Source organism: Sus scrofa, unplaced genomic scaffold (genome assembly GCF_000003025.6).
Source record: "Sus scrofa isolate TJ Tabasco breed Duroc unplaced genomic scaffold, Sscrofa11.1 Contig1914, whole genome shotgun sequence".
NCBI classification, from domain to species: Eukaryota; Metazoa; Chordata; class Mammalia; order Artiodactyla; family Suidae; genus Sus; species Sus scrofa.
Window position 1 is genome coordinate 1,639,687 of NW_018084979.1, and position 141,061 is coordinate 1,780,747.

At 54.3% G+C, this 141,061-nt stretch overlaps 2 protein-coding genes across 5 annotated transcripts; one reads left to right on the forward strand and one right to left on the reverse strand.

Annotated features, from left to right (window-relative positions):
* Window positions 1-10,344: 10,344 nt before the first annotated feature.
* CDC42BPB (CDC42 binding protein kinase beta) lies at window positions 10,345-112,435 on the reverse strand. Of its 4 annotated transcripts, XM_021081622.1 has the most exons (38): window positions 112,169-112,435; window positions 73,706-73,797; window positions 67,932-68,015; window positions 66,025-66,120; window positions 59,337-59,485; window positions 52,533-52,626; window positions 50,526-50,726; window positions 47,876-48,124; window positions 46,588-46,667; window positions 45,024-45,190; window positions 44,834-44,953; window positions 43,580-43,713; window positions 42,105-42,347; window positions 39,629-39,739; window positions 38,023-38,267; window positions 37,842-37,947; window positions 37,091-37,215; window positions 36,775-36,880; window positions 35,067-35,215; window positions 34,466-34,560; window positions 32,387-32,466; window positions 29,160-29,249; window positions 28,771-28,848; window positions 27,652-27,757; window positions 26,647-26,783; window positions 25,992-26,131; window positions 24,852-24,933; window positions 23,791-24,007; window positions 23,608-23,670; window positions 22,387-22,736; window positions 22,140-22,284; window positions 19,282-19,379; window positions 19,115-19,199; window positions 18,906-19,023; window positions 18,710-18,827; window positions 18,167-18,272; window positions 18,006-18,076; window positions 10,353-11,745 (listed from the first exon to the last, which is right to left on the reverse strand). In XM_021081622.1, exons 1-38 carry the CDS (start codon window positions 112,341-112,343, stop codon window positions 11,614-11,616), a joined length of 5,037 nt encoding a protein of 1,678 aa, XP_020937281.1. In that variant the 5' UTR covers window positions 112,344-112,435; the 3' UTR covers window positions 10,353-11,613. The 4 variants fall into 4 exon arrangements, 3 of the variants coding, with proteins under 3 accessions (XP_020937280.1, XP_020937279.1, XP_020937281.1); XR_002341125.1 differs by lacking the exon at window positions 22,140-22,284 and having other exon boundaries at window positions 10,345-11,745; window positions 22,324-22,736; XM_021081621.1 differs by having other exon boundaries at window positions 10,345-11,745; window positions 22,140-22,736; window positions 112,169-112,424.
* Window positions 112,436-125,463: 13,028 nt separating this feature from the next.
* LOC110258367 (translation initiation factor IF-2-like) lies at window positions 125,464-130,230 on the forward strand. The gene is made up of 3 exons (XM_021081656.1): window positions 125,464-125,484; window positions 127,319-127,836; window positions 129,974-130,230. Exons 1-3 carry the CDS (start codon window positions 125,464-125,466, stop codon window positions 130,125-130,127), a joined length of 693 nt encoding a protein of 230 aa, XP_020937315.1. The 3' UTR covers window positions 130,128-130,230.
* Window positions 130,231-141,061: the final 10,831 nt, after the last annotated feature.

A 141,061-nucleotide genomic window follows, 5' to 3' on the forward strand; every position in this document is an offset into this window, starting at 1 on the left:
ACCAGGCTGCGTGGGGCTGGGCTGGGACTTCCGCTAGACTGGGCTGCCCTGGGGACACAGGAGGTCTACGGCCTCCGCAGGGGGCAGGGGCAGGGGCAGGGGCAGAGCGGCGGGCCCTCGGGGGTGGCTGCCAGAGCCCTGGCAGGCGCGTCTGCTGGGTGGGGGGCTGTTTGGTGTTTGCTGCTGCAAGGCCTTGCCCGCCCCGCTCCGAGAGCAGCTCTGACCTGGGGGGTGAGGGGCGGGGCTGACTCTGAGGAGGTCGCGCATTGGTGGGCACTTGGTGGGGCAGCAGTGGGACTGCGAATCACACACACGTGTGCGTGTATAAAACTACTGACAAGTTACCACGTCTGTGTAACCAGTATCTGGAAACATCCCCCTCCCCCACCAAGGGTAACCCCTCGGCTTCCAACACAGGGGATTACTGTTTAAATTCCCATCTGGTAGGAAGCCAGGCTTTGTAGCCAGCATCCTGTTGCGAAGCTCACCCACGCTGCTTGCGCTAAGTAGCCCTGAAGCCACCACTCCACCACTCATTCTGCTACAACAGCTAAAAAAACAGCTGACACTTGAGCACCTGTGTTTCAACCCCCCTCCCGCCACCGCCCACTAGCCTGTGCTTATTTTTCAGTGTTCCAGGGGCTGTGATCACACTTAAGTGTGAAAGACTCTGCCTGTGCCTTTTGTGGTCCCCTTTCAGGGACAGGTGTGAGGACTGTGTCTGTTCCAAAACTTTGCCATGTTCCCTTCCCAGCTGTGACCACAGAGGCCCACAGTGACACAGGCCACAGGGATGCCCCGGACACTCCTCAAGCATCACCTACCCAGCGCTGGGCTGGGTGCCCTCTGCACTTTATTGTATCCTCATACCATCATCTTTGGCAGGTGTTGTCACTGCCCTCACGTTTTTTTTAAGTATAATTGATTTACAATGTTGTGCCAATTTGTGCTATATACCAAAGCGACCCTGTCATGTATGTATGTATGCATTGCCTTTCTTATATTACCTTCCATCATGATCTATCCCAAGAGACTGGATACAGCTCCCTGTGCTGTAGAGTAAGACCTCGTCGCTTATCCATTCTAAATGTTTTGCATCTACTAACCCCAATCTCCCCGCCATCCCCTTCCCTCCCATCCCCTTGGCAACCACACGTCTATTCTCCACATCTGCTTCTGTTTTGTCCATAGGTTCATTTGTGCCGCATTTGAAATTCCACATGTGACACCGTACGATATTTGTCTCTTTCTGACTTCACTTAGAATCACTAGTTGCATCCATGTTACTGCAAGTGACATTATTTTGTTCTTTTTAATGGCTGAGTAGTATTCCATTGTGTATATGTACCACATCTTAATCCATTCATCTGTTGATGGACATTTAAGTTGCTTCCATATCTTGGCTATTGTGAATAGGGCTGCAGTGGAGTTCCCGCTGTGGTTCAGTGGTTAACGAATATGATTAGGAACCGTGAGGTTGTGGGTTTGATCCCTGGCCTCGCTCAGTGGGTTAAGGATCCGGCATTGCCATGAGCTGTGGTGTAGGTCACAGATGTGGCTTGGATCCTGTGTTGCTGTTGGCTGTGGTGTAGGCTGGTAGCAACAGCTCCGATTTGACCCCTACCCTGGGAACCTTCATGTGCCACGGGTGCAGCCCAAAAAAAAAAAAAAAAAAAAAAAAAAAAACGAAAAAAAAAAATGGTGCTGCAATGAACATAGTGGTAAATGTATTTTTTTTTATTACTCAAATGCATTTATCACATCTGTAGTTGTGTAATGATCATAAATGTATCTTTTTGAATTGTAGTTTTGTCTGCACATATGTCCAGAAGTGGGATTGCTGGATCATAGGGCAGTTCTGCATTTAGTTATCTGAGGAACCGCCGTACTGTTTTCCAAGTGCTGGTACCAGTTTACATTCACCGACAGTATAGGAGGGTTCGTCTCTCCACACCCTCTCCAGCATTTGTTATTTGTACACTTATTCTGACCTGCGAGAGGTGCTGCTGCCTCATTGTAGTTTTTACTTTCATTTCTCTAATATTTAGTGATGTTGAGCAATTGTTCATGTGCCTACTGGCCATCCGTATGTCTTTGGAGAACTGTCTGTTTAGGTCTTCTGCCCATTTTTTGATTGGGTTGTTTTTTTGTCGTTGAGCTGTACGAGTGAGTTGTGTGTATATTTTAGAGATTAAGCCCTTGATGGGTGCATCGTTTGCAACTACTTTCTCCTATTCTGTGGGTTGGCTGTTCCTTTTTTAAATGGTTTCCTTTGCTGTGCAAAAGCTTGGGGATTTAAGTTCCATTTGTTTAATTTTGTTTTTATTTCTTTTCCCTTGGGAGACTGACCTAAGAAAGCATTTGTACAGTTGATGTCAGAGAATGTTTTGCATTTGTTTTCTCCTAGGAGTTTTACGGTGTGTTGTTTTATATTTAAGGCTTTAAGCCATTTTGAGTTGATTTTTGTGCCTGGTGTGAGGGCGTGTCTGGTTTCGTGGATCTACATGCAGCTGTCCAGTTTCACCAGCACCACTTGCGGAAGAGACTTTTTCCCATTTTATATTCTCATCTCCTTTGTTGGAGATTAGTTGACCATTAGGTTCTGGGCTCTCTGTTCTGTTCCTTTGATCTTTATGTCTGTTTTTATACCAGTTCCACATTGTCTTGAAGTTTTTGTAATGCAGTCTAAGGTCTGGGAGAGTGATGCCGCCTGCTTTGTTCTTTTTCTCAGGATTGCTTTGGCAATCTTGGGTCTTTTATGGTTCCATATAAATTTTCGGATTATTCGAGTTCTGTGAAAAATGTCATGGGTCATTTGATAAGGGACTGCATTGAATCTGTAGATTGCTTTGGGTCGTATGGCCAATTAACCAATATTCTTCCAATCCAGGAGCATGAGATCTTTCCATTTCTTTGAATCTCTTTAATTTCCTTTATTAATGTTTTATAGTTCTCAGTGTATGTCTTTCACCTCCTTGGTCAAGTTTGTTCCTAGGTATTTAATTTGGGGGGGGGTTACAATTTTAAAAGGTATTGTTTTTTATATTTCTTTTGTAATATTTGTTAATATACAGAAATGCAAGCGATTTCTGAATCTTAATCTTGTATCCTCCAACTTTGCTGAATTGGTTTGATCACTTCCAGTAGTTTTTATGTGGAGGCCTTAAGGTTTTCTATATATAGTATCATGTCAATTACATATAGTGACAATGTAACCTCTTCTCTCAAGTTGGTTCTTTCTTTGGTCAGATTGCTGTGGCTAGGACTTCCAATACTATGTTGAATAAAGGTGGTGCGAGACAAGACAGCCTTGTCTTGTTCCAGGTTTTAGCGGGAATGTTTTCAGCTTTTCCCTGTTGAGTATTATGTTGGCTCTGGGTTTGTCATAAATGGCTTTTATTATGTTAGGATATGATCCCTCTATACCCACTTGGGTAAGAGTTTTCATCATGAATGATGTTGGATTTTGTCAAACGCCTTTTCTGCATCTATTGCTGACTGTGTTGTTTCCGACTTTGCTTTTGTTAATGTGCTGCGTGACGTTGATTTGCATTTGAACAATCCTTGTGAACTTGGGATGATTCCCACTTGGTCGTGGTGTGTGATCTTTTTTATGTGTTGTTGGATTTGGTTGGCTAAAATTTTGTTGAGGACTTTTGCGTTTATATTCATCAAAGATATTGGCCCTGGAGTTCCCACCATGGCTCAGCGGTAATGAACCAGACTAGTATCCTTGAGGATTCAGGTTTGATCCCTGGCCTAGCTTAGTGGGTTAAGGATCCACTGTCCCAGTGAGCTGTGGTGTAGGTCAAAGATGTGGCTCAAATCTGGCATTGCTGTGGCTGTGGTGCAGGCTGGCATCTACAGCTCTGATTCAGCACCTGGCCTGGGAACTTCCATATGCTGCAGGTGTGGCCTTAAAAAGACAAAAAAAAAAAAAAAAAAAAAAAAGATATTGGCCTATACTTTTCTTTTTTAGTAGTATCATTTTCCAGTTTTGTTATTGGGTGATGGCAGCTTCAGAGAATGTCTCTGGGAGTGTTCCTTCTTCTTCAGTCTTTTAAAAAAGTTTAAGAAGGATGGATATAAGTTCTTTTTTAATTAATTAATTAATTATTTTTATAATGATATAGCAGAAGTTCCCAGGCCAGGGATTGAACCCACACTACAGCTGTGACAATGCCAGATCCCCAACCTGCTGGCCTCTGGGGAACTCCAGTTATACTTTTATTTGAATCCATTCTTTTTTTTTTTTTTTTTTTGCCATTTCTTGGGCCGCTCTCACGGCAAATGGAGGTTCCCAGGCTAGGGGTCAAATCGGAGCTGTAGCCACTGGCCTATACCAGAGCCACAGCAACGCGGTATCTGAGCCAAGTCTGCGATCTACACCTCAGCTCACGGCAACGCCGGATCCTTAACCCACTGAGCAAGGCCAGGGATCAAACCCGCAACCTCATGGTTCCTAGTTGGATTCGCTAACCACTGAGCCACGACGGGAACTGCTGAATCCATTCTTTTTAGGGAATTTGGTCCTATGTAGCATCCTAAAATTAACACTGATAATGAGAGAATGTTATGAAATTAATAAAATAAAAATTTCATTAATACATTTAATGCATTATATACAAAGTCTACTTTTTTATCAGTACATGCATACTCATAAAGGCCACTTTGGAGTTCCCGTGTGGTCCTAAAAAAGAAAGACAGAAAAAGACTGCTTTGCCACAGCTACCATTACGTGCTTTAAGGAATTTTAGCTAGGATGCACTTTATAGAGTTTTAAAATTTTTTGGGGTTCCTATCGTGGAGCAGAGGAAACGAATCCAACTAGGAACCATGAGGTTGTGGGTTCAATCTCTGGCCTCACTCAGTGGGTTAAGGATCTGGCATTGCCATGAGCTGTGGTGTAGGTCACAGATGTGGCTCAGATCCCATGTTGTTGTGGCTGTGGCCGGCAGCTACAGCTCGGATTTGACCCCTAGCTTAGGAACCTCCATAAACCACAAGAGCAGTCCTTGGATATAAGTTCTTTGTATGTTTAGCAGAATTCACCTGTGAATCCATCTGGAACTGGGCTTTTGTTTGTAGGGAGTGGTTTTTTTCTCTCTCTCTCTTTTTTTTTTTTTTTTTTTTTTTTTTTGTCTTTTTTAGGGCTGTACCTGTGGCATATGGGGGTTCCCAGGCTAGGGGTCAAATCAGAGCTATAGCTGCCGGCCTCCACCCCAGCCACAGCAACGCAGAATCTGAGCCACGTCTGCAAACTACATCACAGCTTGTGGCAACGCAGGATCCTTAATCCCCTGAGCAAGGCCAGGGATCAAACCTGCGTCCTAATGGATGCTAGTCAGATTCGTTTCCACTGAGCTACAAAGAGAACTCCTGTAGGGAGTGTTTTCATTACATATTCAATTTCATTTCTAGTGATCAGTCTGTTGGAATAATTTATTTTGTCTTGACTCAGTTTTGGTGGGCTGTACGTTTTTAGAAAGTTGTCCATTTCTTCTAGGTTGTCAACTCTGTTGGCATATAATTGTTCACAGTATTCTTTTACGGTTTTTTGCATTTCTGCCTTAGCCCTTGAGATTTCTCCTTTCACGTTTCTTATTTTATTTGGGTTCTCTCTCTCTTCTTGATGAGTCTGGCCAGAGGGTTTGTCAATTTTGTTTATCCTTTCAAAGAACCAGCTCTTGGTTTTAATGATTTTTTTCTATTTTTTCAAATCTCTATTTTGTTGATTTCCTCACTATTCTTTTTGTTGATTTCCTTCCTTCTGCTGTAGGTTTTGTTTGTACTTCTTCTTCTAATTCTTTTAGGTGGTAGGTTAGGTTGTTGATTTGCGATTTTTGCTTTTTGAGGAAGGCCTGTATTGCCATGGACTTCCTTCTATGAACTGCTTTTGAGGCATCCCGTAGATTTTGTACGGTGTGTTTTGTCATTTGTCTCAAAGGGTTTTTTTCCTTTTCCTTTCTTTTCTTTTTACAGGTGCACCTATGACATATGGAAGTTCCCAAGCCAGGGGTTGAATTGGAGCTGCTGCTGAGGCCTAAGCCACAGCCATGGCAGTATTGGATTTGATCAGACCTTTCTAATCTCCCAAACAGGTAAGAAGGATGCCTTTTATATCCAAAATGTCTTTTTAGCCCGCTGGTGGTGATGAGGCTACGCTTATAGGGCTCGTAGTAAAACTTTAATAGGCCAACCTGATGCCCCTGCTCTTTTTTTTCTTTTCTTTTTACAGCCCCACATTCGGCATAGGGAAGTTCTGGGCTAGAGGTAGCACTGGAGCTGAAGCTGCAGGCCTACCTCACAGCCACAGAAACACCAGATCCTTAACTCACTGAATGAGGCCAGGGAATCCATATCCTCACAGAGACTACATCAGGTCCTTAACCTGCTGAGCCAGAATGGGAACTCCTCTCGAGGTACTTTTTAATTTCCTTTTTTTAAGTCTCCTCACTGACCCGCTGGTTTTTAACAGCATGATGTTTAGTCTCCATGTCGTCATGTTTTCTCTCATTTCTTCTCCCAGGGTTGATTTCTAGTTTCATGCCATTGTGATCAGAGAAGATGCCTAAAATAATTTTTAGGCTCTTACATTTGCTGAGGCTAGTTTTGTGCCTCAATATGGGGTCATCCTAGAGAATGTTCCACGTGCACTTGAAAAGAATGTATCTTCTGGGTTTTTTGGATGTAATGTTCTGAAAATATCAGTTAGGTCTGCTCTATTGTGTCATCTAGGATCTCTGCTGCCTTATTTATTCTCTGTCTAGAAGGTCCGTCCACTGATGTGAGAGGGTGTTCAAGTCTACTGTTACTGTATTCCCATCCGTTTCTCTTTTTACATCTGCTAGTATTTGTTGAATGTACCTGGCTGCTCCTCTCTTAGGGGCATGTGTATTGACGAGTATCCTCTTCTTGAGTGGATCCTTTTATCATTAAACAGTGTTCCTCATGTCCTTTATTTTAAAGTCTATTTTCTTTGATACGCGAACGGGAACCCCTGCTTTCCTGTCATTTCCATTAGCGTGAAATACTTTTCCATCCCTCACTTTCAGTTTATGTGGGTCTTTGCCCTAAGGTAGGCAGCATACTGTAGGCTCTGTTTTTTGTTTTTTAACCCAGTCTGCCACTCTATGTCTTTGGATTGGAGCATTCAGTTAATTGACATTTAAGGTAATTATTGGTGAATATGTATTTATTGCCATTTTAAACCTTGTTTTCCAGTTGATTCTGTTTCTTCTTTGTTTGTGATTGGATGATTTCCTTTTATTTTATGCTTTTATTCTCTTCTTTTTGGTTTTTGTGAAAGTAATGTTTGTTTTTGATTTGTTGTTGCCCTGTTTTCCAAGTATGTTAATACCTTCCTACTTGTGCTTGCTTTAGACTGATAGTCACATAGGCGCAAACACATTCCAAAAAAAACCTCTAGATTTTCTTATTCTCCTTCCCCACAATTTACGATTTTATGTCCTTTTTTGTTTTTTTTTGTCTTTTTGCCTTTTCTTGAGCCGCTTCCGCGGCATATGGAGGTTCCCAGGCTAGGGGTCCAATCGGAGCTGTAGCCACTGGCCTACACCATGGCCAGAGCAACTTGGGATCCGAGCCGCATCTGTGACCCACACCACAGCTCACGGCAATGCTGGATCCTTAACCCATTGAGCAGGGCCAGGGACCGAACCCGCAACCTCATGGTTCCTAGTCGGATTCGTTAACCACTGCGCCACGACGGGAACTCCATGATGTCCTTTTTTTACATTTTCATGTTTATCCTTTTGCTATTCCTTGTGTGTATCACCACTTTCACAAGTAGGGTTTTTTTTTTTTTTTTTCTTTTGTCTTTTTAAGGCCGCACCAGCAGCATATGGAAGTTCGCACGTCAGAGGTCAAATAGGAGCTGTAGCCGCTGGCCTACACCACAGCCACAGCAACGCGGGATCCGAGCTGCATCTATGACCTACACCACAGCCCGTGGCAATGCCAGATCCTTAACCTACTGAACGCGGCCAGGGATCGACCCCATGTCCTCATGGATATTAGTCAGGTTGGTTAACTACTGAGGCAGGAAGAGAACTCCACAAGTAGGGGTTTGTGTTTTTGGTTTTGATCTGTACACTGGCTTATTTAAGTGATTACTTTCCAACTGTGATTTCTCCATCCTGTATCTTCTTACTTCTTTCCTGTTTAGAAGACACTGTTCAGTATTTTAGAATGGGCTTAGTATCCCTGTATTCTTTTAGTTTTTGAGAAATTATTTCTATTTTCAATGATAATCTTGATGGGTAGAGTATTCTAGTCTGCAGATTTTTCCCTTTTAGACATTTGGATATACCTTGCTACTCTTTTCTGGCCTATAGATAAATCAGCTGATAGCCTTGTGGGGGTTCCCTTATAATTAACTCACTTTTGCCATTTTTATCATATGTCTTGGTATAAGTCTGTTTGGATTCAACTTGTTTGGGGCCTTCTGTGCTTCCTGAATCCAGATGTTTCTTCTATAGACGTGGAAAATTTTCAGCCATAATTTCTTCAAGTATGTTTTCAATCCTTTTCTTCTCTTTCCAGAATCCCTACTATGTACAGACTGACACACTGTATATTATCCAATGGCTCTCTTATATTGCTTTTGTTTTTTTTTTTTTTTGGTCTTTTTGCTATTTCTTTGGGCCGCTCCCTCGGCATATGGAGGTTCCCAGGCTAGGGGTCTAAATTGGAGCTGTAGCCACCGGCCTACACCACAGCCACAGCAACGCGGGATCTGAGCCGCATCTGCGCCCTACAGCACAGCTCACGGCAACGCCGGATCCTTAACCCACTGAGCAAGGGCAGGGACCGAACCCACAACCTCATGGTTCCTAGTTGGGTTCGTTAACCACTGCGCCACGACGGGAACTCCCCATGTTTGTTTAATTTGGTTTGGTTTGCTGTTCTGATTGGGTGATTTCCATCATTCTATCTTCCAAGTCACTTATTTATTCCTCTGCATTATTCATTTTGCTCTTCAATGACTCAGCTTTCATCTCTGCAAATGAATGGCCTCAGTTTTCTTGGTTTCTCCATAGAGCTTCTGGTTCCTTTTTCTAAAGCGTTACTATTGACATCAATTTGTAATTTCTTCAGCGTTTTCATTACCTCCTTTTTGAACTCGGTGTTTGTTTGTTCCTTCAGGGAAACTCTCTCCTGTCCTTTCAGCTGGGAATGGTTCCTGTGCTTCACTTTGCTTGTTTTTCTCACTTTGTGACTGCAGGGAAAACAGTGACCTACTGCCGTCTTGAGGGCTCTTTGTTTATACGTGGGAGCGTCCCTGAGGAGCTCGCGAGGGCTTCCTTTTGTTCTTTTGGCACGAGGGCTGCTTGCGGTTTGGATGCTTGCTGTCTTTTTCTCAGGGTGACAGGGTACCCCTGATAGGGCACATGCAGGTGTACAGCCAGTGCTTCCAGGGAGGTGGAGGCCATGGATGGTGCCTGCAAATGGCACCTGTCGCCACTTGGTGGGGACCCATAGCAGGGTGGTGGTGCCCAGAGCCCTTGGCAGTGGCAATGGCAGGGTGTGTGCGTTCCCAGGGAGGTGAGGGTGGTGGGTGGGACTTGGTTTCAGGGCCCTCTCTGGTGGCTCCCCACAAGGTGACTGGGGCTACAGGTGGTGCCTGTTCACGGGACCCGTAGTGGTGGCAGGCCGCTCCCACCTCAGGAGTCCGAGATGGCTGTGGCTGTTTGTACCCAATCCCGTAGCCAGTGCAAGAGGTGCCCCGCTGCCTGGCAGCCTGTGTGCACAGGGAAAGCGGGTCCTCTTCCGCCTCCTCCTCTCGCAGTCCCGACAATGGTGCCTCAGGCTGCTCCCTGCCCTGCGAGCCAGAGCCCCCGGCGCGGCCCCCTGTGACCCAGCCCAGCCTCCCTGGGGGTGGCCTGCCTGGTCCCATCCCTCCTGGGGCCTTGCTCTGCCTTGCGGAGCTTTTGGGCATGTCACCCTCTCCTAGCAGAGGGTCGTGGGTACATCCTGTGCCCAGCCACTGACCTCGACCTGCCCGTGGCCCTTTAGGGCTCCCGCGGCTCTCAGGTGACATCCCAACCCACCTGGCCTGTCCCTGGAGGCCTAGAAGGGACACTTGGCCAGGCGGCCCCTCCCTCCAGCCAGCAGCCCATACCCAACCCTGCCTACCATGGGGGACCTCGGCAGGCAAGTGCACCCAGCTCTGGGGGCTGGTTCCTGCCACGTGGACACAGGCACCTTCCCCAAGCAGACGGCTTCCATAGGTAAGACAGTTCTTTCACTGCCTTTTAGGGAGGGAAGGGAGGGATTCCCACCCACAGGCTGACAGGTGATCCATTCAGACAAAACACAGAGAACTTTAAAACTGTCATCTTTCTGCTTTATTGACAGGTAAATTGTTCAAAAATGTTCTCACAATTCAATAATTACAAAGACTCGGACTTACATTAAAAAAGTAAAAACCAGAAGCCCCACCCAGCAGGTGCCAGCCCCAGCAGAAGGCCCAGCGGGGTGGTTGGGCAGGCGGGTGCTGGGTTTGTGACACACACTGGCAGACAGTGGTGCCACATCACTCAGTGCTGACTCAAGGTAAGTGCACGTCTTCAGCAGCGTCGCCAGGAATGCTGACCAGTGGGAGAGCTGGGAGAATCTGTCCAGGGCCAAGGACAAGCTGTGTGCCAGCCAGGTAATCACGAGCCTTTAGAGAGACAGGCCACCACTAATGACTCAAACGCTGCAGGGAGGGAGCCAGGAACACGAGGGTGCGGGGGCCGCTGGGGAGTGTGGCGGCGAGTCGACGTGATCCAGAAGGGCACGAATCACGGGGCTCCATGCAGGGCGGGGTCCTGGCACCTGCTGTGGGGCTCCATGGGGCTCTAGCCTCCTCTCAGCCCACAGGCCTCCAGGCCCAGCTGCACCACGACACCCGCTGCTTTAACAGCAGGAGGCAGAGCTGCGGAAGTGAGCGGAAAACAGAGCACAGCTGACTTCACAGTAGTAGATACTGGTGACTCTTCATAGTTGTGACCGGGAAGGGACTGACACGCACAAGGGACCCAGGGCAGGTGTCACACGACAGAGGCCTCTGTCCACGTTCTACAGGGGTGGCAGAAGCACCTCGGCATCTGTAACGGCTAAATGAGTCAAAAGGCCACAAACTAACCTCCACTTTCCTGTCTTCAAAATTCTAGTGACACTGGGAATGACAAACGACTTCCTACTCTTCTCCTAAGGGCCTAGGAAAGTTTTAGGAAACAGGAACAGACGCGTTACTGAGGCTGCCCTCGCTGTCTGCTTCCCGAGCCGAGCCGAGCCGGGTCTGCTGGCTTTCTGCCCAGGAGGCCGGCGTCCGCAGGCCCCACGCGCCTGCTCGGCTGGTTCTGGAGGCAGCGGCTGCGTGGCGGTCCTTCCTGTGCAAACGGAGCGGGCGCCGCACACCTGAGCAGAGGCAGGGGCCTGGTCCACCGCCATGGCCGGGGCACAAAACCGGTCAGTGTCACAGTAAAGAAGTTTCTCCTCCCTGTCTCCACACGTCACTTCTACACTTCCTTGGACAGCACTGGAGGTCAGATCAGTCTTGGCACTGACACTGGAGGCCCCCCGGCCCCGAGGCGGTGAGCGTCGGCTTCAGGCGTCATAGGACGGCTGCTCCAGGCCTTCGAGCGGGAGCTGGCTCCTGTGGGGAGAGTTGGGGCTCGGCGGGCCGCTGGGGTTGGAGCTGTTGGATGGAGTCGAGTGTTTGGTGGAGTCCGAATCGGGCTGTTAGGACGAAGAGGGAGAGGGCATGAGCACCAGGGCCCTGGGCCCATGGGGGGCGGAGGGGATGCTGCCCGGGCATGGGGGGGGGGGGGCAGGACTGTCTCCTTTCTCGTGAGAAGAACACACGCTGGCACTTCCCGAGGCCTTTAACCCTGCTGGTGGGGAGCATGAACCAAGACCCAACCCCAGTGACGACGACGAAGTAACGCGCAGTGAAGAAAGCAGACAGCAGCCCACGGTCAGGGATGTGAAGTTCTTTCATGAGAAAAGCACGAGGAATAGAGAGGAACTTCTCAGCGTGACAAAGGGGGGCCACAGGTAACGTCCCACCCAATGGGTGAAAGGCAGAGCCTCCCCTTCAGAGTAGGAACAGAGAGGGGCGCTGCTTTCCCTGCCAGCAGAGCCCACACGGCTGCACGCTCCGGCCAGAGCCATCAGGCAGGAAAAAGGTGGCATCCGGGCTGGAAACGAAGAAGTAAAAGCATCTCTGTTTACAGATGACATGATTCTCTATAGACAGAAAATCCTAAAGGACTCACACAAAAACTAAACAAATCCAGAGAAGTTGCATGGTACAAGATCAACACGCAAAATCAGTTGTATTTCTATACACCAGCAATAAGCAGGCTACAAAGGGAATCCAGAAGATTTCATTTACGACAGCATCCAAAAGGGTAACATATAGCTAGGAATAAATGTAACATAACCAAGGAAGTGAAGTGTCTGTATGTAAATACAGCTGGTGGAGTTCCCTCGTGGTTCGGCAGGCTAAGGTTCCCGTGTTGTCACTGCTGGGGCTCTGGTTACAGCTGTGGCTCAGGTCTGATCCCTGGACCGTGAAGTTCCACATGCCTCAGGTGTGGCCAAAACAGAACAAAACTTACCAAAAGAAATTAAAGATCCCTAAATAAGTGGAAAGACATCCCATGTTCATGGACTGGAAGGCTGATGTTAAGATGGCAATATTCCCCAAAGTAATCAATCTACAGATTCAATGCAATCCTAACTGAAATTCCAATGGCTTTTTTTTTCCAGAAGAGGGAAGGCCAATCCTCAAATTCATGTAGAATTTTTGCAAAGGACCCAGAAGAGTCAAAATAATATGAGGAAGTTGAGGACTCACACTTCTCAAACTTACGACTTCAAAATGTGCTACAAAGCAGCAATAATCAAAACCAGTGTGGCAGTACTAGTGTAAGGACCAACGGAATCGAACTAAAAGTCCAGAAATAGATCCATAACCCTATGGCCAACTGATTTTTGACCAGGGTGCCAAGACCACTCAGTGGGGCAACAAACAAACGGTGCAAATGCAAAGAATTACACTAGACCCCTACCTCAGAGACACACCAACTAGCTAAAAATGGGTGAAAGACCTAAATATAAAAGCTAAACCCACAAAACTCTTAAGAAAAACACAGGACTAAATCCTAAATCTTCATGCTCTTGGATTGGGCCATGGATCAAACATCAAGAGCATGAGGAACAAAAGAAAAAAACTGAAAAGCTGCACTTCATCAAAATTAGAAATTTCAACACATCTGAGGACATTGTAAGAAGGTGAAAAACCACCCGGAGAGTGGGAGAAAATATCCGTGAGCCACACATACGATGAAGGCCTGGCATTCACATTATCCCAAATTCTCTTGCAGCTCAAAGACAAAAAGACAATTAAAAAGTGAGCAAAAGACCTGAATAGACGTTTCTCCAAAGAACTGCATGGACGGCCAGCGAGCCACACGAAAAAGATGCTGGACATGACTGATCATGTGGGAGAGATGCCACCTGAAACCACAATGATTAAAACCTCACACCTGCTAAGACGGCTGTTCAAAAAAACGTTTGCTTTCTAGGGCCGCACCCGCGGCACACGGAGGTCCCCAGGCTCGGGGTCCGATCGGAGCTGCAGCTGCCGGCCTACACCACAGCCACGCCAGATCCTTAAGCCACTGAACAAGGCCAGGGATCAAAGCCGCATCCTCATGGATACTAGTTGGGTTCGTCACCACTGAGCCATGATGAGAACTCCCTCAAATTTTTCTTTAAAGAGAAAAATAAGCACTGGTGAAGGTGTGGAAAAACCTTCAGCCCTGTATGCTGCTGGTGGGACGTGAACGGTGCCTCCAAAAGTCCAACATAGAAGCTGCTGTGGGACCGGCCATCCCACCCCAGGCAAGTACCGCACAGAAGTTCAACACGCGTTCAAACAAATACACGCACACAAACGTGCCTCGGGGCACTATGCCCAACAGAGAGAAGGTAGAAACAGCCCGAATGTCCATGGCGGACTGGTGAGTACGCAAGTGTGCCCCATCCACACGATGGAAGATCCAGCGACAAAAGGACACAACTACTGACCCATGAAAACATGACGCTCGGTGAAAAGAGCCACAGACGCAAAAGACCACACGTCTGACTCACTCCCTTACAGGAAATGCCCAGAACAGCCACATCCACCCACAGAACAAAGCCTGGCGCAGCCAGGGGTGAGGGAGGGAGGGATCGAGAGAGGGCTCCTGGGAGGGGGTGACCTCGGGGTGACGGAAACGTTCTCAGGAAGACAGAGCTGGCGATTCGACAACACTGTGAACCTATCAACAGCCTCTGGATCGCTGACTTTAAAACGCTTCCTTTTACACTAGGAAAAAAATCGCATTAGGGAAATAACAATAAAAAACAAAACAAAAACAAAAGAAAAAAAATCGAATTAAAAAAAGTGCTTCCTTTTGTTATGTGAACGTCATTTAATCAACTAAAGAGGCACAAAGAAGGTCAGTGCAGGACAAACAGGTGCCTGTGCCTCGGGATGCAACAGCCCAAGGAGGACACGACGTCCTGTGCCGCGTTCCAGCCTGGGACACACAGCCCAAGCGGCAGGACAAGGAAACGTCAGACACCCAATCGAGAGGCATTCTAGAAAGTAAAAGATGGCTTTCTGCCAGGCAGAAAGACCGAGGACCCGTTCCAGAGTAAAGGGAACGAAAGAGGTAAGGCAGCTAAATGCCACGTGCAGTCGGGGACTGGCTCCCGTACCAAGAAAGGACATCACGGGACAACTGGAGAATGGGACGTGCAGGCTGCAGCAGTGGTGAGCTGGCTCCTCAGGAGAGGGCGCAGCGTCTGCAGCTCTGACGCAGTTTAGGAGAACGTGTGTGCCTGCGTGCGTGTGCGTACACACGTGTGCTCATACACACTCCTTTGTTGGTCTCGGGAGAACCGGGGTGGCTGGGGAACAGGTGTGAGGACTTCTCACTGTTTAATTCAAAACGCCAGACACAAGTTCCTACCGTGGTGCAGCAGAAACAAATCCGACTAGGAACCATGAGGTTGTGGGCTCGATCCCTGGCCTGGTTCAGTGAGTTAAGGATCCAGTGTTGCTGAGAGCTGTGGTGTAGGTTGCAGATGCGGCTTGGATGTGGCATTGCTGTGGCGGTGGTGTAGGCTGGCAGCTGCGGCTCCAATTTGACCCCAAGCCTGGGAACCTCCACATGCTGCAGGTGCAGCCTTAGAAAGACAAAAACAGACAGGCCTTGACTGAGGAGGATTTTGGAAAAGAACTGCGTTTCTAAAACAAGTAAGATACAAAAGGCCGGAGAGTAGACCAGACATTAAAGAGATGCCTGCTGGATGTGGCACATGGCTGGGCTGGACTGTGGGTGTCAGGGGACTGGCTGAGAACAGCCCTGGGGACACTGGAGGGGAGATGCCCTCTGTCGGGAGACCCTGGACCCTGGCCAAGTACTGCAGCTCACTTTCTGCTGGTTCTTCCCAAAAAAACCAAGTGTGGACAGACGGGTCCGGTAAAGGTATATGGGTTATTCTCTCTACTATTCTTGCTACTTTTCTAGAGGTTCGAAAATTTTCAAATCGCATATTTGAAGGGAAAAAAGAGGGGAAAACCCAGTAAGACAAAACTCACCTCCCTAGCCATCAATCTCGGGCCCTTTTAAGGGTGGGCTCTGAACCCTTCCAGCAAAGAAAACCCCTGTGTTCTGGCAGCTCAAAAACGTGGAGCCCTGAACCAGAGCTGAGGCTGCTGCAGCCCTGCAGACAGCTGGCCGAGGGCGGCTCCGAAGAGAAGGCACCGTCAGACACCCACTCGAGAGGCATTCTAGAAATGCCTCCACTGACAGCACGGACGGAAGAGCTGTCCGCCAAACGTCCCCCGGCCGAACCTCTCAGTGTCCCAGGCACGACGAACACACGCTGGCCAAGGAGGCTTTACTTGCAGGACGCAACACTCACAGGTTGGAGCAAGAACCCACAGAGGTCACTTCGGAAAACACCACAAGCGGATTCCTGTCGTCACCCCTTCCTCAGCGACGAGGCTGCCCAGCTGCTTCCCAGGAGGAGGACACCTCCCCAGCGGGCGGGCAGGGCCTCGGTCTTCGTGGGAGGCCTCGGCAGGGGCCTGGGCCTGCTGTCAGGTCCACATGTGCCCCGTTCCCAGCCCCGGCCAGCACACGGAGAGGCCGCACAGAAACACCGCCCCGGCCCAGGGCCAGAGCCAACACTCCCAGGCCACCAAAGGGATGAGAACCAGTCAGAGCTCAGGCCGCCCGGGGCCAGAGAACACACACTCCAACGGGCCCGGCTTATGCGGACCCCAGCAGCCACCCCAACAGGCGACAAGGGCCCTGGAACGATTAGCTATGAGCCACAAACATGCACAGGCTGTGCCAGCAAAGCCATCAAGAGGGGCTCCTACACAGAAACGGCCAACGTGGGGGACAGCCCCCATCAACCCACAAATGCCACACGAGCGCAGCGAAAAGCTCCATCCAGCTTTCACTTTACGATCACAAGGTCGACGAGATGGTTTCAAACTTTATTTGAAGGAGAGGCTAAGAAATTGTTTCGAAAAGGGGGAACAAAGATTTTCTGTGGCTCTCAGGTGAGAGGTGGTACTGGCACAGGAAAAGGCCATCCTGGGGCAGAAGAGGGTCGGGAACCAGAAACACGCACACAAAGGAATCTGACCAAGTAACACTTCGAGGTGAAGGGAAGTGGTACAGGGCCAACATGCCAAGCACCTTGGAAAGAAACAGCAGCCCTGGAGCTCCCTTCGTGGCTCAGCAGCAACCAACCCGACCAGGATCCACGAGGACGCGGGTTCGATCCCTGGCCTCCCTCAGTGGGTTAAGGATCTGGCGCTGCTGTGAGCTGTGGTGCAGGTCACAGACACAGCTCAGATCCTGTGGTGCAGGCCGGCAGCTGTAGCTCCAATTTGACCCCTAGCCTGGGAACCTCCATGTGCCACAGGTGTGGCCCTAAAAAGACAAAAAAAAAAAAAAAAGCAGCCCAGGTCCTTGCCTATCTCCCTCACTCACACACACACAACCTCTCTCTCACACCCCCCACACTCCCCCCTCTCACACACCCCCAACACCCCCCCCACACACACACATAAGACAAACTGAGAACCCTGCCAAGCTCTCAAAGACTACAAGAAAGCATTTGTTAGCTTGATGTTTTTCAATTAGGACAAGGCACCATAAAAATTAAAAATTTCTCTATGATAAAACACCCTTAAAATTAATGACAAAATTAAAAAGTTGGCGATAACGAACAAAGTATTTTTGCAACAGATAATACCCACAATTTATAAAGCGTTTCTACGAACGAGCGGGAGCCAAACCCAGTGTGGCTCAAGAGGTGGGCGGAGGGCAGCCAGGCAGGGGGCCTCCCCGTCGAGCGTGCCGAGGCTGCGTGGCTACAGGACAGCCCGGCACAGACCCAGTGCCCACTCCGCCTTGCCTCCCTCACCCCCACGTGGGGCCAGGCGCAGGGAACTGCACCCCAAGGATCACGACGATGCTGCCACCCGAGGTGCGGTGTCCCGAGAGCCCCTACCCCTGACACGAATGGCTGTCCCAGGCAAGGCAGCTTCACAAGGAAGAGGCCTGGGGGGTGTCACAGTCCCCGCCACCTAGGAAGTCTAGCCAGGACCGGCACTTCTCACAGGAAGGCCCATTTCTCAGTTGTGCACGGGGATGCCCTGCCCCACAGGCAGGGGAGCAGGAGACTCGGGGACGGAGCCTGGAAGGCAGCCTGGCATCAGGCTGTGGGGGCCTTATGCTCATGGAGGCCACGACCTGCAGGCAACACTCCCCACCTTTCTCCCGCAGGGCTGCCTCCCCGGCCCCCGTGGCTGCTCTGGGGAGGGGGCATCTTTCTCCCAAGAAGAGCTGCTTCGAGTTTCCTCCACCTGCAGAGCTGCAGACCCCAGGCCTCGGCCCTCGTGATCGGGCGACTCTTACCTCCTTGTCAAAGTCCTGGTCGGGATCAGACATGCTTCTCAGAGGCACAGCCACCCCGGGCTCAGAGCCACCTGCGGAACAAGGACAGCCATCACCCTGGGGGTAAGGGGTAAGAACTGAACCAAAAGCCCAGAGTCCCAGCATCCCAGCTCCCTCAGTACCCGATGAGGGCCAGGAAACGTAGGGCTTGTTCCTGGGCGGAGGCTGACGCGACAGGCTGGCAGGAGCAGGGCCGGGCCTTTCCTCCTGGGAAGGGGGCACAGCGCTCTGGGCAGAGAGAACAGCAGGTGAGCATGGAGCTTCGGCAGAAAGTGCAGGTGGCCCCGGGGAAGGGCACGTCCCACCCCTGCCCACCCGGCCTGCAGGCCAAGTGCAGATCCCTGGCCTCGACGAACAAAGCGGGCCCTCCGGAGAGGACAGTGGCATGAGGTCCGTTTTGAGCTAGGAATCAGCAAGAACAGGTTTAGGCCCAAGTCAAATCCTCCAGACACATACTTTTTACGTGAGAAAGAAAACCCAGTATGCACGGCGCTCACACTAAGATGGTTCAGCCATCATTTTGGAGAGCTGTGTCCTCTGGAAACCCCACACAGTGACACGGGCAGACCCCTGCCAAAGCCAAAGGCCCGGCACTCGCAGCTCCCAGGAGCTGCAGGAGGGCGAGGCGGGGGCACGGAGGAGGACAGGGCGCCCGGGGCGCTCACCAGAGGCAGGTCCATGAGCACCTGCATGCCGTCGCCGGGGCCCATGTGGGCCACGTGATTGAAGTTGGTGGGGTTGGAGATCATCCGCGACCTCAGCTCCGGGTCTCTGAGCATCTCTCTGCGGAGGGAAAGCCCATGAGGGCGGGGAGCACCTGCGAAGGCGCGGGCGCCCCCGGCCCTCCCCGAAGGCTCTTACCGCCGCTGCTGCAGCCGCTCCTCCTCCGGCACCTTGAAGACAAACCGCCTCTTGCTCCTGGTGCGAAGCATCTGCTTCTTGCTGTTGTCAGAGGTGTCGGGCACGTTGAGGGCCGGCCCTGCAGGAACGAGGAGAGCCCGTGGCTCTGCGGCCGCAGCGGGGCCTGCCTTTCCCTCCCCTGCCCTCCGCTCCCGGAATAGACGGCTCACCCGCGAACTTGCTCTTGAAGTAGATGAGGCGGGGAGGCTCGCAGTTGAGGAGGTTGAGGCTGCCCTCCGAGTTCAGCGGCCGGATCTGGGGGAAAAAGGGCGCCGGTGGCTGCGTGGGGGGGCGGGGCCGGGGGCGGGGCCAAGGCCGGGGCCGGGGCGGGGCTTACCCTGCGCAGGCCGATGGTCTGCACCCACTCCATGGAGCGCGCATCGAAGACGTCCACGCCGTAGTCGCTGTACACCGTCACGTGCGAGGGGCTGCAACCTGGCGCAGATGGAGCGAGGGTGAGCCGGGCGGCGTCCCCCAGGGGCACACGGCCCCACTCGAGGGAACCTTCACCTCGGGGTTTGCACAGACCACCAGCTCCGGTGCTTCGCCCCGCTGCCAAGACTAAACAGCAGCGGGTCCGCCCCGCACAGGTGCCCAAGACACTGGTAAAAAGTCAGCTCTGCCAGTTCCCTTTCGTACACAATTACCGCAAAGCTTATTATTACTTCCGTCTCAATACATCTGAAATTCAGGCAGGGGCCCAAAGCTCTGTTCTTTAATGCAAATCTTTGCTGTTGTTTCTTTTTACAGCCACACCTGCGGCACATGGAGGTTTCCAGGCTAGGGGTGGAATTGGAGCTGCAGCTGCCAGCCTACACTAGAGCCACATCTGTGACCTACATCACAGCTCACAGCAACACTGGTCCTAAACCCACTGAGCGAGGCCAGGGATTGAACCCACATCCTCGTGGATACTAGTCGGGTTCTTTACCTCTGAGCCACAACGGGAACTACCCTTTTAATTTTTTTTTCCTGGCTATGCCCACAGCAAGTGGAAGTCCCTGGGCCAGGGACTGAACCTGTGCCACAGCAGTGACAATGCCAAGTCCTTAACCACTAGGCTACCAGGAAACTCCACAAACTCCTTTTTTTAAGAGATGCCAAAAAGGCAGATTTCTGGGTAAATATTTAAAACCTCCACACAGAACTACTGCTGAGCTCTGGGCGGGTACACGGGCTGTCTCAGAAGGTGTTTCAGGCGTCCTCCCGGCGGTCTGGTCTGAACACACACGCCAGCGACAAGAGTCTCCGCGCCGACCTTGGGAGTTGCTGCGTCTGTCCCTCTCCCGCTAAATGACAGCACGCTGTCTGCCTGTGACGGAAAACCCTCCCGGGGGCACGTGCCAGCCCATCCGGCCTTGGAACTGTGCTAAGACGTATGGGAACCAGCCGAGAGGAAGCAGCAGTGGGTGCTTCCCCCCGCCCCCCGGTCCGGTCTCCCACCCAGGGGATGTCGAGGCGAGGTCCCAGCACGCCGACGGCTGCCACACAGCTCTAGCTCAGGCCTGGTCCCTGGCCCTTCTACCTTCCAGGGTTAAAAGTTATCTTTCTCACATCACACTTAACTAACTGAAGATGAATTTGTGAAAAGCTTCTGCTGTGTGGCTATCACAGCTTCCAAGTGGGCCTCTCAACCATACCCGTTCTTTTGAATGCAAAACAGAAAATACAACAGGGTTTAAGAAATAAGACAAAAGGTGCTGGAACCGTCACCAAAGTGTCCCAGAGGTGACATTTCAGACAATCCAGGAGGCCTTCTTTTTGAGCGCCACACGGCCCTGAAGTAACTCAGAGGACCCCGCCCCCCGGGGTCTGGGTCTGCTCCTGTCACTTCTGAGCCTGTGGGGCTTCCACGCAGGGCTACAACATGACGGTAAAGAGAGGAACTGAAGTGTCCCGACCCAAGAAAAACTTCAACCAAAAAGCAAGCATCCGTGGGAAGGGCACAGGCCACGGAGTCTGAATCCAGCCTCTGCTGCCTGACTGTGCAGGGAGCTCACCTTGGGGCCCTCAGTGTCCTCCTGGGGGACACTTTGGGAGAGTTCTCCATCCGGAATTAATTTTTGCCAGTTCTAAAACTGACCTGGTGTCTGCACTGTGCACGAAGGCAAAAAAGAGCAGGAAGGTGGGGAGAGAACCGGCCTTGGACGTGAACTCAGACCCCGAGGTGTGCCTGCCTGCGGGACTCACGGCCGAGACTGTGCCCGTGGCCTTTGTTTAGGACCCACATCCTATTCCACGTCGAACTTCTCAAAACGAGAGAGAGAGAGAAAGTTCTAGAGGAAAAGACCACACAGCTTTGCGGCCACGGCCACACCTCTCCTGCACCCTGGGCCCCGGCTGAGGGCCAGCCAGCGAGCCTCCGCCAGGTGAAGGCTGCTCACCTCAGGGCGCCTCAGTTCCCAACGCCCTGGGTGCTCTGCCAGCTTGGAGAAGCTGGCAATGCAGGGGGACACGAGACTGCACCTTTATATGGTTAAAGAGAAACACGGCAACCCCTCCCACCCCCGCGACCCGTGTCCTGACAGCTCGGACGTGGGCCCGGTGGCTGGCCTGCTTCCCTGGGACCTCTGGTGTGACACTGCGGATCGAACCTGCGACGTCGAGAAGGCAGAACCCGAGGTCTGGGCTCTTTAAAAAGTGATGAGAGCGCAGGCCGGGCAGGAAGAGCCCCCCGTGGAGCCCGGTCTCCAAGGGCCTCGCTCACCAGGCTTGCGGGCCCTGTGCCCTCACTCACGCAGGTTAAGCAAGAGCTGTTTCCCGGGACAGCTCCTACCGCTCGGAAAAACGTCTGTCCCGAGAGGACCCCAACCTGGACATCAGAGCTGTTTCCTGGCCATCACAAACCTTCGGCTGGTTTTCATGACCCGTGAACTTGCGCGTCAGCAGGAAGGGCTTTTCAAAAGGAAACCAAGCACGGGTCCTCCCTTCCTCGTGCCCGAGGCGGGCGGCTGGCCACCGAGCCGGGAGGGCCCTGGAAGGCCGCACGGCCCCCCTGGGCAGAGAGGGCGGGCAGGGCCGCCTGCAAGCCTGCCCCGGGCTGGTGGCGGGCTGGTGGCAGGCGTGGCCGCCCCCTGCTCCCCTCTGACCGCTCAGCTAAGGGAACTGGGAGACGAACCAAAGCAAATAGGACACATGCCGACCGTCGAGGTGGAAGCGGCAACAAGGGGATGGCGACAGAAAACATATACATACTACAGGCGACAGGTGCCGCAGGCCACATGAGCTCCTGCATGCGTGACCTCCGACCTTGTGGGTCCACGTACAGTCCCATGTGGCTGAAGCAAAGCAGGTACTCCTCACTTTGGAGCTCCACAGCACAGAGGGCATCAAAAGACTGCTGTGAGAGGAACGTAAGCGAGGGGTCATTGGGATTTACCAGGTTTAGAGCCTGCCCCTCTCCCTGGGGGCTCAACAGGGAGAACCCAGAAGGGTAGCCAACACAGAGCTTGTCCTTGAGCACGGCCATCCACTGCACAGGGCCGGGGGCCGCAAGCTCGCTGAGCTTCCTGTGGAAAGGCTTAGTTCTCTGCATCTCATAGCAAAGGACCAGCCGCTTCACTGCCACAAACAGGCAGGTGGGGGAGCTCTTCTTGGGCGCCCCGGTCGCGATGAGCTGGCAGCCTTTGGTCTCCGGGAGCTTGATGTCAACGGTGCCTTCCGCCCCGTCAAAGGAGGACCACGGACAGAGGTGGACGTGGTGGTTCCGGCCGCAGAGGAGGGCGGCGACCTTCTCTTTGGGAGCAAGCTCGATCTGGTACACCTTCTTGTAGTCAGCCACTCGGACGATCACTGCGGGCCGGGGCGGGGGCGTGAGGCGGAGAGCGAGGGCCTCGCGCCCGCGGCCGCCAGGAACCCCTTCTCATCCCACACCCCTGGGCCCAGGGCCCCGGCCAGGAGAGCAGCGAGGGCCTGAGGGGAACCTGGACCCCCTTCCAGCTCACCCCTGAACCCAAGAACCTCAGGCTGCATCTAGAAAACAGAGCGCTCTCCCCACCCTCACCAGATCCTCAGATAAACCCGCCTCACTGGGCCCCCAGACCAACCCAGACCAGCCGGACCAGGACCTCAACTCAGGGCTGAGTCAGAGCCCTCAGTCTGGATCCCAAGGCATGAGCAGCCTGAGCCGGCAGCCACCACCCCCAGGCCATGCATCTTCACCCTTCTTCCACGCGCCACGGCCCACACCCAGGCTTGCCAGGGACTACTGCCACCCAGGGTGGCTCCCTGCTCCCGGGGAGGCTCCCAGAGCCGGGCCCAGAGCACTGGAGGGGGACACAGGGGTGTTCGTGCCTTTTCTTGCTGAAAACAAAAGGTCAAAATCTGAAGCAAAGGTAGCACGCTTCGGTAAGACCTCGGTGCAGCCAGAAATTCAGGACAGGCTGCTTCTTCGGGGACGTCCTCCCGCCCGCGCCCCGACTCGGTCCTCTCCTGAGGACTTGCAAGCAGTCGCCGGCTGCCGGTGGGGCCTGCCCTCGGAGGGGCGGGTGGCGCTTGGACCCCCTGCCTCCAGTGGAGGGTAGGCTCTGCTCAGCCGCCTGCCTTTCCTCTTCCTCAGGAAGCTCTCGGATGCCCTGACTCAACGGACACGTCCAGGGCTTCACCGACCCTTACAAGTCCCTACCACCGGCCCCGAAAGACGCCCGAGGGCCGCGCTCCTCACCATCGCGGGTCACCTCCACGACGTAGAGCCCTTCTTCCAGGCCAACGGCAATCCTGTCCGCGTCTGCGAACGCAAGACAGCACAAGGGCTAGAACTGAGCAGATGCCCCGACGGCGGACTCGGTGTCACGGCCCCGTGAGCCTCTCCACCCGCAGCGCGCGGCCTCCCGGCCCGGACACGCACCCAGGATGGCGGCGGCGAGGACGGCCTTGATGAGGGGCAGGGAGCTGTCGTAGGCCTCCTGGGGGGAGTGCACCACCTGGCTCCTCAGGCGGTTCTTCTGCAGGATGGACTGCAGGCCTTCCAGAATCCCAACCCACTTCCTCTTCTCGTTCTCATTTTCTGTCAGAATGAGCAGTGAGCTGGTCTTAGAAGGTGTACCTAAGAGAGAGGCCGTCACCTTCACGACAGAAAACAAAACAAAGAAGAGCCGTCAGACAACCAAACACACCACCCGACGGCGCCGGCGGCCGGAGAGGCGCGGACAGGAGGCCGCTGCCCGCATCCTGGCCCCGTCGGCCTGCCGCTACCTCTGCTCCTGCCAAAACGGTGGCGTAACTGCTCGCTGCCAAAGCGCCTCCTCGACTGCTCTTGCTACAGCTGAGGAACATGCTCAGAACACGTCCAGGGAAAACGGGTCTCAGCCCAACACCCCCCCGGGCCTGGCCCCTAACACTCAGCAGGAAGCCCGGAAGCTTGAGTTGCTACGACACGCTCCTCCAGGCCGCCAACGACGGCAATTTTCTGCATTATACACGGAGGCAGTTTCTCAACAGAGACGCGATTTCACAGAAAATGATTCACAGACTTCATTTCGGGGTCAAGCAAAATTCACTGGACTTAAAAGCTTCCCAGTGGAAGAGGATCCACAACCTTCTAGAAACTTCCTAACGCCACAGACTATCACTACCTCAGCGGGGGGCTCTGCAGCTCAGTCAGTCAGTCCTCGGGAGGGAGGCTGCGGGGGGCGTCTCATCCACAGCCGACAGCCGACAGCCGACTGCGCCCAGCAGCAGGGACTCTGGACGCCCCCCCGCCAAGGGGCAGGGGGCGCAGCGGCCGGCGGGCCCCGCGTGTGCCCGGGAGGGCGTCAGAGCGGCCGGGCAGAGGCGGCGGCGGCGCGCGGGCCCCTTGCTACGGCACGAGGACGCGCTCACCACCCTCGTTTTATTTTAACCGTCTGTTTGCTTTTTTAATGATTAATGAAATGCCTCCAGAAAGAGAAGAAAACCAAAGCCACATACCCTGAATATACACGGAATATCTCGGCGCGACGCGTGTATGACGTCTGAGGCCAGGACTGAGCTCACAGAGAACTCTTCATCTCTGGTAGGAAACACGACACTCAGCGACCTGCCCACGGGCGCCCGTCCCCCGCCAAACCCCCGCAAGTCCCACGAGGAAGGAGCTCTCGAGACTGTTCCCCAGAATAAAAGGGAGGCTCCTCGCGTCCGGCTGGATGAGCAGACCCTTGCGCTGACGGAGCCCACACGCAGAAGACTCGGGGACCCCGCGTGCGTTTCAGGGACGAGGGCTGCGGGAGAGTAAACTCCACCCCGGTGGGTCCCCCTGCTCTGTTCCGCCAGCCTGTCCCCGAGTCACAGCAAACACAGCACTGACCTGGCCTCTGCTTGGCTATAAAGAGGGTAACGATGTGCTCAGATAATCATGGAATCACCTCCAAGTGGCTCTGAGCCCGGCTCTGCAACGCCCTGGCACCCGTGTGCGGGGGGCGAGTGGGGTGGCCTGGGCCCCCCGCCAAATCCTAGCCTCCCCTCCGCCCCGACGGCCGGGATGTGCAGAGTGGAAACCGCCTGCGGTGCCTCTGCCACACCTTTGTTCTTGTAGCTGCCCTCGGGCTCCCCCAAGAAACTGCTGGACACCGAGGCTCCAGGCCAGGGCTGGCACCATACTGTGGGGCCCTGGGGGCGGGTGACAGAGGGACGGGCACCGCACACTCAGAGGGGGACGTGGCAGGAGCACTAGCTCTGCACGCCAGGCTCTGTGCTAAGCACGCCCTTGTTCTTACGTGATCGTCCCACCGGCCTGCTGACCGAATGACGCCCCGTCTCAGGGACATGAACCGCAGACAAGGGACAAGGGGCGGGGAGGGTGGGTGGAAGGAAGACGCCTGCCGCGAGGAGCGAGAGCCCAGGGCGCTGGCACTCGGCAGACTCCACAGCCACACAAAGAGGAGGGCTCTAGCTCCATCGGGGGCACAGAGGCGGTCTGCTCATCAGAGGCCCGCCTGGCAATTCTCTCAGGGCAAGAAGGCGCACAGCAGGAACGCGTCTGGCATGCACCCGTTTCTGGAGCCTCGCACTAACTACAGAAGGGAGGGTACGGAGGGCTGAGAACACGGGCAGGCTGCCCCCAACACCAACCTGAGATCCAAGACCTGACTGGCCACGACGCCAGGCTGTGTGGACTTTCCCTCGGGCAGGTCGTAGAGAAACAGCTTGCAGTCACAGACCACCGCGTAGGCCCGCTGCCAGCCCTTCTTCACCCCGGTCGGCTTGGGGACCTGCAGATTAAACGACAGTGTCCCACTGGGCTGAGGGGCCAGCACATCCCATCCGGGAGTGGGCAGTGGAGGCTGCGGGCCGGGGAGACTTCTCAGAGCGGCTGCCATGCCCACGGTGCCCTGCTAGCTGCTGCCCAGCTGGCCCAGGGCACCGCTGGGGAGGGTTCCACCCATGACAGAAGGTGACGCAGGAGAAAGGAGGGCCACGTAGCCAAGAGGTGAGTCCCACCAGACGTGGAGGCCCGTGGAATGTGGTGCGGGCACAGCACCTTCCAACAGCGCTTGGCTTCAAACCCTGTCGTGCAGCACGCCAGCCAGGAGGTGGGGACGAGGGGCCCCGGACAACTCTGAGTGTGCTTCTGCAGGGTCCTCAGGACCCTGGGGCCCGACCCCGCGTCCCAGGAGGGGAGGGTTCCCAGACCCGCATGGGGGTCACGTCACTCGGCAGAGGGACCGGCTTCGAGAGCAGCTGGGTGCGGCCGTGGGCCACGAGGCTGGGTGCCCCGCCCTCCTACCTTCACGTAGCCCTTGTAGGCCGTCCCTATGCCCCTCTGCACGTCCACGCCCAGGGGCCGCTTGGACTGCTCGGGGGGGATGGGGCACACCTGGGGAGCGCTGTCTCTGCAGGACACGTGGCAGGCGAACGAGCACACTGCAAAAGTGCAAAGAGCCATCAGAACCTGCGGCCCCAAAGCAGCCGCTGCCACGAACGAGTGTGGCCCCAGGAAGCCACCTGGTGATTCGCACGTGCCATAGCAACTCTCTAGCCACCCAAAGGTCAAGTTTTTAGAACAAACACTCAGGGACTCTGGCATCAAGTAAATTCACACTCCTACTGGCACCCGCTGACCACGGCTGGGGATCCACCAGCTCCAGCCCCCGGCACATCACTTCCCACGTGTGACCCCAGCTGGCCACCCACAGCCCCTGCTCAGGCGCTGTCACCCAGCGTGCATGCAGGGCCCGGTGTGGAGGCTGACGATGCAGTTAGAGGAAGAGCCACCAAACCGCGGCGCTCAGCGCTCAATGACCTCGATCTTCGTTCTTCGCACTTCTCTCTGCTTCTCCTCATTTTGGAGAAGAACCCTGGACATCCTTTTTTTTTTTTTTTTGGTCTTTTTAGGGCCAGACGCACGGCATGTGGAGGTTCCCGGGCTAGGGGTCCAATCAGAGCTGTGGCCACCTGCCTACGCCAGAGCCACAGCAACTCAGGATCCCAGCCGTGTCTGTGACCCACACCACAGCTCACGGCAACGCCGGATCCTTAACCCACTGAGCAGGGCCAGGGATCGAACCCGCGTCCTCACGGGTCCCAGACAGGTTTGTGTCTGCTGCGCCACGACAGGATCTGCTGGACATCACGCAACAGGTACCAAGAGATAAGCCGGTCACCCCATTGCAGTGCATCGCCCCGCTGCAGCAGGACTTCAACTCCCAAACCTTCACTATGCGTTGACGAAGCCAGAGACGAGCACCTGCCCTCCGCCACCGGGGACGGCAGGCCGGGCCGCTGCACTCACCGTCACAGGCGTAGCCCTGGCGGATCAGCCCCACCATCAGGGAGGTGCAGTGGCTGCACTGAGTGGGGCTGGAGAAGGACTTGATGCTGAACTGGTGTGCTTTCGGCTGCAGGGAGAACATCGAGTTGCAAGAGGCACGGGGGAAGCGGACGAGCGGCCGTCCTCCAGCGCCCAAGGCCCCGACCCCGGGATGCTGAACCGCGCGTGTTCGTGTTCGCCGTGGGGCTGGCCCGGAGCAGCGCCGACACCGCCCCCACGGAGCCTGAGCCCACAGCAGCCGCTCCTCACAGCAAGAGCCTGGGAAGACCCGCCGTCCCTTGACGGGAGAACAGCCCCAGGACAACGTCGAGAGCGAGCGGAGATGCAGGCCACAGGCTACGCCGCACGGCGTTCCTAAGGCTCCGGGCAGCAAAAGAACAGATTCCCAGGGCATGTCAGGACACCGGGCCGTGGACAAGCAGAAAAGGAGGGCCCCCCGCAAAATCCCGAGCTGACTGATCCCTGAGGCCACAGTCATTAGCTGGTCTCAAAATCGAGTCCTTGTCCCCAGCTGGCACGGCTGCCTACGGTCAATGACTTCAAAGAGGCCACGTCTACGTGAACGAAAAGCAACTGTCCGTTATGCACGGCCACCCGCTTGCTAAGCCTGAAAGCCAGGGCCTCGTCACACCTGGAAGGCTGTGACCTACGCTGAACCTGCAGAGAGGGGCCCGACCTCCAAGGTAACCGGACCAGGTACGAGGCTGCACGTTTGGCACAATCCCGTCAGGCTGAGAAACAGCCTCCCGTAAACCACGTGGTCCCCAAGGCTCGAGGCGCAGCCGGATAAAAGGCAACGCAGGTGGAGACAGGACTTGACAGACGCAGAGTGGCTACCACCGGAGGAGGGCGCGCGGCGTGGGGGGAGAAAGGGGGCCGGGCCCACTCCTGACGTTTCCCAATTAAAATGCACTGATGGGACATTAGTTTAATTAAGAAAGCCCAGGGTCCTGGCCCTTTCTGGATCACACACCATTCATAATAAAACGTTCCCACGTACGTGGAAACAGGAAGTCCATCTTGCTTCCAGGCAAGTCGCCTCACACTGAGAAGCCCCGTGGGGAAGAGCAAGGCCCCTACCTTTGGTCCAGCCAGAGCGAGGGCCTGAGTGCTGGGCAGCGGCACGGTGGGTGGCCTCTGAGGGGCCCGAGCCACGTCCTGGGGGACAGGTGGGGACAGATGAGCAGTGGCCTAGCGCAGTGCAGCTCCCAGGTGTCAGACCTGTTGGGAACCATCTCCCCCAGAGCTGGTCCGTCACCAACGGTTCTGCGCTTCCAAGTTACTACGTGGCTGAGACACCTGGCAAGCGGGCCTCAGCTGGCTGGGGCACTGGCAGCCACTCCGATGACATGCGGGGCTCCGAGCTACAGCTCTGAGCATCAGAGCACCTTCCCTCTGGGCCCTGGGCCTCGGGGGACGGGGGGCAGACCCCCAGGGCTTCTGGGGCATCCATGGGGCAACACTCTTACCTCCTGCTGTTCTGTGCTCGCGGCCACAGAGCTTGGGGGCATCGCCTCTGGCTTTGCGGCTTGTGTTTCCTGCTCACTAGCTGAGCTGGCCTGTGAAAATGAAGAAACACGGTGGGAAAGAAAGACCCCATATCCTGCAGCACTGGGACTCCAGCTACGTGCTCTTCGTCTCGAAAGTGCCTTCGCTGGAGACCTGAGGTCCCAGCACAGGTCTCAGGCCTGTGACATCTGGTCCTGGACCCACCTCACTCGGCAGCTGGCCTGAGCTCTGCAGTCTGGGGTGGTAACTGCGTGGAGGGCAGAGTCTGACCAGTCGCAGTCACACCCAGACGTTTAAAGGGCAGGAACCGGAGATGGCCAACCCTCCATCGTCATTCACAAGTGACGGCTCTGCGCCCAGGAGCCCTCAAATAAGGGAGCCAAACATTCACAAGCTCATTTCAGGGTCAGGAAGAGGTCCAGTATCAAAAAAGGGTCTGTGGACCCATAAAGCAGGAATTTCCCTGTAAGTTTTATTACACAGGGAAACAATGTTTTATTCTAATAATTCAAGATTCCCAAATTGATCTCACAATTTGCAATTGAATCTAAAGCTGCATTTTTTTTTTTTTTTTTTTTTTGCTTTTTAGGGCTGCCTCCGCGTCGTAGAGAGGCTCCCAGGCTAGGGGTTGAATCGGAGCTCCAGCTGGGGCCTACACCACAGCCACAGCGACATGGGATCCAAGCTGCGTCTGCGACCTACACCACAGATCATGGCTTCGCAGGATCCTTAACTCACTGAGCAAGGCCAGGGATTGAACCTGCAACCTCATGGTTCCTAGTCGGATTTGTTTCTGCTGCGCCAGGACAGGAACTTCTAAAGCTGCGTTCTAAAACCACCTAAAAGTGACTCACGTTCCTAAGGTTCCCGAACCGAACGTTTCCAGCAATTACTATGCACAGATGCAGAGTTCGTGTCCGTGTGGGGAGCGGGAGCCGGGGGGAGGGCACGCTGGCACAGAGGGAGCTGGCAGGCATCTACACGAGCAGCTTAAAGCTGTACCTTGGGTTCCTTATGGAAACCCCAGTGAACCAGACCACAGAAACGCTCTCCAACAGCCAGAATTAATTAGGCTGCTGTGTAAGGAGCCAAATTCAGATGGGAAGGCAGCTCATACACAAAAACACATGCACAACTGTGTACGGCAGTGTCTGAATTTGTGAGCAAACTCACGAGGGACAGCCAGAGCAATGACCTACACGTGGAAGCAGGTTTCTTCCATAAATTAGGTATGTTAAGCGATGTAATTTAATTTCAGCCACGGAACAGCCCCCCACCGTTTCCCTGGGCTGGTGCATTAGTCAGAAGGATGCAAACTGCGGAGGAGGAGAGGCCCACACTCAGTGCTGCTCAGTTGACTTTGGGTGGGCGAGGGGGCGGTGGGGAGGGGACCTGCTCCTTCCCAAGAGGCTGGCAGAGGACCTGGAGAAGCCGGAGTCCTCAGCAGGGACAGACAGGAGGGACAGAACCATCATTCCCACCCAGTTAAAACTGGCATAAAATACACAGTTGTTTTTTTTTTTTTTTTAAGGGCATATGGAAGTTCAAATCAGAGCTGTAGCCGCCGGCCTGCACCACAACCACAGCAACGCCAGATCCAAGCCATGCCTGCGACCTTCACCACAACAGCTCAGGGCAACGCCGGATCCTTAACCCACTGAGCAAAGCCAGGGATTGAACATGCGTCCTCATGGATACTAGTTGGGTTCGTTTCCACTGAGCCATGACAGCAACACCCAGATTCACTGTGGCAAACATTTCAGGCATAAACAATAAGCTTAACAGAAGATGAGTCTCCTGGCTGGAAGCCCTCAAGAGATGATCCTGCTAAGTCAAGTAGGACATCGCTTGCATGTGGAATCTAAAATATGACAGAAATGAACTCACCCACAAACAGACTCACGGACTAGAAAACAAGAGCTGTGGCTGCCAAGGGGCAGTGGGACAGGCGGCCTGGGAGTCTGGGGTGAGCAGACGTAAACTGTCAGCCAGATAAAAATGGACAAACAACAAGCTCCTACTGCACAGCAGAGGGAAATATAGTTAACATCCAGTAACAAGCCATGATGGAAGAGAATACAAAAAAGACGACGTGTGTGTAAACGTCTAACGGAATGACTTTCCTGAACACCAGACACGAACACAGGGTGCTACATCGACTCCACTCCCGTGACATAAACAGCAGCTCAGCCTCCCCGATGCGGGGCAGCTGGCCTCTGCTCGCGGCAAGGACACACCGGCTCCTGGGCACGCCGAAACGTTCAACCCACATCTAAGCAAGACAAGAGCAGAGGGTGTGCTCCAAGACAACGGGTCTGGACACCCCAAAACATCGACGCGTAACAAGGGGCGAAAAGACAAGGCGGCCGCTCCAGCCTAAAAGTGACCGAGGACACGCGGCAAGTACCCGCGCCGTGACCTCGGGAGGAGGGGGTGCATCGGGCGTGCACGGGTCACATGGCTCGGGAGGAGGGAGGCGTGTGCACGCGGAGAGAGGACGCAGATGCAGCCAAGCGCCAGCTCAGAGACACATGTGCTCCCTGTACTATTTTTTCAACCTTCCTGCAGGTTTAAAATTTTTGAAAAGAAAGTTAGAAACCAGCAAAAGCAATGACGACCACACCAGAAGTCCGGCTGATGAGATGTGCCTCCAGGGGGCTGCTCGTAAGGGTCCATCCCTACCGTCTAGAAAAGACGCACTGCCTCCAGGAGAGTCGTGGGGAAGCTCAGCGGCCGGCGGGGCGGGACTCCCGCGGCTCAGCAGCCGCTCCCTGTGGGGGCCGCTCCGGGGCACCCCTGTGGGGGTCAGCCGGGCCGGGCCGCTCGCCCAAAGCGCCTTCTCCGCCCGCGGTGAGCCCGCCGACTCTGCACTTGCCGCACTGGGGGAATTGGTACTTAAAATGCTGCCTGGCCTTCCCGGCACTCAGCCAGAGGTCAGTGTGGGTTTTTCTTCCGAGGATGCCAAGCGCCCTGTCAACATCCACCTCACCCGAGGAAGCTGCTCTGGGAACGTTTCAGACACCTTAAAACTGTCTCTAACCTTATATGTTGAGCATCCCAGGCCAATCACGGGGTCATAAACTATCAGATGTCAATTTACTGGTGAGTTTGGGGCCCCACAGGGAGTCAAATCTCATATACTGTTTGTAACTTAGCATCATTTGCACTTAAAAAAAAAATTACTTACTCTAAACGTCAGATCATGTGCAAGAGGTGCAGTGTTGAAATATTCAAAAATGGAATCCTGGAAATCTGGAAGTTTGAGTCCTATGAGAAAAACAAGGCTAGTCAAGGTAAAAATTTAAGACTGACTCTCTCGCTTAGACGGGAAGACTCAGTGTTACTAAAACATCACTTCTCCATAAGGCAACGGACTATCTGGTGTCATTCCAGTAAAAACACCTTTAGGTCCCGCAGGCCTGGACGCTTGGGAGCGTGACCAAGGACACCAGGGTGGCACTCTCTGAGCTAGAGCCGCCAGGTAGGAAAGGCTCTCCAATTAGGACCAGGTGGCTCCTGCCTGTGAGCAGCGACAGGGCGGAAACCAGAACCCCGCCCTGGGCCCCTGGTGACCTCTCTACGTAAGAGTCCCATCTGAAATCAGCAGCGAGAGACTTTTTTATTTTTTTATTTTTTTTTTAAATTTATTTATTTTTTTTTTTTGGTCTTTTTGCTATTTCATTGGGCCGCTCCCGTGGCATATGGAGGTTCCCAGGCTAGGGGTCTAATTGGAGCTGTAGCCGCCGGCCTACACCACAGCCACAGCAGCTCGGGATCCGAGCCGTGTCTTTGACCCACACCACAGCTCACAGCAACGCCGGATCGTTAACCCACTGAGCAAGGCCAGGGATCGAACCCGCAACCTCATGGTTCCTAGTCGGATTCGTTAGCCACTGCGCCATGACGGGAACTCCGAGAGACTTTTTAATAGCTGGTACTGGACAACCCATTAGCCACAGGAAAACGACAAAACAGGTCCGTGCCTCAAACCGCACATCCCGGTAAATTCCAACCGGATCAGTAATCTCAATTTTAAAAATGAAACCACCCAGTATTAGAAGAAAAGGCGAATTACTCAAATAACGGGACTGCGGAATACCCATGATTCAAAAGAGGGAAAACTGGTAATTTTGACACACAAAAACTTAACAAACAGGGAGTTCCTGTTGTGGCCCGGCAGGTTAAGAGCCCAACTAGTGTCCATGAGGAGGCAGGTCTGATCCCTGGCCTCGCTCAGTGGGTTGAGGATCTGGTGCTGCTGCAGCTCAAGTGTAGGTCACAGACGCAGCTCGGATCTGGTGTTGCTATGGCTGTGACGGAGGCTGGCCCCTAGCCCGGAAACTTCCATATGCCACAGGTGTGCCCTTAAAAAGTAAAAAGAATTTAAAAATTGAAAAAATAATTGCCTTGTGCTTGGCAGGGAGAACATCACAAGCAAGGTAAAAAGATGAAAGATATACTAGGAAAATACTTGCAACGTCTGTCACAAACCAAAGGCTCCAGTCCTCAATATACAAAAAGCTTCTAAAAATTAAGGCCATAACTTGAATTTTTAAAAATGGGCAGAAGATACAAATACATGAACCACAGAATAAGAAATACAAATAGCCTTCGAATATATGAAAGGATGTACAGTCTTGTGCATGATAAACAAAAGTGCCAATGTGATGCTACTTTGCAGCCAGTGGCGTGAAATCCTGCTCTGCGGGTGAGGCTGTAGGGCAGGAGCCTCGCCTGTACTGGGTGGGGACACACCCACGGCCTCGGAGCAGAATCCAGCAATGTTTAGCCTGAGCGTCCAGGCTTACCCTTTGACCGGCAATCCCACAGTGGGAAGTCGATCCCAAAATACCTGCAGAGAAATGGGAGCTGCTAGGCACATGGCTGCTCACCGCAGTGCTGCAACAGCAAGAGACCAGACAGCCCAATGCCGGCAGTGCCTGCACGGCTGCCAAGGGCCGGGGCCCAGCCTCGTGCTCTGGCTTCGCTCTGCAAAATCTCGGGGGATGAGGACAACCCGCAAATGTCTAACTGTGCACAAGCAGGTATGTGCTTTATATTTTAAAGAGGAAACAAAGGAAGACGAACCCAAAACCGTGGTTACCTTTGGGGAACGTACTCTACTTCAGAATTTGGGCTTTGGAATTATTGTAAGTCTTTTCTTTACATAACTAAAAACTATTAAACCTAAAAAAAAATTAAAGCTAAAATAAAACCATCACATTAAAAAAGACTTAAGCAATTCAGAAGCTTGATTCTAAATTACCAGCATCTGTTCTAAATTTTTCTTCCATCTTCTTCTTCAAAATTTCCATTTCTTCTAATAATTCTCTATTTTTGGCTTCAGAATCCTTTAGTTTGCTAAGACAAAAAACAGACAGCTTTAAGTGCACGGAGCCCAGGTCATCTATGTGCTGGTTCAGAAGGTGTCGAGACATGAGGACAGAGTTGTCCCAGGTGCCAGAAAAGCGCTAGGACAGGGTGGGCATGCGGCAGATGCCAACAGAGACCCATGAACCCGCCCGCGGCGGTCAGCCCTGGCGAGGCTCCAGAGAGCACGTGTGTTTCAGAATCGTAAGCGAGCGTGGACTTTCAAAGTCGTGGCTGCTGGCAGTGTACCTCACGCAGCTCTAAAGGGAAGAGCGAGCTCACAGGACACGTGGCCACATACCTGTCACCTAGCATGGGGGGGGGTGAGTACCAGCACCCCCATCACAGGCAGAGACGCAGGCACGCAAACTACAGACTCATACGCTCTCGTCACCTCCCTGCAACACGAGGCGTGGCCCGGAGGCGACGTGCACTCACTTCCGCCCTCCCGGTTCTAAGCGAGCACCTAGCAGGTGCCGGAAAAGGTCCCTGAGCACCTTTCGAAGGAGAGATTCATGTCCTTGACCTTCCTCAGCTCCTCCTGGACGAGCTGCTTGGCCCGGATCTCCGCCTCGAGAGCAGACTGCAGCTCCAGCCGCGCAGACATGTCTAGCTTCTGACTACGGCGAACTTTCCAAAGGGGATCCTGCAGATCCAAACGTGAGAGATACATTCTTCAGCTATTTATTGGCTTAATGGAATTAATACTAACAAATATGTACTTCACCTTCCTTGAATCTTGAACTTTCATTATACACATACATTTTTAAATCAAAGTATCACGATGTACACTAACTTCTGCTGTGCAGCAGAAGGACTTAATTACACACACACACTCTCTTTTTAAAAAACTATTCTTTTCCATCGTGGTCTATCCCAGGAGACTGGACATAGCTTCCCGCACTGCACAGCAGGCCCTCACTGCTTATCCATTCTCAACCCAAATAGTCTGCATCTACCAACCCCGAATTCCCAGATATTGGAGTTCAAATATGAACGCTCAGATAGTACCAAAGTCTAAGGGACCCAATTTTAGTTTTGATACTCTGTGACTTTCATTCTTCCTGAGAGGTCTTCTAAAGAACTACATTTACGTCTTGTTTACAAGGATGAGACCACTCATCGCCGATCGTGTGGTCTCTCTATGGTTCTACCGGACTCTGCAGTGACGCTGTCTCTCGGGGTCGCAGTGACCTCGTTTTCCGTTATCTTGAAAGCCTGCTATTTCCTCATCCTGATAGTCGGGTCGTCACTACCTATGATGCAAGACTAAGACAGTAAGAGCAAGGGAGAATGCGACGACCGAGAAGGACGAGGCAACAGTGAAGCAAACCAGCCCTCTTCTTGCCTCGCGTAGTTCATCGACTATCGAGAGCACACAGGAGGGAGCTCCTGTCGTGGCGCAGTGGGTTATGAACTCGACTAGGGTCCACGAGGATGAGGGTTTGATCCCTGGCCTCGCTCAGTGGGCGAAGGATCCAGTGTTGCCCTGAGCTGTGGTGCAGGTCGCAGATGTGGCTCGGATCTGACCTTGCTGTGGCTGTGGCGTAGGCCGGTGGCTACGGCTCTGATTTGACCCCTAGCCTGGGAACTTCCATGCGCTGCAGGTGCGGCCCTAGAAAGCAAGGAAAAAAAAAAAAAGAGGATTACACAGGAAATCTGGAGAGATCACCTTGGTAAACTTTTCCTTAGGCTTTCACTGAATTCAGTGGAGAATTTTTCATGTCTCCTCCATAACAGGGAAGAGAGCGACTGACGGAGGAAGGCGTCTCGGGCTCGGGGGACAACCAGAGGAGGACGTGGAGCAGCAGAGCTGGGCCCCACCTAGCGATGCTGCAAGACTGACCAAAGGAGAGGGGGCTCCGGGGGTCCTCGGCGACACCCCGGCACTCGCCACCCTGGGCGCCCCGAATCACAGATTGCTGAACGGACGGGCGGGTCATTTCATTAACACAGCGAAACCTCCTTAGTCCCGCTGCTCTAAGGCTTCTCCCCAGAGCCTGGGACTCAATGGGGCCTTGCTAAATAAATGATGGCATCAAAGAAACCTGTGGCTCTGGACCCACAAGGTGCTGGGGTCCTCGAACGGGGTGACCCCCTGGGGCGAGGAAGCCTCGCCTCCCTGGAGCACCTGCCTCGCCCACATCAAAGTGGAGCCAGGGATGGCGCCACGCAGCACAAACTCGGTTTCAGCAGCGGACCTACCAGTGTCCTCGACCCCAGGCTGGAGCTCCTCAGCGCCTCCAGCTCCTCAGTCATCTTAGAAGCGAGGGCCTGAAGGTAGCCCCGGGCATCCTTCTCGTCGCTGACCCTGCGGGAGGAACACCCTCCCGTGAGCGCGAGGCGCCTGGGCGTCCCGCCCCGGGACCGACTGCACAGCGCCGTCACCCCATCGCCTGTGACAAGCCGGCGCCGTGTGGGCGAAGGCCAGCCCTGGCCCCGACCCACGCCCTCAGTCCAACGTGACGCTCCTGGACAGGGCTGCTGCCCCAGACGTCACGCATCCGCGGCGCACACGCACCACTGAATGATCTCTGCGATCTGGGCTTCCCAGTGGGCAACCGACTCCTTCTTGGCCGCCAGATCCTGCAGCTCGTCCTCCAACTGCCTATTTTGAGCTGTGAGCTTATCCACAAAGGCACAAAGCTGAAATCAAACAATTGCGGCACGTGACTCATTATCTGGCATCCTTCATACACGAGATGTTACCATTATCAAAACTACAAGCTTTTTCTGAATACCTGAAACATTTTTAAAAAATTATTATGAGATTTTTCCAAACTAAGTTTCCAACGTGAACTTTCTGATCACATCTAACTTAAGTCGCATTTCAATACAAGAGCGAGGAGTTCCCATCACGGCGCGGCAGAAACAAATCCCACTAGGCACCATGAGGCTGCAGGTTCGATCCCTGGCCTCGATCAGCGGGTCAAGGGTCTGGCGTTGCCGTGAGCTGTGGTGTAGGTCACAGACACAGCCTGGATCTGGCGTTGCTGTGGCTGTGGTGTCGGCTGGCAGCTACAGCTCCAATTGGACCCCTGGCCTGGGAACCTCCATGTGCCACGGGTACAGCCCTAAAGACAAAAAGACACACACGCACATACAAAAAACAAGAGTGAGTGGTTTCAGATAGTTAGCATAACCCAATGGAAACACCCCACTTAAAAGATCAAACATGTTTCATTTAAAAATTAGAGTGTTGAAAACACGAAACTTCTAAGACTCAAGAATGAAAAAAACCGCTCAGCGGCGGTTCAGATCCCTCGAGTTACCTTCTCGTTCTCAGCAGTTAACTTCTTGTTCTCCTCGGACAGCACGGCCCTCTCGCGTTCGTATTTGTCCTTGACTGTGCCCACGGCCTCCTCCAGCTCACTGTGCCTGGGAAGCAGAGGGCACAGGCTCAGGAGCCCGGCCCGGCCGGCGCCCTCCGGGCCCCGCGCTGTGCGGACTTACCGCTCCCGCTTGGACTTCTCCAGCTTGTCCTTCAGCACCAGCACCTCCTTCTGCAGGGCCAGCTGGTGGCCCTCGGAGTCGTGCACCTCCTTCTTCACGGTCTTCAGCTCCAGCACATGGGAGGCCTCCCGCCTGACCAACTCCTCCTCGTAAAACAGGACTTTCTTCTCGAGCTCAGACTTTATCCTGGAAATCTCCTGCTGGTGCTCCAAGGCGGCGCCTGGCCCCCGGCCTCCTTGCTTCATCTGCAGACAGGGGTCGGGGTTAAGTGCACACCTCCGTGCCCGCCCCGAGGGCCGAGGGTCACCCACCACCTGGCTGCATGCGGGCTCTTGCCAGCACGGCTCCTTGTGCCCCCGCCCCACGCAGGACAGGCGCCATGCCAAGGCCGCAGCTGCCTCCGTCTCACGCTCTGGTACCAACGGTCCGCGGGGTCCCCTTGGGCTGTTGACCCGTTCGGCCAAGAGGGACCTTCCCAGGGCTGAGAGGCAGGCCCTCCGGAAAGGGTTACGGGCAGTTAGGGGCGCCGCTGAGGCGGTGGCACAGGAGGTGAGCTGGCGCCAGGAAGGGCTTCAGCGCAGGGAGGGGAGGGGGGTCAGGGGGCCGCAAGGGCAGAGGCACTAGGTGGGCGTCAGGGGGGAGAACTGGTCAGGGAGATGGGGTGAGGCCAGCGAGGAGGAAGGGCCACCAGGTAAGGAGGCTGCTGTCACTGGAGGGCGGCAGGGAGCCATCCGGGCCCCGTGGACACGCTGGGCTGACTGGGGTTTAACAAGCCGCGGGGAGAAGGGCACTGCAGAGGGCAGAGCCCGACAGGGGGCTCAGTCACAGGGCAGCCAGTCCGGCAAAGGCTGCCGCGGTGGAAGCAGAGCTGAAGAACACAAACAGGGGCCTCGGGTGTGAGCTGGGGGATGGGCCAGGTGCAGGGCTCGGGGGGGGGGGGGGAGAAGACCCACTGTCTCCACCGCACGGATGAGGACCCGAGGCCCAGAGAGCGGCCCCCGTATCTGACGTCTTGCAGGGAACAAGGAGCCCCCCCCCTGCCCACCCCCCCACCCCCTGCGGCCCCAGACGACCAGGCTGGACATGGGCTGTGAGGAGCTTTTCCAGAAATGGACTCCACTGAATGCAGAAGCCCCAGCTGCAGAGAAAGCATTCGGTGTCAGCTGACCAGGACTTGCCTCAGGCTGCCTGAGACACTCATCCGGGGAAAGACCTCAAAGAACCTGTTTTCTTTTTTTCTGTTTTGTCTTTTTAGGGCCACACCTGCAGTACATGGAGGTTCCCAGGCTAGGGGCTGAATTGGAGCTGTGGCTGCGACCTACACCACAGCTCACGGCAACGCTGGATCCTTAACCCACTGAGCAAGGCCAGGATCGAACCCGCGTCCTCATGAACACTAGTCGGGTTCATTACTGCTGAGCCATGACGGGAACTTCAAACCTAGTGTCTAAAAGTGAAAAGCTGGTATGAGCTTTCACACCAAGTTCATGGCCCATCCCCAGCCTGCCCCTTCCGGAGCCGCCCCGAGGGAGGGTGCGAGGCGCTTAGGGCGAGTCCCACATGGTGGACACTCTCTCAGGAAGAAAAAGGCCGAGCAAGGCACTACCTTGAGGGCCTCAAGCTCACTCTCTATTTGCTTGGAGAAGTTCTCGCTGTGCTCTCGCAGCTTGCGCTCCTTGGAGGCCTCAGCAACGGCGTCCTCGAGCTGGGCTTCCAGCTGCAGAAAGAAGAACATCGCTTCTTATCACACCGAGCAAGTGCCCGAATCAGGCAGATCTTCACCCAGAAGGAGCTTGCTCTCAGCCACAAAGCCTTGAAGGGCTCAGTAATTCTTCAGCAGATTGTATCACAAGTTAAAGGCTGAGAGGACATTTCAGGACTCAACTGGAATGGCTGGTTAGTAGAACAAGTTTAAATTCTCATTTAAATCTCATTTCCTTTGAAACTATACTTCAAGAAAGGATACTGGTTTGTGACAACAGGTACTTGTAAAATCTGCTGAAGCCAAATCTACTCTTGCCAAGGACAGCAGTGCTCTAAGGAGCCCTCCAGCCGCGTCACTGCCGGTGCAGGCAGGTAGCTTGCCACACCCACCTGCCCACCTGCTGCAGCCGTGTGCCTACTCCCAAATCATTTTAGAGTCCCAGACACAGTGTCACTTCTGCCAGAACTGGAATGGTGATGCCTGATTAGGCGTTCATAGGGGAGAGCTGTAGTTGGCTCTAAATACAACTGCACTGGGGTTGCAAAATCAACTGAGAAACAACCAAGCCTTGGGAGGCCACGAGCCCTTAACATGAGCGTGAAAGGAACAAGAGCCTGTGAGTCCACCTCGCTTCCTTTTACGGAGTAAAAACCCTTAACAGAATTTTAAAGGAAGGCTTATGGGAATCATGTGGCCTTGTAATAGCAGAATATTCGTTTGGAGTTCCCACTGTGGTGTAGTGGGTTAAGAACCTGACTGCAGAGGCTCGGGTCACTGGAAAGGTGCAGGTTTGACCACCGGCCTGGTGTAGAGGGCACAGCTGTGGCTCAGATTCAATCCTTGGTCTGGGAACTTCATAAGCCATGTGTGCAGTCATAAAATTAAAAGAAAAAAACAAAACAGCAGAACATGTGGAATTATCTAGGGCAAGAGTCCTCCAAGTGGGGTCCTGAGACTTTCAGGGTCTGCAAGGCCCTTCCCCTTCTCATCAGCTATGTGTAGGAGCTGGGTTTTCTTCAAGCACATCATCCAAAGAAGCCTATCACTACAGACTGAATGCAGAAACAGACACATGAACCTAGGTGCGTTCTGATAAGTCAGATACTAAAGAAAAGCATAAAAATGTTACAAATGCCACTCATTACATTTTTTAAAAAAGTCACTTTTCATAAAAAGTATTTATGTTAATTAACATTTAATGAGTCTATTTGTCAATATTGAAAAAAAGCTTTCAGTTTTAATTTCTAACATGGTAAAACATTAAGATCTACAACCACATCAACAAAAGCTCTCTGGGGCCTCAAAGACATGTTTTGGCTGTGCCCATGGCATGTGTGAGTTCTCGGGGCAAGGATGAATCTGCCGCATGGCAGCGACCCGAGCCGCGGCAACGACAACACTGGACCCTTAACCATGAGGCCACCAGGGAACTCCTTTTTCTTCTCAGGGATTTCTTCAGGGTGAAGGGAGTCCTGACACCAGGCTTAGAACTGCTGCTTTAAGCAGCTGGCGTGGTGCACGCCAGGCGGAGACTCGCCTTCCTCCCCTCCAGTCTTTACCCCTACTGAGGCCACGCTGGATCGCCTCACGACATACTTCTATGGCGTGCCCTGTGCATGAATACCCGCCACTCTGCTTTAAAAGGGAATTTTATTTTTTATGACTGCATCTGCGGCACATAGAAGTTCCCAGGCTAGGGGCTGAATCAGAGCTGCAGCCACTGGCCTGCACCATAGCTAGCCACAGCAACACAGGATCCAAGCCATGTCTGCGGCCTACACTGCAGCTCACGGCAACATCAGATCCTTAATCCAATGAGCAAGGCCAAGGATCGAACCCATGTCCTCACAGAGACAATGTCGGGTCCTTAACCCGCTGAGCCTAAATGGGAACTCCTAAAAGGGCATTTTAGTACCACAAAAACCTCTTTCACAAATAGGTGTCAAGGGCTGAGAACCACAAATCAAAATAAATGCTCAGAACAGCAACTCACTTGGCTTCATGGCAAACTTAAGATCCATTTAAAGTGATTTACACAGCACAGCCCAGGTTGTTTCATTCTGTTTTGCTTTTTAGGGCGGCACCCTTAGCACATGGAAGTTCCCAGGCTAGGGATTGAATCTGAGCTGCAGCTGCCACAGCCACAGCCACAGCCACACGGGATCCAAGCCACGTCTGGGACCTACACTGCAGCTCACGGCAACACCGGATCCCCGGCCCACTGAGTGAGGCCAGGGATGAGCCTGTGTCCTCATGGACACTAGTCGAGTCTGTTTCTACTGCGGCACGGCGGGAACGCCCGCGGCCTGGGTTCGGAGAGACGTTTTACTGGAACCGCCCGGCGGCCGGCCCACAGAGCCCCGGCTGGCGGGAGTACCTCCTTCCGGCACTTGTCGGCCCTGCGGACCTCCTGCCGCAGGGCGTCGATCTTCTGCAAGGCCGCCTCCACCTCCTCCTCTCGGTCCCGCAGCTGCCGAGACACCTTCTGCTTCTGGGAGCGGAGCTCGGCCATGCGCTCGTTGAGCTCCGAGAACTCCTGCAGGGCCAGCTTCCGCTGCTGGTGGGCGTCCTTCAGTTCCCTGGCCTGGGACTTCAGCCGCTCGGAAGCTTCAATCAATTGCTGAACACAGAGAGTCAGACACGGGTTACGTCTGAGAGGCTGGGCTGCCCGGGCACAGGCAGCGAAGCCCTGGGGGCTCCGAGCGCCTGCCGAGGGCTGAACGTGGCAGACAACACCGGTGACCGGCTGCAGTCACGACCCCAGAACCGGTGCTCCGGGAGCAGCCCTCTGCCCCGTCCCTGCACAGCCACACGCGCAGCCCCCGAGCCCAGGGGAGACCCTCCTGCGGTGTGAGCAGCTCGCTCAGAGAGGAGCCTGGCTCAGGACCTCTCCCTACGTCATCCACGGGCACAAAGACAGGAAGCACGGGCTTGGTCATCAATCCAGTTACTTAAACCACACCAGAATCAGAGAAGAACATATCATAAATGAAAATGCCTAAGACGTCAACCAAAGAATGCCTGACCCTTAACGAGTCTGAGGCACGGAATCCGGCTGTCCCTCTGGTGCCCTGACGCCTGGCCTTACCACCCACTGCTCTGGCCACCTACCTGCCTGCACCTGATCCCATGACAACCGGGCGGCTTGGTGGGCCCTGCTGGCCTGCGCCTGGAAGCAGCAGGATCTGAGCAGGCTGGAGGGGCAGCTCCCAGCACGGGAGGACAGGCCCCGGGCCCGCTCAGGGACGTTTCCCTGCCCCACGCTGCAGGTGGCAGAGTACCGGGAGCTGAAACCCTGCCTGTCGCACAAAACGGGCCCCAGCTCAGGGTTACGAGTGGACGCGCTCTAGGAAATACGATCCTCGCCGCTCCTGGTGTGGATACACGGGTGTCTCGGCTCGTGTCTTACTGATAAAGGAGCCACGGGGAGACCACCCACGTTTTCACCAATGGCCTCTGCAGAGCCCTCTGCCACAACAGCAGGTGCAGGAGGGCAGCTCAGCTGGTGGCCAGAAGGGCGAGGACCAGCACCCTCTGCGCGCTGCGCCGGCGACCGGGACCAAGCTGCAGGGGAGCCCTCTGTGCTCAGTGCCACGTCCTCACTCTCACTTGGGGAGACAGTGCCCGCTGTGGCGACTGGACGGTGTGGACCCACCGCGGGCGAGGCTTGGGGCCACCTACGACCAGGAGCAGCAGGACTCCGGAGCTGCTTGGCTCTTCAGGAGCTGCAGGAAGCACAGGCCAGGGATCTGCAGGGACAAGGGCCCTGGAGGCCACGTCCCCACGACTTCAAGCTCACACCCTCTGCCAAATCACGCACAGCCTGTCCGCGCACGCCCGGCCTCTGAGTACCTTGTGGAAGTCCTCCTTTTCCTGCCGCACCGCGCGGTACTGCTTTTCCAGGCCTTTCAGCCGGTGCGTGGAGTCCTCCTGCTCTTGGCGAAGAGTCACCGTGTCCTCAAGCTGTCGCTCCAGCTTATTTGACTCTGCAATTTGAGCAAAGGAGAAAGTCGGTGCCCTTTGCTCTCTGACTTAGGGACAGTGATTTACTTAATAATCCCAACACTCTTGACTACCTGAAGCCTGTCTGAGGGTCTTGCACACGTGCAGAGCTACCTGCATGCACCAGCACACTCACCAGACTCTGCTCCGTCTTTTGCACACTCTCTCCCAGGGACCACAAACCCCGGGGCGGCACACGCCCACTCGTGCCAGCAGCACGGTCTAACCAAAGAGAGGCTGAGGGCCCTCTCTTGCCAGTCCAGCAGCTTCAAGAGACCAACCCTGCAAACCACTTCTCTTTGGGGCTCCTTACAGTTTGATGTGGGTTCTAGAGTCGGGCAGGGGGTGGATCCAGGGGGTACTGGAGGACCACTGCAAAGTTTCCAACCCCCAGCTTCGGCTGCAGCCCCAGTTCCTGCCCCCGTGGAAGCCGAGCTGGTCCAGGTGAGAGCAGAAGCTACTGGGGTTTCCAATGAGAAGCCCAGTGTGTCAGAGCAACAGCTCTGGGGTCCTGAGCGACTTCCCAGCTGGGGAGCGATGTACAGTGGACTGGACCCCAGCCAGAGGCTCCCGAGGAGCCAAGGGCAGCTGGACCTGAGGGGACGTGGCCAAGGGACCAAGAGCTGCCACCAGATCCTCAGCTCCCTCCCCTGCGGCCAGGCCCAGGGCAGGATGAAAAAAAAAAGTGACCCGAGACTTTAGGAAGCTCTGATAACCCTCAAACATGCACAGTAACACGAGCTCCAGCACCTGACACACTGAAAAGACAGCACAGCCGCCGAAGAAAGCTTCGGGTGGCACTTCTGCCTCAGAGTGACAAAGAGAGAATTAAGATAGAAAACACACAATATTCTGAGAGTTTATGGATAAAATATTAGGAACTGATTCCAGCCATAACTATAATATCATACTATTAGAATTAAGCAAGTTGGAGAAATAATTTTAATCACATTGGCAACGTGCCAGAACCCTAAGCGGGTTTGCTGAAGTTTAATAAGCTCTGTCCCCTGCTTTGCCATCTGATGAAAAGGACTCTGAAAATTTTCTTTGCAGCAATTAATGCCCTAGAACAGAAACTAAGCAGTTTGACCTGAAAACTCTCACCTGCTATTTTATTCTTCAAACGTTCAATTTCTTCGTTGAGCTTTTTGATTTCTTTGTCACGGGCGGCACTGCCCAGGGTCCGGGCTGCGCCGTGGAAGGACTGCACGGTCTGGGTGGCCTCTGGAGACGGAGACAGGGTGTGAGCGTGGGCCCGCGGGGACGGCACTGCACAGCTAGGCTCTGCACTAACCTTGGAGCTTCCTGCTCAGCTCCAGTCTCTCCTGCTCCAGCCTCCGGATCCGCCTCTCGTAGGCTTCAACCTGCAGGCTGTTCTCCAAGTCCCGCTGCAGGCCCTCGTCTTTGGTCAGCGTGCTGGACTGCATTATGCTCTTCAGAGAGCCTCGGTCAGAAAAACAGCTGCAAACAAGCAACGGCGATTTCTGATCTACCGAGAACTTACAGGGATTTCAACAGCATTTAAAAACTCCCCGGGGTAAAAGAGCAGCCTTTTTATACTGGCAAACAAAAACACCTGCGAAAAGACTGTATTGTTTATAGAGCCCAACGCAGACCAAAGTCTTCCTTACTGCAGATGACAATGACAACAGGCGGTGGAGAGGGATGCGCCCGCAGAGCATGTGGAAGTTCTGGGGCCAGGGATCGAACTCCAAGCTCAACAGCAACCCAAGCCACGCAGTGACAATGCTAAAAGCTTAACAGACCTGCCAAACAGAACTCCCTCCGCTGGCTTTTATGTGACAGTGACGCCAGGGACGTTTCTGAGTCCTACCCTGAGTGCCATGAGGCAGCCGGCAGACATGCGCGCACAGAGGGGCTGGCTGGTGGCCTGAGGGTGCTGCTGCACCAACACTTGTGGAGTCTGCTTCGGGGGAGACTCTGGGGCCCAAGGGTTTGATTAGCACCAGAAAGGCCGAGAACCTGTACAGAAGGACAGTAGGTCCCCTGGGCCAGGAGGCATCGGCCGTCGGCTGGCTTTTAAGTGCCGCTGAGCTCACACCTACAGACAGTTTCTGCTGCTTGAGCAGAAGCCCCTTCTTCTAGGGGATTTCTGTCTATTTGGGCACCAGGCGCTAGAAGCCGTGAATCAAGTTCTGCGACCTTGCTGCAGGCGCCAAGGGAGCTCGGTCTGTTTTATTTCACCCGCATTTCTTCTCAACCCCTTTCTTCTTGGCCCAGTTTCCTTTTAAAAGCAAGTTAAAGCACCTCGGGCAACATGACGCTGCAAGCAGCCCATGCAAGACAGAGGCCTCCACATCCAAACACAGCAAGACAGAGGCCTCCACATCCAAACACAGCCGTGGGGCCCGTGGGTCCCCAGCTCTCGGCTCTCCAGAATGTCGTTGTGGGGGCGGTCCTGCAGCCCCTCCAGTGGAAGCTACGGCGAACGGCAGCTAAAGTCTCTACAAAAGCAAGCCGAGTGCTCTGTGAAGACGGCTCTCGGCTGAGCTCCACGGACTCATGGGCTCCCTGAGCCTCGGATGCCGTGGGCCTGCAGAGGCCAGGGCCCAGCAAGGCCCCCAAGGCCGCTCGCTGTGTGCCTCCCGCGACCTAAGAACGGCTTTCAGGTCCTTCAGCTGTAAACTAGAAGAACACACCACAGGAACCACGAGGCCTAAACTGCTAAGGTGCCCGTTAGGGAAACGGTCTGCCGGCTCACGCACAGCAACCGGGGGGCGTCCTTTACCCCCACCCCCCAAGCTCCCTTCCACACGGCCCTCCCAGCCTCGCACAGACGCACCCGCGCGCCCTGCCTCTGCCCGGGGCTCTGCTGCGGAGGATGGAGGCAGACGTACCTTTCTGTTGTGAACGTGAAGCCGATGAAGGGCAGGTGCAGCCCCGAAAAGCCTGTGTGAGACGCGGGAGGTAGTATTTCCTGCGCAAGAACACACACAACGGCGCAAATGAAGTGACGCTCTAGCACACGGCGAACGAGGAGGGAGGAGCGCTGCTGTGACGGCGGCACTGAGCCGGCACCGGGGAGCAGCGCTCGGCCTGCCTGAGCCTGGCGCGTTTACTTCTGACGCCTGGCTCCAGCCAAAGGACGATGCCAAGAGGGGGAAAGACACACTGCTTCCGACGATGCCAATGACAAAGGCTGGACAGGGATCCGGCCAGTAACTGTGAAACCTTTAAAGCGGGAGGAGCCACTGCTCAGCGGGACCCTGGGGTGACAGGGGGCAGATGCTGGGCTCCAGGTTCTTGGCCTGAAACAGAGGCCAAAGGCAGAAACAGAGTCTGGAACCCAAAAGGTAGACTTAGCTAAGTTAATTACAACTCTGTTTTTTAATCCGAGGGTCCTTCTCTATTGAAAATAAAGGTAAACTTATTCATCTGGGAATTTTCAGCGTGGAAATATTTTCTTTGACATCCAGGAAAAGTCCTTTCAGCAACGACAATGCTTTTCTCCTGTCATCTCAGGTTCCGCTATTATTTTGTGAAGAACACGTCTCCAAACTAAGGCATAATCAAGGTGTTTTTTTTCAGGCGCGGCCGACCCTCAGTTTCTCCGCCCTCGACAGAGACTGATGAGGCCAGATGCGACGAGGCCCAGGGAACACCACGCCGTCTGCGCAAGACCCTCCGGGGCTGGAGGACGTGCCGCGGGCATCCGAAGCCCCCGCCTGGGAAACCCACCCTCTTCACCGTCAGCCACTCACTGTCGCCCCGACCTGCTGCCTCGGGAGGAACCACTGCACGTGCACGCAGAGCCCACGGGACGGCAGAAGACTGGACCTGTCCTCGTGCTCGGGGGACAGCAGCAACGGCCAGAAGCCCGGGGACCTGCACGCCGCTGGCGGGGCAGCAAGCAGACGCCCCGCGGGGGCGACGGGGCTGGGACAGGCAAGTACGTCTGATGAATTCTGACCCAAAACAGCTATTCAGCTCCGTTTTACCCAACCTGAGTGACCCATCGTCTATAAAACGGGACATGTGGGACCAAGCTAAAGGCTGGAGTGAAAGGTGCATTTTCTTGAGAGCTGCCAACAGTTTCAGACTCGCCACGGCGCCAAGGTTCGTGACCGTGACGTGCGGCCTCCAACGGGACACGGCGCACACAGACCCGCCCCGCGCCCCACTTACGACGTTTCTCAGCACGTCGTCGTCCACGTCGAAGTTGGACGTGTCCGAAGGGCTGCTCACGTCCGGAATGTACGGTGCCTCGAGGTTCCGTATAGTTTCCCAATTCAGGCCTTGGAAAAACGCGTGCTTCTTGAAGTCCTCAACCCCGTTCTGGCCCAGCCGGCGCTCCCGGCTGCAGATCAGCCTCTGGATGAGATCTTTCGCTTCCTCAGACACATCCGTGACGTGGGAAGGGAACTGAAATCGCTCCTGGGGAAGAGGGGCGATCCGTGGACACGAGGTGAAAACCCTCAGAAGAAGCTCCCCAGCACAGACATCGCGGGAAACCAGGCAGAAGCTGGTCCTCCAAAGCAACAGTCCCTTTTATTCCACAGCATCTAGGTGCCACCAAAGCCAGTGAAACTGAAATCCAGACAAGCAAACGTGAAAACCGTCTGTCTTACCGCGTTTACTCACGGCAGACTTGTCACCACCTTGCATGTAAATTAAAACAGCGATAAATTTTCACCTATCAAGGTGGCAAAGAAGGCCGACGACAGGCTGTTGGCGGGAACACCAACAGGCACTGCCTCTGAGAACACATGTGCCAACGGCTACGGCAGTTCCACTTCTAAAATTTATTCTAGACAGTCGCAAAGAGAAAACAACACGCTCAAGACGCCATTATGTTCTAACCAAGAAAACTGACAATTAGCTAAATGCTCATCGAAAAGGGACTTGATAGGAGTTCCCGTGTGGTTCAGTGGGCTAAGGATCGGCCGTTGTCACTGCAGCTGTGCAGGTCGCTGCTGTGGCATGGGTTCGACCCCTGGCCTGCGAACTTCTGCATGCTGTGTGGTGCAGCCAAAACCAGGGGGGCGCTCATTAAAAAAAACACAGGGCACACATACACGGAAAGTAAGGGCCATCTCTGTGCACTAAGGGAAAGCGGACAAAGAAATACCTGGCCACGTGTGATGGCATAGCATTTACTTAAACACACCCTCCCCCACCATCCAGACAGCAGCTTGAAGTCCACAGAGCCACACACATCCCCGCCCAGTGGGCCTGAGCGCTAAGCCGCCACTGCTGCCCCCGCCTCAGCTCTGCGATCTCTAAGACAAGTCAGCAGCTGTGCCTCCCAGGGCTGCTGCAAAGACGGAATAAATAAACACGCAGTGACCCCGGGACCAGGCCCCACAGGCAGCAAGCCCCAGGAATAACAGGCTCCTGGAGTCCGCGAGCCCTGTTTGCCACCTTAACCACGCCCATCAGGGAGCAGCGGGTGGGGAGACTTTCACTACTTAGTGTCTGTCCTTTTGCAGTGTCTGAAATGTCTGAAGTTTTTAGAGTAAGTATATATTGATTTATAAATGAAAAAATTTATTTCTATTTCAGAAGTGTTTTTAAAGTATAGCTTGCAGGAGTTGCCATTGTGGCTCAGCAGTTTACAAACTCGACCAGTATCCATGAGGATGTGAGTTCGATCCCTAGCCTCACTCAGTGGGTTAAAGATCCGGCATCGCCGAGAGCTGCAGCATAGGTCACAGATGCAGCTCGGGTCCCGTGTTTGCTGTGGCTGAAGTGTGGGCGGGCAGCTGTAGCTCAGATTCAACCCCCTCGCCTGGGAACTTCCATGTGCCACAGGTGCAGGCCTGAAACAAAACAAAAAGTATAACTTGCTTTGATTTAAACAAAGACCCTTTACCACTGAGCTGCTCTCTACTGGAGCAAACAACGGGAGACGGGGCTGGGGGACAGAGCAGCGCACGAGTGGGAGCCTTCCTGGGGTGTGTGAGGGGCCGAGCAGGCGGGGAAAGACTGCGAGAAGCGCCTGAGAGGAGGAAACTGGCATGAGAAAGACGTGTGACGGGAAGTATAAAGAAAAAACACAGGAGTTCCCGTCGTGGCGCAGTGGTTAACAAATCCAATTAGGGAACCATGAGGTTGCGGGTTCGGTCCCTGCCCTTGCTCAGTGGGTTAACGATCCGGCGTTGCCGTGAGCTGTGGTGTAGGTTGCAGACGCGGCTCGGATCCCACGTTGCTGTGGCTCTGGCATAGGCCGGTGGCTACAGCTCCGATTGGACCCCTAGCCTGGGAACCTCCATATGCTGCAGGAAGCGGCCCAAAGAAATAGCAAAAAAAAAGAAGAAAGAAAGAAAAAAAGAAAAAACACAGATAACAAAAATACGAGCTGGAGTAGGAAATAATAAAAAGAAAACGAAGGACAGACAGAAGACAGCAATGCTGAAGTGAAAAACGAACCACTGGGAAAGGGAAAAGGGAAAAATAAGAGGAAAAGAAACAGGACCAAGAGGGTTTACAACTGCTGTGTGGATGCGGGAGCCGCTGGATAACCTACTTCTGGGAAAAGGCGAGTGAGAGCCGGCACCGCACCAGAGAATCCGGCCTACAGGTGAAGCGCCCGCCCGCCGGCCGCCTGCGGGCAGCCCCCAGCTCCCCCGTCTTTCCTCCAAAGCCCCTTCTCCTGCGGGGCTCCCACCCGATGACCACCACCTCCCGCCCCCAGGAAGCGGGTCAGCTCCCCTCACACCCACGGCTGCTGGGTGGGCAGCCGGGCGGATCCTGCCTCCGAAACCTCGCCGGGGCGGGGGCGGAGCCGGGGCGGGCGTGGGGCGGGGCGTGGGGCCGGGGCGGGGCGGGGCCTCACCTCGTGGTTCATGATCTTGCCGTAGGTCTCCACCAGCGACTCGGCGTAAAACGGCGTCTCTCCGTAGAGCATCTCGTACATGCAGACGCCCAGCGACCACCAGTCGCACTCGGGGCCGTACCTGCCCATGCCGTCCTCCATCGCCTGCAGGATCTCCGGGGAGATGTAGTCCGGGGTGCCGACGGCCACGGAGGACTGGACCTTCGGGGAGAGGGCACTGCTGAGGGGAACCCTAGGAGAGCCTCCAACTTCACACTTCCAATTACTTTCTAACAGAGACTCAGATGATGAAAGAATCATGGAACAAAACCGGCACGTGATCATGATTTTAAAACCTAATTAATTCAAAATTCAATGCAAATAAATGTTCTCACCGCACTAAACCTCGGGCAGTTTCCAGAATGCGCAAGGCTCTCTGGCACACTGGGTCTCTCAGTGCCCAAGCGCCCCACCAGAGCTCCCATGTGGCACTGCACTGCCACACTGTCCATCGCTGCTCAAACTGTGGTCCGGGGTCCATGTGCGTCCAGGCCAGGCCTGCTCAGACCTTCATGGGCATGGGCACCGCCTGGGCTCTTATAAGACGGATTCTAAGGGAGCTCCCGCTGTGGCATAGTAAATTAAGGTTGCTGAGGAGGCACGGGCTTAACCCCAAGCCCAGCACGGAGGGTTGAAGGATCCAGCCTTGCCAAGATGCAGCTCTTATTCAATCCTGGCCCAGGAACTTCCATATGTCGGGGGTAGCCATTAAAAAAAAAAACAAACAAAAAAAAAGACGGGTTCTAAGATGCTGCATATCAACAGGCTCCCAGAGGAGCTGCCCTGTGACCTCCAAACAGGAGGTCTAGAGGCAGGTCCTGGTACCAGCTGGGTGCCCAGGTGCTCTCGAGCACGCAGCAAGTGCCACAGAGAATCACAGGCTGGTCTCAGAGCACAGGGGGGCCTGCAAGACGGGGACACCAACCAAAAAGACCTGTCCGGAGAAAGGCCAGACTCTCCTCGGGTCCCCACCCAGAGCCCATCTGAATGACAGCGGGCAGCAGGGAGACTGGGCGGCCCGGTTGTGACACAGGTGACTGTCCATCTGGATGCGAGGCTGTGCAGGTAAGAAAGGTGACCAAGGCCACCGTTCCATCCCTGGAGGCTGGACTCGGGGACAGCACCCAGATGTCAATCAACACAGTACATCGAGACTTCTAGAAGTAAGAGACTGGCTTTTGCGGAGACAAAGCGAGTAAACCACTTCACTCCCTTTAAAACCCTGTCAACGAGGCCAGTTTCACGGGTTCTTTTACTGCTGCTTGAAAGCTCCCAGTTCTACGAGAGGAAAAGTAGTTGCCTTAGACTTTCCACTTTGTGTAGGTTTAAAAGAAGAACCTCCAAGCGTCTCACACGAAAACCACGACAAGGGCCACAGGTAGAAGGCAGGCAACCCCCAGCGCCGTGGAAGCTGCTCATGGGAAGCGGCCAGTGGGTTAGGGCAGCCCCACGAGGCCAATGCGCCAGAAAGCTGGTCTGACCAAGGCCCAGGGCGGGTCTCCTGGTGACAGGCACTTCAGGGGTGACCTGCTCTGCAGGGGGAGTGTCCACGGGCTCTTGGAATGCTGAGCATCAAAGCCCCCATGTCTAGACCCACAACACCCGTGACCGACAGGAAGTTCCTGCCCAAGACAGAACTGAGAATATCCACCTGCCAGGACATCTTAAGAAGAGACCCAAGAGCTGCACCTTCCTCACTGCAGGGCTGACACACTTTCAGCTGCCTAGGGATTCGAGGAAACCTGACAACCCCCCTTTCAGAAGGCACATGTATTACTTTTGTAACCGCAAAAAGCAATAAAGATGTTTTTTCAAATAAAAAATTTCAACTGTCTCCTGAATGCATTTGTCTTGATTTACATTAATAAACTGGATTCTTAACTGTATCTCAAATTGAAAATGTAAATAAGCCCCTTCTAATGGCAAAACCCAAGACCAAATGGAACACCTCCCAACAAAAATACCTACAGTTCCATCATCATTCATCTTCAAACATGATCCAAAGTCGGCCAGGCGGATATGACCATTCACATCCAAAAGGACATTGTCAGGTTTAATGTCTCTGTTAGTAAAATAAATACACATATTAACCATTATCACGCACACATTAGGCAGGTCAAAGCCCTTAAGCAGTGGTGGCTCATTGCAGGAAATGCTCGTACCAGCCACGCCCACTGTGACCATCTAGGAAAACGTCCCCCACGATGATGCAGCTGGGCAGCAGCAGTCGCCACCACCGGTTAATCCCCATTAACCCGCAGAGACACTGTCACTGTTCCTACCCACCCACCCCGCTAACCAAGGCCTCCTGAGCGTCCCCCACCCCCAGCAACGGAGGCCCCACGCTAGCTGGGCATCAGAGAGCAATCCGCATGGCCAGCGCTCCAGAGACATGAGGAGACATAAAAGGGGCAGAGAGACAGAGCAAAGGAGCCAGGAGGCCGTTACCACTGACAAAGAGACCCTGAGCGGAAACTTGATGGGTGAAGGTATCAAACCACCGCATCCTCCAGACCGTATCTTGCAGACAAAGACATGGAAGCTCAAGAGTGGCACGGCCTGTACACTCGTGCACGGGGGGCAGCAAAGCAAACCCGAGGTCTTCCCGCCTGTTCTGGGTACTTGCTGACACCTGGCGGGGAGTGGGGGCGATGGGGGTGGGCTTTAAGGAAGTGGCTCTCCTTCCTGGCAGAACAGGCTTATGTGACTGGACAGCATGGAAAGGAACACAAACGGCTTTTTTGTCTTTTTAGGGCTGCGCCCGCGGCACATGAAGGCTCCCAGGCCAGGGGCTGAATTGGAGCAGCAGCTGCCAGCCTGCACCACAGCCACAGCTATGCAGGATCTGAGCCGCGCCTGCAACCTACACCACAGCTCATGGCAATGCCAGATCCCCAACCCACTGAGCGAGGCCAGGAATCGAACCTGCATCCTCATGGACTCTAGTCGGATTCGTTTTCACTGTGCCACAGACTTTAAAAGAGAACGTGTTTCCCAAGAGCAGGACAAGGATGCTCCCCGTGGCACAACTCCTACCAGCCAGCGTGGGGTCCCGCTAACGTCAGGCCGCCTGCAGGAGAAGGGCCGGCCGTGGGCAATCCTCCGACAGAATGCTGCCCTCGGTGCAAACACATGGGTACCAACACCTCCCAGGAATGGGGCGAGTCTCACAAACAAATGTGGCAAGAGATGACAATTCACACCCCCAAGAGACAAACAAAACAAGAAAACCCAACGGCACAGCACAGCACTCTAAACTGAAATAAATATCCTCAAATCAACATTCAGGAGGAGCCCCCGCTGCGGCACAACAGGATTGGTGGCATCTCTGCAGCACCAGAACAAAGGACAGGTTGCAACTATGACTCAGATCTGATCCCTGGCCTGGGAACTCCGTACCAGCAAGCCCTCCCCCACCCCCAAACCAACCACCTGGGAATATGCAAGAGACACAAAACAATGAGTCAGAAAAATAAAAAGAAAAGAACTAGACAAAAATAAGAAAAAAAAAAAAAAAGTGAGTTGGCTTAACCCAGGAAAGAAACAGAAAACAGACATGAAGACTAAATTACAAGATGGCAAGGGAGCATCAACTTAAAATCCAATGAAAGGCACTGAAGACAGGGAGAAAAGATCTGTGAGAATAAAAATGAGACAAAGAAAGAATTTAAAAGGACCAGAAAGAAAGGAGCTGGAGAATGAATGGAGAACAGGACAAGAAGGCACAACGTATATACAACGGGAGTCCCTGAAGAAATCAAAACAGTAAAACAGAACCAATATTTACAACTATAATCCAGGAGAACTTTCCAGAAGTAAAAAAGACTTGAACCTGAGGACTGAAAGGCCCATCGAATTAAAAAAAAAAAAAAAAAATAGTGTCCCGTTTTTTGGAGCCAGACAAATTGATACTGAAGTTTATTGCAACGTGTAGAATAGCTGGAAAACACCAAGAGAAAGAGTATGATGGGGGACTGGCCTCCCTTTCTTCAAGCCTCTGTAGTTAAAGCAGTGTGGCCCTGAAGCACAGAAAGATGACAGTGGAAGAGAACAGAGTGTCCAGAAACAGACCAAATTCAGAAAGAAACAGTATATGGGGGGGGGGAATGGGCTGGGGGTTTGGGATGGAAATGTTGTGAAATTAAATATAATAAAATTCACTGAATCTAAAAAAAGAAAGGAACAGTACAGATACCGTTGGTGCTAGGACAATCGGAGAGCCTCTGAAAGATAAAATTAGATCCACTACCTACAAGAGTAGTGGATCAGACAGCCACATGTAAAAAATGAAACTATGAAAAGAAAACATGGGTTTTCCTTTTTTCTGAGCGTTTAAAATGAAAAACAAAAAAAACAGTCTTGAGGTTGCCGCCAAGGGGGAGGTGGGATGGGGAGGGATGGACTGGGATTTGGGGGTTAACAGAGGCCAACTATTATACAGGATATGGATAAACACCAGGGTCCTACTGTACAGCAGAGGGTACTACATTCAGTACCCTGGGATGAGCCAAAACGGAAAAGAATATATACGTATAACTGAGTCCCTTGGCTGTACAGCAGAAATTCACACAGCATTATAAATCAACTCCACTGCAATAAAATTTTGACAAAGGACTAAAAACTGAGTCTAACCATGACTCAGAATACTGACGTAATAAAAGACCAATACATTTAATACATAAACTCTGCATGGCAAAAGACTACAAAAAGCGAAGTCAAAAAACAAATGCAGGAGTTCCCGTCGTGGCGCAGTGGTTAACGAATCCGACTAGGAACCATGAGGTTGCGGGTTCGGTCCCTGCCCTTGCTCAGTGGGTTAACGATCCCGCGTTGCCGTGAGCTGTGGTGTAGGTTCCAGACGCGGCTCGGATCCCGCGTTGCTGTGGCTCTGGCGTAGGCCGGTGGCTACAGCTCCGATTCAACCCCTAGCCTGGGAATCTCCATATGCCGCGGGAGCGGCCCAAGAAATAGCAACAACAACAACAGACAAAAGATAAAAAGACAAAAAAAAAAAAAGCAAACTGGGAAAAAAATATTTGCAACATATATCACAGATAAAGGGCAAATATTGAACAACTAAAAGAAAAGAGCCAAAAGTCCTATAGAAAAACGGGCAAATGACATGAAATAAACAACTCACACACACACAAAGCTAGAAAAATGATACTCAACCTCACAAGACCAAAAAACCCACCCAACTGTATACCATCTCTCATCCATCAGATGGCAAAAGTTTAAAAATACACTATGCTGGCAAGGCTGCAAGGAAACAGGCAGTTTCATACACTGCTGGTGGGACCACTAAAAAGTATACTCTCTATGGGATGAAACCAGCAACACTTCATAAAACTAACTAAAAAATATTATTATCTATCTAATATGTGTCTTTACTTCTCCGTTGAGCCAGTGAGCCCACTTCTAGGAATTTACCCTAAAGACACACTAACACTCTAAAAAGATATTTGCCCACTGTTATATTAATCTATGGCATTGTTTGTAATTGCAGAATCCTAGAAACTGCCTAAACGCCCACCCACAGGGGATGAAGGGGTACGGAAATGCGTGGAGTACTAGGCAAGCGTCAAAAGGAAGAGCCCCACCAGCTGCTGCAGGATGACTGCCAGGATATCTGTTGGGTGGGAAAAACTAGCCGCCAAAGTGCCTCTTTACCGTGGCACCTTTTGTTCAAGGAGAGGAGAAACAAGGAGACACATCTGCTCATCTTTCGCATCCACAGGGACAAACAGAAGCCAAGTGGGCCGGGCGACTCGCCGGGGGCCGGGGGACCGGGAGGGGCGGGCGCATGAGGAGGGGTTGGGTTTCTGGGGGTCGCGTCGTATGGTTTGGGTTTGAGTGAGAAGTGCCCCTTCTCCAAACCCAGAAATGAAACCAAGCCACCGCGCCTGAGGCTGAGGAAGACGGCCGACCCCGCTTGCATCTCACAGGAGACTCGACAGCGCTGAGGGGGGGAGCAGCGGGGGCCTGGGCGCCGCAGGGTTAAGGCCGCTGGGAGCCGGGTCCCTGCGGGACGGAGACCAGACGAGGGAGCGAGAGGTCCCCAGGCGGACCCCGGCGCGCGCGCGCGCGCCCTTCACTCTGGGGGCGGGAGGGCCGAGGGCAGGACCCCCCACCCGACCCTGTGCTAATGGGCCCCCCGGGCCCCCCACGCCTGGTCTTGAAAGCTGTGCCCGCTGAAGGAACCGGGGTTCCTCCGGAAATGCGTGCGTGAGAGCAGAGAAGCCACCAGAAGCCAGGCGGTTCCCAAAGCCTGCCCAAGGCGGGCCTCGCACACGGGGTCCCGCCCAGACCCGAGGCGGCGCGGCGCAGGGTCACCCGCTGCTGGGCGGCAAACTGCTGGGCGGCAAAGCAGCCGCGCGCCCGTCCTCCTCCTCCTCCTCGCTAACAGACAGCCGCGTGGGAGCCAAGGGAGGAGCTCGGCACCAAGAGGGGCCTGGGGTTCGGGCGGCAGCCTTGGCGGGCAAGGCCAGCCCCGCAAAACTGGCCAGTGGGGCCTCGATCAGGGAATCTGAAGAGCAGGCAGGTGGGACCCCCCCCGACCCCTCCCCCCACCCCGCTTTCAGACACAAAGGGGGAAGTGCAAACTCCCAGAGGATGCTCACTGCTCAACACCCTGGGCCCTGAGAAGACGGCTGGGGAGGGGTCTTCACAAGCTGCCCCTCCGCCTTTGACACCCTCCAGGGGCTCAACCTAACCACCTGCATGTACCCTTTAAAAAAAAAAAAAGGGGGCATTGGGTTATTTGGGCCGTGTGAGTCTATATTTAAAATATAATTCCATCAATAAATGGTATTATTGTTTTAAGTGAATTGCCTGTTTGTATTCAGGGGGGTTACAGAGAGGCCCTCAGGCAGAACAGCACTGGCGGCTCAGGCCAAGGACTGACCCACAACTTCCACCAGCAGTGCCCACGCCGCCAACTGGGAGAGAAGCCAGTCCAGCAGCTGCCGGCCCCCAAGAGCCACCACCCTGCTTGGGACAAAGCCAGCCCAGGCTCCCCCACGGCCCTGTGTCCGTGCGCCGGTGGTGCTTTAAGAAAGAATCAGGCACACAGCTGAGCAGCAGCTCCGGTCACCCCGGAAGTGCCTTTTCTCTGTCAGCCACTGGGACCCTGGGGAACAGGGGACGTGGCCAGCGGGGTGCGTGGGTGCTCAGAACAAACCGCCGTCGGACCCTCCCTTCCTGTCCTGCCCGTGACGCACTGCGCAGGGAGCCCAGTCCTGTCCTCCACCACCTGAGTTTCTGAGGGACGCGTCAGTGCCAGGCTCCAAGCCCGCTCCGGTGAGGCTTCCTACTGCAAAACCGACGGGTTCGGTTCGGTGCAGGTGGGTGCAGGGTGGTCCGGGCCAGCTCCTGGGGGAGGCCCAGAGCCGCCCGACCACCGCTGCCTTCACCCTCGGCCGTCCATTTTTTCCAGCTTCTCCTTTCTAAGGTCTTTTCTGTTTCCTGAATATCCTTTCCCTTAAAACTGTACCTGTCTTATTCGGACCCTACGACGTCCTCTCCCTTCTCCCTGGGGTGTGACGTCCTCCAGCTGCGGCCTTCCCGGCACCTGTCAGTCTCCAGCTCTGCCTTGCCTGGTATCCGGGGCTGACCCAGCCGCATGGCCCGCTCCCTGGTCCGAGCCCCCCGGGAAGCCCCACAGGCGTCCAGCTGCCAAAGCCGGGCAGCTGCCGTTCTGCCTGCGGAAGGCCAGCCGATGGGGCAGAGGGCACTGCCCAAAGTCACCCAGATGGTCCACGTCCTCCCGCGGGAAAGGAGCTGAGAGCCACCTCCAAGCCACGCTTGTCAAATCCAGTGACAACGCTCTCATGCTAATGAAACTCACTGGCTTCGGGCCCCACCAAACGTAGCTTCAACTTTAACACAGCATACCCCTGAGAACAGGGCAGAATGACTTCCGTATTATCGAACTTTGTCAACTTTCCAGCAAAAATGCAAAGCTTTCTGTTCTGAGACAAGATCGCTCAAGCACTCAGTCTGATGCAAAGCTGACTTTGGAGAAAATGTTTCTGAATTACGGATTTCAGTGTTTCCTACTCTACCCAGAGGTTAAAAGACAGAGCAAAGCTTCTACACAACCAATTAAGAAAACAAAGAGAAAGCTTTCTAATAAGTGAAAAATAAGAAAGAACAGACTATTCAGAAGGAGTTCAAATTAACTTCCCCAGGGACCTGGGACAAATACAGACATTCCTCTCTCTGCTGTACATGAGGCAAAGTTCCAGCAGGAAGAGTATAAAATCGAACGTTAAACTGTTACAAAAGCAGGCACGACGACATTAAAGAAAACAGGAGAAGGGAAAACGCACCTCCCCAAACCTCGGGGCCCCAGAAGCAGCACCCGTTACCCGGGGACAGCTCCCTGGGCAGGAGCACGTGGCCCGAGGCAAGCGGTCCCGCGGCCCGGGGCCTCCGTTTCTCCCCCGAGCAGCAAGGTCACACTCGTGCAAGGGCCTGAAGGGCTGTCACTCCGACACCAGGCGCCATCGCCACACTGGGAGCAGGACCTGCCTCTGCTGGGCAAGTGCCAGCCAGGCCAGAGGTTCCGCCTTGACCTCGGGGCAACGTCAGAGGGCTCCTGGCGCGGTGAACCTCTAGCCTGCACCGCTGAAGGCACAGTCCCGCCCCGAGGCAGTCAGGGGGGACCCAGCAGCGGCGTCTGGAAGCCAGGGTCTCAGGCTCAGGAACTCCGAGGGGCGTAGGTGAACACGGCAAGCACAGCGCCTACAGCCCCGCCCGGTGGTGGGTTACCTGTGCACGTAGTGGAGCTGATGGATGGAGTCGATGGCCAGCACCATCTCCCCGATGTAGAACCGCGCCATGTCCTCCGGGAGCCGGTCTTCGAACTTGCTGAGCAGGGTCAGCAGGTCGCCGCCCACGTAGTAGTCCATGACCAGGTACTGGAGGGGGGGAGAGACGGGCAGAGGACGCAGGGTTGAGTCGGCACGGGGCCTCCGGGCCCAAGGCCCGACCTCGGCCGCGGGAGCTTTCGCCTCGGGTGTCTGGCCGCCCAGGGCTTCCCCTCAGACCCGGGCCCTGAGCCGCCGCAATCCTGCTTCAGTTTAACTTATGTGCCTGGCAGAGAAGAGGTTTCAACACTTATTCCCGCTGTCCCTAAAACGCCCGCCTGCGCAACACAATCGGATGGGATCAACGCAGAGTCAAACTCCACGTATACGCCGGTGGCAGGATCACTGATTTCCCGATACTGTTACGCCTCCCAACCAGCTGTGTCACTAGGTTTCATTCGTACAACTCTCTTCATGTTCTTCAGAAATATTCTACCTCAACCCTTTTCTTAATTAAATGAAAGATGACTTGTTTATTTGGGCCGCATCCATATGGAGGTTCCCAGGCTAGGGGTCAAATCAGAGCTGCAGCTGCCGGCCTACACCACAGCCACAGCAGCACGGGGTCCAAACCACATCTGAGACCTACGCTGCACCCTGCAGCAAGGCTGGATTCTTAACCCACGGGGCGAGGCCAGGGATCGAACCCTCATCCTCACGCATACTAGTCGGGTTCTCAACCCACGAGCCACAGTGGGAACTCCATATAAAAGAGTCTTTAAATGTTACAGCACTTTGTGATGTTCGAGTTTCACACATGTGATTTCATATAATCCCATAATAACCCTTTTTCCTCCCCCAGCCCATCCAGCCCCGTCCCGCTCCCCTCTCCCACTGGTAAACACTAGCTCATTCTACTGTGAGTCTGCTTCTTTTTTAGTCACTTAGTTTGTTGTATTTTTAAAGATTCTACATATAAATGATATACGATACTTGTCTTTCTCTGACTTATTTCACTTAGCGCAATGCCCTCCAAGTCCATCCATGTTGCTGCAAATGGCAAAATTTTGGTTTTTGGCCACACTGTGGCAGGAGGAAGTTCCCAGGCCAGGGATCCAATCTGAGCTACCGCAGTGACAACACCAGATCCTTAACGCGCTGCACCACACAGACACTCCTCGGCTTGTGCGTGTGTGCACGTGTGTGTCTTTTTAGGGCCGCACCCATGGTATATGGAGGTTCCCAGGCTAGGGGTCGCTCTGGAGCTACAGCTGCCGGCCTCCACCACAGCCACAGCAACCTGGATCCCTAAGCCACTGAGCGGGGCCAGGGATCGAACCCACATCCCCCTGGATGCTAGTCAGATTCGTTTCCGCTGCGCGGTGATGGGAGCTCCCTCCTCAGCTCTTCTGTGTGACGAGTAGCCTTCTTCTTCTTCCTCCACTCATCGCCCAAGACGCCGACGCTGCTTCCGTATGTCGGCAATTGCAGATAATGCTCCTACGAGTACCGGGCTGCACGTACCTTTTCAATTAGGCTTTGGGGTTTGCTGATGCACATGCCCAGGAGGGCGCGGATCACTCGGTATGGTTTTCCGTCTCTGAGCTCCCCCGCCCCGGCCCCCCCCAGCGGCGGCACCGCTTCCCCCTCCCCGACCCACAGCGCACAGGCGTCCCTCTGCTCCACGGCCTCACTGACACCTGGCATCCGTGTCCTTGCTGCTGACAGCCATTCTGCCAGGCGTGAGGTGGTACCTCCCTGTGGCTCTGTGTTGCGTTTCCCTGATGACCAGTGATGTGGAGCATCGTTTCATGTGTCTGTTGGCCTTCTGCATGTCCTCTTTGGAAAAATGTCTAATCCAATCTTCTGATCATTTTTAAATTGGGTTAAAGGAGAACGAACAAACAAGGTCAGCAACACGTCTGAAGAGAAAAAGGAGAGTCAGGTCCCCTAACATATATTATAAAGAACTGGAAATTAAAACAGTTTTGTGTTGATTCATGGAAATACAAAATTCAAAAAGAAAGCAAATGAGTAAGAAATTCTGGAGTTCCTGTTGTGTCTCAGCGGTAAAGAACCTGCTTAGTTAGCACCCATGAGGACTTGGGCTCATCCCTGGCCTCGCTCAGTGGGTTAAGGATCTGGCGTTGCCATGAGCTGCGGCATAGGTCACAGAGGCAGCTGAGATCTGGCGCAGCTGTGACTGTGGTGTAGGCTGGCAGCTGTAGCTCCGATTCAACTCCTAGCCTGGGAATGGCATAGGCTACAGAAATGGCCCTAAAATGCAGAAAAGAAAAAAGAAATTTTACCTACAGTAAAGGCAGCAGATGGACGAGCAGATGCAGGCTCATGGCCTCATTGGAGACCTCATGCCACAGACATGCAGGTAAGCCTGTCTCCCCACGTGTCTGCTCCCCGGGGCTGGTGTTTGACACATGCAGGGAGGACACTGGACAGCAGAGAAAGAGCAGCTTCGGCTGCTGTCTGATGGGAATTTCTGTTGGCCCCACACATACTGCCACCCGTTCTCAGGGGCCGTGCCATGCTCCCTGGTGAGCTGAGGTGTCCAGGCCATCGGCAGGGCTTTGTCACCTGTGCCTGGCCCTCTGTCTCTGCCTGGGAACCCCAGTAATTCCAGGAGTTGATGACCTGCCTGGTTCTGGACTATGTGCAGGACTCAACATCCCCAGGCCACAGGCGCCAACCGTCTGTGAACAGTCCAAGGAGGGCCAGTTGTGTATGGACATGGGGACAGGACACCCCGAAAGTGGATACTCTTGGTCCTTACCACAAACTGGCACAGGCGGAAGAGCCAACTTCCTTTAAAAAAAATACTGGGAATAACAAACATCCTTGATTATGAAAAAAACAAAACATCTTCAGAAGATATGCTCAAATGAAACCTTCCTGGACAGGAATCTTTTTCTTTGTGAGAATCCTCCTCCTGCACAAAGTTCGAAGGACTTTAGGATAATGTTAAGAGGCACTCAAAGCAACACGGGCAGGAGACACCATTATCTTCAGAAGAAAAAATATGTGGAAATAACGAGCATCTCTGATCATGTAAAACCAACCATCTGCAGCGCAAACACTAAAATGAAAGCTGTCTAAATGGGGAAAACACACACGCATATATTTAATCAACAGAAAAAACAATTGTGGGGTTGGACACTGGAGAGGCACTCTGAAAGCTAGTGACCCAAAGTAGAAGAACAAATAAGAAATAGCCCATCAAGTCCTAGGGATTTTTACAAATAATTCTCCAGACCCTCCCGCCACAGGAAGAGGACATGGGACCAGAGAAGGGAGGTGAATTATCTAGAATCACACAAAATCAGCAGCTCTAACTAGCAAAACAGTATCACCAGCAAATGAAAGCTAAGAACGTATGGGCTCAGCCCAAGAAGGATCCGGAGATGAGCTGCTGGAACAGAGCTCAGAGCAACCGCAGGGAGGCCAAGGCGCCACTGAGCCCCAGGCTGCACCCGGGGGCTCTGCCAGGGAGGCCCACTGGCAGAGTCAGGGCGGCAGCAAGGCCCTCTGCTGGGGCCGGGCACAGAGACTGCTGAAGATGCCATGCCCGGCCTCACGGAATCACCCTCTCCGATGCCATCCCTTTTAAGAGGGGGCGCTCTGGTCTGAGCGGTCCGTTTTAACTGGAGACAGGAACGCTGCCGGCCCGAAGAGCTGCCACTCAGAGGGCAGCGCTCAGGTCCTGCCTTTGCCCGCGGCACTGAACACAGTTGTCACGACCCCACCTTAAGGCAGGGAAAGGAGGCTTGGTGACACACCCCATGTCACCCGGCCAGCAAGGAGCAGAGCTAGAATGTGACCCCAAGCATCTGGACTCTGGGCGATGCTCGCCACCCGTCAGCACGTGGCTGGGCCTGAGGAAGGAAGACCCTTGACCTGCCCCAGAACTTGGCCTGCAGGACTCACCCCAGGTGCCCCCACCCCGCCCAGGGGCAGCCTCGTCCGGCAGCCCCACCCGGGGCCTCTTGGCACCATCCCTTCCCTCCGACAGTGGGTCCTTAGGGTCCTAAGGGCAGGAGCGCCGTGTGAAGGTCCCCGTCCGCCCAGGCCTGGCACAGCTCCAGTTACACCGAGGACCTTAAAGGACCTTCGTGGACCCTCTCTCTCAATGACACACGGGCCGCCCCACGCCCGGCCCAGCCCAGGCCACAGGTCCCTCCGGTGTGGGGCTGACGTCAAGTGCAGGGAGAGGAACCAGAAGCAAGCCCAGAGATGAAGACAGTAATTTCAGAGGGACAGACGCCAGGAAGGAAGTGGAACTGTGCAGCGTGGGGGGCAGAGCAGGACCTGGGAAGGAAGGGCTGACGCAGGGGAAAGCCGCCGGGGGGCCAAGGGTCGGGTTCCAGACAAAGGCACGTTCGAGACGTGGGAACCAGCGGCCACGTGGAGCCCGGCGGGGAAGGAGGGGGTGAGGCCACAGAGGGGACTGCGGGCTGCACCCCGAGACAGGTGGGAGCCGCAGTGGACATCAGGGAGGGGCCAGAGCAGGACTGCGGGGGCGCGGGGAGGCGAGAAGTGGGGGTCACAGTGCTGGGCCGAGAGCAGAGACAATCCTGGGCGAGACCCTGGCAGCTGCGGACGGACATGCGGGTGAGGGCGCCGAGACACCAGCCCCTAAAGGAAGTGGCAGCAGAGTCAAGGGCCACATCCAGCTGAGCCGCAACAGTTTCCGGGTCCACTGGGAAGTCCAAGAGGACAGGCAAAAGCCGCCGGCAGCAGCGCTGGGGGGCAAGGGCACAAGGAGGCCGACTGCAAGGGCTCAGGAGGCAGACAAGCAGAAACTTAGCTTTGCAACAAAAGAACTAGACCAAGGATTTCCTCTGTCGCCTAAGGCAGCCTTCTGGCTGCGGTCAATAGGGCGACACCCTTCAGGGACAGGTCCAAAAGGCTTGACTGTGGAGACGGCCACGCGCCTGGGCTCTGCAGGGCGGCCCCGTCCCGAGGGGCCCAGCTTCCCGCCCCCCTCCTCCAGGCGTCCGCCCCGGGAGGTGGTCACTGGCGCTGGTGCCTGCAGACGGCCCTCGTGGGTGGCAGGGGCCACACCTGGCCCACAGCCCCGGGTGCATAGACACAGGCCGGGCTTCCTTCTCCCACCAGCGCTCACACTCCCTCTAACTGGGCAACTCCCCGAACTCAGGAAGGCGCCTTCCTCACTGTATCCCCTAAGCGGCTCCTAACTCGGGACGAGCTGGTAACGCCTAACATTTCAGACAGCACCGCGCCACGCTGACTTCAGGAAAAAAGCTAGAAACAAAACCGCGGTTTTCCTTCTGCACAGACCCATGTCGCCAAGCACTCTTAGAAGCTTCATTCAGGTCTTATCCAGAGAGGAGATGAGCTGGGGACAGTCCGCTCAAAGCCGAGACGCTGATTCAGGAGGCAGGGGCTACGCGGAGGTGGCGTCAGGGTGTCGGGACCCTGCTCTCAGCAGCCCTCCTGCCAGAGAGGCCTGGGCTGGGTCCCAGCACAGCCCCGTGCCGCTGTGACAACCGGGGGCAAGTGATTCGTCTCCCTCGCCCCACACGCCCCGTTCATAAAGTGGTGAGAGACTCATGACCGCCTAGCTCGCCCGGCCCCTGGGGAGACGGATGGAGACACCCCCGGGGCCCGTGCTCAGCAAAGCCAGCTGCCCCTCCATCGACCAGACACGTGTTCCCTCGGTTCTAAAGACAGAGCATAACCAACTGTTTGACCCGATCCTGGACATGTGAACACAGGGGGCTTCTGATATCTGAGGTTATTTTAAGATGAGTGAAAGAAATCCTGCATCGCTGCCCTTGCGGTGAGCAAACGGAGCCCATTACTGAGAACGAACTCACAAGCCAGGAGCTCTGGAGAGAAGGCAGCCGAGACCCTGCACCTAAGTCCCCCGGGCGGCCACTGCGGGGGAACCGTGCCAACCGCCCAGCGGCCGGAGGACCTGGGCTGAGGGGCTGCTCCCCAGTCTGTGCAGGCCCCTTGCCCCCCGAGCTCTGTGGCACAGGTGTTTTTAGGTTTAGGCAAACCTGGAAAGTCACTCTCAGAATTAAAAGACCTAACAAAGCCGTTGTGAAACACTCGGGCCCGAGCCGAAGGTCTGGCTTCCCTTTCGCTCTGAACTGTCCACAGGCAACTCCAGCCACAGGCATGATCGGGGTGGACGGGTCCCTCCGGACGGCGAGCCCAGCTCCAGTCAGAGGAGATGACAAGAACAGGGAAGCCGAGAGTCACCCAAACAGCTGTGTCAGGTGGCCCGGGGGGCGGGGGTGACGACAGACCGCAGCCAGCACAGGCCCGCGCCGCCCGGGAGCCCCGGAGCCGTGGCGGGAACGCGCCGTCAGTGCCCAGAGCAGTGTCTTTCTCTTACTCAAGACAGAAAATGTTTTCAACGCCCAGTCTGTGCAACCGCAATCAACCAAGTGAACAGACGAAGCAGGTCATCTGGTGACTGGAGGGGCGTGGATGCGACTCGCCAAGTCTAGCTAAGGTCCACCCGGCGGTCAGCACGTTCCAACAAACCCTCGGCTTTATCGTCAAACACACTCGAAGCAGCACGAGCGCCAAAGGTCTTGTTTATTTTAAAAACGTTGGCGAGAAGCCGCGTGACAGTCCCGAGGTCCTGGGGGCCCCAAACCTACCAGATAGTTTTCATCCTGAAAGGCGTAGTGCAGCGTGGTGAGCCACTGAGAGTCGCCGTTCACCAGCACGTCCCGCTCCTCCCGGAAACAAGCCGTCTGCAGAGAAGTGGGGGGAGAGCGTCTGTGTCTGTCCGACCGCGCCGGCGGAGGCGGGCAGCCCGGCCCGAGCAAGCGCCGGCCTGAGCAAGCGCCACCCCCCCGCCCCCCCCCCCCCCCCCCGCTCCCACAGTGACCTTAGAACTTGTTTTCCACAAGCTTTTCTTTTCTAAACTTTCAAAACTTTTTTTGGAGTTCCCGTCATGGCTCAGTGGTTAACCAATCCAACTAGGAACCATGAGGTTGCGGGTTCGATCCCTGCCCTTGCTCAGTGGGTTGAGCATCCGGGGTTGCCATGAGCTGTGGGGTAGGTCACAGACACGGCTCAGATCCCGCACTGCTGTAGCTGTGGTGTAGGCCGGCTGCTACAGCTCCGATTCGACCCCTAGCCTGGGAACCTCCATATGCCGAGGGTGTGGCCCTAGAAAAGGCAAAAAGACAAAAACAACTTTTTTTTGTTCAAAAACATGACTGAAGCAGACAAGCGCCTATGTAGGCCTACATGAGTGTAGAGCGCCCAGGTGTCCAGAGACCAGGAGTTCTGGAAGCCCTGTCGCCTGAGACAATAGGACTGGTGCAGGGGCGGCTGAAAGAAGGCTGGCCCGGCCCAGAGCCTCTAGTGTCCAGAGATGTCCCACCAGATGGCCACATGCTCAAGTGTCTACCTATCTATGTCCAGCAAAAAACCCCTCCTTTTTTAAAAAGGGCCACGCCTGCAGCATACGGAGGTTCCCAGGCTAGGGATCCAAACTGTGCCACAGCTGCCGGCCTACACCACAGCCGAGCAGGATCTAAGCGCATCTGTGACCTACGCCACAGTTTGTGGCAACACTGGATCCTCAACCTACTGAGTAAACCCGCATCCTCCTGGATACTATGTCAGGGTCTAAACAGGCTGAGCCACAGTGAACCCCAAGACCCCGTCTTAAACTCAGATCGCCAGTACGGAGTCTTTGCGTTTCTTTTCAATGTCTAGAGTCACCAAAGCGGCTGGCCCGTACCCCACCCCCACCCCCCGGCCAGGGAGCGGGCGGGCTGACCCGGTTGGTTGCGATCTGATAAATGCACGCACCCCCGCCCCCCTGGGAAGGGGTCAGCGCCCGTCGGCATGTATTAGTCTGGAATCCCCACTGCTCTCCAGGAGGAGAGGAGTGAGCGACCAAAGTAGCCGCGACTGCTTTACGGAGCCTCTCGCAGTCTCACTGCACCAGCCGAGCCGTCTTAGACGGCACACTGGGGGCCGCTCCGCCCACGGTGAGGACCAAGGACGGGCTGCCCACAACTCCCGACCAAGGGCGCAAGCAGCGCAGCGCCACGGCGAGACGGGGAGAGTGATCCCTGGCTGTTTTAAGGGCAGACCAAACTTATGACAAAAAAAGAAAAAAAACCTAAAAGCCCAGCTTCACCCGCAACTTATGACCTTGCACAACCTAGGGAGACCTTGTGCCGGTGCCACAGCTGGAAAGGAGACAGGTGTGGACAGGGAGGAGGACAAGCCACCCCGTGCTCACCGAGACCAAGCCGGGGCGCCAGGACGCCGCGAAGCAGGAACGCCCCTGAGCCGGGGACACCTCGAGTCCAGGAGCTCGGGAGCGTGCCGGGCCTCACGACTGAGCGTGCATGTGTGGATGTGCCTGTGTGTGCACACTCGAGCACGTGCCACCTGAAGCCCGGGAGCGTGCTGGGCTTAACGAGTGAGCGTGCGTGTGCGAGCGCGTGCAGCGCTCACGAGCCCGCGTACGGGCAGAGGAAGGCCCAGATGTACGAGGGCTGTGGCTGCGGCCCAGCCGGGCTGGTGCCCGCGCACTGACCTCTGCTCGCTTCAGCATCTCCCACTTGTTGAGAATCTTCATGGCGTAGATGCGCTCGGTGCTCTTCATCCTGACCACAGCGACCTGCAACACGGACGGGTCACAAACTTCAGTGGCCGCAACAAAGGTCAGCACACCTCACAGAACTGGAGCGAAGGCTTCTTTGCCTTGCGATCTGGAAAACGCCTGGTGAAAGGAAGCCTGCTCTACAGATAGAGATTTGCCCCTTTAAGCATGAAAACTTGATTTCGGCCACACGGCAACTCGATTTCACGAGCTCAGTTCCAGCCTCCCGCGCAGAGCAAGGGCTGCACACGGGGGTTGGGCGGCCTGCAGTGCGGCTGGGGGTCTTCACGGTCCCAGCTCCTCAAGTTCACCGTGGCTCCCAAGCCGCCCTGCGGCATTCAGGGCTCCACCCACGCCCACGCCCACGCGCCCCCACGGCCGCCTGCGTCCACCTCTCGCCCCACGGCCAGCCCTTGCCTGTGCCACTTCCTGTCTCTGCCACCTTCGCTTCACAGGGGTAGTGAGGACCCAGGTGGGCTCTGGAGTGGAACTTGGGCAAATTCACTTCTCTGTGCCCCCGTTTCTATAGAAGATGGACAACAGCAGGACTGGCCTAAGACTGCCATGAGGATCAAAGGCTTCAACCCATTTAAGGTGCTCAGAATGGTGTCAGGCACATAAGTAGCACTTTGCACGGTGGCCATCAGCCATACTCTTCAAGGTTCGACTCAAGTGCCACCTCTTCCAGGAAGTCCTCCTGGACGCCTGGTCTCCATCAAATCTCAGACAAGCTCTTCCACTGCACTAGCAGCGGAGGTGGGGTCTACACTGCTGTATGCCGCATTCTACCCCAAAGAGATCAATCATTTGCTAACCTAAGTCCCCAACACAAAACTACAAGCAGTGATGGTAACTTCCGTGCCTTTTTGCTGTCAACGGCAGGCAGGCACCCCGCAGGTGTGCAACAAAGAGTTCTACAAGTCAGGTCCCTACCTCCTTGCTTTCTGAACAACCCCGCCACCCAACATTGTCAGAGTACCCACAGAGCGAACAAGCACAGGGCACTTTCCATGTGCCCGGAGTCGTGCTGAGCAGCTAATCCCCTCCACAATCCTAGATGGTAGTGGTTTGTTTGTTTTGCTTTTTAGGGGAGCACCTACAGTATATGGAAGTTCCCAGGCTAGGGGCTGAATCAGAGCTGAAGCCGCCAGCCTACACCACAGCCACAGCAACGGAGAATCTGAGCCACGTCTGCGGCCTACAGCACAGCTCACAGCAACACCAGATCCTTAACCCACTGAGCGAGGCCAGGGATCAAACCCGCATCTGCATGGATCCTAGTCGGGTTCGGCTGAGCCACGACGGGAACTCTGGTGGTTGTTTTTAATACCCTTACTTTGCAGATAACAACATGACTAGGAAGGGGCAGAGTCTCACCCTCAGGCACCTGCTTCTAAGGACTGTACTATAATGACAGTAGTAACTGGATGTAATTCTCCCGAGCCTGAAGATGGGGGTCCACGCACAATATGCTCTGATGTGACCCCAGAACTTGCAGAGGATCCCAGGCATCCGCCCTCCTCTGCAGGGCTTCCAGCCAGGGTCCGCGGCCACGCCATGTGACGCTCACGACCCACGCCTAACCTGCTGGTGACTAGCTACGGTCTTAGAAACCACGGGCCAAGTGTGCTATGACTCTGAGCGTGTCAAGAATAACAGCACCAACAGAGCTCCTGCTGTGGTGCAACAGGATCGGCAGGTGGCTTGGAAGCACCGGGGTGTGGGTTTGATCCCAGCCCAGCACAGTGGAGAAAGGATCCGGCGTTGCCACTGCCACGGCTCAGGGCACATCTGCGGCTCAGGCTGCTACTGTGACTTGGATCTGATCCCCGGCCCAGGAGCTCCCCGTGCCTCAGAGTGGCCAAAAATGGGGGCGGGGGGAGGGGGGGAATAAACGCCTAAACAAAGGCACGGGGGGGCTCTCAGAAATGTCTAAGAACAAGAAGCCTGGGCATATGCTTTGGGGAAAGTATCCATTTCTCTCTTCCTGGGAATCAGCTACAATCCAGATAAGTGAGATATTAGTGTAAAAAAAAAAAAAAAAAAGCTACATGGTATTTACTACAGAAAGGGTCTAACTTGGCAAGAATGGTAAAGTTGATAACATTTGAGGAAACTAATGAAATTATGAAAATGACAAGCCTCATGAATGACCCAGATCTGGCTGGAAATTAGATGCAGAACATGAGGAAGCTTAATTCTTCAGAAGAGGCCTATTAAGGCACAGACTATTTCCAGAAGACATACGACACATACAAGGAAAGAGAATGTATCTGTCTGTGTAAAACATGACTCAGATTAAGGTGTGTAGGAGTGAAATGCAGAAGCAAAATTTAATGTAAAAAAAAAAAGCAATTGTTCTCTATTGAACAACTTGTAAAAGAAATTTTTAGAAAATCTTGTCTGAGGGAGTTCCCTTCGTGGCTCAGTGGTTAACGAACCAGACTATCTCTACGAGGATGCAGGTTCGATTCCTGGCCTTGCTCAGTGGGTTAAGGCTCGAGTTGCCATGAGCTGTGGCTGGGGTCATAGACGTGGCTCGGATCTGGCGTGGCTGTGGCTGTGGTGGAGGCCGGTAGCTACAGCTCCGATTGGACCCCTAACCTGGGAACCATCATATGCTGTAGGTACAGCCCTAAAAAGCAAAAAAAAAAAAAAAAAAAAAAAAAAAGAAAGAAAGAAAGAAAAAGAAAAAGAAAATCTTGTTTGGTTTACCAGAAAATGGCCAAAAACTTGGTCTTAGCAGTTTCAAAGAGAGATGAGCCTACAAATACCTTCAAGAAAAGACATTTTGTCTTTTGTCTTTTTTTTTTTTTTTTGTCTTTTGTTGTTGTTGTTGTTGCTCTTTCTTGGGCCGCTCCTGCGGCATATGGAGGTTCCCAGGCTAGGGGTTGAATCGGAGCTGTAGCCACTGGCCTACGCCAGAGCCATAGCAACTCGGGATCCGAGCCGCGTCTGCAACCTACACCACAGCTCACGGAAACGCCGGATCGTTAACCCACTGAGCAAGGGCAGGGACCGAACCCGCAACCTCATGGTTCCTAGTCGGATTCTTTAACCACTGCGCCACGACGGGAACTCCAGAAAAGACATTTTGGAGATTTCCCTTTGTTGCTCAAGGGAAACGAACCTGACTAGTATCCGTGAGGATGCAGTTCGATCCCTGGCCTCGCTCGATGGGTTAAGGATCTGGGGCTGCTGTGAGCTGTGGTGTAGGTCACAGACACAGCTCAGACGCCGAGTTGCTGTGGCTGCGGCTTGCAGCTGCAGCTGCAGCTTTGATTCAAACCCTAGCCTGGGAACTTCCACATGCCAGAGGTACAGTTCTAAGCAAAAAAAAAAAAATGGCAAAAAGACAAAAAAAAAAAGAAGACGTGGCACAAAGACACACCGGAACAGCACTGGGCCTTAAGAAAGAAGGAAACAGTGCCAGCTTCAGCCATGCAGATGGACCTAGAGATTCTCACACTAAATGACCTCAGTTAGACAAAGCAAATATCCCAGTATCACTCAACACACGGAACCTAAAAAAAAAAAAAGACAAACTTATTTACAAAACAGAAACCCACAGACATGGGAAACAAATGTACGGTTACTAAGGGAAAGGGAAGGGGGTAAATGAGGAGTCTGGGTGAACACACATGCTCTGCTACACATCAAAGAGACAACCGGGCCCGTGGCACAGCGGGTCAGGCGCTGGCCTGCCCCTAGGAGAGCACTGATTCAATCCCTGGCCTGGCACAGTGGCTTATGGTCCTGGCGTTGCTGCAGCTGTGGTGTAGGTCACAGCTTCGGCTCAGAATCGATCCCTGGCCTGGGAACTTCCATTTGCCATGGGTGCAGCCGAAATAGAAAAAGAAAAAAGAAACCCAACAAGGACCTAGCGTACAGCACTGGGAACTATACTCGATGTTTTGTAATGACCAGTAAGGGAAAAGAACCTGAAAAAGAAGACATGCTTACACAGGTATAAGCGATTCACGGTGCTGTACACCTGAAACTAACACAACACTGGAAATCAACCATACTGCAATTTAAAAAAAACTTCACTGGCACAGGATGAGCTGAAAGAACTTCCGGAAAAACAGACTGTGAAGGATGAAAGACGGAGATAATTTCCTGATTCAAAAATTCACTACGTTAGGAGTTCCCGTTGTGGTGCAGCGGAAACAAATCCAACTAGCATCCATGATGAGGTTGTGGGTTCGATCCCTGGCCTCGCTCAGTGGGTTAAGGATCCGGCATTGCCGTGAGCTGTGGTGTCGGTTGCAGACGCGGCCCGTAGCTGGCGACGCTGTGGCTGTGGTGGAGGCCGGGAGCTACAGCTCCGAACAGATCCCCAGCCTGGGAACCTCCACACATCCCTAGGTGTGGCCCTAAAAGCATTAAAAACAAAAAACAAACAATAAAAACAATGAGCTCCCTGTGCCATGACCCAAATCTGGCTGGGGGTCCTGGATCCAGGGTCCCGGTCGGCATGGGAGCCGCCGTCGCAGAGGACCGGGCTGCCGCCAGAGCACCCTTGGGGCGGGGGGAGCAGGGGTGTGAGGACGAGGCTCAGCTGGGGGGGGGGGGGGTGAGGAGGAGAGGTGGGGGCCGCGCTTCCTCCCTGCAGGGGTCTCACGGTGTTTTCGCAGCGGTGGTTTCTTCCGGGCCCTGAGGCCCCGCAGCTGTTGCCAGGGGCCGGGGGCAGCATCGCCCAAAGTGCTGCCGCGTTTCCTGAGGCAGAGGACAGGCTGGATGCGACTCGGCAGGCTTGAGACACTCAGGGCAGAGCGCGCTCGCTCAGGGGCTCGCTTCCCTCCACGATTCCGCCGCACACTGCAGAGCGCGGCCCCCCAAGGCGCGGGCAGCAGGTTCGCTGCCAGGCGGGGCACGGGCGCTGCGTGAGGACAGAGCAGCTGGCACGCATGTTCCCTGGGGAACCAGCACACGTCCCCCAGCCTCGGGCGCTCAAGGTACAACCTCGGGAGAGGACTTAACCTGTTTCACAGTTGAAGGGGCAAAACTTTTTTTTCCTCTCTCTCTTTTTTAGGGCCACACCCACGGCATGTGGAAGTTCCAAGCCCATGCCACAGCCACGCCGGATCCTTAACCCACTGAGCGAGGCCAGGGATCGAACCCTCATCCTCATGGATGCCAGTCGGATTTGCTACCGCTGAGCCACAACGGGAACTCCTCAAGAGGCAAAACTCTTAAGTGACTGAGAGTAAGCCCCTGGATTCTAGCTTGCTGAGGGAGCCACAGCAGCCCCATCCAGGGCAGAGTGGCCTGCCCTCCGCCAGGAGGGTGCTAGGCACAGAGGCTGCGGCCCCCGCGGGACCTGGTGCACCGCCTGCTCCTCCAGACGCGGGAACCAGGCTCACCTCCTGGACGGCTGCAAAAAATGAGAACACCCTCATGTTCCCCTGCTTGTTTTGTTTGGAAAATGAGTGCCAGGACCTTCGTTCAGCTGACAACCCCCACGGCTCCACTCTCCGTAAGAGCTCCCCCAGGCCAGACGATGCTCAGGGTCCTCCGCCAGCCACCAGCGCCTGTTTTTTGTTTTTCTCTGCTTAATTCTACCTTTCGGACTTTACCCATCCTAAGTACTGAGCCCAGTAATTACCTCCTCCTGGGATCACTGGATGGGACCCGAGAAGCACTGGGTGGGAGCTGCTGCTGTTCTGGCAGAAAAGGCAAAATTAACAAAACGAAGTTGGTCTTACCTCGCCGAAAGCACCTCTTCCAATTACTTTAATTATTTCGAAGTCTTCTCGATGAAGTTGCATTTCCTTCACCAGCTGTGTAAATGGTTTAGCTACAAATTTAAAAAAGTAAAATTAACATTTTACGCGAGTAACTTGGTAACAGATAAAAATTTAAATGATTGGAACATTGCACTAAGTTATACTTTTTAAAAAAAAAAAGTTTACTTTTTAAATGAATTCTTTTCAGGAATAGTTAACGTCCATAAAGTTGTTACTGTCTGGGAAGTGGGGATTTTCGCTACATCAACAAGGATACTGACCTCAGGACCCGAACCTCGCATCTATTCTAACAAAGACCCTCGCCAAGAGGAGTCCCAGTAAAATTATTACGGCTCGGATCCCCAAGGAGCGGACACTAAGCTGTCCTGCCGGGTCTGCAGGGCCCAGCACGCCAGGTCAGTGAGCTCTGGGCGCCACCTGTCAGCTCATCGGGCCACTGGGCAGCCGGCATGGTTGGCGGGGGCGGGGGGCGGGGGACAAGACATTGTCCAGCGGTAACCACCCTGACGTCACATGAGCCCAGGAGGAAGCTGGGTCGGGGCTGGGAGCCGCACACCCACCCCCGAGAGCAATCCCACTACCACCCACATTTTGAGAGGAGACCGCCGAGCCAGGGCCCGTGGGAGGTGGACTGGGCTGGATGGTATCCCCTCAAAACTGTGACTGTGACCTTATTTGGAAGCGGGGTCTTCGCAGAGGTAATCCAGTGCAGACGAAGCCCCAAACGGGAACAGGGTGGGTCCCATGTCCAGCATGGCTGGCGTCCTCCTGAAAAGGAGTCTGGGCCAGGGCCACAGAGGGGACGGTCACGTGGAGATGCAGGCACCCAATGCCAAGGGCGGCCCCCACCAGCGAGGCCAGAAGAGACGGGCAGATTCTTCCCTGGGGGCTCAGAAGGCGCAAGGCCCTGCTGTCCCGCCTCAAGAACCATGAAAGAAAAACCTCCACCACTGTGAACCCCCAGTTTGTGTAGCTCGTTGCTGCAGCCCCTGGACTGGAGGCCACACGCTCTGACTGCAGAAGCCGCACTCCTGACCACGGTCCATCCCGCCCTCGGCCTAGCACCCAGCGGGTTACGCCACTCACACCCGCTCCTATTTTCACCTTCGAGCCTCAATTCATGTTTACACTAAGCTTGGTTTGTTCTCTACAGTTTTTTGTTTGTTTGTTTGTTTTTCATCTTTTTGCCTTTTCTAGGGCTGCTCCCACAGAACATGGAGGTTCCCGGACTAGGGGTTGAATTGGAGCTGTAGCTGCCAGCCTACACCCAGCCACAGCAATGCCAGATCTGAGCCGCGTCTGCGACCCACACCACAACGCCGGATCCTTAACCCACTGAGCGAGGCCAGGGATCAAACCCACAACCTCGTGGTTCCTAGTCGGATTCGTTAACCACTGCGCCACGATGGGAACTCCGCTACAGCTCTTTTCGGAATCCTCCACTGTTGCAGCCTGACAGACATTCCCTTTGGGGGAAACTGGGCAAAATCTCCCAGGGCTTTTTCTGAGTTCTCTCTTCTAAGTATGTGCACGTCTGCAGGTACCTCCCAGGCCCCCTAAACCCGCGATCGGTTACTTTCCGGGCTTCTGGCTGAGCTCCATACTACTCACCTAATTCTTAATTTTTCTCCTTAAACAGCTGCTTAGCACCACCCGGCCTCCTCGCCGTGGTTCCCAGAGCTAAGAAAAAGGCCAGAGCACCGGACGCTTCCTGGCGCCCACGACGGTGAATGACCACCAGCACCACGGTAAATACCCGTGACACAAGTCGCAACAGGACACAGTGGGCCCCAACTCTTTAGAAAAGGGGCGGCGGGGGCCGCTAAAAAAACCCTTGAGCTAGAACCTAAAAGGTCACCTAAGGTTCACCTTTATTGCTTTCGCACACCGCCCAGAATATTCATTCCCAGAATTGCTCATGGAAATATGGACCTTCAACGGCCACTTAAGACCACAACCTCCCCTGGCATCTCCGGAGAGCGGCAGATGGTACCTTCCATCTCACTGTGCAGCAAGTCAGATTTGTCCTGTCTCGCCTCTGCAGGAGCGAGCCTGGGAAGGAAACAGTGCCGCCGCGTGCCAAGGAGCCACGCCACAAGCCAGGTCCCAGCGCCGCGACACTCGCCCTGGCAGCGGCTCAACACACCCTGCTGGGCTCGTCTACAAACCTTGCCGGCCACTGTTTTAAATGTGCAAACCTCACAGCAATACTCATGGAACTCAAGGAAAATTCCACTCCCAACTGTACCACGACCCACTCTAACTCCACGTGCCCCTGCCCAGCCTTGACTGCAGACACGGCCAAAGTCTGCATGGCCGGTTCTGTATTCTTTTATTTCACTCCTTACATTTTTCATGTCTCTATACTCCACGATCTTTAAAAGCTGCAGAGTATTTCATTAAGTTGACATACCAACAATTTAAAACTGTGTATCCACTGAACAGAGGTTAAACACTGAAGTTTTTAAATTTAAAAAAATTTTTTATGATTATTTTTTTCATTTTTGCTTTTTTTTTTTTAGGGCCGCACCCGCAGCATATGAAGGTTCCCAGGCTAGGAGTCTAATCGGAGCCACAGCAGCCAGTCTACGCCAGAGCCACAGCAACGCGGGATCCGAGCTGCGTCTGTGACCTACCCCACAGCTCATGGCAACCCCGGATCCCCAACCCACTGAGCGAGGCCAGGGATCGAACCCGCAACCTCATGGTTCCCAGTTGGATTCATTAACCACTGAGCCACGACAGGAACTCCTAAATTATTTTTTTATGGTGAATAAATTTCGACAGATTTTTTACTGTTTCAAATTAATTTTTAGGATGAAACTCCAGGACTCTCCAACAGGCACTGCCGTTTACCTGGTCCCTGATCTGCCTTCCGGAGCAAGTCTCCCGAGGTCTCATCTTCCTTTGAAAGGGGCACTTCTTCAATGCCCGGGAGGTGCGGTTCTCTCACAGCGGGTGCCTGGCCTGTGACGTTAACTACTCACTCATGACATGTGCTCACTGATCGAGCCGTGACCTTTTTAGTCAACTGCGTTATTTTGGCTTCGTCACACGTAACAGCTATAAACACCATGCCACCATTCTGTTGCTTCTTTTCAACTGAATTATGCTATTTTTACTTTATAGCAATGATTGCTTTTAATAAAGTATCGCAGAATGGGAGAAAATAGTTGCACATGATGCAACCAACAAGGGCTTAATCTCCAAAATATACAAACAACTCATACAGCTCAATGACAAAAAAAATCAACAGCCCAACTGAAAAACAGGCATCAGACCTAAGAAGACATAAGGATGACCAGTAGGCACTTGAAAAAATGCTCAACATCACTCATTATTAGAGACGTGCAAATCAAAACTACCACTAGGTGCCACCTCACACTGGTCAGAACGGCCATCATGACTAAGTCTACAAAAAGCAAATGCTGGAGCAGGTGTGGAGAAAAGGGAACCCTCCTGCACTGCTGGTGGGACTGTAAACTGGTACAACCACTATGGAGAACAGCGGGGAGCTTCCTGAGAAAAACAATACAGAACTAGCACACGATCCAGCTATCCCACTCCTGGGCACATGTCCAGACAAAACTATAATGTAAAAAGGTACACACACCCCTGTGTTCCCTCCAGCACTACTCACAACAGCCAGCCAAGACATGGAAACAACCCGAAAGTACTGGATAAGGAAGATTCCATACACACAATGGAATACTCCTCAGTCATTAAAAAGAACAAAAGACTGCCGTTCGCAGTAACGTGGATGCAACTAGAGATTCCCACACTAAGTGAAGTCAGGAAGAGGGAGACAGACAGCACGTGAGGTCCCATCTATGTGGAACCTCAAGTGGGGCACAAATGAGCCTGTCTACACAAGAGAAACAGACTCACAGAGAACAGACTTGTGGTTGCCAACCGGGAGGGAGGCGGGCTTGGGACGGGTGAAGAGGTGGGGTTAGCAGATCCAAACTGTTCTATTTAGAACGGATGCACAATGAGGGCCTGCTGTACAGCACAGGGAACCAGTCCCATCTCCCACAGACTAACAGGCCAAAGCCCCTCCCGCCTCAGGGACCCACCGGCAGGGAGGGTTGCAGTGGCGAAGAAGTCCCTGCGGCAAGGACGAGACCTAAACAGCTTTCTCTGCATCTCTTTTCTTCCCATGTCACTTATCTTACTTGAAGCTACTAACCCTAACCCTAACCCTAACCCTAACCCCCTTGCCCTTCTAGAGAAGCTGTCTGGGTTGCTTCTGCAGTGTCCCTGAAAGGAAGGACCAGGGTGACAGCCTGGGCAAGGGCTGTGGAAACTCCTTAGACGAAGGCTGAAAAGGTGACGAAACTGAATCAAGCAATGAGAAATCGACTTGATTGAAATTGAATGAAACCTAATTTTTAAAAATAGAACAAGAGAGTTCCCGTCGTGGCTCAATGTTTAACAAATCCGACTAGGAACCATGAGGTTGCGGGTTCGATCCCTGGCCTCGATCAGTGGGTTGGGGATCCGGCATTGCCGTGAGCTGTGGTGTAGGTCGCAGATGCGGCTCGGATCCCGAGTTGCTGGGGCTGTGGTGTAGGCTGGCAGCTACAGCTTCGATTCGACCCCTAGCCTGGGAACTTCCACAGGCCGCGAGTGAGGCCCTAAAAAGACAAGACCAAAAAAATGTAAAAAAAAAAAAAAAACAAATAAATAAAAGGATCCAGAAGGAAAACGTTTCTTTGTAAATGCCAAGTATCTGCAAACAGTTCTGAGGACCCAGGAGAAGTCCTGCAGGCGTGTGCAGAGATCCTTGAGACTCTGCATCAGCTGAGACCAGACAGAAACTCACACACAGCAGCCGACCACCCCGCGAACCACACGAGTACTGAGAGGCATTGAAATCACTCCGGCAGGAGGGGACCAAGAAAGACGGAAGGGCTCAGCCAGTGAAAAGAAGGAAGAGGGACCTTCAAAGGGGGTGTCAATCAGTGTCTACACCCGCAGCCATCCGGATTGGGGAGCGTCAACAGACAGAAACCACACCAGCCACCTGAAGGAGCTACCACACAAAGGACTGTGAACTAGGTGCCCAGAAAGGCGAAAAGGATTAACACGGGCACCGCAGATGCAGGAAGCAACCGCTACCCTTAGGATCAGGGCAACCAAAGAAAGCAGCGGAGTTCTGGAGGCCCGGCCTCGGGTCGGCTGCTGGTGGCTGGGCTCTCGAAGCAAAGGCGGGCCCTAGGGGCGGGCCCGGGGAGCTGGGGTCTCTGCGAAAATGCCCAGACCAGAAGACGCTTCCTGCCGCCAGGAGGAAGAGGGCTGCGGGAGTGTCCCTCAGAGAGAGAGGAAGCCAGCAGGAAGCCACCAGTCCTTTCTCCCTCTGCCAGCCCCTCCAGTCTCCATCCGGTGCCCCCTTTAGGCAGAGCCCAACAGGGAGCAGAGGTGAGAGCCCAAACTGGGTGATGCTGGGGTGAGGGGCAGGGGACGGACAGGAGGTCTGCTGCATGGAGAAGGATGCTCACACAGCCCGCACATTCGGCACAGCGGGAGCCAGGCTCTGCACTGTCAGAAAAGGAAGTTACGGATGAGGAAGACGACGAAACCCTCTAACAGTGGCTTAGAAGAGGAGGCGTCAGCCAGCGTGAACTCATGGTTTCAATATACGTGGATGCAGAAAACACACAGATAAATGGGTGGGAAGGTACCCATGGAGCCTCCACTCTGTCTACGGAGAAGCCCTGAGGCAGCAACACCCCAGCTGAGAGCGCAACTAGCGCCAGATCTCGGCTCCCGAATCCCAGTCTGCAGCCAAGGAACCAGGGCCAACTCCAGAGCTGGGCGGGAAAAGACGAGGAGCCAGGACACCTCGTCGTGCCTGAAAGTAAGAACGTGCTCGAAGGACAGTGAGCCAAGATCGTGATTGACAGTCACAGAGTAACCAGCCCGTTAAATGAAGCAGAATCGGCACACACGGATATTGATCCACTGCTACATTAAAAACTGATGAGAAATGGGATATTGACACAATTTCAAAGTGCATCCAAACGAAACGCTTATGGATCAAAAGAGGACAAAGTGACTTTGTGTGACGCCAGGAAGACACCACCTAAGTGATGATGACAGAGTCAAACCCGGCATCACCCTGAAGGACACAAGGAGAAAAAAGGTGTCATTGCTGTGATTTTCCTGCCAAACTTGAGTTTAATCGCGACGAAAGCGGAGGGCAAGGGCAACTGAAGCAACGTTCTACCCTCCTGACCGGCCGCCAGGAGAGGCCGGGGGGGCTGGGGACCCGCTGCGGCCCCTCCTACAGAGGGGGCGGGCGAGCCCAAGTCCTCCTCCTTCAGGCAGCGACGCCAGCACCACCCAAGGCCAAGGGCGAGGGCAGCGTGTCGGCAACACACCCGCAGACGCGAGACGGGGTTCCCTGCCCTGTTATTTGCTACTTCTCTGTAAGATCAAAGCGTTTCCCCAAACACTTCTAAGCTCTTTTTAAAGCTCATCTGTGGCCACAGGGAGAGCGGGGTGAGCAATGCCGCCCACCAGGGAGGTGACGGGTGCTGGGGCGACAAGGACAGCCCGGAGGAGGAGGGAGGTGACGGGTGCTGGGGCGACGAGGACGGCCCGGAGGAGGAGGGCCGCATGGGTTACAGTGACACTTCTGAGCGCAGTCGCCTGTGGCCTGGGGTGAAACAAAGGGAGACTCCAGGATGCCTGCGGGGTCATCCTGAGCGCCTGGCCCTAAGCACCCAACCCAGGCCCCAGGCGGCGGTGGGGAGGGGGCGGCGACCGAGTAGCGGGAGCCACTTGGCGGGGGCTGCGATGCAGCCCGAGAGAGACCAAGTTGACTCCTTACACGATTCCACTGCTGTTTTATCACTTCAGCAGGGCCAGCTGACGCGGGGGACCTCTAGCCAGGGAACTGGCGCTCCAGCCTCCCGGAGGGCGAGCTGACGGCTCCGAAAGAGCCTCTCAGCAGGCCGGGCGCCCACGGGGTCGGGGCGGGGGGGGGCGGCTCTGCAGAACACAAGCCGCTCCCAGCTCTCCACACTGCTCCTCGAGAGCCAGGATGCAAGCAAAACCACAGCAACCAGACACCCCTGGGGACTCACTCTAAATGTCATTTCTATCGAGATTCTTGCAAGGCAAACATGGAGAGCTTGAAGAAAACAGATCAGCTGTAATGTCGAGATAATGCTTGACTTCATGGTGATAACAGATTATGAAGGAAGACAACAGAACTACTACAAACTTTAGAGTCCCTGGTGGCCCAGCAGTTGGGGATTCAGCGTGAGCACTACTGAGCAGTGGGTTTGATCCCCGGCCAGCGACTTCCCTGCAAGCTGTGCGCACGGCCAGAAAACAAACAAACAAAATGTTACAAAGAGTGAAAGCACCTCTCCCTCCTGCTCCATCAGCAAACGCAAAAAGGTGCCCAGTGGGCAGATGTTCGCTGGGCCTGCGCGGCGTGCCCGCACCAGCCACCAAGCTAAGGACAGACACCGCCCCTTTCAGCTCAGAGCCGGCCCTGGGGGCCTCTGCGTCACAGCCCCTGCTGGGGTCGGTGCCCACTGGGAGTCCTGCACCAATGGTCTGCACCCGCAGCCACAGCCCCTGGGCACCCTTCTAGACCACTCCCCAAACCCACCCCCAGGCGCCCCCGATGCTACCTCTTCCTGCTCCTGGGAGGCAGGCCACCAGGCTGCCCTGCGCTCCTGCAGCTGCTCTCCTGCCCTTCAGCCCCACAGCACCCCTCTCCAAAGCCATCTCATCACTTCCCTGCTCACTCAGTGGCCTCTCGAGGCTCTTGGTGAGACTTTCAATGCTCACACATGTGGCACAGCAGGTTAAGAATCCAGCGCTGTCACTGCTGTGGTGCAGGTTTGATTCCCTGGCCTGGGAACTTCCATATGTTGTAGGCAAGGCATGCATGCATGCATGAATAAATAAAATCACCCAGCTTGAGGCACGCCCAGGCCCAGCCGATGCCCCCTCCCCTGCACTCCCCTCAATCCTACTGTGCCTGCCTTCCAGCTGGCAGGCCCTCACTCAACACTGGGTCGCCCACAGCAGAGCCCTGGAGGCCTCACCCATAGCTCCTACTCATCCTTGGGCCCCGGCTCCAGCCAGGTGACTAGGTCAGCAGCCCGCTGGTAAGCCTGGCACCTGTACGCACTCACTGCCATCCTTCCCGCTGGACTGGAGGGCCCAGGAAGGCAGGGTCTACCTCCCCTGGTCAAGCTGCTCCCCAAGTCCCTGGGGCACAGAGACTCAACGACTCTTCTCAAGAGCTGGTCTCAGGGAAGGTTACCTTCTCCACCGGGTGGGGGCCGGTGGGGGGCGCCTGCATGTTTTTCTAAGTTAAGAATATATTCAACAGCTTGAAATATCTTTTCACCAAAAAAAGACTGAATAAAGCTTTAGCCCTTATTTAGCTAAACTTTAATTAGGATACATTTTTTCCTAATCTCTTCATTCTTCTACAACCCAAGACTGTCCCCCAAAGAACCTCACGGATGCCCTAAAAGGCAACAACTCAATCAACCAATCAGGGCAAGTGCTGGCACATATGCGATCCAGTGCTGCCTTTAAACAGGAAAAAGCTTTGCCAGGAAGAACGGGGGGGGGGGGGGATCTCTGGCAGAAACTGCCCCCCGCCCCGGGTCTGTTTATCACCAGAGGAAGTAAGATCAGACTGGCTGGAAGGAGCAGCAGGACGGAGAGGCTGAGCAAAGAGGGTAGTGTCACAGGGCAGCGCCCGCGGGAGGGGCCACCCGCCTTCCCCAGTGTCTGTCCTGCCCTCCCCCGCCTCAGGCTCACAGGCCCCCCACCCGCCGACCAGCCCAGGCCACTCTGCAGCCACACACCGGGACCTAGAAATGGTCTTTCAGACTATCCGGTCCCAACAGTCCGTCTGCTAATGAAGAAACAGGAGCCCAAGGCCAAGTGACAAGCAGAGGACATGAGGGACAGGTCTCCTCCCTCCCGAGGGGACAGTCCGCCCCTTCCCTGGCAGCTGCCAGCTCTGGTGCCGTCACGAGACAGCAGGACCTGCTGCTGCTGGGAGCGAGGACCCCGCCCCTGGCAGGTGCAGGCCCAGGGCAGCTCCGAGAGGCAGCCGCAGGTGGTGCGGGCAAGTCCCCAGGCTGGAGCCCAGGACACGCCAAGGCTCTACATGTCTGAGCTCCTGTGGGAGAAGAGGCCAGACCAGCGCCCCAGGGTGCAGGGAGTGTGGCCACAGGCAGGACAATGAAGTAGACACGAATTCCACCCACGCTGAGCAGCCGCGGCAGCATCCCCGGCACTGGAGAACAGGAGAGCCAGGTCCTGATCCAGCGGCAGGAAAAGCAGACACGCTTCCAGCGGCACACGCTTTGAATGAGTTTAAAATTCCCAGACGGCTCTGACTCCGTCCGCACTGTTCAGATCGCTGATAGGATCAACATGTACCAACAAGTTTTGGAAAAATGTGCTTAAATAGGCTATGTTTTAATAACTATGATTTTTTTTTCTTTTGGCCTTTTTAGGGCCACACCTGGGGCATATGGAGGCTCCCAGGCTAGGGGTCGAATCGGAGCCACAGCTGCCGGCCTACCCCACAGCCACAGCAATGCCAGATCCGAGCAACATCTGTGACCTACACCACAGCTCAGGGCAATGCCGGATCCTTAACCCTCTGAGCAAGGCCAGGCATTGAACCTGCATCCTCATGGGTACTGGTCAGGTTCATTACCACTGTGCCACCACAGAAACTTCAGTAACTGTGACTTTTTGTTAAATGACAGAAAACTACCCTTCACGGGGAGACAGTCACAAATCCATCTCCCCATGAATCACTAGTCTGAGAAAGCTGAATCTTCCGAGAAGCCCCATTAATTCCCAAATAAAGCTCTCCGAGGAGAAACTCTTCCACACAGGCTGATAAGCAGGAACTATAATGCTGTGGCACGAACATTCAATTTTAACTCAATGCGGTCTAAGATTTTAGAGGATTGCAAAGGAAGCCCTGTCATACTTGACTCAGAAGACGAGTCAGGTTCAGCTTGAGTCAGAAAAGCTGGGGTGGGGAAGGGTGGGGAGGCCGTGCTGAGCCAACAGTAAACCAGGAAAAGTCTCATGCCAACAGCCTGCTGCCACATGAAGGTGGCTAACCCTGCCCAGAGCTGGTCTGGGGACAGACTCCAGGGTCAGCCCCGCATTCCTTCTTCTGCCTCCGCTAGGAAGTTGACGGGCTGCTTTTCTCAATTCCTTCCGTTTGGTCCATCTTTGCCAACCGAGTCCCACCCAGGTTTCCTCGTGACCGAACATGGAGCGGTTCTGGGAAACTTTCCCTGAGCCACTAAGCCGAGCCGCCCGCAGGTACTTGCAGGTGCGGTGCGAAGCCGCGGGGAGGGGCCTGGCGGGGCCGCTCTCACTGCTTGGAGGGCGGGGTGCGGGCGCGCCTCGGAAACTGCAAGATAAACACGGAGCACTCCTTTCACCTTTTCCCCTCAAAGTGAAAGCTGTGCTGGGGTTTCTCGTGGTTACCAAAAACAAGTATTAACGTAGATGTTTCGTAAAAGCCAAGTGGCAGAAACCTAATTTCCGATGGGCAGGAGTACCTGCATTCAAGTCCCAGACACCGGCGACAGTACTATGTTTGATGCTCACGCCAGTGAGCCAGATGCATTCAGGCCACTTCTTCTGGGAGTCACTGGAAGCATCCTGCCCAGTAAAATCCAGGTTTAAGAAAAGGGAAAGGCAGAAGCACAGAATGAATACTGGCTAGCGACCTGCCAGGACCCCTGTCCCTCGCCGAAGGCACACACTCGCACGCGCGCCAACCCAACCGCTGTGGGTCCGTGTGTTAAACCCGAACACCTCCGGGCCACCCCGGGCCACCGCAGGGGCCTGGTGGACGCCCCACCTGCCGACTGGAAGCCACAGCACCTCTCCAAGAAGCCACTGGCCAAACCCTCAGCGCCGTGCCCAGCACCATACTCGGTGCTCTCGTGACACAGTAGCCGCGGCCACTATCCCCGGGTGACACTGTGTGCTCATCAGTTCTCTTAGCACTGCTTTACGACATATTTAACACGCAAACTGCACCACCCAACTCATCCTAGAAACCAGCTAAACTAGCAACCAAGAGGATGCACGCCTAACAAACACGCTCTACCAGGCAGGCTCCACACTGACGGCCGCGAGGCGGCCCTTAGTACCTGCCACTAAGGGCTCAGCCCCGAAAACCGAGTACCCCAAAAAGGCCCCACGAGCGGGCCGCGAACAGCAGTGCTGCCACCAAGCAGAGGCTCCCGGACCCGCTGGACCAGCGGAGGGAGGGGAGTTTGGCCCGCGAGGTCCTGACCCCAACAGCCTCCACCCCGCCTCGCCCGCCCCAGGGAACGAGCCCCCCAGAGCAGCACTTCACCCACAGCCGCGCGCCCGCGGGTCCAGCGACCTCGGCCCTTCCGCGCGCCTGCCTGCCGTGCTTCACCGATGCCCAGTTCAAGAATTTCTTCCTAAATGTCCAACACGAAGCGGCAGCGGGAGCCAGAGCTCGGCCCAGGCGGAGACTGCGCCCGGGCGCCCTCCCGTCGGGCTCGGAGCTGCCGTCCGCCCCCCGCACGGGCTCAAAGGCGCGTCGCTCATCACAGCGCGGCGACCGGCAGGACGCAGGAGCCGGGATGCGCCTGAAAGAGCACAGTCGGCACGTGACGCTGCTGCTTCTGGGGAAACGGGACGAAAGCTTTCAAGAGTCACATTTTTCCCCATTCCAAGCAGAAGTTCTGAGGCAGGAGCTTTAGTTCACTGTTCTGACCTCACGTTACTCAGGCAGGCGAGGGCGAAGTCTCCGCGGAGCGTGGACGTGAACCTGTGACCCACTCAGGCAGAGCACCTGCTGCCGAGCCCGCCACAGCATCCGAGTGACAGCGAGGCGGGCCGTGAGTCTGCACCCGACGTGACCTACGGCCGCCGCCAGCCCGCAACCCTGCGCAGCAGGCAGCACCGTCCCCCCCCATGAGGGAGGGAACTGGGCCTCCCCGAGCCCAAGGCTGGTGCAGCGGCTCAGGTCTGTGTCTGCCCAGGGCACTGGGGCCGGCTTCTGGGACGGGTGGGGCGCGCGGTCTCGCCCTTCCGCACTCCTAGACGAGCCAGCGGAGGCAACGCGAGGCGCTGGCCAGCAGCCCAGAAGGTGCGAAGGCCCTGCTGGAAGGGCCGCTTCCAGTACCCTTCCCCTAAGAGGTCATCTAAGCTACCTTCTTGCTCTGGTGATCACTCCAGCGCAGAAAGAAAGAAGGGAAAAGCTGAGGGCATTTTTTTCCTCTAAAATGTACCCTAGGAGTTCCCGTCGTGGCTCCGTGGTTAACAAATCCGACTAGGAACCATGAGGTTGCGGGTTCGATCCCTGGCCTCGCTCAGTGGGTTAAGGATCCAGCGTTGCCGTGAGCTGTGGTGTGGGTCGCAGATGCGGCTTGGATCCCGCGTGGCTGTGGCTCTGGCGTAGGCTGGCGGCTACAGCTCCGATTTGACCCCTGGCCTGGGAACCTCCATATGCCGCGGGAGTGGCCCAAGAAATGGCGAGGAAAAAAAAAAAAAAAGGTAAAATGTACCCCATTCCAACATTTAACTAAAAAAAAAATGTCATTGGAGTTCCTGTCACGGCTCAGTGGAAAAGAATCTGACCAGTATCCACGAGGACTCGGGTTCGATCCCTGGCCTCGCTCAGTGGGCTAAGCATCCAGTGATGCCGTGAGCTGTGGCACAGGTCACAGACATGGCTCAGATCCCGCGTTGCTGGGGCTGTGGTGTAGGCTGGCAGCTACAGCTCCGATCTGACCCCTAGCCTGGGAACCTCCGTATGCCCTGGGTGGGGCCCTAAACAAACAAACATTTCATAGTTTAACATCGAGTCGTCTGGCTCTTTCACCTAACTTTCTACCAATAAAGAACCCAACCATGGAGTGGAAAGATCTGAGAAGCTGCTTCTCCTTCTCGATGGGAACAGTCACAGCTTCCTGTGCTTTTCAACACTGCACAGTTTTCTAGAGCCTTTCAACCATCTCTGTCATTCTTCTGCACACCCGAAGGCTCCCCGCCCTCTCTACCACACTGCTCTTTGAATGCAACAGTTCTAAAGAAATGCCACGGAACTAGCTGGAATTATTCCCCAGGAGGGTGAATCCGCAACGGCCGAGCCACGCGGGCAGGCATTCGCTGAGGCTGGCCGCCCCCCAGCACGTGCACAGGGCCCGCTGCTGGGCACGGGCACCTGCTGGCTGGCACGCCCCTCGCTCCTAACAGTGTCCCCTCCCGGGGCCCTCTGGCTGGGCCCTGCTTCCTTCTCCATCTCCAGCTGCCCCGCCAGGCTGAGGCCCACAGGCCTCCTATCCAAGTTCAAGGCAAAACCTCACTTATGAGAAAAGCCCGGCTGGAGCTCCTCCTGGAGGCCACCTCCCTGCCGTTCAGAGTCCCCCTGGCCGGGCAGACGGCGGGGCGAGAAACGCTGAACACAGCACATGGACGAGCAAGGGAGGAGCCATAGGATATTCAGGAGATAAGCTGCATGGATGAATTTTCAGTTGCTAAGAGAGAGAGAAGACACTAGCTATGAGGGTGCGAGGGGGGGACATACCTTTTCTGGAAGGATGGGGGCAGAGGGAGAAACAGGTAAAAGTTCTGTGAGGACACAGCTTTTATTTATTTATTTATGTTTGTCTTTTTTTAGGGCCACTCCCGCGGCATATGGAGGTTCCCAGGCTAGGGGTCAAATCGGAGCTGTAGCCGCTGGCCTACACCATGGCCAGAGCAACTTGGGATCCGAGCTGCATCTGTGACCTACACCACAGCTCACGGCAACACTGGATCCTTAACCTACTGAGCGAGGCCAGGGATTGAACCCACAACCTCATGGTTCCTAGTCGGATTTGTTAACCACTGTACCACGACGGCAACTCCAGGGCACAGCTTTTAAAATCAGCCTTGGAGTCCTGTTCCCGGGTCAGGTGTGGAGCTTACATTTTAGTGGAGCAAGACAGCAAGGAAACAAAACACACTAAGAATAAGCAGATGGCACAGAAAACAGTAAATCCTGTGGATAAAAGGCGAAAAGCAGTGGAACTGGGACCATGGCGGGGCAGGAAGGAGAGTGACCACTGTGGCTGGACACTGAGGTTCCGACTATAACCCAAAGGTGGGCCTGGAGGACTGGTGTCTCCAAGGCAGCGGCCCAACCTCCTGGGAGGAGGGGCAGGGAGCAGAGTGGGGTGACCTGCGTACCCCAGAAGGGGCCGGGCCAGTGAGCCCGGATTCTGGAGAGGAGCAGGGCTGGAGCTGTGAACCTGGACGCGGGATGCAGCTGGCATCAGAGTCAGGGCCTGGCTGGGGTCCCCCGGGGAGTCAACAGAGGTTAGGAGGGGACAGGACTGTGCCCCAGTGTCAGCAGGAGGGAGAAGGCACCCAGCAATGCATGTATTTCCGTTCTTGCTGGCTAACTAGCCATCTAGGAAGCTTACTAGCCAGCTGTACCCTCAGCATTCTATTGAAAGACAAAAGGCAGTCCACAGTGCACCCCTGGCTTACAGGAGCCGCCCTGCAGGTCAGCTGAGCGGACCCTGCACACACCCGCACGGAGCCGGGGACGCCCCCGGAGAGCTCGGCCATGGGCAGGAAGAGGGAGCGGGAAGTGAGCTCGGCTGCTGTGCGGGGCAGGAAGAGGGCCCTGCAATCCTCACTCCTTCCCAGCACAAAGCCACGGCATCCTAAAGCGACACACTCACGACTGGGCTGTGACCCGCCGGCCGGGCGGAAGGGGACGTCTACACCTCTTCCTCCCGGATGCCCTGGACTCACCAGGCCTCTGTCTGAGACTGAGGACAGAGCACAGCGCCAGGGCTCCGGCCCCTAGAAGCCTGGTTCCCTCTTTCCGGGCTCCTGACCGTCCAGTCTGAGCCTCGCTGGCACATTTCTAGAAGACACTAGTCCAAGGCTTTTCACAAAGACACTGATAAAAATGGCAACTAAGAAAGGAACGGCGAGAGTAAAATAAGAAAGTAAGAAGTTTGCAAATCATCAGCAAATTAATACATTCGAAGGAAGGCAACCTATTTCATTAATCAGTAATTTGGGGGGATTTTTGGAAACCAAAAATACCCAACATTGTGCTGCGATCACATCAAATAGGACGTGGTTTGACTTCAGAGCCATAAGAACATACAGATCTTGACTTAACACTTTAAATCCGTCTTCTACTCTCTCTTCCACCCCGAGTATTGGATAAAATTGTCACCACTTGCTAACATTTACCTGTGTGTTAGGGAAGTCAAATAACCTCTCAAACCTGCAGAACAGATACCGTCAGCTTTTGAGGAGCGAGCAAACTGAGAAAACCCAAAGCCCAGGTTTCGTACAAAGAAACGAACTTGAGATTTTTATTCCCTTGTTATTTATCTGTATTTCCCACATATGCAACACTTCATATTTCTTATTACATTAAAAAATTTCCATTTTAAAAACCAAAGGGGGAAAAATTTTTTTTTTGGTGCTGAAACCCGGGATCGAATCAGCAAGGGGAAAAAAGCACCATGGACGTCATGCACGGCGCCGACATCACGCATGCGGGTCGCTGAGGGAGCCGACCCCTTTGACATGTTCACACGTCCTACTGCGAGGTAACCGGCACGCAGCCCTGCGGGTGTTTGAGGGCACGGGATGCTGACCTGATGTCATACGTTAGGAAACGATGGCCACAGCGGGTGTAGCCCCAGGACACAGGTTCGAGCCCCGGCCTGGCACAATGGGTTAAGGAGCCAGTGTTGTTGCCGCAGGGCATGGGTCACAACCTGGCCGGGGAACGCTCCTGTAATGAGAACTCTTAGGATTTATTCTGACAGCCGTGAATCTTGTCTTTCACCATGAACGTGGCGGTTTTGAAGGAGAACTGACCGACGTGACACTACTTCCTGGTACAGACGGCGACGCAGTATTTCTGTACCTTCCCAAACGGTGGACACCGCGCGGCTGGTTGTCACCCGTCGCCACACAAAGATATCACACGATTACGGACTATATTCCCTCCCCACGCTGCACATTTCACACCTGCGACTCATTTATCTGGTGACTGAAAGTTTGTAGCTCTTTCTCTCATCCCAAGGAAAACTTTTTTCTCTGTAATTCTGTATCTAGAGGAGATGAAGGATGTTCCTGAAATGCACTGTGGTGATCGCATCATGATACATGTAAGTTAAATCATTCTGCTGTACACCTTAAGCTCACACAGAGCTGTACGTCAATAAAATTAGAAGAAAAAATAAATACATAAAAAAAAAAAAACCCTAGGGGAGTTCCCGTTGCGGTGCAGTGGAAAGGAATCCAACTAGAATCCATGAGGATGCGGGTTCAATCTCTGGCCTCGCTCAGTGGGTTAAGGATCCTGCGTGGCTGTGGCTGTGGTGTAGGCCGGCAGCTGTAGCTCCTATTCGACCCCTACCCTGGGAACTTGTATATGCCGTGGGTGCAGCCCTAAAAAGCAAAAAAACAAAAACAAAAACAAAACCCTAAAAGTATTTGTGCTTCAAAGGACACAACTAAGAAAGTGAAATGACAAGCTACAGTATGGAGAATTTATGTGCCAATTTGCAAATATGTGCAAATTCATATATCTGGATAAGGAACTTGCACCTACAAAATACCAAAAAAATCTCATAGAACTAACCCAATTTAAAAATGGGCAAAAGAGCTAAACAGACATTTCTCAGAGAAGACACACAAATGGCTGAGCACAGGGAAAGACACTCGACATGGTGAGCCAGCAAGGAAGCGCAAACCAAAGCGCGCGAGAGGACGGCTGGAGTTAACAGCAGCAGGCGGAGCCTTCTTGCCGGTCTGCGCGCATCTCTCGCAGCATCCCACCTCAACCCAGTTCTTGCCTATCAAACACCGTAGCACTAACAATAATGAGCAACTGCCGGCGGGAGCGAAGGGAACAAGGCCTTCACATGCTACCATCAGGGCCGTGAAGGGTGCAGTCACACCTGCCCGGCGGCTCCTCCAACGCTGACTGTGGACACACCACGTAACTCCTCAGCTGCACTCTTCGGTATGTACCCAAGAGAAATGAAACGTGCGTCTACACAAAAACTTGCACATAGAGTGTTGACAGTAGCATTACTCACAGTACCCCAAGCCACACACAACCCGAATATCCATCAGGCGACGACTGAAGAAACAAAACACGCTCCCTCCACACAACGGAAGACTCTGCAGATCTGTGCTACCAGCAACGCCTCCTACGAGCCGGATGCCAGGCGAGGAGCCAGGCACAGAGACCACACGTTTTACGGTGCCGTTTATACGAACTGCCCAAAGGGGTAAATCCACAGACAGAGAGCAGATCAGTGGCGGCGGGTTCGGGGCTCCCTGAGGGTGGCGGAAATGTCCGAGAGCAACTCGGGGCGGCAGAAACAATCCGTACCAAACCGTGTTCACTTGGAAGAAAGACACTTAAAAAACAGGCAGTAACTAACCAGTCTGCGATACAGGTCACAAGAGTGCTTACTACTAGGGAAGCGGTTACAGAGACACCGCAGGACGGAGGGCGGGGTCGCAGATGCTGCTGGGCTCCATGATTCGTTCATTCGCTTATTCAAGAAGCATCAAGGGGCGTTCTGGTTGTGGCCCAGTGGTTAGCGAATCCAACTAGCATCCATGAGGATGCGGGTTCGATCCCTGGCCTTGCTCAGTGGGTTAAGGATCCAGCGTTGCTGTGAGCTGTGGTGTAGGCCGTCTGCTAAGGCTCCAATTTGACCCCTGGCCTGGGAACCTCCATACGCCGCGGGTGCGGCCCTAAACACACACACGCACACACACACACACGAGGTATCAAGGATATTTACAGAAGTCACCGACACGCAGCCACAGGCACAGAGGCCAGGAGCAGCGCTTGGGTTAGACGGGCCCCCCAGTGGTGCTGCGAGGGCGTGACCTGAGCTCTGCTTTCCTCGCTGGTGAAGGAGGATGATCCCAGGACGGAGGGTCATCGGGAGGATCACACGACACGCAGACGTACGCCACGAGCTCTCGGTGTGCACACGCGGAGCCGCTGCGTCTGTGGTGACTCGGCCTCAGCCCGAAGACTGGCTCCCCCACCCCCGCCCTCCGCCTCCCTGACTAGTGACGCCTCAGGGACACACACCGGGCCCAGGACGGGGGCCTCAGGGCCAGCCGGTGCCCAGGCGGGTGCAAGGACCGCCCCGCGGCGCTGCCCACGGCTCCGGCCGCCGCTCCCATCACCTTCTCTCACCCGCGCCCCGCGAAGGGCCGCCCCCTGCCCAGCGCCCCGACCTCACGGCCTGCCACCCAACACCGACCCGGTTGGAACAAAAGAGAAACTACCGCTTCCAAGGAGGCGTTTCACCGTCATCCACCCCGTCGTCACCGACCCAGCTCCTGAGCTGAACACAGGGCGCCTTCTCCGACCTCAACACGCGTACGTGGGAGTCTCCTTACTAGACAGCTATTTACTCCTAAACACACGCCACTGGAAAACAACAGGAAGAAGCGCATCGGAGTTTAAAGAACAACGCCAGTGTCCATGCGGAGACCAGAGTCCCATGGAAGCTCCTGAATCTTCTGCACATAAACCATGCTCATCCCGCTTCCTACTTATCAGCCGGGTCCCAACACTGAGCGGGCCAAGTCCCACGTGGCCACGTCTCTGCACGGGATGGCTGACACACAAGGAAGACCATGGTGTCAAAACAAAACAAACAAAAACGGTGAGAAGGAAAACTTTCCACGGTAATCCTCTTACTCAGAGTGGATTCAAGCCCTGACCGTACTTAACCACGACTGGCTCTGCCGTCTCGCGGGAGGAATAAACGTCTCTGAGGGAAAAGAACTCCTTCTGCCGAAACCACACCAGTCTTCTAGAACCCGATCCCACGCCCGACACCTGAGGCTACAAAGAAACGCCAGGCTGCAGCCCCCGCGGCCAGACACGAGAGAAGGAACCTCCGAAATGGCAAGAGCAACTCGCCCAGCAACTCAGGGTTAACCTACCTTCAAGGCACCCGCTTCTGAAGCAGAGCAGGAACCAAGCCAGCCGCCTTCACTCCCCTTCCATGAAGAGGGAACCGGGAGCAGCCGGCCTCTCTGCCAGGCCAAGGGGGTGGCCCTGAGCTCTGACCGGCTCTCACCCACTCCAGCCCCCGACAGGCCTGCGCTTCTGGGCGCTGAGGCCATAAGCCCTGGCACTGCCAGGCTAAGGGGGAAACCACGCCTTTCCAAAACGCTTACGAGTGTATAGAAAAATCGAGCTGTGTGGTTTTGGTTTGTTTTTTGTTACAGAGGCTTATAAAGTAGTTTGAGGAGCAAAAATATTTTAGACGGGATAAAAACAGCTTCACTGTTTTAAATGCTATTTCTCTTACCATCAACCATTAAATCTGAACAAGACTCGATGCCACGCTATCCACATTAAAAGCTCTATCGCATTATCCAGCTGAACCTATGCATTTCTGAGGTATTTTTTGTAAAATAAGCAAAAATATTTTTTCACTAATACAAAAATGTCAGCATAAAGGAAAAGAACCTGGACCGCGAGCAGAGAAGGCAGGAAATGTCCCCCTGCCTCTTGTTCAGCTCGCCGTCCGCCAGGCAGGGCAGCTAATAACAGGAAGGAAGCTGTTTTCATCTAACTTGCTAAAGTGAGACTCCGGTTTCTCCAGCCGTCGCCAGGCCGGTCCTGTCCTCTTCCCGCGACGGCCAGGGACCCACTGAAAACAAGGCAAACGACAGGAGCCTCTGAAACGCTGGCAAATAATTAACATTTCAAAACAGGACATCTAGCCCTGGGAAGTCTGCATCTGAAGGCCACAAGAGCCATTCAAAAAACAGCATTCTGGAGTTCCCGTCGTGGCGCAGTGGTTAACGAATCCGACTAGGAACCATGAGGTTGCGGGTTCGGTCCCTGCCCTTGCTCAGTGGGTTAACGATCCCGCGTTGCCGTGAGCTGTGGTGTAGGTTGCAGACGCGGCTCGGGTCCCGCGTTGCTGTGGCTCTGGCGTAGGCCGGTGGCTACAGCTCCGATTCAACTCCTAGCCTGGGAACCTCCATATGCCGCGGGAGTGGCCCAAGAAATAGCAACAACAACAAAAGACAAAAAAGACAAAAAAAAAAAACAAAAACAAAAACATCATTCTCTTCAAACAATCCTTGGATAAAAAAGATTTATATGACAAGTGTCATCTGATTACAAAAAAACCACACTTTTCCAGAAAGTCTAGTGATTCCGAGTGAACTAAATGTGCGCACACACCCCTACTTAGCTCCTCCCCTGAAGGCTCCCTGCAGGAAGCTCCTGGCTCCCCTAACGGATCAAAAGCACAGGCTCTGCCTGGGCCCCCGGACAGCACAGCATCACCGGCAGACACACACTTTCCGCAGCTGGACGAAAAAAGCCAAAAGCTTAAGGTCATATTTTAGAAAGCAAGTCCTCCACTGACACACGGGATCTAAGACACAACACACGAGAGCCCGGCTACGCACACAGAGCAGACCTGCGGGTGCCAAGGGCGAAGGGCGGGGAGGTTGGGGTCTGGGCTTAGCGGATGCAAACCACCACACACAGGGCAGGTTGGCCAGCAGGTCGAGGCCCTCTGTGGGGCAGAGGACCTGTGCTCAATACCCTGTGACAAACCAAACTGGAGAAGGACGCGTGTGTGTAACGGGTGGCTCTGCCATAGGGCAGAGAGCAGCCCGGCATCATAAACCAACCACACTGCAACACGTTTTTTAAAAAAGAGTCCTCACTAATGTCAACCCCGATGTGTCTCCAGCAAACAACGACTACATTCATACAAGACCTGCCTTGCGGCGTTCCCGTCGTGGCTCAGCAGAAGCAAATCTGACTAGTAACCATGAGGACTCGGGTTTGACCCCTGGCCTCGCTCCGTGGGTTAAGGGTCCCAGGTGCGTCGTGGTAGAGGTCACAGTCGAGGCTCAGATCCCGTGTCGCAAGCCAGCAGCTGCAGTTCCAATTCAACCCCGAGCCTGGGAACCTCCGCGTGCTGCGGGCTTAGGCATAGGGTGGGTCTGTACCGAAGGACAGGAGGTGACACGACACCTTCCACCACTTCTCGCCTCCACCTGCCCTGTCACTTCCTCACTCACAACCTGCAGTGATGAGAGCAAACCCCAGCTTGAGAAGAGAGTGCTGGAGTTCCCGCTGTGGTTCAGCAGGTTAAGAACCAGACTGGTATCCAGGACGAATCGGGTTCCATCCCTGGCCCTGGTCAGTGGGTTGGGGATCTGGTGTTGCCGTGAGCTGTGGTGTAGCTTGCAGACGAGGCTCAGATCTGGCGTGGCTGTGGCACAGGCCGGCGGCTTCGGCTCTGATCCAACCCCTAGCCTGGGAACCTCCATACGCTTTGGGTGCGGCACTAAACACAAACGAAAAAAGAAGAGCGCAGAGGCTCCTCTGACCCCCACTGGACCAGCTCACAGGCGCCTGGAGGCCCCGTCTCTGGGCCCCGCAACAAGCAGCGTCTTGGGAAGGCAACGAGCCCCTGAGCTGTGGCTGTGGTGTAGGCCAGCAGCTGTAGCTCCAATTCGACCCCTAGCCTGGGAATCTCCATATGCTGTGGGTACGACCCTAAAAGACAAAAAAAAACAAACAAACACTGACCATGGCTTAATAACTGTTGAAGCTGGGTGAGTGGAACGAGGGGTTCAATATTCTACTGCGTGCAGCAAGCAGAAGTTCCCAGGCCAGGGATCAACCTGCCCCACAGCAGCAACAATGCAGGAGCTTTAATCCACTAGGCTACCAGGGAACTTCCTGCCCTCTACCTTTTAGTGTGTTTGAAATTCCTACAACAAAAAAGCTTCCTAATGGAATGAGGAAATAATACCAACAGCTTCTATCACTGTTGTTATTACTGGTTATGAAAACAAAGAATCAATGTATGAAAAATTGAATCCACTCCAAAAAAAGAATGATGACATTTTTAAACACAGGGTCATTCACTGCTCTGTATCTAAGCGGAGGACGGAGAGGCTTGACGTGGGATACCAAGCCAGAAACTTCCGAAAACGAGTTTCCTCTCACAAATACTCAGACCAACTGAAACCCAAACAGACTGACTCCCAACCACCACACGCTCTGGTCCCAACCACATCGTAGCTTTCCTCACTGCAAGCGCATCTGGGCATGAAAATCAGCTACATGTCCAGATGGCCGTGAGTTCATTCATTTTATTGCTGGCATTCCTTCTGGGTAATAAAACAATTTTACGAGCTGGTAAAAATCTTGTATGAGCTCTGCAAAGCTGACACGGCTAATGGTTTCAGTGTCCACCGTCCTAGATCTATAGCCTGAGCCCAGATCAATACCAGTACAGCAGTAAGTACTCTGGATGCTACTTTCAAAAGGTCGTCAGGGACACTTCAATTCGCTGACTGTTTACTTAAATCCCCTGTTCAAATGCATTGCTGGAGAACACTACTCGGAAAATGGAAAACAACAGTTACATTCCTCCACACCGAACATTATTTTAAAAACATTTAAAGTTCATTTTACTGGAGAATGTTTTTCTCAGATAATAAATGTAATATTTTGAGCATCATTAAACTTGCAATACAATCCACAGTGATTACTGTAGTAGGGAAAAAAATAAGCCATAGGAAAAGAGATGTAGGGAGTTCCCACTGTAGCTCAGTGGTAACAAACCCGACTAGTATCCATGAGGACACAGGTCTGAGCCCTGGTCTCACTCAGTGGCTTAAAGATCTGGCATTGCCATGAGCTGTGGTGTAGGTAACAGATGCAGATCGCATCCCGCGTTGCCACGGCAAAGGCCAGCAGCTGCAGCTCCAGCTAAACCCCTAGCCTGGGAATTTCCACGTCGCAAGTGCAGCCCGAAAAAGAAAAAGAAAAAAAAAGGCAAGAAAAGGAGGAAAAAGAAGTGTGATCATCTGGCAACTATAAATGGTCAAGGAAACCTTTCTGGACTAAAGTCAATTTAATCAGCTATGTGTTTAAAGTTCCTCTCATGCTGCTGATAGCTGGTTTTTGTTTACAGACGACATGATGTTATATCTAGAAAATCCTAGAGAAGCTACGAGTAAACTATTAGAGCTCATCCATGAATTTGGCAAAGTCGCAGGATACAAAATTAATACACAGAAATTGACTGCATTTCTATATACTAACAGTGAAAGATCAGAAAGAGAAATCAGGAAAACAATCCCATTTACCATCACATCAAAAAGAATAAAATACCTAGAAATAAACCTACCAAAAAAGACAAAGGATGTGTACTCTGAAAACTGTAAGATGTCGATGAAAGAAATCAAAGATGACACAAACAGATGGAAAGATATACCATCCTCTTGGATTGGAAGAGTTAGTATTATCAAAATGACTATACCACCCAAGGCAATCTATAGATTCAATGCAATCCCTATCAAATTACCAAGGACATTTTTCACAGAAGGAGAACAAAATATTTTAAAGTTTGTTTGGAAGTACTAAAGACCCAGAATAGCCAAAGCCATCCTGAGAAAGAAAAATGGAGCTGGAGAATCAGGCTCCCTGACCTCAGACTATACTACAAAGCTACAGTCATTAAAACCACACGGTACCGGCACAAAAACAGAAATATGGATTACTGGAATAGGACAGAATGCCCAACATCCAACTCACGAACCTATGGTCAAGTAATCTATGACAAAAGAGGCAAGAATATACAATGAAGAAAAGACAGACCCTTCAATAAGTGGCGCTGGGCTATAAGTGGACAGCTACATGGAAAAGAATGGTATTAGAACATTCCCTAACACCACACACAAAAATAAACTTAAAATGGATTAACGACATAAATATAAGACCAGATAGTATAAAACTCTTAGAGAAAAACATAGGCCGAACACTCTCTGACATAAACCACAGCAGTATCTTCTCAGATCCACCTCCTGGAATAATGACAATAAAAACAAAAATAAACAAATGGGGCCTAATTAAACTTAAAAGTTTTTGCACAGCAAAGGAAACCCTAAACAAAACAAAAACCCACAGAATGGGAGAAAATATCTGCAAATGAACCAACTGACAAGCAATTAATCTCCAAAATACATAAACACCTCCTGCAGCTCAATACCAAAAAAACAAACCACCCCATCAAAAAATGGGTAGGTTCCTGTTGTGGTGAAGCAGAAACAAATCCAACTAGGAACCATGAGGTTGTGGGTTCGATCCCTGGCCCTGCTCAGTGGGTGAAAGATCTGGCATTGTCATGAGCTGTGGTGTAGGTCGCAGACTCAGCTCAGACCTTGCACTGCTGTGGTTGTGGTGTAGGCCAGCAGCTATAGCTCCAATGAGACCCCTAGCCTGGGACCCTCCACAGGCCTCCTGGTGTAGCACTAAAAAGTCAAAAAGGAGGCGGGGGTAGATCATCTAAACAGACAGTTCTCCAAAGACGACATACAGATGGCCAAGAAACACATGAAAAGATGTCCAGCGTCACTCATTAGTAGAGAAATGCCAATCACAACTACTATTGACAGGGATGGCGTCGGCCCAGGTAGTTGCAGAAGTCGCGTTAAAGGACCGCGGTTAAAGAGGGAAACTTCAGGGACACTGGGAGACCCTGCAAGTTCACAACTGCTGGAGAAAGCCACCAGCACAAAGCAGGCTTGCCTGACTAGTGGAGGCCTGAGAACTGCCCCAGGTCGCTGGGTGGGGATGGGATCAGGCCTGTGTTCAGATTCAGACCCAGGGCAGGAGTTTGAGGACCACCATTCTGCTGATTTGAATACACACCCTACGGACACTAAGGAGGAGCTGCCACTCCCAGAAATGAAGAAGTGGGCTTTTCCAATCCCCACTCCCCTTGTAGATAAAACTGTAGCCCTCGGGGCGGCGCTTCTGTGCCTGCCCACTTGTGAGAGGTGCACGTGTCCTGCCTTAATAAACCTATTTCTTGCCTGTCACTTTGTCTTTTGCTGAACTCCTTCTGCGTGGAGACATGAAGAACCCGAAGCTCCCTAAGTCCAGACACAGGTTGAGTGACTCTAAATTAAATGGATTTAAGTCCCAACCTGGGTTTAGCCTGGGTCTGAGTCCCGGCACGTGGGATGGCCCTTCATCAAAAAGTCTACAAACAATAAATGCTGGAGAGGGTGTAGGAAAAAGGGAACCCTCGGAATTCTGGTTGAGGCTCGGCGGTTAATAAACTCGAGTGGCATCCAGGAGGTTGCAGGTTCGATCCCTGGCCTCGCTCAGTGTGTTGAGGATCCGGTGTTGCCGTGAGCTGCGGTGTAGGCAAAAAAACAGCTCAGATCCCACGTTGCTGTGGCTGTGGTGCAGGCTGGCAGCTGCAGCTCCGATTCAACTCCTAGCCGGGGAACTCACATATGCCGCAAGTGCGGCCCTAAAAAAAAAAAGAAAATATATCCGGGTTATCACTTTGATCACATAAACCATAAGTAATGCCTGATGTTTTTGACAAATGTTTTGTCCAAATACAGTCTAAAAACAATGTTATCCTTGGAGTTCCTGCTGTGGCACAATGGGACTGGCGGTGCCTCAGAAATCCTAGGATGTAGGTTCGATCCCCAGCCCAGCACAGTGGGTTAAGGATCTCTGCAGCACAGGTCGTAACTGTGGCTCAGATATAATCCCTGGCCCAGAAACTCCATACGCTGTTGGGTAGTCAAAAAAGGAAGAAAAAAAAAAAAGCTATCCTTAACACCTTAATTAACTGGTGAAATTGGAAATATGGCATTTCCAATAACTTCCCAAATGACTGCAAGGTAGACAATACATCCTACCTGGTTTGTTGTTTTTTTTTTTTTTTTTGTCTTTTTGCCATTTCTAGGGCCACTCCGGTGGCATATGGAGGTTCCCAGGCTAGGGGTCCAATCAGAGCTGTAGCCGCCAGCTCACGTCACAGCAATAGCAACTCGGGATCCGAGCTGTGTCTGCAACCTACACCACAGCTCACGGCAACACCGGATCCTTAACCCACTGAGCAAGGCCAGGGATCAAACCCACAACCTCATGGTTCCTAGTCGGATTCGTTAACCACTGCGCCACGACGGGAACTCCACATCCTATGTATTTGAAATCACTGCTTCATCGACAGATTTATTACTTCAAAGGAACATCAGAAAGGGGATTTGTTAATAAAAGACTTTTTTCAACCATCTAAGTTCAAATGCTTAGGGTTAGGAGTTTCTGCTGTGGTGAAATGGGACTGGTAGCATCTGAGAGCCCAGGGACACAGGTTAGATCCCCAGCCAGGCACTGTGTGTTAAGGATCCAGCGTTGCCAGAGCAGCTGCAGCTTAGGGCACAACTGCGGCTCCGATCTGATCCCTGGCCCAGGAACTCCACATGCCATGAGGCGGCCAAAAATGAAAACAAAAAATTAAGGTTAAAAAAGAAACAAACCCATTTGTGACCAAGCTGCAAAATTATTGTTAGTGATTGCTGCAAACCGATTGCTGCGAACCCATTAATTATGAAATCGACATCGTTGCCGATCATAAAGAATCAATACGAACGCTACTTCAAGTTTAAAATAACATGGTTAGGAAGTTCCCGTCGTGGCGCAGTGGTTAACGAACCCGACTAGGAACCATGAGGTTGCGGGTTCGGTCCCTTCGCTTGCTCAGTGGGTTAACGATCCGGCGTTGCCGTGAGCTGTGGTGTAGGTCGCAGACGCGGCTCGGATCCTGCGTTGCTGTGGCTCTGGCGTAGGCCGGGGGCTACAGCTCCGATTCAACCCCTAGCCTGGGAATCTCCATATGCCGCGGGAGCGGCCCAAGAAATGGCACAAAGACAAAAAGTAAATAAATAAATAAATAAAATAACATGGTTAGGAGTTTCTGCTGTGACTCAGAGGGTTAAAACCTGACCCTGTGTCTGGGAGGATGTGGGTTCGGTCCCTGGCCTTGCTCAGTGGGTTAAGGACCTGGTGTTGCCACAAGCTGCAGTTTAGGTGGTAGGTATGTAGGATGGTGTGGCTCAGATCCCATGTGGCTGTGGCTGTGCCGCAGGCTGGCAGGTGCAGTTCTCATCTGACCCCTGGCCCGGGAACTTCCATGTGCCACGGGTGCAGCCATAAGAAAGAAAAAATACATATGTTTAAAAAATAAATTTAGCCCCCTGATTTAAATTCCTTCTAGAAAATCAGCAAAATTCAAGGATTTCAATTCAGTTCTTTCACACAAATGGGCAGCAGCCTTCAAAGGCAGTTTGGGTATCACGCTAAGGCAGGTCTAGCTACCTTTGGATTTCACTTCTGTTACTTGTTTTTAGAAAATTATGACTGGCAAGAACATTTTTTTCTTTACTCTTTTTTTAAAAAACTGCAGCTTTTCTTAATTTATTGGCCAAGCCTACTGCATGCAGAAGTTCCCGGGCCAGTGACTGAACCCCACCCAGGCCAGCAGTGACAACATCAAATCCTTAACCCACTGCGCCACAGGAGAACCCCCCAAGAACATTCTTATTCTGCTCTTTAAATCGGCGACTTTTTCCTACATACCAAAAATTCTGGAGTTAAACAGAATCAGCTCTATGTCAAGAAAGATAAAGTTTGTACGTATGAGGGCCCCCGAGCCTCAAACCCCCAGCTGGGAACACGGCCGCCTTGCCCAGCGCCACAGGGGGGCGCCGTCCTGCCGCACCCGCCGCACCCAGGGCACCCAGGCCGCCCGCGGCCCTGCTTCTGCTTTCAACACACTCTTCATCTACGCCCCTCCTCCCACCTGTCACCCTTTCTCCGTTCCCTCTCGACCCGTGTTGTGCAATCACTAGAAAAAACAACATGCCCTCCCGTATTTCTGTCTCTTCCTTCTACACGGGGGGAAGCTTTCTAATAAATGAGTAGATACAAGAGAAACAGTCCATCCAGAAAAGAAAATGGTTAACTCTGCACTCTGACTCCATCTAGAGACGGAACTGGGGCACCTTTCAGGTAACTCCAGTGTGGGGAACAAAGCCCCCACTCCTGCGCATCTGGAAGCCCCACTGCAAGGACAGCGTCAATTACAATGGGACACAGCCTCCGTCAGGGTAACATGAGCGCCAGAGAACAGGAATTTTGTTTGGTTTACCAGGGCAGTGCCTGGCACGTCTCGAGTTCTTAAAGAATTCTTGCTGAATGAACGACAGGAGAGGACGGTAGACGAGGAAAGTCAACCCACTTCTGCACAGCGGGCACCTCATCTAGCAAAGCTGGAGAACCGAAGGCCAACTGTCGGTGAGCTAAGGGGCTCGGGAAGCATCGGCAGCACCAGTGCCTCAAAGGCTGAGCGGTAACGGAGAGAACAGAGCACTGGCCTTAAGTCTGCAGAAGCATAACCCAGATCTCCTCCCACCCCCACCTCACCCACCTCCCCGGAAAGCTGGCAGCTCCCCGCCATCCAGGCAGGAGACCAGAAACGCCACTCTGAGGAAAATGACAGGCCCAGAAAGCGAACTACTCTAGCAACTCTGGTAGTGCCCCTCTAATTGGCAAGGTCCTCATGCTACTTCCTAAAGAGGAGAGTTTGCAATCAGTCCACCCGTAACCATGGAAGACAGCCAATAACCCCCAGACACCGGAAGATGCGCCTCTAACGCCAGCGACAAAGACCAAAGCAGGAAACAGGATAAAAGAGAAGATAACACAGGAAACAACAGAAAACATCCACATAACGAAACGTGTGCACAGAAATCAACCAACAACGGAGAGAGGCGTTCCCGCTGCGGTGCCGCGGAAACGAATCTGACTCGCGTCTGTGAGGATGCGGGTCCAACCCCTGCCCTCAAACAGTGGGTCGGGGAGCCCAGGCTGCTGCGGCTGTGGCTGGAGATGTGACCTGGGAACTTTCACATGCCGTGAGTGTGGCCCTAAAAAAGCAAATAAATAAATAAATAGAAAGGCTTCTTGAAATGACTGGCTTCATGAAACAAAAAACAAGATGTTATAAAAAGTAATACCAAGAACGAAATACTTAGAAATGAAAATTATGGAGCTCCCGTCGTGGCGCAGTGGTTAACGAATCCGACTAGGAACCATGAGGTTGCGGTTAGGTCCCTGGCCTTGCTCAGTGGGTTAACGATCCGGCGTTGCCGTGAGCTGTGGTGTAGGTTGCAGACGTGGCTCGGATCCTGCGTTGCTGTGGCTCTGGCATAGGCCGGGGGCTACAGCTCCGATCCAACCCCTAGCCTGGGAACCTCCATATGCCATGGGAGTGGCCCAAGAAATGGCAAAAAGACAAAAAATAAATAAATAAATAAAAAGACAAAAAAAATTAAATTAAAAGAAATGAAAATTATGATAGCAGAAATAAAAACTCAATGTAAGGACGAGACGATAAAGTTGAGGATCTCCGCTAGAAAAATAAGAACAAGAGAGCCAAGAATGGAAAAAAGTAGGAGAAAGGAAATGAGCTGAGTACTTCGGAAGGTCCAACATAAAACAACAGGAGATCAAAAAGGCTAGAATGGAGAAATCAGCGATCCCCAGGAAATAACACAGCAAAGTTCTGGAGCTGGAGGACCCAAGCGTCCCCACCAGAAAGGGCCACCAAGGAGCATCAGGGGTGAAGAGAAGGCCCCGAAAGCTTGCAGAGAGAAGACTCGGTCTCGCCGTCCCGGGTGGACAGCAGCAGGCGGACAGCAGTGGAATGGGCCTTCCCACGCTGAGGAGGAACAGCTTCTCACCGAGAATTCAACGACTGCCATTCAAGCGCGGGGGAAGGCGGGCATTTCCAGCCAGACTAGGTCTCCCAACAGCTCCTCCCTGGTGAACCCTTGCTCAGGGAGCCCCAGAGCACAAGACGCGGGAACCGGGAACTCCTGTTCAACAGAGAAGAGGCGCGGAGAGAAGGGACTCCCAGGACGACGTCCAAGTGGCAAGAGGACGACAACTGCCTCGAGCGGAGCAGGAAAATGGAAGCCCTGGCGGGGTGGAAAGCGGCAGAGTCTCCAGGCGGCTGACGGCACTGCTTTAAACCCCGGACTGCGAGCGCCCGCTGTGGCTCCACGAAAACGAGTCCACCGAGTATCCATGAGGAGGCAGGTTCAATCCCTGGCCTCGCTCAGAGGGTCAGGCTCCAGCACTGCCCTGAGCTGTGACGCAGCTCAGATCCCGAGGTGCTGTGGCTGGGGTGCAGGCCGGCAGCTGCAGCTGCGATTCAACCCCCAGCCTAGAAACAAACAAAAACCTGGACTACATTCGTAACTGCCCCTTGGCGCCCAAGCCGACGCATTCCAATAAACACAAAGATAAGGCCCTGCCGTAGTGAAAACACAAGAACCGAACCGTCTCCTGTGCGGCTGAGCTGTGAAGATATTTCCCCGACACTAACAACAAACGCTGAATATCGATTTAAACAAAAATTACTACACAGCCAGATTTGGAAAAACAGAAAAGAAAGGGGTACGTGTTCCGGGCAGTGCTGGGAGAAGAGACAGCAGGTTCCATAGCTTTCTCTTCCACAGGAGGAAGTTAACTGATAAGGCGGAAAACGCGACGTCGCCATCGGCAGCAGAAGCCACAGAGAAGCGGGGACCCCGGGTGGGCCTGCTGGACAAAGAACCTCCGCTGCCCGAGCCCCCTCCTCACCCCCAGGAGCTTAACACCCCGCGTGTGCAACGCAGGCAGGGTGGCCGCCATCAGCCCAGACGTGGCCTGAGCAGGAACAGGGCGCAGGTCCCCGAGGACTTCTTGGAATGAGGCTGCCACCAGCCTGGGCCCGAGAGCACCGTCCACCTTGAGTCTGTTCAGGTCACTGGTACCTGCTTCTGTGTTCCGGGCAGCTGAATGCGATCCTAAGACAGCTGATCACAAGGAAAGGCAGGAGGGCTCAAAGTGACTGCTCACGAGAAATGAGAACCTAGCGTGCACAGAGGCCGGTAGAGGGATTGCTATTTTGCACCCTAACTCCACAGAGGTGCCACTTGACTTGAAAACTAAATAAACGCGCTTTAATAAAATTATATTTAAAGAAAATCGCCCCACAGGGTAAGGTCAGAAGTGCCATTAATCTCAACCTCTAAAACTAGGATTGGCTATATCTTCTGTTATTAATAGTTATTTCCCCATTTTTTTCCTACTGTGCAGCATGGTGACCCAGTTACACATACATGTACACATCCTATTTTTGCACGTTCTCATGCTCCCTCGTGAGTGACTAGACATGGCTCCCAGTGCTACACAGCAGGATCTCATTGCTAATCCATTCCAAAGGCAATGATTTGTATCTATTAACCCCAAGCTCCCAAACCACCACTCTCCCTCCCTCTCTGCCTTAGACTGGGCAACCACAAGTCTATTCTCCAAGTCCATGATTTTCTTTTCTGTGGAAAGGTTCATTTGTGCCGTATATGAGATTCCAGATATAAGTGATATCATATGGTATTTGTCTTTCTCTTTCTGACTTACTTCACTTAGTATGAGTCTCTAGTTCCAACCATGTTGCTGCAAATGGCATTATTTTATTCTTTTTTATGGCTGAGTAGTATTCCACTGCGTATATATATCACATCTTCCTAATCCAATCGTCTGTTGATGGACATTTGGGTTGTTTCCATGTCTTGGCTACTATGAATAGTGCTGCAATGAACACGTGTGGGTGCATGTGTCTTTCTAGGTAGAGTTTTGTCTGGATATATGCCCAAGAGTGGGACTGAGGGGTCATATGGTAGTTCTATGTGTAGATTTCTAAGGTATCTCCATAGTGGTTGTACCAGTTTACATTCCCACCAACAGTGCAAGAGGGATCCCTTTTCTCCACACCCCCTCCAGCATTTGTTATTTGTGGACTTATTAATGATGCCCATTCTGACTGGTGTGAGGTGGTATCTCATGGTAGTTTTGATTTGGATTAGCTGCATCTTTTTAGGTCAATTTTTAGTTTTTCTTTTTTTTTTTTTTTTTCCTTTTGGCTTTTTAGGGCTGCACTTGCAGCATATGGAAGTTCCCAGGCTAGGGGTCTAATTGGAGCTACAGCTGCTGGCCTAAGGCAATGGCCAGATCCGAGCTGAGGCTGCGACCTACACCACAGCTCGTGGCAACACCATATCCTTAACCCACTGAGCAGGGCCAGGGATTGAACCCACAACCTCATGGTTCCTAGTCGGATTCGGACTGTGCCGTGACGGGAATTCCGTAGGTCAATTTTAAATTCTAACACTTGACCATGGATTTGACTGGATTTTTTTTTTTTTTAATATGCACCCACAGCATATGGAAGTTCCCAGGCTAGGGGTTGAATCGGAGTTGCAGCTGCCAGCCTACGCCACAGCAACGTGGGATCTGAGCCGAATGTGTGACCTACATAACAGCTCACAGCAATGCTAGAACCTTAACCCAGTGAGCAGGGTCAGGGATCAAACCCACATCCTCATGGATACTGGTCGGGTTCATTACCACTGAGCCACAAGGGGAACTCCAGATCTGATTTTTTTTTTTTTTAAGCCACAGAATACAAAGTCACTGTAGAAGTTTTGAAAGCGAGAGTGATGAAGTGAAAAGCAGTTTAAGACTGATTTGGCAGGAGTTCCCATCGTGGCTCTGCGAAAACGCACCTGACTAATATCTACAAGGAGGAAGGTTCAATCCCTGGCCTCACTCAGTGGGTTAAAGACCTGGCGTTGCAGCGAGCTGTGGTGTAGGTTGCAGACACGGCTTGGATCCCACATTGCTGTGGCTGTGCTGTAGGGCAGCAGCTGACTCGACCCCTAACCTGGCAACCTTCATATGCTGAGGGTGCGGCCCTAAAAAAACCAAAAAAAAAAAGACTGATCTGGTAGATGCTTTTAAATCTTCAAGTGAGAAAGGCTTTCGTTTAGGTCTGAGGGCTGCTAGGCCAGTGATAACAGGAATGTGGGGAAAAAGGGTTAAAAGAAAGCCGAGCTATCTCAAAGCCAGGGCCTGCCCCGAGGACCAAGGCTGATCACGCCCTCGAAGGACAGAAGCCCTGGTCAGAGGGCTGCTTGCTCAGAAATGCCGAGGGCAGACGCCCAGAGCCTGGTTTACCCAAAGGGGGCGTGGAGGCGGATCGTGTGATCTCTCAAATTCCTAAGAGTGCTCAAACCCAGGGCTGATTTGAGAGTCACTGTCATCCGGCCTTACGAGGCCTTACGACCGACCAGACCCCGAGGAGAGGAAGCTGCCCGTCTCCAAAGGAGCTCCCGAACGAGAACGGCAAGGGGGATACAACTCAAGTCTCTAATTCTGTCCTAAAGATAACAAAACCCAAAGTTTCCTATTATATAATTGATCCTTTTTGAAACGTTTTTTCAAAATTCTGAAAACAATTTTGTTGCCAATTACCAGTCAATAAAACTGACTGAAAACCTAATACGCAACACAGGTTATTTAATATCATACTGCAAAGTTGACCTTCATCTCACAAGTAGTATCTACTTTGGTTTTTTTTTTTTTTTTTAAGAAAATGAAGTTTCTCTGGTAGATTTTAAATTTAAATAAAACTGTCAAAAATTACCACACACAATTTTTACTGTCAAAACACATGATTTTAAATCTAAGGGGAGTTCCCATCATGGCTCAGTGGTTAATGAACCCAACTAGCATCCATGAGGACGTGGGTTCGATCCCTGGCCTTGCTCAGTGGATTAAGGGTCCGGCGTTGCCATGAGCTGTGGTGTAGGTTGAAGATGCGGCTCAGATCCTGTGTTGCTGTGGCTGTTGTGTAGGCCGGCAGCTGTAGCTCCGACTGGACCCCTAGCCTGGGAACCTCTACATGCTGTGAGTGTAGCCCTAAAAAGACAAAAAAACAAATAAAATAAGGAAAGTGTGTGTTCCGCCTACATTTTCATTAGTCAGGTGGCACCTGTGTGAGCTTCTCTCACAAATCTTAGATAACCCTAAACTACCCGTGTTCTGGAACACGCTGGGAACCAAACTAAGAGGTGTCAGGTTACAGGGGTTACTTATGGTGATGGGATTGGGGGGGGTTAATTCTTCCAAAATTTTCTTTTATTTTTCATCACCTTTTGAATTAAGCAAAAAGTAAAAATCTCTATCTGGTCTCTTCCAGGGTGATCTTTTTACTGTATTAGTCTCAAAAAATACGTTTTGCCTCCTTACAAGAACAGCATTGCCCAGTTTTGCTGCACTTAATCTAGTCTGGGATGAGCAGTCCTGCCTGCTCCGTGGGGACCCAGCCTGGGACGCGGTGCTGCAGCCAGAGGCCCCGCAGAGGCCGGGGCGCTCCCTCCACCCCGCCGGCCGCGCTCAGGGCTGCGTCTTAAGTGCGGTTGAGAATTTTCCTTGAAAAGCAAGTGGTCGCCCATCTCAAGGCTTCTCGGGAGCTCACGCAGCGGCGTCCCGAAGCGAGACGGCCTCCCTTCAAGTCCAGCCTCACTTCCTGCAAGTCTAGATTTAACACCCACACTGCTGTTCACGTCCAGGCCCAGCTGTCAGTGGAGAAGGTTTTGAGAGAGAAAAGGTAAGGCTGGCTGGTTCATGTTTAAAGTCTCACTGCTCCAAAGCATGCCTTGAAGACGACACCCCTCAGCATTTCAAATAGCTCCTGACAAGTCTAATTATGCTAACCCAAGTTTTGTTACACGATCCCAATATTCCCCTACAAGTTAGATGTTCTTATTCAAAAGATCTGCTTCTTAAATCTGTTACTCTAAAGAAGTGTTCCCACGTTATGCAAATTCTATCTGGAGAAACCATTAAGATTAAAATGTACCTTGGGAATTCTACACCATCCATCGGTTCAGCCTGAAGGTACTACACTTGGTCCCGTCACCCCACGTCCACCGGGGCTGGGCACCTCCACACGAAGAGCGACAAGGGCTAATCCTGCCCCTCGCAGAGGAAGTGCGGAGGCCCAGTGAGAGACTGAGTGAGAGACGATGCCCGGGCCTGGGCATCAGGGAACCCACGCTCAGGTCTGCCTCCAGCAGCGAGCCGCAGGCGTCCCGCCTGGTGGGGAGGCCACGCGGGGGCCAGAGCAGGCGGCCACCGTGGTCCAGCCAATGCCAATGGGCTGGAACTTCAAACATCGGCTCTGCCCCCATATAACACCCGCGGTTATTTTTAGTCATGAGATATTTCACACGTGTAAAAGCATTTTTATATGACAAAGACGACAGACAACGGCGCCTCATTTAGCTGTCCATTTCTGTTGCTGTTTGCTTCTACAAATTTCAAAGTGTTTCATAAGACTCTGCTTCAAATGCTGTCAAACTTGCATTAAAAAATAGCTTGAAGAAATACACATGCAAAGCAGGATATTTCCAACTCTTAATTAAGATCCAGGATTTCATAGAGGAAACTAATCAAACTATAAACATAATCAAGGGAACATCAGAGGCAAAACCTACAGGGATGGCCAGGATGGGTCTCGACCCAGGCAGCGACGGAGGAGGTAAGAAAATCCTCTTTCAAAGCTTAAATTTTATTCCTTATACTTTCCAAAGTTCCTTAGCGATTCCCCACTAAGTCTCAAACTCTAGCTGAATCAGCTATTTTTCTTCATTACGTTTCAGGATTCCACACACCTGTCAGCAGACACTGAGCGAGGGGCAGCCCTCTGCGTGCCCGACACGGTTCAAGGCATCAGAGCCTCGGGCGCCACGCAGAGTGCAGATCCTGAAACTCAAGGGCCCACAGGTTCCCAGCCTGTCTCTATGCTCTGAGCAGAGGCAATTCCAAAGTCAGGGAGCCAAACGATGCTCCACAAACAAGTCCATCTGCAAGACCGTTCTCCGCGGTCCAAGCACAATAACCGGGCATTCCAAGAAACACTAAATGATGACCACACACCACCTAACTGATAACACCCACGGGGGAGTTACGACGGTACAGAGGTTAAGGTACACGAGATTAAATACCGCTTCTGCAATGCCTTACGATAAAACTAAAAAAAAAAAAAAAACTTTCTTAAAAGCGAAAAAAGTAAATAAAAATAAAGTACATTACTACTCCATGAAAATGCCACCTTAAATTAGAGTCCATTCTCCTTCTGCGTAATTTTAAGTTTACGCCTCTGTACAGACTGAATTCCTAGGATAACATAATTTTTTTGTAATTGTAATTTCCAAAAAGCCAGAATACAATTTTCAAGACATTTCTTTTTCTTGCTTTTTAGGGCTGCACCCATGGCATGTGGAGGGTCCCAGACTAGGGGTCGAATTGGAGCTACAGCCGCCAGCCGACACCACAGCCACAGCAAGGCCAGATCCGAGCCGCAGCTGGGACTATGCCACAGCTACACCAACTCCAGGTCCTTTAACTTGCTGCACCAGGCCAGGGATGGAACTCACACCTCTGCAGTAGGAATCTTTTGGGGTTTTTTTGGTCTTTTTTAGGGGCTGTACCCGTGGCATATGGAAGTTCCCAGGCTGAGTCGAATCAGAGCTGCAGCCTCTGGCCTACACCACAGCCACAGCCACGCCAGATTCAAGCAAAGTCTGTGACCTACACCACAGCTCATGGCAACACCAGATCCTTAACCCACTTAGTGAGGCCAGTGATCGAACCTGCATCCTCATGGATGCTAGTCAGATTCATTAACTGCTAAGCCACAACGGAAACTCCCCAAATATTTTTCTATCATAGCACGCGGCTTCTGTTTGGACTTGGAAAAGCCAAATCTCTAAGCGACGGCTCCGCCGTGCTGAGAGGCGCTTCCTCCAGGGAAGCCCACCATCCCTGGTACCATCTGGTGGTGAGGGTGTCGCACAAGGACCACAGGCCCCCAGGGGGCCCAGCTTTTAGGACACCCACCCAATGAGCACCGCACAGAACCCAGGCCACAGGCCGCTGGACCCCACCTTACCTGCTAACACAACCGCCCCTCTGCAGCCTCCTCACAGTCACACCTTTACACACACACCAAGCACTGAGCTGAACATGGCTGTGAAAATGTCTCAATTTCAAGACCAGATGTGAAATTGGATTGTGATAATCATTATACAACTACAGATGTGATAAATTCCTTGAATAATAAAATAAAAGGTCAAATGCTCAGCAAGGAATGGCCAATTCAACATTCAGCAGGCTCCGACGCAACAGGCACCCAAGGCTCCATCTTCAACAATTGCTGATCATTCCGCTGGAAATCACGTCGCCGACCCCAGAAAGTGAGTAGCATCCTTACTTTATTGATACCGCATGTAACCTAGAACGGAGAACCCCACCAAAATAAAGCAGAACAGACCGTCCTGGGCCTCTGGGCCTCCTTCAACTGCCCTCACAAGACATCATGCCACTATTTCACTAATGGGCTAAAAAAAGAAGCTCCCTAAAGAACATCACATCTTAAGTAATTCCAATCACCACTTTGGCAGAGTAGATGGCCTCAGTATGGAATACAGCCATTGGTTTCTTCAGGTAAATATCAGCTTTATCAGCCCTTGAGATTAGAAATTACTGGTTCAAACTGAACAGTCCTAGTCCAATGACGCAAATGATGCAAAGGATAAGATTTCCATGGATTTGGCCTGAACCCTGAACATAAGCACTTCATCTTCCTAATCAGTAGTTTCAGGTGAGTCTGAGGGTCCTGACAGGTCGCCTGAGTTAGAGAGTTAAGAGGAGCTTGCTTTACACCTGCAGCTGTTCTTCAGATTCTCAGGATCACTATTAAAGAGCTTTATCAAATTATCGTCCTGGTAAAGTGTTTTAGTTTAGTGGACCAATGACTGCAGCATTTCTAGAATCCTGCTCCAACTAGAGAAAGCATGCAAAAACCGGATGAGTTAAGTTTTTAAGTGACTTCCACATACTAACAATTCCAGCCTCCCCCCCCCATATTACACGGGTCTGGTACGATTACAATGACAAAACTCGATTTGCTCTCACGTGGCGTATTCAAGATAAAGCTCTGAACCCTAAAATACCCTTGGAAGTAGTACAGTAAAAGGGGGGTTGAAGCCCTGGACACCAAGGGGATGCAGACAGGGTGTCACCTAGGAGGGGCGCCCCGGAGATGCGGGGGGGTGGGGGAGGCAGACGCGAAAAGCCGACGCCGCTGCCGCTACAAGCCAGCGGGGGGGGGGGACCTCGACGCTGACTCCGGACCCCAAAGGCGAGGTGCGGGGGCGGGGGCGGATGTCCCTGGGAGAGCTGCAGGAAACGATATCCAGACTCGGAGGGTGGATCTAGGAAGCGGCCGGGGCGCTGGCCCGGCGGAGGTGGGGGTGGGGGTGGGAACGGAGGATGTGGCTCCGAGGGGCAGGATGAGGGGGCGGGACGGCCGAACGCCGAGGTGCGAAGGCCAAGGAGGAGGGCAGGGCGGGACCAGGAGCGGCGAAGGGGCGAGCGCGCAACGGGCGGGCGGAGAGGGCCGGGGCGGCGGGGCTGGGAGCAGTGACGAGGCGGGATGAGCGGAAGCCCGAGGCCCAGGAGGAGGCAGGGCGGGGAGGAGGGAGCCGGGAGGGGGTCGCAGGGGCCGAGGGTCAGGCGGGGGCCCCGCGCGCACTTACCCCACTCGAGGAACTCGGCCACATACTTGTCGCGGCGCAAGGCCGAGTGGCTGCACTCGGTGTACAGGCAGACGAGCACGTCGAGCAGCGTCTCCACGCTCAGGGCGCTCTCGTTGCGCCAGGGCCCGTCCAGGAGCAGCTGCTCCAGCTTCTTGAGCCGCACCTTGGCCGACATGGTGCCGCGCGGCTCGCTCCCCACGCGCCGGCCTCTCGCCGCCCGCTCGGCCAGTCCCTCAGGGCGAGCCCTCGGGGGCCCGGCGGCCGCGAGCCCCGGCAGCCGCGGCGCCTCGTCGCCGCCCCGTCCGCGTCGTCGCGCCCCGGCCTAGGCCGACATCTTGGGCTCGGTCCCGGCGGCGCAGCGTCTGGGGCGCCGGGCCCCGCGGGTCCATGGGCCGGTCTCCTCCCCTCGGCGCCGCCGCCCTCCCCGCGCGACGCGGCCCGCCCTCGCCTCGCCCCCGCCGCGCGCCCCTCGGCCCCGCCCGCGGCCGCGCCCTCGCCGCCCGTCGCCCGCAGGCCACCAGGAGCAGCGCGGAGCCGAGCGCTGCGCAAGCCCGGCCGGCGCCCGAGCCCCGACCCCAGCCCCGACCCGGCGGCCCAGCCCCGCGGCCCGCAGCCAACCAGGGCGCGGCCAGCGCGGGCCCAGCCAACCACGGCCCGGCCGGCCGCCGCCGCGCTGACCTCAGCGCGCCGCCCCGCCCCTGCGCTCCCGGCTCCCGGCTCCCGGCGGGATCGGGCCTCGCCGCTTGCCGTAGCGGGGCCGGGATGCTGGGAAGGCCGGGGCTGGCGGGGCGGAGGGGAGCGACGCCCGGCGGGGCGGGGGCGGGGCAGCGAGGAGCCAGTGCGCTGCCGAGATTGCGGCGCCGGCGCGTGCGCGGAGAGCCCCCGGGCGGCGTGCGCGAGCGCGCGGGGGTCGGCCTGTGTGTGCGGGGCCCGCGCGCCCGCGACCCGGCTCTCTCCGCGCCCCCGACGCTGGAGCCCGAGGCGGCCTCCGGCGTCCCTGGCCTGCCTGGGAGCTTCGCGGCCGGTGGGCCGATGTGAGCGTCGCGGGCTGTCCCGCAGGGGCAGATGTGGTGGCCTGGGCGGCTGGCCTGGCTGTTTTAAAAACTGGGCTCGTCGAGTCTGGGAGCGGCCTTTCGGTAAACGCAGGTCCACCTCTGCCTTGACGGACGGGAGGCTGAGGCCGGGACAAGGCGGAGCTGCTGGAGAGCGGACCCCCACCGTCCAACCTTGCCTCCACGCAGATGCTCTAGGGTACCAGTTTGCTATATGGAGCGGCCTGCCATTGGTCTCCAGGCTGGGTCTGCCCAGCCGGCTCCTGCTGGTTCATTCGTGTGCCTGGAGAAGGAAAGTGATGGAGAATATCGCCCACCCAAACGAGCTCTTGGCGTCGGGAGAGGAGGATCCCACCCAGAACTCGTGGGAGGTCACTAAGGCCATGAGGGGGAGAAACCCGGGGGACTCCTAACTTGGGGAAGAGGGGAGAGAGGGGGCTTCAGTAGAAGCAGGGCAGCTAAGTGGAGCAGATGAGGGACAGATAGGGGTTTGAACACTAAAGGAAACTGTGGCAAAACTACTCTGTGGAGGAGTTCCCCTTGTGGCTCAGCAGCAAGGAACCAGACTAGTATCCATGAGATTTTGGGTTCAATCCCTGGTCCCGCTCAGTGGGTTAAGGATCCGGGTTGCCATGAGCTGCTGTGTAGGTCGCAGATGTGGCTCGGATCTGGCCTGGCTGTGGCGTAAGCCGCAGCTGTAGATCCAATTCGACCCCTAGCCTGAGAACTTCCATATGCTGAAGGTGCAGCCCTAAATTTAAAAAAAAAAAAAAAACTGATCTATGAAGACAAGTCAGGAATTCCCTGGTGGCGCCGAAGCTTAAGGCTGTGGCATCATTACCACTGTGGCCACAGCATTTCTGCCTGCTGTGGATGTGGCCAAAAAAACCAACCAAGGAAACAAACATCTGAGCAGGTCCTGTGGCTCAAAACCAAAGCTATCCCCTTGGTTTAAGGATAAAGACCAAATTCGTCAATGTAGCTTTTAAATAGCATGATCAAAAATCTGAATTTGAGGAATTCCCTTTCTGGCTCGGTGGTTAAGACACCCCAGCTAGGATCCATGAGGAAGCGGGTTCCATCCCTAGCCTCGCTCAGTGGATTAAGGATCTGGTGCTGCTGGGATTCCACGTGGCTGTGGCTGTGGTGTAGGCCGGCAGCTGCAGCTCTGGTTCAACCCCTGGGAACTTCCATATGCTGCCAGTGGGGCCATAAAAAAGCAAAAAAAAAAAAAAAAAAAATCCGAATTTGCCTGAGACAGTTCCCACGCTTTGCCCTTGTCCGAGTGTCTGGGTAACAGTGTCCTTCACTCCCTCCGTGGCCGGGTTCGCCCTGTGTGTTCTCATCCCCGCACCCAGCAGGCTGGCCCTGGCTCTGCTCCTGCTCAGCCCTCCTGCCCTGTCCTTATTCTCTTCTCTTGGGTCTCTGACTCCAGCCTCACTGGCCTCCTCGCCGCTCCTCTCCTGCTTCTGCTTCCTCCTGCCTCAGGGCCTTTGAACGTGCCAAGCCCTTCACCTTGGACGCCCCTCCCTGACCATCTTCACTTTGTCTGCTCAGCCCAAATCTGTTTCAGTATTGTCCCTTCGGGGCAGCCCTTCCTAACTCCCTCGGCTGTGTCAGGACCCAACTCCCCCTGTGGTTTTCCTTCGAACTTGGCTAAGGGGAAGCCTGTGGGTCTTGCCCATTAGTCTGGATACGGGAAATCTTCCTGTGCCTCAGTTTCTTCAGGGATAAAAAACAAACAAACAAACAAACAAAACAGTACAAAAAGGGAGAAAGAATAAGGAGTTCCCATGTGGCTCAGCAGGTTAAATATCCAGTGTTGTCACTGCAGTGGCTTGGTTCACTGCTGTGGTGCAGGTTCAATCCCTGGCCCAGGAAATTTCTCATGCATGGGTGTGCTGAAAAAGAGAGGGAGAGAGAATTAAAAATAATTTTAAAAAATATGCTTGCAGCAGTTCCCATTGTGGCTCGGGGGAAATGAATCTGACTAATAGCCATGAGGATTTGGGTTTGATCCCTGGCCTCGCTCAGTGGGTTAAGGATCCAGCATTGTCTGTAGGTCGAAGATGAGGCTAGGCTCTGGTGTTGCTGTGGCTGTGGTGCAGGCCAGCAGCTACAGCTCCAATTCGACCCCTAGCCTGGGAACCTCCATATGCTGCAGGTGCGGCCCTAAAAAACATAAAATAAACAAATAACTTGCACTGGGAACTCTATCTAGCCACTTCTGGTGGAGGATAATGTGAGGGAAAAAATGTATATATGTATGTGTGACTGGGTCACCTTGCCGTACAGTAGAAAATTGACAGTGGAAAAAATAAAAATCATTTAAAACAAAAAAAAAAAATTCCATTATTTCTTTGAGTTTCTGGAAGGATTAAATGAGTTAATACCCAGAAAGCTCTTTGAATGGTGCTTGGCTCACAGTATGTGCTCACACATTGGTGGCTGGTATCGTGCGCTAAAATTGTTATCTTGGACTAGGGGCTCTGTGACCAGCTGATGGGTGGAGTGTCTCAGGTTCCGCAGACCAGGGAATCCCAGTGTCCTCACGCTCCCCTGAGGTTCCTGTGTGTCTGTCTTAATCACTTTGGGTTGCTGTAACAAAGCACAGTAGACGGGGTGCCTTATGTATTTCTCACAGTTCCGAAGGCTGGGAGTCTGAGATCAGGGTGCCAGCATGGCTGGGTTTTAAGTAGCGCCCCATTCCTGGTTACAGAGGCCTGTCTGTCTGTGTTGTCACAAGTGGAAAGAGGTAGCTCTCCAGACTCTTAAAAAAAAACAGGCACGAATCCATTCACCAGGGCTCAACTCTGACAACCTAATCATCCCGCAAAGGCCCCGCCTCCTCATGCATTACACTGGGGACTAGGGTTTCAGCATCTGAATTTGGGGCACACAAACATTCAGTTTATAGCAATACCTTTACAGTAAACTCCTCCTACTTACACTGGCGTGGTGGGTTTCTGGCCTTGGCAGCACTGCCAAGCTGGACTAAGCCTAGCCTTATCCCTGGACTCTGAAGTGTATACAAGCCACAATCTCTGTCTCAGTTCAGAAATTAGAACGCCCAGGTCTACAGAGTCAAACCTCTGAACTTGACTTGGCTTTAAGTCTTACGCTCAGGCCCCTTAGGTCCTGAGATGAGCTCTGGGGCAAGGGGGCTGCGCTCAGCATCTTCCTTGTTCCTGCCCAAGCTTCTGGGCTAACTTGGCCCTGCACCCACCCACCTGGGGCTGCTGCTCAAGAGGAGGAGGGAAGGTGTTGGTACCCGGCACAGTGGAAGCTGACACCTCTTGCCTGGGGACACTCACAGGCTCCCCAGCAGCTCCCTGCCATTCTCTCTCCTGGGCAGAAGAGTCACTTTCCTGGGTGGGTGTTTACCTGGTGGCTGCAGGGGACCCTCTGCCCTTCCATGGGGACCACTGGACAGGACGTAAGATGACCCGCGCATGTGGCTCACAGGTGTCCACAGGAAGCACCGCTCCCCCTGACAGACATTGCAGAGTCAGGCTGGTCCCAACATGGCAGCACCGACCTGACTCTGCCTCCAGAGCAGCTGGGAACCTTCTCTTCCAGCAGGGAGTCCATCCCAGGTCCCCCCCAATGGAGGGCACCCTTTAAGCTCTCTGAGCAACCCCTAGGCTTCAGGTGAGGGAAGGAGTCCCCCGTGCCCTGTGTCCCAGCAGGACCACGTCACCAGACCCTCCCTCCACTCTCACCTCTATCCCAGGTGTGGAACAGGTGCCCATGCTTTTGCCAGGACAGTCTGCATCCAGTGCTCTCTCACCATGTTTGGTAACTTGACATCTGTTGTCTCTACACGCCCCCCAAATTTCCATTTAGTGTCCTGATACATCTTCAACAGGTGCACCAGACGAAGGCCATTGTCCCTTTGCTGGATGGTCTTATGTTTGCCCAGCACTGTCCCTTGATCCCCACCCCCATGTGTCTCTGCTCTGGCTCCACTCTGCTCATGGGTCCCTAGAGGGGCCGCCACCGGGTGTGGACATGTCACCCGCAGTGGCTGTCAACTCTCCATTCCTGATCAGGTGTCATCACATGACTCATCCAGGACCAATCAGAGAATTCCTTCAGGGTGTTTTACACCAAAACTGGGAGAGACAATGTCTTATCCTTTCTTGCGAGCAGGGGAGCTTTTTCTGCAAAGAGCCACAAGTAAATATTTTAGATTTTGCATGTTTAGAATGGATAAGCAATGAGGTCCTACTGTCCAGCACAGGGAACTATATCCAATCTCTTGGGATAGAACATGATGGAAGATAATATGAGAAAAAGAATGTATATATGTATATGGATGACTGGGTCACTTTGCTTTAAGGCAGAAATTGGCACAGCATTGAAAATCAACTAAATTTTAATTTAAAAAGTATTTTATGTTTTGCATATCCCATAGTCCCTGCCTCTACTGTTACGGCATGAAAATAGCCATAGACAATGTGTGCACGAGAAAAGCATCACTTTTTGTTTTGTTTTGTCTTGTCTTTTTTAGGGCCGCACCAGCAGCGTATGGAGGTTCCCAGGCGAGGGGTCAAATCAGAGCTACAGCTGCTGGCCTACACCACAACCCCGGCAACACGGGATCCGAGTCGCATCTTCGACCTACAGCACAGCTCACGGCAACACTGGATCCTTAATCCGCTAAGCGAGGCCAGGGATCCAACCCGAGTCCTCATGGATACCAGTCAGGTTCCTTAACCACTGAGCCACAATGGGAACTCCCAGAAAAGCATTATTTATAAAAACAAGTGACAGGCTGGACTTGGCCCACAGGCTGTGGTTTGCTGATCGTTGCTTTGTAGCACATGCTGTGACGGTGGGGATTCAAACCATCAGCCACTGAACCTGCTAGAGAAAGAGAGGAGCAGGAAGTATTTGGTTACATGAAATGATAAAATTTCCTTTTTTCTTTTTTCTTTCTGGTTTTTTTTTTTTTCTTTCTGGTTTTTTTTTTTTTTTTTTTTTTTTTTTTTGCTTTTTTTGGCATATGGAGGTTCCCAGGCTGGGGGGTCCTCATTGGAGCTCCAGCCTCCGGCCTACGCCACAGCAACACCAGATCCGAGCCACATCTGCGACCTACACCACGGCTCATGGCAATGCTGGATCCTTAACCCCCTGAGCAAAGCCAGGGATCGAACCTGCACGCTCATGGTTCCTAGTCGGATTCGTTTAGGCTGTGCCACGACAGGAACACCTCCTTTTTTCTTTAGACCAATGTGAACAAGGGTCTTGCCGTTTACACTGAAAAGTGCCCTTTCAAATCATTAAGAACCACGGAAAGTGATACAAAGAAAAATGAACAAGGAAATGTACAGAAGACACAAAAGGCCAGTATACACATGAGAACATGATTAATCGCGTGGAGGAGTTCCTGTCAAGGCTCCGTGGTTAACAAACCCAACTAGTGTCCCTGAGGACGAGGGTTCGATCCCTGGCATCGCTCTGTGGGTTAAGGATCCAGCATTGCCATGAGCTGTGGTGTAGGTAGAAGACACGGCTTGGATCCTGCATTGCTGTGGCTGTGGTGTAGGCCGGCAGCTACAGCTCTGATTCAACCTCTAGCCTGGGAACTTCCGTTTGCTACAGGTTGGCCTTCAAAAGACCAAAAAAAAAAAAAAAGACTAATCTCATTGATGTTGAAATGCAAATAACCTCTTCTTTCAAACAAGATGGACTAACAGGGTTCAGATTTACCTTCCTACCTGAAACAATGAAGAAAATGGGCAGAATACATGAAACAATTTTCATGACACGAGAAAGCAGGCAATGAAGGACAGTGATCCTGAGACACCACAGGCAAAAGTGATCCCAATAGCTGCCAGCCAGGGAGGGGGGACTGAGGTGGAGCCCGGCGGGCTTCGTGAGATGAGGAAGCCGAGCTAAGAGTCTGGGGAGAACAAGGCAGCTGGAAGGCTCCGAAGAGGGCACCGCAAAGGTTGAGCTGCACAGAGAGAGTGCCCGCTCTGTGCAGAGGCTCCTCACAAGCTTCCAGCAGCACACTGACTAGCACCTGTGTAGCAGGAAATACTCAGGGCTGGGGAGAGAACCATTCCCAAGGATTAGAGGAAATCGTGCCTGTTACTTTGGAAATAGTCTTGTTTTCCACCATCCGGATTAGAAAAATCTGTTAACTCACCAGCACTGGGCAGAATTCTCAAGAATGTTGTACCTCGGGAGTGGGAACTAGCCCTGAACTAAGCACTATTCCCAGATCTGCCCACGAACATATCATAAAAATAAAAACCCAAGAGCATCAAACTGTTTCCAAGTAATTTAACTGCAGCCCAGAACAAAGCTTAAGAAAATTTATAGGAACACAAAAATATCCACCACCAGGAGTTTCTGTTGTGGCTCAGCAGTAATGAACCCGGCTAGTATCCATGGGGATGCAGGTTTGATCCCTGTCCTCGCTCAGCGCATCAAGAATCTAGTATTGCCGAGGGCTGTGGTGTGGGTTGCAGATGTGGCTCGGATCTGGTGTCGCTGTGGCTATGGTGTAGGCTGGCATCTAAAGCTCCAATTCAACCTCCTAGCCTGGAAATTTCCATATGCTGCAGGTGTGGACCTAAAAAGCCCCCCCCACACACACATATACATCCGGCACCCAAAAATGTAAATCACAGTGTTTGGCTTCTAACCAAAGATTACTAGGCATTCAAACAGGCAAGAAAATACCCCCGTAATGAAGGGAATCATCAAATAATCAAAACCAACCCAGGGGAGTTCCGGTTGTGGTTCAGTGGTAACAAACCAGACTAGGATCCCTAGTAGTGTAGGTCACAGATGTGGCTCAGATCCTACATTGCTGTTGCTGTGGTGTAGGCTGGCAGCTGTAGCTCCAAATTGACCCCTAGCCTGGGAAATTCTATATGCCATGGGTGCATCCCTAAAAAAAAAAAAAAAAAAAAAACCCAGAACTTACACAGATGTTAGCATTCACAGAGAAGGATGTTAAAGCAATTATAACTGTATTCCACAAGTTCAAAAAAATAATAGACTCATAAAAGACATTTTTTAAAACCTACACTTTTTGAGATGAAAAACCTACTGTACAGGATTAATGGCGGTTAGATATTACATGAGAAAAGATCAGTGAATCTGAAGGCATAGCAATAGAATTTATCAAAAATAAAACAGTGAGAAAAAAAGAATTAAAAAGCGAGAAAGGAGTTCCCGTCGTAGCACAGTGGTGAACGAATCCAACTAGGAACCATGAGGTTGCGGGTTCGATCCCTGACCTTGCTCAGTGGGTTGAGGATCCGGCTATGCCGTGAGTTGTGGTGTAGGTCACAGACACAGCTCGGATCCTGCATTGCTGTGGCTGTGGCATAGGTCTATGGCTGCAGCTCCAATTGGACCCCTAGCCTGGGAATCTCCATATGCTGCAGGAGTGGCCCTAGAAAAGGCGAAAAGACAAAAAAAAAAAAAAAAAGTGAACAGAACATCAGTGAACTGTGGTAAAATATTAAATGATCCCATATATAGATCAGGGTCCCAAAGGAGAAGAGCAGGAAAGAGGAAGGACAAAAAAAATTTTTTTGAAAAACTAATGGCTGAAAAATTTCCAAACTCGATGAAAACTGTAAATCACAAATCCAAGAATTTCAGTGAACTCCAAGCACAAGAAACATTTAAAAAAAGCAAAAATCAGGAGTTCCCACAGTGGCTCAGCAGAAATGAATCCAACTAGTAACCATGAGAGTGCAGGTTTGATCCCTGGCCGCACTCAGTGGGTTAAGGATCTGGCGTTGCCATGAGCTGTGGCGGAGGTCACAGATGAGGCTCGGATCTGGTGTTGCTGTGGCTGTGGTGTAGGCTGGCAGCTGTATCTCTGATTGGACCCCAGACTGGGAACCTCCATGTGCCACAGGTGTAGCCCTAAAAAGCAAAAAAAAAAAAAAAAAAAAAAAAAAAGCAAAAGTCAGTACTATACTAAGGCCCATTATATTCAAATTACTCAAAACCAGTGATAAAGAAGGGAAAAAATAGCCAGAGGGGGGAACAAGACACATTACATGCCAAGGGAAAGAGATAAAGATGACGTCAAATTTCTTATTGGAAATTATGCAAATGAGAAGGCATTGGAGCAACATCTTTAAAGTACCAGAAGAAAAAAAAAATGAACACCAGCCTAGAAACTGGTCCCAAGCAGACCTGAAAGGAACCAGTGAACCTCAGGAGTAGGTGTCTCAGACTCCATAGAAGGTATCTACTCCTGTTTTACTTTTTTTTTTTTGGCTTTTTGGGGCTGCACCCATGCATATGGAAGTTCCCAGGCTAGGGGTCCAGTTGGAGCTACAGCTGCCAGCCTACACCACAGCCACAGCAACATGGGATCTGAGACACATCTGAGACCTACACCACAGCTCGTGGCAACGCCAGATCCTTAACCCACTGAGTGAGGCCAGGGATCAAACCTGCAACCACATGGTTCCTAGTTGGATTCATTGCCCCTGTGCCATGATGGGAATGCCTCCTGATTTACCAACTATTTAAAGCCACAGCTCTGTGCCCACGGGAAGGGTTGTGATCCATCAGCAGAGGATGAAAAGTTGTGTGCCCAGTTTAAAGATTGCTCTGGCTGCGGGGGTGACCTCAGGCAGAGATGGATGGCTGCTGCTTTACAAACATACTCAGGAGAAGCCTGGAAAGACCATGTGAAGAGACGTTCTACCAGAAGGCAAAACTTCTGTGCTGATTCACGGGCAGTGGTTCACAGGTTGGCCGGCTGAGCTCCAGCTGGCTAGGAGATCCAGGGGGAAGGGGAGCAGGTGCGCGTGCTCAGAATGGGGACAGAATACTCGCCAAAGGACACCTACTGCGGAGGGAGCGCTTGTGTGTCACGTGGACAAATGACCTGTTCTGAGGATGTCTGCCTCTCTCCTCCCCTGCCCCAGTGCTTGCACAGCGCGTCCATGGACAAGTGACCAGTGACCTCCACAGGAGTGGAGGCTACACGGGGGCTCAGCCACACAAACTGCTCTCATCTCAGCTGACATGGCTTCCATTATGGCTGAGTGCCCACTGTGTCCACAGAGGCCCACACTGAGCTCCTCAGAGGGTACCAGTCCCCAGAGGGACCAGGCAGTTGCCTGGTAGCCAGCTTGGTGACATTGGACCCTCTGCATCACAGAAATTTCAGATCAGGATTTGACTTTCCCGTCACATTGCTTCTACCAGCACCACCACTTGTGGACTCTGAGAATGCTTTATTTATCCGTCACCATAGCAACTCCTGCAACATCACCTTGGACTATGAGACTTATCGTTAAGATTTTACTTTTTTCCTTTTAGGGCCGCACCAGCGGCATGTGGAGTTTCTCAGGCTAGGGGCTGAATCAGAGCGACAGCTGCTGGCCTACATCACAGCCACAGCAAGCCAGGATCCGAGCTGCGTCTGCGACCTACGCCATAGCTCATGGCAACACAGGATCCTTAAACCCACTGAGCAAGGCCAGGGATCCAACCCGCATCCTCATAGATACTAATTAGGTTCCTTAACGCTGAGCCACGAAGGGAATTCCAAGACTCATCTTGTGATAAAGAAAGTATGGCGGAGAGTTCAAATCCATGAAATTCCTTGGACTTACCATGTGCCCCATCACCCAGCAGCAGCAGGCTTGGCAGAATGCTGGAATGGTCTGCAGAAGACTAGTTATGGTGCTGAATGAGAGCCAACACCCTGCAAGGTTCAGAACTATCCTACGGGCTGTGGTGGCTGCCTCCACCCAGCCGGCATTATATGGTGCCACCACTCCCCCAGCCCCCTGGCATGGGTTCAGGAGCCAAGCAGTGGGGGAGGGATTTTTGCTTTCCTTCCTGTGACCTTGGGCGGGTGTCCACGAAAGGAATGCCTCCATCGGGAAACAGTCATGCTTCCGATGAATTAAAGCTGAGGTGTCCCCTCCCAAGACCAGCTGCCTTGGGTCCTCAGGCCACTGAGCCAGCAGGCAGCCAAGGGGATGTTGATCCCAGTCATCAGAGGGAATTCGAGTTAATTCTACACGTTGGGGGCCGGGTGGACGATGTGCGGACGCCAGAGATGTCACTGTGGTGCTTAATGGTTCTTATCGGGAAAAATGGAGCAGGGAGTTCCCCTCGTGGCTCAGCAGAAACAAACCCGACTCTCATCCATGAGGACGCAGATTCGATCCCTAGCCTCGCTCAGTGGGCTAAGGATCCGGCGCTGCCATGAGCTGTGGTGTAGGTCGCAGACCCAGATCGGATCTGGCATTGCTGTGGTGTACACTGGCAGCAACAGCTCCGATTAGATCCCTAAACTGGGAACTTCCATATGCCACGGGTGTAGCCCTAAAAAGAAAAAGAAAAAAAAAAAAACAGACACAACTTAGAATAGATTTACAAGGAGGTCCTGCTGAGTAGCATTGAGAACTTTGTCTAGATACTCATGTTGCAACAGAACAAAGGGTGGGGGGAAAAATGTAATTGTAATGTATACATGTAAGGATAACCTGACCCCCTTGCTGTACAATGGGAAAAGAAAAAGAAAAAAAGAAAAGAAAAAGGAAGGGGTTCTCTAATGACAGGCCCCCAAAGCACTCAAGTCCTGAAGGAACAAAAGTTTGGGTCACCCCCCAAGGCTAAAGAATAAGCATCGCCAAGGGCCTGACCCAGGGTCCGTGGTTGAAGAAGGCGTGGGAAGCCGGCGCTGTCCCAGCGAGCCCCCCGCCCCGGGCTGTTTCCCTCTCACCTGCCCAGGCCCCCCCCCCGCCGCCGCCCCCACCACAGGAAAAGCGCTGTGATGCACAGCAGCTTGGGCTCGGCTGGCCCACACCCTGGTTGCCACCCCCCACGGTGCTCAGAGGCTGGTGCACCATCCTTGGCTGTGGGTGTGGGGGACATGTGTCCCACATAGGACAAGGGTAGATGCTGAGGGCCACGTCGGGGTGTGCCCCTGCCAGGCCCGCTCTCTGCCCTCCTCTGCCTGCTTTGGCCCCAGAAGGGCTGGACCCGTGGGTGGGGAGCTCGGGTGAGTGAGACGGCCGTCTGGTCTCCACCTGCCCTTGCTGGTCGCTGCAGCCACAGCCTGCCTCGGGCCCCTCTCTTAGAAGCTCGCGTCCCCAGGTTCTGCCCCCGCCCCATGCCCACCCCCAGGAGGTATCACCTCCCTGCTCTACCAGCTTTGGGAGCCTCCCACCCCTTCCCAAGAGCTCCGGACCCTGGCCTTGATAAACAGGCCAGTTCTCATGCCGTCCCTGATTCCCCTGCTTTCATGTCCCCTGCTGGGACTCTGACCAATGGGGTCACACACACAGCGTATTCGTTTCCAGGCTACGTGCATTTATTTTTACTTATTTATTTATCTATTTTGTCTTTTTGCCTTTTCTAGGGCTGCACCCGCAGCATATGGAGGTTCCCAGGCTAGGGGTCGAATTGGAGCTGTAGCTGCCGGCCTACACCACAGCCACAGCAACTCGGGATCCGAGCCGCGTCTGCAACCTACACCACAGCTCACGGCAATGCCGGATCCTTAACCCACTGAGCAAGGCCAGGGACCGAACCCGCAACCTCATGGTTCTTAGTCAGATTCGTTAACCACTGAGCCACGACAGGAACTCCAGGCTACTTGCATTTAAAATGATGGAAGCCTAAATGTCCCTCCGTGGACCAAGGGATATCAGTGGTGCATCCAAAATATGAAATTCCATGGGGCCATTAAACAGATGACACAGATCTGGCACTGTTCTAGGTGCCGAATACACGGCAAAGGCCAAGACGGCGGCCTGAGCGTCCATGCTAGTCCAGGGACAGGCTGTAGACCAGCGCGCAGAGCAGTAAAAGGAGAATTTCAGAGAGTGACGAGGGCTTGGAAGAAAGGGGACACGGTGATGACATGGAGAGGGAGGTGGGTGTCTGCCTCATAGATGGGGTCACAGGGTGGCTGCTCGGGCGGTGACCTTGTGGCTGAGAAGTTAACACAAAGGAAGCAGATTTGTGAGGCTTTCCAGGTGAAGAAACCTGGGCACAGGGTGGGAACAGAAGGCAGAGCGCTCAGCAGGCCTGGACGCCCGTGGCTGGGCCTCTGCCCAGGGGCCAAGTGGCTCCACCCTCCCTGCCTGGGTCCTGCGGCCACGGTGACCCTGGCAGCGGTTCCTGAGGTTTCCTGCCCCTGATTTGCTGGGCCACCGAGCTTCCTGAGGGTGTTTCCCTTCCTCCTCTCAACCCCCCAGCTGACGGCGGAGGACTTAGAAGGCCCGGGGCATGAAGCGGCACTCTGCCAAGGTCAGACACAGACCAAGCGCCCGATGGATGTGTGTGCAGGAGGCAGGAGGCCGGGAGCCCGGACGGAGGGCGGGTTGGCAGTCCTCTCTCCTGGCGGAGACCTGGCTGCAAGTCTGCAAGCCCTGCCTTCCTGCTCCCCGAGGCACGTCCTTGCAGGAAACAGAAATGCCCCATTGCCACCGGGAATGTTCCCTGCATCCAAAAGCACTGAACCCAGCAGCACCTGCAGCTGCCCAGGCGGGCATACTCTGTGGGATCAAGGAGGCCCCTGACTATGGGACCCCAGCGCCTCCTCTGAGGCGGGGGGAACCCCTCCATTGCAGAGTCAGGTGGAGACTTCAGTGATGTCATGGGGGCAGCATGCAGTCACACTTGGCACGTTAAGTGCAGAGTGTCCTAGCTGATGACAGTGATGACAGGGGAGCTGAAAGACTGGAGGCGGCCATTGGTGCAGCCTGTGCAGCCCTGTCCCTGCCGGGCCACCCCCTCCTACCTGGCGGCCCCTCCTCCACTGGCTTCCAGAAGCGTCTTCACAAAGGCTGGCTCTGACCACAGCTCTCTCTTGCTCAGAAGCCTTCCATGGCTCCCCAGTGCCTTGGGGATAAAGGGCCCTTTGGAGCCTTTGAGCTAGGATTTCCTGATTTCCTCTCCCAGAGCCTACAGCACTACTGGAGGGAATTGCTCGCTGCCTGGGGTGGAGGCTGGACCAGGAAGTCAGGGAGGAGGCATGGGAGGGGCTCCAAGGAGGACGCCCAGGCTTCACAGCAAAGACTGCAAACACCATAAGTACCTGCTCTCGGCTCTTTACAGACCAACCTGCTGAGAATCCAAAGAGACAGGGACAGGAATGGCCCCTCTTTCAGAAGAGCAAACTGAGGCTCCGAGAAGTGAGGCAACGGCTGGTAAATGGCAGGACCAGCTTCTGAGCCTGGGTGCCTGGCCCCCTGCTGTGCTGCTTCTTCATGGAAGTAGCAAGGGCTGGCATCTTCCTCCCGGGAAGAAAGGATAGCTTCACTGGAGTTTCCAACGTGGCTCAGCAGAAACGAATCTGACTAGGAACATGCGGGTTTGATCCCTGGCCTCGCTCAGTGGCTTAAGGATCCGGTGTTGCCATGAGCTGTGGTGTTGGTCGCAGATGTGGCTTGGATCTGGCGTTGCTGTGGCTGTGGTGTAGGCTGGCAGCTACAGCTCTGATTGGACCCCTAGCCTGGGAGCCTCCATATGCAAAACAAAAACCAAAAAACAAAAAACCTGCAAAGTAGCCAACCGGGTTCTGCCTGTGTTCCTGGAAGTGGCGGGCCCTCAGAAGGCTCTAGAGCTTAAAGCCCAGGACAGCGAACCCAGCCCAGCCCGGTTTGGCCCTGCCCACAGCGGGAAGGACTGGGGTGAAGCACAGGGAAGGGTGGGGGGCAAAGCTGTCCTCGGTGGTAGGCGGAGCGCTTTTGACCGGGTGACCTCCGCCGCAGTGGCCTTGGACAGCTCCCTTCCTCCCCTGAGGCCTGGGTCAGCTCCGCGGTGGCACCAGAGCTGGGTCCCAGCAGCAGCCCCACGCTCACTTGCCCCGGCCGACGTCCCCACACCTGGCCTGCCTTTCTCGCCACCTGTCCCAGGTCACCTGTCCTCCAAGCCGGAAATCAAGCACCGTTTTCTCCCCCTACCGCCCGGCTGCAGGCCTCGGATGTCCCGCCGAGTCCCCCTGGCCTAGCCCGCCGGAGCCAGACCCCCATCCTCCCTCTCCGTCCGCGTTGAGCTCCCTGCGCGGTGGGTGAGGGGGCCGAGCAAGCGCCCAGGCCTCTGAAATGGGGAGCAAGTCCCTTCCTCCCGCCGAGAGTAGGGTGTCAGCGCCGCACTGGATCCCGTCCAGCTCCGCCTCGATCCTCGGGCCGATCCACTCTCCTGCTGTGCGGGGCTAGAGGCTGCAGGCGGCGGCGCTGAGAGAGGAAGGTCAGCGGGATCCCCTTCTCCGGCTCGTGCATCCGGCACCCGCGCCGGTCCCCGGGGAGAGACGGAGGGAGGCCGGAGACTCGAAGAACTGGGGACCGAGAGAGACTCCGAGCCACCCACGTCCTTCCTCGCCCCCGCCCCCCACCCCGGTCCAGGGCAGGGCGAGGCCCCAGGCCGGCCGCCCGCATCTGCCTTTCCGCGGTGGCGGTTCGCGGGCGCTGCGGTCCGGGGGAGGCTGAGCGGCTGTGTGTCGCCCGGGCCGGGAGGGGGCGCCCGAGAGAAGCTCCGCGGCCCACGGGTGAACGCCCAGCCGGGACCCCAGAACCCCGCGGTGGGGGGCAGGTCCATCCCAGCTGACGCAGAGTCTCGGAACCCGGTTCAACGCGGTCCCCCCCAGGCAGGCTCAGGGTAGGTCACGGGAGGGCGGTTCCGGCCTGGGGGCAGTCCTGGGTCCCCGTCTCCCCACTCCAGACCTCTCCGCCCACTTGACCCCGCGCTCACAGTAGGCGGAGCACACCACAGCCCCCGTGGAGGCTGACGACAATGTGGGTGCATAGACCCTGGGAAGGGTGCCCTGCACGCCTGCTTGCCCATGCTGCCTGGGGCTACTTCTCTTGGTGTGATTCTTTTATTATGGCATTATAGAAACTCCGGAATCTGAGTATTTACATTAAAGAGAAGTGTCAGTCTTTAGGGGCTGGAGATGTGGTGTTGGAGCAAGACGGCTGCAAATCTCTGCCTCCGGGCCTTTCACTCTAGCGAGTGAGAAAAGGAGAGCGACGTTTTCTCCAGCAGGACCACCCTCTTTCCTAGCTGTCAATCCATCCCTGGGTCCGTTCACTCCTCCCCTGCCCATTTACTTAGGACCCTCCGCCCACCGGCCCACCGAGGCAGAAGGGCTGCTTCTGGACCTGCTTCCCCCTGAGGATCAAAGTATAGGACCTGGGTGCTCACGTTCCGATTAACACCCAACCGCCTTAATTCCCTTCGCTCTGCTGGTGCCTTCGGGGGAGCCTGGGTGTTTTATTCCAGGATCGCCACAAGAGGGCGCCAAGACAAACCTGCCTCCTCGGAGCCAGGATTCCACCCACACAGAGGGCTCCCAGCGGGTGCTGCCCTACCCCTGCTCAAGCTTTGGCGGCTGAGGGCAGGTGGAGGGGCTGCATAGGGGATAACTCGGGCCACACCGCAGCCAGGGAGCATCAGAGGTGGTTGGTCCTTACTCTTTTTTTTCTTTTTAGGGCTGCTCCTGCGGCATATCCAAGTTCCCAGGCGGAGCTACAGCTGCCAGTCTACACCACACCCACCTCAAAGGCAGATCCTTTGACCCACTGAAGGAGGCCAGAAATCGAACCCACACCCTCATGGATACTAGTCAGGTGTGCCACCCGCTGAGCCGCAACGAGAAGTCCTGGTTGGTTCTCACCCCTTCCCTCACTGCCTTGGCAGGAGCACTGAGGCCCAGAGAGGGCACGCGGCCCACTGCAGGGCACACAGCAAAGGCTGGGCATAGCAGGGACACACAGCTCCTGCCTCCAGATCTGTTTGTCTCCTCTGGAGAAGGGCCCGAGGTGGAGGGCAGAAAGGAGGGTTAGAAGCGGAACTGGAGCCTAGAGGCCAAGATGGGCCCCAAGAGGACTCCGTGGGCTCAGATCTGGCCTCGGGGCCTATCCTTCCAGATACCTCCACCCCGCCCCCTCCTGCCGCTCCATATTCAGAGCTTTATGCCTCCCTGGCCTTGAGTACTTCCTTCTCAGGCCCTATTAGGCCCCGTTCCCAAGAGCCACCGGGCCCTTGTCAGCTCACACCTTGGGTAAAAGTCAACACCTACGGTGAGAGCTAGCACCCTCATTAACAAGTAGGGAGAGGAGTTCCCGTCATGGCTCAGTGGTTAAAGAATCTGACTAGGAGCCATGAGGTTGCGGGTTCGATCCCTGGCCCCTCTCAGTGGGTTAAGGATCCGGCATTGCCGTCGCAGACACGGCTTGGATCTGGCATTGCTGTGGCTGTGGTGTAGGCTGGTAGCTACAGCTCCAATTAGACCCCTAGCCTGGGAACCTCCATATGCTGCAGGTGCGGCCCTAGAAAAGACAGAAAGACAAAAAAAAAAAAAAAAAAAAAAAGTAGGGAGAGAAAATCCTGCCCAAGTGGAGAGGAGGTGGGGTGGCCTTTGGGGGATGGGGTGGGGGGGAGGGGAGCGTGCCAGCACAGGCTTTCCTGACACGAAGGTGCCTGGGTGTGGAGATGGTGCGGTTGCAGCCATGCTGACCACCACGGCATTGCTTTGTGACCCTAAGGCAGCCCCTGTCCTTCTGGTTCAGGCACTGCCCAATGAAGACGTGTGTGTGTGTATGGGGAGGGGGTCGCTTCTCAGAACTTAGCTGACTGGGGTACTTGCCTGTCTAAACCACACGCCCCCAGAGCTCCCCGTTGTCATCAGGGACCCCTCATCAGGAACCAGTCTCTTAGCCGGGCACTCCCAGCCTTGCATGATCTCTGCCAACCTCTTTTTCAACCTCACCTCTCTTTTCACCTACATCATCAGGTCTCCTACCCTGCAGCCACTCTGCCCAGATCAGGCCTCCCCAGTCCTGCCCCTGGGAACGGGTGCAGAGAGCTACAGCCAGTCCATGGCCAGAAGATGGAGGCTTCGAGATTTGGATGCAATGCACATGCGTACACTGACGCTTCTCTTCTGACCTGCCTCCTTTTTTTGAACCATCAGACTGTGAATTCATCAGACGTGCATATGGATGGGATCTTATTCACCTTGGTAATCCCAGAACACAGCACTAGCACTGAGCAATGAGTGTTTTATATCTATGTTTAATATTAATATGTGTTAATACATAAAGGCTTAGTTTACTAACGACTGGGCAGAAGAACGGTGAGAAGATGAGTGAATGATGGAGATGGTAGTGGAAAAAGAGAAGTGAGAGTGGTTAACTCAAATTATGAATAAAAAGAGAAGTGAGAATGGTTAACTCAAATTATGAATAAAAAGAGAAGTGAGAATGGTTAACTCAAATTATGAATAACATAAGAACATAATATAGAGATAATAGGTGAATGCTTGAGAATGATGAATGGTTACTTTAGTAGGTGAATAGATGGTTGGAGGCAGTGAATGATTGCGTGGGGAGATGAATTAATGGGTGAAGGATAGATGCAATGCCAGATGTGTTATGTGGGTGGTTGGCGTGTAGATAATGATGGTAGAAGCATGGTAGATGGTGGCGCTAGGTGGTCAATGGAAGGAAGGTGGTGGATGGTGGCTGCGTTTATGTAATAGTAGCTGGTTAAGGGATGATGAACAGATAAATAGACTGTAGGTTAATAGATGGAGAACGGGTGTATGTGGACACTACATTGATGGGTTGATGGCTACTGAAATAATCTGTAGATAGTGAATGCCTTGCAGGTAATTGGAGGTGGTGGGTGACTGGTGGATGCTTATTGGTTGAATGAATCATGGAAGTACGGACGGATGATGGCCAAGCAGTAAGTGGATTATTGCGGAGGATCTATCCGTGGAGAATGGATGGCTCGATGATGGGAAAATGTGAGCGGGTATATGATGGATGGATGGCTGATGGATGGTAGACAAGTAAATGGCAGCTGGCTGGTGCATGAATGGCAAATAAAGGGATGGTTGCCAGATCAGTGGATACTGGTTCGTGTACCGTGAAGTGTAGACGGAGAGTGGATGGTGGATGGATTCCGGATGAATGGATGATGCTTAGGTGATGAATGGATGATGGGTGAGTGATAAATGGCTACATCTTGGAATATGGATGCATGAGAGGTGACCGTCGGATGGGCAGATGATGGAGAGATGGTGGGTGGCAGGTGGCGAGTGGTGTACTGTAAATGGATGGCATAACGTGCAGATGGAGGAAGATGGAGAGATGGCAAGTGGATGGTGACTGGGTGATGAGTGGAGATGGATACTGAATGAAGGTGGATGACGGGTGCTGCGCGGATAATGACTGGATGGATGGTGCACGGGCTGTAATGACGGATGGAATTAGGTGGATGAATGCTCACTGCTGTCTGTCTCCCTACTCTATTCCCAGCACCCGAAATAATGCTTGGCACATACAGGGCACTCAGTAGATGTTTCTAGACTGGATGAATATGGATGGGCAGTAGATGACATTTGAATGAGTTTTGGATGAATAATGAATTATGGCTGGATGATGACTGGATAGATAGAGGGTATTGCGAGATGGGCAATAAATGGATAGATATGTGGTGGGTACAGATGAGAGGTGGGTGGATGGTAGATGGTTGGTGGGTGGTGGGTGGATGGTGAGTTGTGGTTCATAGAAATATGAATGAATTAGGGATGAGGCTTGAATTGTGGATGGGTGGATTGTGGCTGGCTGGATACATTTGGATAAATGGGAGTTCCCATCATGGCTCACTTGTAACGAACCCAACTAGGATCCATGAGGACACAGGTTTGAACACTGGCCTCACTCAGTGGCTAGGGGATCCGGCATTGCCGTGAGCTGCAGTGCGGATCTCAGATGCAGCTTGAATCTGGTGTTGCTGTGGCTCTAGTACAGGTGGCAGCTGTAGCTCCGATTTCACCCTTAGACTGGGAACTTCCAAATGCAGCAGGTGAGGCCCTAAAAAGTAAAAAAAAAAAAAAAAAAAAAAAATTGGGAGTTCCCGTCGTGGCGCAGTGGTTAACGAATCCGACTAGGAACCATGAGGTTGTGGGTTCGGTCCCTGCCCTTGCTCAGTGGGTTAAGGATCCGGCATTGCCGTGAGCTGTGGTGTAGGTTGCAGACGCGGCTCGGATCCTGCATTGCTGTGGCTCTGGCGTAGGCCGGTGGCTGCAGCTCCGATTTGACCCCTAGCCTGGGAACCTCCATATGCCACAGGAGCGGCCCAAGAAATAGCAACAACAACAACAACAACAACAAAAAATTGGATAACGGTAGATGGATTATTGACAACTAGATGTGTGGTAAATGGATAAATGATCAGTGGATGGATAATCGTTGCTAATATTAATGAAAGCTGTTAGTGAGTGATGGATGTATGGGTGGTGAACTCATGTTGGACTGAAGGCTACTTTCATGGCGTATTGATGCTTGGTAAATGGTGGGTGCGGGTGGTGGACGGAGGCGTGGTGGTTGGAGGGTGGTTGGATGGTGGCTAGAGAATGGATGGTAATTAGTTGGTGGAAGTTAGGTGTGGATTGTGGCTGGGACAGATGCCGGGTTATTGACGGAGGATGATAGATGGTACACGGTGGATGGTGGATGGTGGTTGGATGGTGGTTGGATGGAGGAAGAGACTTGAATAGATGGTGCATGGTAGCTGATGAGTGGTTGCTGAATGGTGGGTCGTTGAATGGATGCTGGATGTTGGATAAGGTGGATGTTCGGTGCTGGATGGTGGGAGGGTGGGGAATTCTGTGGATCAGAAGCTGTGCACCTTGGCCCAGGTGGCAGGCCTATACACCCGCCAGATGAGCCTGACTGTCTCAAGGCTGTTTTTGGTTTTTTGGGAATGGGATTGGGGTGAAGATGAGGCGGGAGGGGTGCACGACCTTGCCCCCCTCTTTGGCATCACCCTTGGCCATAGTCCTTGTCCTCTTCACACCCCCCAGCTGGCGGGTGTCCTAAACTCCTGAACCTCAAACTTGAGGCTGGGTGTCTCATGACCAGGAACAGGTTCTGGGGGGCTTGTTCAGAGGAGGACCAGGCTGGGTCTCTCTGGGGGTAGGAGCTAGGAGGGCGGAAGCAAGCCTGGTGTGAATGATCGGGAATGAGGGGCTGGGAGAGGGAGCGCCTGTGGGTGGAGAGTGCGAGGGAGAGCCAGGGAGGGCGACCAGCAGCAGGGCAGCCTGGCGCAAGCGTCCAGCGTGGGAGGGTGAGTGTCAGTGAGGCCCAGGGGGCACCTCCTCCCCACCCTCATCCTGGCCCTTGGTGCCCTGGCAGCCAGGCATGGTGCAGGTGGGAGAGAAGGAAGGGGTGACGGGGGTGCAGTTAGTCGTAGCTCCCTGGAGAAGGTGGGCTGCTGGCCGGAGGGCTTTGTGCCCCCGGGGGCTGTGCACAGGGAGGTCCAGCCCTGCACACACGGGAGCCGCTGGGCTGTGGGTGGAGGGAGCCTTGGATGTGCGATGCCCGCCTGGCACAAGACGCTGGCGATGGGCAGTGGGGAGGCAGCCACAGGCACTTACGCTCTGCCCTCGAGGCTCCATCATTTGTCTCTACCACCACCCCTCTCTCCTCTACCTGCAGCATCTCTCTGGGGCCACCTGCCTTCTCTCTCTCTCTTTCTCCAGTTCTACCATCTCTGCCTTGTCTCTGGCCAGCGAGGTTTTCCTGCCTCTCCCTCTGGCTCTGCCTTGCATTTGTCTGGGTCTCCGAGTCCACTCACCTGGTCTCTGTCCTGGCTGGCCTGGGCTTTAGCCAAGGTTCTGGCATCCCGGGATGGATCCCCATGCAGGGCTCACATGGAAGGACAGACCTGGGAGCAGGGGACACAAGGGGCAGGGCTTTCACGTGCTCTGAGGTTGGGTGGCGGCTCCGTTGTGTATGGCCCTGGGGTGCCCACCGCAGTGCATGGACCCCTCCCAGCCTTCCCTGGGTCCCAGTGGAACCTGAGCTGACCTGAGCTGGATATTTGGTGCAAGAAACCTCGTTTCCTAGAATAGCAACCCTCGTCCTTTGTTGGGTGTGCATGCGATCCCCTCCCCCACAACCAACATGCCACTCTGCTGGTCAGTGCTCTGCCTCTGCCCCTGTCCTCCCAGCGCTCCTGCCCCTTGCCCACGGCCCCCTGCTGCCTCTGTTAGGTGTCAGCCTGCCAGCGCCCTCCCCATTTCTGCCTCTGGCCCAGGGCAGGTGGAGAGTCAGCCTGGTGCCCGCGACTCCTGGCAGGGCCTCTTTTCCCTGAGTGTTTGCCGTATGGTCTCTGGCTCCTGCCCTTGGGCCTGGCCTGAGTGGGCGTGGCCAAATGCAGTGGGCGTGGCCAAATGCAGGCAGCAGGTCGGCTTCCTTTGGGCTGTGAGTGCTGAGAGCCCACCCTGGGTGTGTATGGGGTGCCTATTCCCAGGGAGAGAACTGCCCCGGCCAACTCTGCTGCTCCCAGCCTCCCGTCTCAGCCCCTCGGGTTCCCTGGCTCTCTGTGCCCTCCCCTTGCGGTGCCTGCGGGGGAGCATCTCTCCTCCCCACCGGCTGGCTGCTGTCTGCTCATCCTCGGGCCTCGGATTAGTGGAGTCTCCTCTAGGCAGCCCGCCTGGGCTTCAGGTGGGGTCAGCCTTTCCTCCTGCAGCCACTGTTCATCTGCGGCCTGGGCGCACCGTGAGCTCTGGGCCAGCGCCCCCTCTGATGCAGGGCTCAGGCAGGGGCAGCAGAGAGAGACGCCCAGCTGGGGCTGTGGGCGCTGGGCCCTTGGGCTGGAGCTTCCAGACAGAGGGTGGGATCCAGTATCTGGCCCAGAGCAACACCCTGTCTTTGTGCCGCAGCATGAGTGCCCCCCAACCCGCCAGGCCAGAGCTGAGCCCCGTCGAGGAGGCAGGAGGCCCAACAGGAAAGGTCCATAGTTGGGGCCCCGGGGTCGGCCCACCTCAAGCCCTGGCCCGTGACTCGGCACAGGGCTCAGTTCACCCATCTGCTGGGGAGGTGACTCTTCCTCTGCTGAAGTCTGGGGCATGAAGCAATGGCAGGCCCAGCTTCCCTGGCTCCAGACCTCCAGACCTTGTGCCCCAAGGCAGTCTGCTCTCTGCTGGGTGAGGCCATGCCAGGGTGCCCTGCATTTTTTGGGCTGCCCCACGGCATATGGAGTTCCCAGGCCAAGGATCAGATCCAAGCCACAATTTCAACCTAAGCCGCAGCTGTGGCAACATCGGATCCTTAATTCACTGTTCCGGGCCAGGGATTGAACCTGCTTCCCAGTCCTCCCAAAAGGTATTGCACCACAGCAGAAACTCCTCCAGGTTTTTCATTTTGTTTTGTTTTATTTTCTTTTCTTTTTATGGCCGCATCCACGGCATATGGAAGTTCCCAAGCTATGGGTCAAATTGGAGCTTCAGCAGCAGGCCTACACCATAGCTCACAGCAACACCAGATCCTTAACCCACTGAGGGAGGCCCGGGATTGAACCCCTGTCCTCATGGATACTCATAGGGTTTGTTACTGCTGAGTCATGACGGGAACTCCCTGCAGGGCTTTTGATGCAGGTGAAAAGTGAGGTCCCAGCACAAGGGGTGTGTGATGATGTTCTGAGCCCTGGAGGTGGAGGTGGGCTCTTCTCATTGTGGGGGGCAGGGGGCCGGGGAGGGGGCACCAGCCCGGAGCTGCCCAAGGGCGGGGAGGAGGGAGAGGGTGGATAGCAAGCTCCACTGGCCCAGGGCTGCCTCCCCCGCGGCACACTCTGGGCAGAGGAGTGCCCTGGGTGGGGACCAGCAGGGTTTCAGGGAGGAGGGCAGGAGGGAGAATGACAGGAGCCGGGGGAGGGGTGCGGAGAGAGGGATTCTAAGAGGGGGAGGAGGCCAGCAAGAGGACCCAGGAAGGTCCAGACCTAGGGCCATGGCAGGGTCCTTGCTCTGTTGTCACTCTGATTCCACAGATGTCTCAGCTCACGACACCTGTTTTCACACTTAAGGGTCACCTTTGGTACTTGGTTAAAATGCTGCTTCCTGGGTCCCCATCCAGACATTGCATTTAAACACAGACAGATCCAGATGGTTCTGCTGTGGGGGCTCAAGAGCCACTTAGCAAAGTCCTGCCAGCCGTGTGCCTGCCCTTCCTCAATGCACCTTTGGGAGAAGGCAGACATGCGCCAAAAGCATAAGAGAGTTGAGGGCTGGGGAGCTCCAGGAAGGAGACCCGCTGAGCCAAGGCATGCGGGTGGGACCGAAGACAGGGCTGCAGTGGCTCTGGGGCAGGAGCTCTGGGCTGTAACACAGGCCTCTACCTCCGAAGGCCTTGAATGGGAGGCGGAGATGCTGAGGCAGCAGCAGGGCTGGGGGAGGCAGCCCCCACACACTCCTGTGGGCACTGAACAACGAGCCCAGAGCAAGGCGCTCAGGTTGCTGTGGCAACAGCTTCCCAGCTCCTCTGAGCTGGGGAGGAGGCCAAGGGCCCAGGAGGAGAGACCCCAGGAGGGGGCTGTGCAGGATGGGTGGGGGGCCACTGGGAAGCAGAGAGGCCAGAGCCCACCCACTCACTGTGTGGCCTTGGCCTCTCTGGCCTTGGGCTCCAGCTGTGAAATGGGCCTCAGGGCTGAGCCCAGGTGGGTCCTGTGTCGCCCAGGGAGAACTGTGACCCCAGGTGGGGAGTGGGGGGCTGGGACCCTCTGGGGATGTGCACAGCTGCACACCTGCTCAGCCTGGCTCCCGACTCTCCCAGTGGACAGAGGGCAGGACAGGCGTGGGAGGGAGTGGGGAGCCCAGGCCTGGCATTGCCCTGCCCCCTGCCCCCCCTCCCTGCAGGCTGTGGTGGGTGCCCCGGAGAAGGGCCCTCAGTTGGGCCATCGGCCACCGTCCAAGGTGGCTGCTGTGGAGAGGGGGGAGCTGCCTGCAGGGTCGGCCCCAAGCCAGGCTGCTGCTGGTGAGTGAGGGGCTGCCTGTGGGGTCCCAAGAGAGGAGTCAGAAGCAGAGCCTCCCTCCTGTTTGTTTGGTGAGCAGGCCCTCCACCCCTCTGGCCGCTCACCCCTGCCGTCTGCCTGCCCTGAGCTTCTGCTTGGCTCTGACCCTCCCTGTCTTGGCCTGGGTGCCCTGCTTATAGACTCGGGGGCTGCCAGAGCCAGGGAAGCTTCTGGGAGGAGAGCGGGTAGGAGAGGGGTCAGCCAGGGGCCAGGTCTGAGGCCCAGGAGAAGGGGCAGGCTGGGCCTCGAGGGCCTCCACGGAGGATGTGTGGGGGGTGCGCTGTGCCCTGGGCAGCTTGGTGCCCTGAAGACCCCTAGGTCGCCTGTCCCCGGGGAGCTGGCCTCAGCTGGGGCTGCTTGGCCACCTGCCTACCCTCTCTACCCGCCCCCGCCCCGCTGCAGCCCCCCTGGTCCGCTCTAACCCCCTGCAGCTTGGGCCCAGAAGGAGACTGGCCACACCACCAGCTCCCCTGCCTCCCCCGGAAGTCCCCTCGACCTCTGTCCCTCTGTCAGGCCTGTCCAGGGCCCGGAACAGCACTGGCGCCCACCCCCTGGGTAACCTCTGAGACTTGGGCTCCCGGGGGGGGGTCCCTGGGTCTGCCCAGTCCCCCCCCCACCCCCGCAGTCAGCTACGCCCTGGCTCTGGTGGACGTGCCGGGGAGGGCGCTCCTGCTCCCGGCCTGGCCTCCTCCTCCCTCCGCCCTACGCCTGAAGCTGCTGCCCTCACACATTTCCTGGCAAACCTGTCAGAAATGCACCCCCCCACATGGAGGCCGTTATGTTTCTGCAGCCCCCTCACCGAGTCTGCTGGGGGACACTCCAGACGACGGTGGCAGCGAGTGTGCCGGCTCCGAGGACAAGGCCCCCTGCGCCCAGTGATGGGGCATGGCTACCGCCGGATTCTGCTGTCCCTGGGGGCTGCTCTCTGACGGCGGAGAGGACCCCAGCCCCAGACTGGCTGGGCTGAAGTTTAGAGAGGGCTGGGCCGGCCCCGGCACCCAGTGGGCAGAGCCCAGCCAGCCCCGCCTGCCTCACCAGGTCGGGCCTCTCCCGTCCCTGGCCTGGGGTCTGGATCTCACCCCTCCTGGTCTCCGGTTTGAAGCAGAAATAAAGGTTCTTCCTGGTGGATCCGAAGGGCTAAGGACAACGCTGGTTCTGCCGGTGGCCTTCCAGGCAAGGGCCTCTGCCCAGACCCAGGCTGACCCGACCAGAGCGCCAAGCGAGCAGCCCCCCAGGTGCCCATGCTGGGTGTGGGGTGGTTGGTGGCACTGCTGTGCCTGCGCCTTTGGCACCTGCCCAGGGCCCTCTGCTCTGCTCTGCCTCAGCCGAGGCCGTCCAGGGCCAGACCAGCTTCCTTCAGGCGGCCCCCCACCTCTCTTTGGGGCCCCCAGGCCGGCCCCTGAGGACAGGACTCCTTCATGTCACCCCCCCCCACACTGGGCACAGAAGGGCACAGGAATGGTATGTGTTCCGGCCTGAATCTAAGTCCCATTGTATAGACGAGGCAAGAGAGGTGCGAAGTGAGGTGCCCAAGGCTAGTGCTGGCCCCGCTAGGACAGGGTCCCTGAAGCCGGGAGCCTGCCAGGCAGCCACAGAGCCTGTGGGCGACTGGGCAGCCCCTCTTCCTGAGCCACGTGAGGGGTCTGTCCCTCCATGGGCTCCAGTGACGTCATCCTCGGCTCTGACCCTCTGCAGGGGGGGCCCTGCTGGCTGGATGGGTTGGGCCAGGGGCCCCCTGCCCTCCCCTCATCCCAGGGTGGCCCTCTGCCCTCTGCCAGGCTGACCACGGCCTGAGGAAGCTCCGGGCCTGGCGGGGGAGCCAGTGTAAATGTTAGTTCAGCAAAGTCCACGGCCCAGGCGGGGCGGAACAAGGCTGGGTGAGCGTGGAGGAGGAGGCCAGAGACATAGGCCCCTCTGTTCTTTCCTGGAGGCCTTGCTAGGGTCCAGGATACATAAGACACTTTCTCCAACCAGCCTTCCTTCTAAAAATAGCCCACCCCCCAAATGCAGAAGAGGTGGGAGGCCGAGGTGCAGCCTTGGCCGGGCAGCTGCTTTCATTTAAGTCTGTGGCCAGTACCCAGTCTCCTCTTAGGAGGGGTGTTGGGCTGTCCTTCGAGGTCCTTCCCGTCCTCCTCTGGCCCTTCCGGTCTGTCCCACGAGGGGGCAGGGGCGGTCGTTGCACAGGAAGCCTTGCCAGGGCTTGCTGACACATGAGATTCGGGTCGAGGACTTCAGCAAGCAGGAGTCATTTCCGGGCTCCTGCTGTGGAATGTGGCTTGGCGATGGTGGATGGTGGATGGTTTACTGCAATTTCATGCTCACTCCTCCCAGGCAGAGTGTTCCAGCCATTCAGACAGGGCCGTCCCGCGGGCCCACTGTGGACGAGGAAGTGGGCTGGGACAGAATCCCTGGTGCGCCTGAGACCTAAGCATGGGCGCTGCCCACCAGACCCCTCTGGAGCTCACCACCGAACAGGCAGGTCTTGGATGGAGGGATCCGTAGCTGGAGGTCCCAGGACCCCGTCGTACCCCACCAGCTGGGGGAGGGGGGTCAGGCCCCGGGAGGTACCCCTTGGGGGCAGAGCAAAGCATCTCCACTTGCGGGTCTGCTCGCCCCGCACAGCGCAGGCCACCTCCCGGAGGACCCCAGTCGTTAAACACCAGCGGGCAGAGTCCACAAATACAGCGACGGACCTGCGAGTTTGCGCAGTAACTTAGGGGGCGGTGCCAGAGACATGTGCCCCGCCCACCGGCGGCCATACTCCCCGCCCCTCCCTCGAGACCCCGCCCCCAGATCCCTGGAGCTGGGTCACCTACATTTGCAACGTGAGCTCAGAGAGACACCGTCCCCTGCCCACGCCCACAGCCAGTCAGGGGCTGGAACCTTGGTGCCCTGTTCTCAGACCGGTCTCTGCCCTGGACCCTGCACGGTGTAGGTGGAATTGGCGGCTTTGGGCCTCTACGTTCAGGTTTCCGAGGAACCCCTAGGACAGGAAAGAGGTGGCAGGTGGCGTGGTCCTTCTCCCTGCCCTTCGCCATTGCGAGTCAGGTGTTCCGCTGCGGTGAACGCACTTTATCCCAACAACAAGCCCATTTTATGGAGAATAACCTGAGCCTCGGGGTCGGAAATGGCTCTCCCAAGGTTGTGTAGACAGACATGGGGCAGCTGGAACTACTCTCTCTCTGGACCCTCGGCTGCCCCTGCCGCCTCTCAGCTGCCCCCCGCTCTGCCTTCTGCTGACCTGGGCCAGACCAGCCCCTCTGAGACACGGCTGGGACTTTTCCAAAGGGATTTTCCTAAGAAAGTTGGGGAAAAACGACATGGAGATAGAATAAAAGAAACATCACAGCCTTGTGCTGAAAAGTCGGCACAGGCCTGGGCAGCTGCAGGGTGCAGCTGGGTGTTGGGAAGAGTCTGGGTGCAACCCTTCCAGGCCTGCCCCCGCGGGCTTTTTAGGGACCTCTTTTTTCTTTTTTTTTTTTTTTGGCTGCACCCATGGCGTATGGAGGTGCCCAGGCTAGGGGTCGAATTGGATCTGTAGCCGCTGGCCTACACCACAGCCACAGCAAGGCCAGATCTGAGCCATGTCTGCGGCCTACACCACAGCTCACAGAAATGCTGGGTCCTTAACCCGCTGAGAGAGGCCAGGAATCGAACTCATGAACTGGTGGATACTAGGGTTCGTTACTGCTGAGCCACGACGCCCCTTCTGTCTCTTGAGTCATGCTTGCCCCTCTCATCTCTGAGTCTTTGACCATTGGAGACACATGGGACGGGAGACAAGTGGGCAGGCCAGCCTGAGCAGAGAGGTGGCGGGGGTAGGGTAGGCCCACCCAGCCAGTGGGGTGCCTCCCAGGCTTGAGCTGGGACTCTTATGGCCCCATTTCCCAGAGGGGAACCCAAGACTCTGGGAGCTATGACTCAAGAAGTAAACCGGAGGGCTTCCTGGAGGAGGTGCTAGCATCTCTGGGTACAGCTTGGTCCATGTCAGCTGCAGCATCTCAGGTGCCTTCCAATCTGT

Bases quoted from the DNA above. Each gene is read 5' to 3' on its own strand.
- CDC42BPB (XM_021081620.1), bottom strand. From the start codon at position 112,343: ATGTCGGCCAAGGTGCGGCTCAAGAAGCTGGAGCAGCTGCTCCTGGAC. The intron at 37,216-37,841 runs GTAACTCGAGGG...GTTTGATTTCAG, and splicing joins TAACTGCTGAGAACGAGAAG to CTTTGTGCCTTTGTGGATAA. The intron at 34,561-35,066 runs GTGCTCAGGGAC...TTTTTGTCTTAG, and splicing joins ATGAATCTCTCCTTCGAAAG to CAAACTAAAGGATTCTGAAG.
- LOC110258367 (XM_021081656.1), top strand. From the start codon at position 125,464: ATGAAGCGGCACTCTGCCAAG. The intron at 125,485-127,318 runs GTCAGACACAGA...CGCCGAGAGTAG, and splicing joins TGAAGCGGCACTCTGCCAAG to GGTGTCAGCGCCGCACTGGA. The intron at 127,837-129,973 runs GTAGGTCACGGG...CTACATCATCAG, and splicing joins CCCCCCCAGGCAGGCTCAGG to GTCTCCTACCCTGCAGCCAC.